General features: G+C 39.2%; 1 protein-coding gene across 5 annotated transcripts; it reads left to right on the top strand.

Moving 5' to 3' along the window:
* The first annotated feature begins 87,415 nt into the window (after positions 1 to 87,415).
* Positions 87,416 to 142,868, top strand: runx1t1 (RUNX1 partner transcriptional co-repressor 1). Of its 5 annotated transcripts, none has more exons than XM_079880167.1 (11): positions 87,416 to 87,883; positions 119,437 to 119,574; positions 121,884 to 122,125; positions 123,793 to 123,882; positions 127,207 to 127,388; positions 129,905 to 130,155; positions 131,164 to 131,252; positions 132,981 to 133,182; positions 133,418 to 133,486; positions 137,063 to 137,250; positions 139,940 to 142,868. In XM_079880167.1, exons 1-11 carry the CDS (start codon positions 87,856 to 87,858, stop codon positions 140,216 to 140,218), a joined length of 1,758 nt encoding a protein of 585 aa, XP_079736293.1. In that variant the 5' UTR covers positions 87,416 to 87,855; the 3' UTR covers positions 140,219 to 142,868. The 5 variants fall into 5 exon arrangements, with proteins under 5 accessions (XP_079736293.1, XP_079736292.1, XP_079736291.1 ...); XM_079880166.1 differs by having other exon boundaries at positions 137,060 to 137,250; XM_079880165.1 differs by having other exon boundaries at positions 131,164 to 131,261.
* The last annotated feature ends 1,311 nt before the right edge of the window (positions 142,869 to 144,179 follow it).

Below are 144,179 nucleotides of genomic sequence, written 5' to 3'. Positions count from 1 at the left end.
ACGTCACATCTGCACACATAAAGAAGAGTCTCAGCTAGTAGGCTATGCTACGTGTGAGGATGTTGTAGGTGGAGATTTGTAAACTTTTCTCACAGCACTTGATATATAAAGGTTCAAACGACAATCACCAATGACAACCGGAGATTCGCCTGTTGTAAAATGCAAAAGACTTTAGAGTGGCTACAGAAAAAAAGAGACTGCAGCCGGGCCCATGCGAAAACAAGCATAAATATCGGAAGGGCATTAAATATGGTCACGCAATTCTTATGTTGTTAACATTAACAATTTGAGAACAAAGAAATAACTGCAATTGCAGATTTCGAACAGAGATGGCGACAAAGAGGAAAAACTACGGACTGCAGCTTTAAGTATATGTGAATGCGGGCTAAATTCTAAATTATACATAATATATTATTTTCATTTTGACATGAACTGTTTTAAGGTGACAATATTTTGACTGGAAAAATACAAATTCAATGATTTTTGTCTTATTTTCCAATTAAAAATATCTGTATACCTCAAAACAAGACATTAATAAATTTGCATAAGAATGCGGTCACATTTACCATTGTACGGCTCCAGAATCCAGTGATTTCAATAGGATCCCATGCAGTTGGGAATTCCACATGAAGTTGAAAGATTTCCCATGTAGATTTTGCAGCAGGTTAAAGTTGACCATGTGGGTTCAAGTGTGGAAATGAATTTGTACTTCAATTATCGATATGCTATTGACGATAAACAATGGACCTTTAATGTCCGCAAAAATTGGCTAATATGACAGCACCATAAGACATTAGGATTATCTTAATATAGGGCCTATCTGAATTGCATTTGTTTTTCTTATCCCATTGGCAAATTGTTTTAAACATAGATCTAGGGAATTGTTTATGCTTAAAAAAAAAACACTTAATTTAAGATATATTCTCTGAGAGCAAGTTCTAATATCTTATTTTAATCAGTTTTTCTTCACAAGTAAATGTATCTTCTTTTAAGCGTGTTTAAATGTTTTTCCTGAAAAACAGGCAAAAATATGAAACATTATTGTATACTGTATATGTTTTTTGCCATAAATGATTTAAAAAAAATAGTTATTACATCATGAAGGACATTTTAGACAACCTAGGTAGGAAAAAGTGCATGTGGTGACATTTCTGCAAAATGATAAGTTGCTTCTTGCAAGTTTCGTATCACTTTAAAAGTCCAGTGAGTGGCGTTTAAATCATGTTCAATTGTATCTGAAACAGACGAATGTGAATCTGGTAACGTTGGTTGTACGTATCACGGCAGTTCGGGAATGAAATGTTACGGGAGTGTAGTGCTGTATCAGTTGAGTTACCGAGCAAGCTTACTACATCAGAAAAGTCAAACATATGGAGCTGACTATGTGATGCAAACATTAAAATCTATTCGTTTACAATTATGCATTATGGTCAAAGTGTTTTGAGGTCACAACATAGTATTATGCAAGGAACCTCGAGAAAATAAGACAAGAGTTTGCCACTATAGGTTGTTGGTGTTTTAATGCCAGTAGTGTTCATATCAGCTGGAAACTGCAGTGAACTGTATGAATAGTTAAGTTTTTGGAATTTGGAAAAAAAAATAGGCCTAGGTTGCATTTAGACATCATATGTTAGTATAGTTCAACAGAAGGATCTATGGCCTCAGATTTACCTCTCAGGACATCAACATTCACAGTGATAACTACTAATATTCGATTTGCATATTAGGGCACTTGGAGGCTGTGATGTTTTCATAAGGAACAGAACAGGAGGCCAATGAGACAGCAAGCCACGGCGTGTGTGAGACTGATGTGCATGCATTAGCGGGATTGGCGGCTGTGTGGATTAGAACACCTCTGTGAGGTGTGTGGTAATGCCAGACTTAAAGGATTTCAGAGCCTATCACACACCCTGATTGGATCCCTAATCCCAGATGTGCTTTTAATATCAGGACGGAGCGACCGAAATGGAATGTGTGAAGGAAAGGACACAGTGAAATCTGATTCATGAGTTTGTTTAAGAGTCCTGCTGCATTCATCCATAAGAGGAAAAAGAAAGGTAAACAGTGATGAATAAATATTAAGCGGTTTAGAATCAGTTTTTGAAATATGTAGGCTATCTGTGTGTTTTGGACAGCACATCGCAGGTGTTCAACAGGTGAGCTATGACACTACGCATTGTCTATTTGCATGCTTTCTTTTCCTCTGCTGTCTCTCTGTTTGCACTCGTTCATTGTGTTATTCATAGAAACACACCTGGGCTCTGCGCACCTGGTCCGGCTGGCCGCCAGAGCATGGCACATTGCCAGTTCCTGTCTAAACCAGGAACCACACATGTACACGCACACACACAACATCCAAGCCTCCGCTTGATAAGCAACAGCCAGTGAGTATTGCAGAATTTAATTGTACAGAAAATATTCCAGAGCCACAGGTGCAAAGGCTGTAGGGAGATAAAAAAAAAAAAAACTTTCAGGAATGCTTTGATTGTATATCAGACAAAATTCACATTAGACTGTATAAACTACAATTCACAAAAAGAAAAAAAATGCCATTAGTTAGATAGCAAAATTCCTGTTCTTAATAGGATTAATAATATTTTCATCTTTTTTTTTTTTGTTTAAATATTTTAAAATACTTGACACAAGATACATCTACTTGAGAAACAACACTGCAAAAGATTAAGGCCCAGTTTCACAGACAAGGTTTAAGCCTAGTCCCAGACTAAAAACCAGACTTTCACTTAAAAAAAAAAAAAAAAAAAGGTTCAAATGTTGATTTGTATTTTACTAAGATGTTGTTTTATATATTTATACTATTTATTATGTACATAAATGAATCAAGATGAACATATTTAGACAAGTTGTGAACCCTGTTTTGTTTTCAGACAGTTGAATATAAATTCTCTGAAACGCCTTTGGAGACTAGCCTGGCTAACGTCAGACCTCTTTCTCATTGAGACGTGGTCTGGGAACCACGTTCATTTTCTCGTATTTGAGGCGTGGTTTACGAATGCCCAGAGCCGTTTATTGGGCGCTACGAATGTCTATCAAATGCGCCTGTACGTAGCTCATAGCCAATCGTTTCAATTATACCAGATGACGTATGTAGAGCGACAGAAATTCGACGAGGAAGAAGAAGAAATAAACTTGCGTTCTAAACTACTTAGAACACTATCTAAGGCTGCATCGAAAGGTAACTTTGCCTCTGATGCCATGTTGGATCCATAGATATAAACAAACTGCTTCGGTGTGTCGCATAGACGTCGTCATCGTCTTGCTGCTCCCTCCCCGTTCTGTGATTGGTTCCCTTTTTGAGGGGAAAATCTGGTCCATGGTATCCAGGCTGCCTAGCAGCGTGAATAAAATCGCGCTGCGCGCAAGGCAGCATGGGGAAACCCAGGCTATTTGGAGACGGCTTATGGTAGAGAAATGAACATTCAATTCATGGGCAACAGCTCAGGTGGACATTCCTGCAGTCAGCATGCCAATTGCATGCTCCCTCAAAACTTGCGACATCTGTGGCATTGTGCTGTGTGATAAAACTGCACATTTTAGAGTGGCCTTTTACTGTGGCCAGCCTAAGGCACACCTGTGCAATAATCATGCTATCTAATCAGCATCTTGATATGCCACACCTATGAGGTGGATGGATTATCTCGGCAAAGGAGAAGTGCTCACTAACACAGATTTAGACAGATTTGTGAACAATATTGAGAAAAATAGGCCTTTTGTGTACATAGAAAAAGTCTTAGATCATTGAGTTCAGCTCATGAAAAATGGGGGCAAAAACAAAAGTGTTGCGTTTATCATTTTGTTCAGTGTAGAAAGGGCCTGTAATATCAGTGGCTTCAGTTTGGCAGCAGTGGCAAAAGATGAGTAGGAACGGTCTATCAATTTCCCTGTAAAACCTACATTCACGTACACACATATACCACTGCATAAACCAGCCCTCTACCCCTCCCTAGCTCTTTTTGCCTGAAGCCGGCCGTCTTTGTTTCACCTGGCTGAAGGTCTCCTGTCTGCCATGAACAGTGAGGTCTGTGTGGGGCCCCTGGGGAGAGATGGGAACCGAGCAGGGGCCATGAGAACTGCCCTCAGCATGAAAGCAAGGGCACTGCCCCGTAACAAGGGCACAGGGTGGAGTATGCAATTAAAGGCGCTAAACACGTCCACCGCCGCTCTTCTCTCTCTGAGGTCCACCGCTGTCCCCCAAGGGCAGGAGAGACCAACCGCCACTCTTCCACACAGATGCTGCCGTCCCTCCCTACAACAAGACCAGCGAGGGACCCCGGCATGGCCTGCGGGTCAGTAGGGGTCAACGCCAGAGATATTCTCTCAAAGAATGGCTCGAATTATGAAGGGATGTCTTTCATCCTCTGATTTCTTTGCTTTTTCTTTTCAATGGTCATTCTAGATGTTTAGTGCATTGTGATATTATAGTGGGACAGATTGGTGGGAGATTGAACACAACAGAGACCATTCATGAGATCCCATGTGAAGTTGACTCAGGTCTGAGCAGAGCCAAATGTCAAGACTTTATTCAGTCTGTCCCAGGACGTTGCATTATGGTTTTATTTTCAATTTGTTCAGTTGGGGATCTGAAACCACTAGTGAAAATGCTTCTAATCTGCATTATTTTCAATTTTTGATTAAAAAACAAAACAAAAAAACGAATTATCAACTGAATTATTAAACAGAAAATGAACGTATTTCACAATGTCTTAATATTTCGCTTGTCCCCCTTTGCTTTAATGACAGAAACATTCAAGCTGCATGAACTCCACAAAACCTTCTGAGAATAATCCAAAGAGTTTCTTGTGCTTCAGTGGAATCTGTACATCTGTACATGTGTGTTGACAGTTTGAACAGGTGTCTCATCCTGCCATTAGAAAAAGCAGCTTTTATATTTTGCCATTTGACTCTCAAATACTCCCAGCAAAACACACAACTGTGAGTGTGTTTGTGTTTTTGTGTGTGTGTTTGGTCCTGGTAAACCCTATGTTGTGGGGACCAAATGAAAACCGCTTATAAATCATACAATTTTTTTTTTTTTTTTTTTTTTTTTTTTTGCAAATGTAAACATGTTTTTTGTGAGGGTTGTATTTAGGGTTAGGGGAATAATATACAGTTAGTACAGTATAAAAATCATTGTCTGTTTATCAAATAATTGTTTGAGCACCAAATCAACATATTAGAATGATTTCTGAAGGATCATGTGACACTGAAGACTGGAGTAAGCATTGGCATCACAGGAATAAAATATATGTTACAATTATATTAAAATAGAAAATAGTTGTTTTGAATTGTGATAATATTTTCATAATATTACAGTATTTTTGCTAAAATAAATGCAGCCTTGGTGAGCATAAAGACTTCTTTTAAAATCAGTATTACTGAAAAATCTCACCAGCCCCAAACTTTTGAACAGTAGCCTAGTGTACATTGAAGTTTTGACTACAAAAACTTTTTGCTCTTTTGACCATTACATTTGAAGGATGAAATTGAAGTGATTTCATTTTATTTAAGAGAGTTTTGAACTAAAACAGAATCACTGTTAGAGAAAACATGCGATTTTTGGATTACTGACATGTACATTACTGTAGCCCATATGACAACAGCCTCGGTCTCCCATACAACAAGACTGCATCAAGACTCTCTCTCTCTTTAATTATTTACACTGAGGAATGCAGACCATGAGAAAATGGCCAACTGTTGACAAGTCTTCTCCTCTTCCAACAGGGACCGTGTCCCTCAGGTGTGTGTGTGTGTGTGTGTGTGTTATGACATGGTTCTTCTGAGGGAGGCTGAGCTGGATGTCCAGTTTAGTAACTACAGTGTGTTTTATGGTACAAGCTGAAGACTAGAGATGGGAAAGCTGCACACATAATATGTTTTGACAGCTGCGGCAGCCATTGTGTGGCCAAAGCGAGCACCTACCAGTGCCAAGCCCCTACTTAATGATGGGAATGAGAATGGCACACCTGTGGCCCTAATCACAATCTCACGACCAGACCTGACCAATAGCGCTGGCGCGATGTAGTCCTAACACTGGCACACATGGCTCCTCATGGGCCCATTCAGCTCGCTACATTTAGATTTAAATGAGCAGCAATGATATCTGGAGGAAGCAAGAGATAATCAGCTCTGTTATGTTTATTATCACAATTATTTTGATCCGTGCTGATTTGTTTATGGCTGAGATGGGATCAAATATTATTAACGCGGGTCATGTGGTACACACAATGTAGATTGCAACTAAAATGAAATTTGCAGAAGTAATCAGTCAAAATTAAAAGTTTGAATAAGTGCTGAACGCTTATCCTAGATGTTTGTTTACAAACTGAGTAAAAGTCAAAGCTATTTTCTGTGGTAAACAAATAGAGCTTAAATGGATTGTTCGAACTAAAATGACTTGCACGCCATTCCAAATTGTATGAGTTTCTTTCTTCAGCAAAGCACAGAAGATCTTAACAGTTTTGCCTATACAATAAAAGTCAGTTGGGTCTAAAACAACAACAAAATAACAGAATGATCTTAAAAAATATCTTCTATTGTATTCCACAGAAAGAAGGTTGTATGGGTAAGTAAATGATGACAGAATTTTTATTTTGGCGTGAACAATCCCATTAACCGAAATTTAACCTGCAATATTTGAGCATTTCATATTTTTGCTTGTGCCCGTAAAGTGTGAGAGAGAGTGTGAGGAGGGTGAGAGAGTGCCTTGCTACCTGTGCGCCATTAGAACAGAAGCTTGTGGTTAGAGCGCTGCGGGTTGAACTCACACCTCGTGGGTCTTATGGGAGTCTGGAGGTACCCAAGCGAAAGTTTCCTTCCTCTGCTCCCCGGAGACATGCCGCATGTGGGAGAGACAGATCACAGGCCTTTACACACACTGGTACCGACTCGCATCTCTGCATATTTGCCTCCTGAGTCACCCACCGGCAGGTCATGAGGTCAGATCCCTCCTTCTCTACGCATCATAAATTAGCATACACACACTCACACACCCTCCTGCATTTACTGTACAGAGAGCTTTAAAGTCAGGTATGTGGTAGTCATAACTTTCATACATTTTCATTCATTCATTAAGTCATGGTAATTAGGGACCAAGCATCGAAGGTGCGTATTGTATCCAATAGTCTTCTTCTAGTCTATGTCAGCCCACAGACCCATATGGTAAAAAGTTGTGAAATTTGGCACACAGATAGAGGAAAGTCTGAATTTTAACCACAGCAATTTTGGATTCTCTAACTCAATCCCTCTAGCGCCACCAACTGTCCAAAGTTGCACTCATGTTTATGCTGATAACCTTTCAACTGTCGGGGCTTGAAACAAAATGATTTTTTCCTCTGATTACTTGGCTTAAGTACTTAAGTACTTTTTCAAACTCGTCCTAGATGATTTTCAACCAAAATTGGTTCAGATCATCTTCACACCATGCTGGCAAAAAGATTTTAAAAGATTTTTGATAAACCTATCCGTTCTCAAATAACGCATGAACGCATTCGACGAAGGCTATATCTCCGCAGCGCTTTAGCGTATCGAGACGAGTCTTGGTACATGCCATCACAAGCATGACCTAAGGTTACATGCAGCATTTCGGCACAACGCCACCTACTGATCAGGGAAGAAATGGCTATTTTATAAAACAAATGGCTATTTTTGCTTATAACTTCTGAATGGTTTGTCCAAAAAAATCATTAAACTTTTTGATTCGGTGCAGCATACTGAGTCAAATGATACCCAATTTTTCGGCCATTTTGAAATGTGACGTAAAATGCTGTAATTTATGCACATGTTAGCGTATCTTTACAAAACTTGGAATGTGTCATCAGGACCATGCCTTGAAGGTACTCAAAAGGTTCCGCAACATGACCAATCCATTAATTTTTTTAATCATATTGTTTATCAAAGGAAGCTACAGAGACTTAAATTTAATTTACTGCCCTGAGACCAAACAGACATGATTATGCATTTTATAAATGTACATTTGCATTTCTGACCCAAACTTCGGCAAGAATTTATTATTGTAGTTTATATATATATGCTGTTTTTAATTATTCAGTTAAGAGTAAATCAATATTAAATGATAGACCACAATGACTCATGGGAGATTTGCTAGCTGTTATGAAAAAATGCAATGCAGTGAAATTCAGTGAAATGGTACCTAAGGATGTAATGCAGCAGCAGTATATAGACATACACACTTTTTGACCTAATGTAAATGTTATTCAGCTTATTTTCTTCCTCTTTTATCATGGACGGTTTGATAGCATGAAAACTTTTCACTGAACAAAGCTGTGCATTATTTGGAGGTAAATGCGACTTCAAATGCAATATCATAAAACGTCACTTGATTCTGTAAATATTTGTTTCAGCTACAACAAACTCTGCATGTGAATTGGCTGACGCTCACAGCCAGCTGATTTCTGAAGATGAATACAGATAGATAGATATATCTGTCACATACACAGATGCCCGAGTCTCATCATCACAGCATCATATGAAAGATCTCAGCACCAATATGATCAAAGCCTCACTGGAGCCACTTCCATCCTCATTCCTTCTCCCTCACTGCATTTTCATCACCAATGCACCTGCTTCATATGTAATGTTTGCCGAATTTGTTTGTGTCATGTTGCATTTATTTCCATTTAAACATCTCCAGGCCTCTTTGTTAAAACAGAAATGGAGAGGAGAGAGAAGAGAAGAAAATGAAATCTATGTTTATCCAATTGAAACTGCATAGCAATTCCAATTGAATAGGGGCCACAAATTTTCTATGCACCATTGATGTTCTATTCATCTCAGTTAATGTTGTTACTTTGAGGGGCAGAATTGCCTCTCTCAGTAAAACTGGATTATGGGCATTCATAAGAGGTTCGCACACACAAAGACACTTTAGAAGCCTTGGGATGTGCAGGGGAAAGAAAAACAATTCTGCCAACTCCTGTTACTTCAGCTTGAGTTTTTTTAAAGGGTTGATGAATAAGTGCAATTTGGGCAAAATAATGGAGAGTAATGCTTGAAAAAAAAGAAGATGATGCGAAGGTAAATTAAAAAACAAAATACAGATTTGACAGAATTACACACCTGTAATTTAATTGCAGATATGATGACAGAAAATTGCTATTGTTTAATAAATGCAATCAATGTGACTTTCCTGTTCTTCACTGAATTAATATTAACTAATTAAAAATACATTACATCCAACAAATGAACATACTTTTTATAGGCCAGTGTTGTTAACCTTAATGGAAATCTAAAACTATTCAAATTAGTTTTTTGGTTAATGAAAAAAAAAAAGCTGAAATAAAATGGGAATTAGAAATGTTGCCTTTTCAACTAATGAAAAATTGAAGTTGAAGTTATGATTAAAACTCAAATACAAATAAATTATAACTATAAGTTAGAAATATTTAAAAATGTCATAAGCACACCTAAAATTAAATGAAGGTTACACTTTATTTCGATGGTCCACTTTAGACATTATTCTAACTACTGTATAAGTAACTTTGCAACATGACAACTAACTCTGATTAGAGTATTAGTAGACTGTTAACTTAGAGTTATAGAATAAGTTGACATACTTGCAAAGTCACTTAGAAAGTCTGTTGGAGGACCAACAATATTAGCAAGTGTTAGCAGATATTAAGCAGACAGTCTAATACTCTGAGAGTTAGTTGACATGTAGTTGCAAAGTTACTTATTGTTAGTAAATGTCTAAAGTGGACTATCGAAATAAGTGTTACCAAAATGAAAACTGAAATTTAAAAAATAAAAGCTAATTCAACATGTCACGTTAAAAGCTGTGCAACTCGTCTTGAAACCCCTGCATTATGTTTCTTTTTCTAAGTTCTATGTGATCTGGCTATGTACATTTCCTAGCAGAGCATTACTGACTGCAAACTCACAATAACATGATGGTGGTATTTGATGATTGAATTGCATTTTTAATTAATCATGCTAAATTAAATTGACAGCTCTAGTTAAAAGCATTAGCTTTTGAATCAAATTGGCCTCACACAGGCTTCAAAAGCGAGTGCCAAGCAGGTCTGAACAATGCTTAAACATACGCCTGAAAAAAGATGGAATCAAGTAAAAGTTGGGCATCAGCGCTGTTGTGTGTTTGCGTGCATTTGGGGGAGGTGAGTGTACGCCGTCTTTGCCAAATCAAATTGCGCCTTTGCGGGCCACTTCCAGAGCTTTGATAGTCTCAGCAGCAGGGGAGGACGAGAGAAAATGGGCATTTATTCACTGGGCTTTGAAGAGAGCTGTAAACAATCAGCCTAACGGTGTGGCCAGAATGATGGGACCTGGCAGAAGGAGCCGAGTGGTGAGGAGGAGCTGGAAGCGCGAGTCTGCACGAGGGCAGCTGCCACAAAGACTTATGGAGTGCCTGGGGCCCCTAAACACACACACACACACACACATACACTCACTGCCCACTCAAAGAGCTGTCTATCCCATTCACAAGCACCATAATCCTCTCTCTCTCCCATTGCGTGCATGCCTGCCTAAATGGCAGCCGTAGTCCATCACGAGCCAGTCGGGACTCTGTTTCCATTGAGTCCTGAAAGAGAAACTTAACTTCACTGTGTTGCACTTGAATGTGCCTTTGGTTCTGTCATTATGAAGAAGCCATTGACTCAATATGGCTCCTGGACAAAGGCTGGCCGGGCTCTGTATTGTCAGGAGTGGGTGAAGTAAGTAAGCTCTTAAGCTTGGGCCACTTTTACACCTGCAGTTGATTTGAAGCATATGGGCCTTTGATAGACCAACAATTGCTCATTGATATCACTTGATATTTGTCCTACACAATATTCAGATTGTTAACTGAAGGAGAGATTAGCCCGGTCATGTAGCTATTGGATAGCACAATATGGTAAATGATATGGAAAATCTGTGTTCAGTGGGGACAAAACAGTCCAAATTTAATTTGGAGACAAAACATCTCAAGGAGTTCAGACGAGGGTGTACGCTGCTCCAGCACCTGTTACTCTCACCAGCACTCTTAACACACACTAAAGGTTTCAGTTAAATCATTTACATATCTGTTTGTGCGTGTGCATGTGCATGTGCATGTGCGTGCGTGCGTGTGCGAGGCTTGAGAAGCACTTCTCACCTGTCCTGTTCTGTGGTTCCTGATTCATAGCTGTCCACCTGACAAGGCATGATTCTCAGGAGATCTTGTAATACACACACACACCAAAAAAAAACAACATTTTTTTATGTATTAAAAATGTGAAGCCCCAAAAAGAGAGTGATTTAGAGCTCCATTACACTTCACTAAAGAGAATGTGCATTATTATGAATTTTACACACACATATATGTGTATGTGTGTGTGTGTGTGAAATTGTAAAAAATTATAATAATGCACATTAAAATTAATATATATATTTTATATATATTATATTTTATATACAGTGAGGAAAATAAGTATTTAAACACCCTGCTATTTTGCAAGTTCTCCCACTTGGAAATCATGGAGGGGTCTGAAATTGTCATCGTAGGTGCATGTCCACTGTGAGAGACATAATCTAAAAAAAAAAAATCCAGAAATCACAATGTATGATTTTTTAACTATTTATTTGTATGATACAGCTGCAAATAAGTATTTGAACACCTGAGAAAATCAATGTTAATATTTGGTACAGTAGCCTTTGTTTGCAATTACAGAGGTCAAACGTTTCCTGTAGTTTTTCACCAGGTTTGCACACACTGCAGGAGGGATTTTGGCCCACTCCTCCACACAGATCTTCTCTAGATCAGTCAGGTTTCTGGGCTGTCGCTGAGAAACACAGAGTTTGAGCTCCCTCCAAAGATTCTCTATTGGGTTTAGGTCTGGAGACTGGCTAGGCCACGCCAGAACCTTGATATGCTTCTTACAGAGCCACTCCTTGGTTATCCTGGCTGTGTGCTTCGGGTCATTGTCATGTTGGAAGACCCAGCCTCAACCCATCTTCAATGCTCTAACTGAGGGAAGGAGGTTGTTCCCCAAAATCTCGCAATACATGGCCCCGGTCATCCTCTCCTTAATACAGTGCAGTCGCCCTGTCCCATGTGCAGAAAAACACCCCCAAAGCATGATGCTACCACCCCCATGCTTCACAGTAGGGATGGTGTTCTTGGGATGGTACTCATCATTCTTCTTCCTCCAAACACGTTTAATGGAATTATGACCAAAAAGTTCTATTTTGGTCTCATCTGACCACATGACTTTCTCCCATGACTCCTCTGGATCATCCAAATGGTCATTGGCAAACTTAAGACGGGCCTTGACATGTGCTGGTTTAAGCAGGGGAACCTTCCGTGCCATGCATGATTTCAAACCATGACGTCTTAGTGTATTACCAACAGTAACCTTGGAAACGGTGGTCCCAGCTCTTTTCAGGTCTTTGACCAGCTCCTCCCGTGTAGTTTTGGGCTGATTTCTCACCTTTCTTAGGATCATTGAGACCCCACGAGGTGAGATCTTGCATGGAGCCCCAGTCCGAGGGAGATTGACGTTTAGCTTCTTCCATTTTCTAATGATTGCTCCAACAGTGGACCTTTTTTCACCAAGCTGCTTGGCAATTTCCCCGTAGCCCTTTCCAGCCTTGTGGAGGTGTACAATTTTGTCTCTAGTGTCTTTGGACAGCTCTTTGGTCTTGGCCATGTTAGTAGTTGGATTCTTACTGATTGTATGGGGTGGACAGGTGTCTTTATGCAGCTAACGACCTCAAACAGGTGCATCTAATTTAGGATAATAAATGGAGTGGAGGTGGACATTTTAAAGGCAGACTAACAGGTCTTTGAGGGTCAGAATTCTAGCTGATAGACAGGTGTTCAAATACTTATTTGCAGCTGTATCATACAAATAAATAGTTAAAAAATCATATATTGTGATTTCTGGATTTTTTTTTTTAGATTATGTCTCTCACAGTGGACATGCACCTACGATGACAATTTCAGACCCCTCCATGATTTCTAAGTGGGAGAACTTGCAAAATAGCAGGGTGTTCAAATACTTATTTTCCTCACTGTATATGTATTTTATATATATATATATATATATATATATATATATATATATATATATATATATATATATATATATGAAGACCTCAGATGCAAAAGCCTCTAAGTGCCATCTGAAATTTTCTTCTAGAATGATCATTTTTATCAAGCTTGCATGTATATGTTCAGTTATTTCACTTTAATGGCAATGAAAATGACCTATTGTCATTAAAGTTCTGAACTTAAATATACGAGCTTGATAAAAATGCTAATTTTAGAAGGAAATTTCAGATGGCACTTATATATATATATATAAATAATATATTAATTTGTTATTATATAATTATATATGTATTATATTTCACACATTGTATGATCTAGAATGGGCAAACAACACACACACACACACACACACACACGGCAGATTCAAACTCACATCACTCGCATCAGCACCATATAACATGTACGGATATTTGCATATTTGCTAACTGCTGTGCCAGTCTATTTTCTGTTTTAAAGTGTTTCATTATATTGCAATGGCAAAAGGAAACATACTGTCTTCTTTTTAAAGGGAGGGATGGTGCTATTGTTGGTTGGCATAGCTAGTGTGCAATGCTAGCCAGTGATTTACAGTTCAATGAACAATATTCCAGAAAACAACAAAAATGCTGCTATGATAAACTTGACTTGCATTCCTCCACACTCTTCAGTCTCTTCGGCTACAGTATGGACACAACTGACTTGCTTACCTGTATTGATATGTTTGCATTTATGTTTGGGTTTGCACAATATTGTTTGGGTGCAGTTTATTGTGTGTAATATTCTACTGAGGGTTAAATCTGTGTGTGTGTGTGTGTGTGTGAGAGACTGTCTCTCTCTGCGTGTGGGGAGCCTGGTGGCGGGACACATTTGGGGGGCTGCTCATCTACACCGCGCTATGCCCCATCAGCTCCATCAGGATGTGGGAGAACAAAGCCTGTACATTTCCACAGCCACACGCCTGCAGGGAGAATACTCATCATAATTAGCCCAATGATGAGGCGCTGTGATGCACTGCACAGCAGGTCCCTGTCTCAGTTTCTTTCTTTTTTTTCTCTTTCTATTTTTCTTCTTTTCACTTTTGTGGTCTCTGAGGAGAAAAGGAAAGAAAAAGAATAAGGAAGATTTTAACTTGACACTGTTGTTTGCAAAAATCAGTGCAATTTTCTTGTTGCAAAGCCAAATCAAAGTCTTTTTGTTGTACTTTTTGTGGCGAGTGAATTACACGTGTTGCGTGATACTGTGGAATGAATTGATTGTTGATATTTTAAGATTAATTATATGGTTGAATTGGATTTTTAATTCTGTTTTGTGTATATATATATATATATATATATATATATATATATATATATATATATATATATATATATATACCGGTATATATATATATGCTATATTACATGTTATATATGTTAATTTATGATTGTGGATAATATAATATTAATTGGACCTAATTACTTTCTTAGTGACGGTGGATGAAATTCCCAATTAAAAACATATTGTCTTTGTAAGGCCACGCAGGTGCACAATTTGCATTGTTTAGTTTTTAGTGTTTACCTCAAGGTGAAATAAATAAAATAATAGCCTACTCGACGTGTCACAAAGTTTTTGAGCCACAGAGGGCGTGCTCAGTTTAGTGGCTTCAAGTCGTCTTATTAGTTGTCGTCCTCTATTAATAACTAGCTCGCGCTAGTGTCTGGGATTGAAAACTGGACCAGGGTGAACAACTGCAAGACATTCATCGTCTTACAAAGTAGGCACACATTTCTCTACACAAAAACGTTGTGCTATATTGTATGTGCGCCCAGAAATGATTGTGTGGGAATAATAATCTTCACACAGACGTGTTTTAGTAGGCTAATCTTTCGGTAATTTACGACGTTATCCCTTAGTAAATTTTTATTTATTTATGAATAGTTGTTTATGAACCACGTCCTCATAAAAGTGTATAAGCCTGGCGATTGGTAAATCTTGGCTAAGGTCTTTTTAGAGTTTCGAGTTCAATACTAAATTTAATTCTTTTAAACCAGCTATTTGATTTTTGTGTAGGCCTATGAGTAACAAGTTATTATAACGTGATTTGAATATTTTTGTTCATTATTCTGTCAAGATATGAAGTTCATTAGTGAAGGTGTTTTAGTCATGTTTTTCATGATGAATTCCATAGTAAATTTTGATTTAGTTTTTTTCAGTTCCATCTGAAATGTTGTATAGTGAAAGATTAGTGTTAGTGTTTAAAAAAAACAACGATATTTGATTGTTCCCGTTTTGACTATGCCCTTATAATATTTAGGCTACCACACTGTAATTTAGAGTGGATAAATGTCAAATGTCTCAGAAAATGTTCTCCTTGCCACAATACGTCACAAAATGGCGATGGAAATGGATGTAAACTGTAATATTACTCAAGGTTTAATGGGTGTGAAGCTATTCAGTTTTTCAATAATGAATACAGAATTGTTTGCGTTTGGCTCGTTTACCAGAAGTAGGCCACATGTGGAAAACAAACTAATTTGAATGAGTGAAATGTACATTTGGAGTCAGAAATTAGGGCGGGTTTGTTATGGAATCACCTTAGCGATTATCTGCCTCCCCACCTGGAGCAGTGGCACTATGCCCAAGTGCCGCTTGCAGTATGTTTCACTACAAAACAACATGCCTTTCAAGCCTGAAAACAGTGCAGTTTACACCCATTAAATCTGCATTTCATCACATATCATCATGCTAATGGTTTGACAATGAATACAGCTGTTATTGTACTGGAAGTCACAGATAAAAGCTTCTGCTAAATGACAAGTAAGCTGCTGATGATAGAGATTGTCAGCAGTAAGATCCACTTCATTGAGAGAGGGCAAACAAGACTTTCGGGCAAATCACAAAGCAAAGCCCCTGTAACCAGAGGCATTCATATCTGCTAAAACGCTTACCTCTATTTTCTATTTTATGTGCCGGGTACATCGTTTCAACAATGTTTGCTGCCCTGGAGATATCAATTCATTTAGTTTCACGTAATTCTAGCTTTGCTATTCCTTCTGTGTATTGACTTTTTACTTCACTTGTATAGTAGAAATGGAAGCTGTTATTATGGTTTTGGGTTTGCATGTGGTTTTTACAGTCTATGGGTTTGTTCTGAGTTTGATTAATGCTGTCTGGTACCATATGAAAGAGCTGTAGCTCTAAGACATATCTGTGAGGTGATGATGGTGAGGAGGTGTGGTAGTGCAGAGTGATCCGTGTGAATTTTGTGTCAGGATATCATGTGATTTTAAACTTATTCACAATGGTGGTCTCTCAGATTGACACTTACAAATGTGCTTAATATGAACATATCATACCCCCCCCCCCCCCCACCCCTTTTTTTGTAGTGACATTTTCATCTATTCAGGGTTGATTTTCTGATAACACGCGTACATGAAATATTTGAGAAAGCTGTTTTTGTTGAAGAAATTAATATCCAGAAAGGATGCATTAAATTGATCAAAAGTGACAGTAAAGAAGTTTAAAATGTTACAAAAGATTTCTTTATCAAATAAATACTGTTCTTTTTATTCATTCCTAATCCTGACATAAAAGGTATCACGTTTTCCACAAAAAAATTAAGCATCACAACTGTTTTACAGATTGATATTAATAAGAAATGTTACTTGAGCAGCAAATCAGCAAGTTAGAAGAATGATTTCTGAAGGATCATGCGACTGAAGACTGGAGTAATGGCTGTGGAAAATTTAGCTTTGCCACAACAGAAATAAATTGCATTTTAAAATGTATTAAAATAGAAAGTAGTTATTTTATATTGTGATATTTCTCAATATTTCACAGTTTTTACTATATTTTTTGATGAAATAAATGGTGTCTTGGTGAGCATAAGAGACTTCTTTCAAAAACATTCAAAAATCTTACCGACCCTAAATGTTTGAATGTAATATTTGGAGAGAAAGAAATGCAACTCTTGCTAAATGATGAAATAATTTCAGTAATAAATAGGCTAAATCTACAGTATAAACAAAAAAGTTCTCGCAAAAGCTGTTTACTTATTAATGACTTATTAGATTTATTCACTCTTTAATCTAAATACAATTGCTGTGCTCTTTGTTGTTGATTCAGTAAAAGGAACCAACTCATTAGAGTCATTCGCTATGGAATCCGACTCAACTCGTCATGCAGGTTGTTGATTCACTAAAAAGAATCGACTCATTAGAGTCATTCAATCTGACTGCACTTGTCTCGCTTTCTCAAAATGAACCATCACTTTACTTAAGCTGGACTATGACTATTGTTTTCTCGATCTGCTGTACAGCCGATTTGATTTATTTTACTGTTGAAACGATCTGTATGGTAAAAAGCGCTATATAAATAAAGGTGATTTGTCTGGACTGCATGTTTTGTGGTCAATTCAGTAGCAGTTTTGCAGAAACATTTATCAGAGCATTTCAGTACTTCATTGCAAAACACCACAACTGACCTCTCAGAGTAAAGCATTCCAAAGCTGTGCAGCAATTTTTGTCTTTCTCTCTGATGCTGTGATATTAAATAGCCAGGCCTTTGCCTTGCTGTAAGGTCAAGACTGTTAATTTGAGCTTCAGTGTATGTCTGAGCACTGAGGCACGTGTATTTATATATTCGCGCATCCCTGAATGTGTGCTTGTGTGTGATGAGCGCGCATCCGCATGGACGGACCATATGGGCCCGGGAGGAGGCTTCTGCTGGGCAGAGCTGACAGGCCACCAGTATGGCCTTGTGCTGCAGTCTGGGTTGCTCCAATGCTCATCCGTCCAGCCCCTGCATAAACACACTGACACACACACGGCGGGGTCCTCTCGTGGCCCAGGCAGATGGCACCCCTTGCCCACATGCCAGGAAAAAGCATGCAAATTAAAGGTTATACCCAGCAGGTTTGAAGCAGTGCCAGCACGGGGTGGCGCAGCAGCCCTGGCCCACCTGCTTCTCAGCCTGGAGACATCTGGCTCGATTTTGTGGAATGAGCACAACGCTGAGAGGAATAACTGTCATCTGTTCAGCTTGTTCTGAGGAGGCCGTGCTGCGCGTCTCCCTAAGCCACGAGAAGGATGTTTTCACTGCTTTAAAAGATCTCATTAGTTCTCATCTACAGTTTTAGCCGTGCCGTTTTTGTGCGCACGTGTATTGAGCAGCTCTACTTGTTTTTCTCACAGAGAACCTGTGACGTCCCATTTTTCAGTGTAGCAGTTCATGCTTGGAAAAACTGGGTCTTCTGCCAGGTTGTCTTGTCTGTAAACACTGACTGGAACAAACAATTTGTGATGTCGGCTTAGGTCTTTAATTCTGTCTTTAATTCTTTCCCAATATGCTCGTGGTGTTTGTGTTAGTCTCTGAGGATTGAAATATCATGACTCAAACTGAGTTAACATATGTTCTGACGTATTTCAAGCTCTGCTGGCTTTAATACTCTGTTCCCAACATGTATCTAACTGGAACTGTTTCCAATTTAACAAGTTGAGGGAGCTGATGACAAATCTGAGCCGGGGTGATGTTTTGTCATGGTAGTTATTTTAGGGCAGTTGACATGACATGTAGTTTTGCTGTTATAGACCCTTTTCACGGACCACGATGACGTGTGTTTTAACGGTCATCGGCATCGCTTCCAGCGTTTTTTATATTTTCATTTTTAAAAATATGCATGTATATTTATAACACTATACTATTACCTTTATTACCAAATTACAAAAAAAATAGTTAACACTGCTGTGAGGGTGTTTCTAATACAGTGGCTATGGGAGTGACGGTAAAGTTCACATCTTTCTCTCTTCTGACTGCTTTTATCAGTCTCTCTCTATTTTTTTCCTCTTTTTGAAAGTTGTGAAAAACACTATTGTGGAGTTTTTCTTTTGCTATTTGAGCATATGGGAACACAAAAAATATATTTAATGTATTCTCTCATTCACCGCTATGGAATTTTACCCAACTATGACGACTTACGCTTCAGAGAAACCCGGAAATTTGAAAAGGTTCAATTGTTTTCTTTTAGAATTTCATCACATGAAAAATGATTTCATCATTTGGTATTTAAATAAAACTGATTTTGCACTGATTTTGCTAAATCTAAATCTATTTGTGACAGCATTGCTTATTTTAATGGGTTAAACTCCCACCAGTCTGCCATGGATCCGCTTACATGAGTCAAATACCGCCTTGCTTTAGAAAATACTTCTTTGCAAACTTTTAGTCTCAATGGTGTCGACTTGGTGCAAGAATTCAAAGAGTAAATGTTTAGTGGGAGTGAGTTAATATCAGTTTCCAGTCAAGGATCCAGTGTGCAGTGGCTAAAGGCTACAAAGATTGTAAATATGGAGAGAAGAGAATGCAGAAAATCTGAAAAATGTGTTGTCAGTGTAGTCAACATTTCAAACTGGATGACCACAAACATTGTTTTAGGCCGGGTAAACATTGTTCAGTAACATATTGTAACAATACAAAGTGGGTTGAAAAGTTGCACTTTAAGTTACTTTGTTACATTGTAGGACTATTGAAATTAGAAAAATCAGTATTGTGGTTTAAAAAAAGAAAACCTTGAATGGCAGTCAAAGCATCTAAAACACTTTCACTTACACACATTTTAAGTTTTATTCTGAAATCTTGATATCTTGATATTAGAAAATAAAGATGTCTATTTCCATTAGTCAACTTCCTTATCGAATTTCAACTTATGAAGGTCTTCAACATGCCCACTCCTTACGTTGTGGTTGTTACAGGTCTGTTTGACCCCTGCAGCAACCTCAATCTCACAGGGTTAAAGCCAGATATGTTCCTAGAAAAATAGGCTTCTAGCTGAACTGAGTGTGTTTTCATGTTTGTGTGTGCAATTACCTGCTCAAGTCATGCTGGGGCAGAATGCCAGAGGTCACAACAGGTTTTTTACAGGTGTTTTCTCTGTAAAAGTCCTTGTACCCTTTTTAAAACATATTTTCCACGTACATTTAGTTGTATGTCAGTGCATTTATTCTAGATAAAATTCACATGGAGAATTTTGAAAAATATAGTTTTTTTTAACTGTGCCACAATATGTTGAGGTACATTTTTATGTTTTATGTCCATGGCATGCAAGTAAATCTAACCTAAATAAAACGCTTTGTGGGCCAACAACTGGCAGTGTTTTAGCATTGGTAAATATTCAGATGGTAATTATTCAAAATGCTTGATGCCAATTTAATAGCTGTAAAACCAATTTAAAACCCATGTGCTACTGTAAAACTGTAACCATATCAAAAACACCTAAGTTATGAGTGGAATATCGTTCATCTTGCCTCTTGTTATCAGATCTTGAAAACACATTTTTAGTTTCCATAGTCCATTTCAAATCCATACAGAAATGCCTCAGTGCAAAGTCAAGTGTGTATTTCATATTTCTCCCCTTATATTTTCGTATTTTGAAAGAGAGGTCAAACTGCTACATAAGTATCTGACTCAACCCGTAGTTATAATATGGGTATAAGAGCACTTGTTTGAGATTGAAAAATAAAAGCAAAATATTTTCACAGTGACATAATTACACCGGTTTAGCCCTACATTTCATTGAAACCTTTTATCATAAATCATTTTCCATGTTTAGATTGCTAACTAGAGCAATCCATCTATTTCATCTCTTATTGCGGCCGCTGTTTCCTACCATGTGCTGGCCTGTTTCTCTTCAGTTGCACCCTTTCCACAGCGTATCTTTAGACCACTATGCTCTATCTGCCTATGTGTGCTTCTGAGTGGATGACATAGGAGACCCTGTATGTGTGTGTTTTTGACGGTAGTTAAGATAACGTATTACCTTCAGAAAAACTATCTCATGACTGTAGTGGTGAGTGTGAGTGTTTTTGACAGTGGTTAGAAAGCATTTAAATTTACGATGAAACTGAAGTAGTGACAGATCTTTTCTTCCGTATTCTTGTAGTTGATTGTAAAAAGTTTTGATGTTTGTAGCGTATATAATTTTAATATCGGCTTACTGCACAACAGTTTATCGATATCACATGCATTCCAATGCTTATGTTATGTTACTTATAACTTGTTCCCCCAAACGCTGTGGTTTGGTAACGCACTGCCATTGGAAAAAGAGAGAACATGGCGGCTGTTATGTTGGAGCGTGAATGTGTGTGTTTCTGCTCACAGTCAGGGTGTTATCCAATGCCGTTGTCTCTGCGCTCCCAGCTGTGATTGAGGGTGATTGAGCACAGCTTTGATTGAAAGTGAAGTGAGCACTGTGTGATGTCCCATCTCTCGACCCCATGCTCCTCCAGTTTGAGTGGGAGATGGAGGGGCTTAACCTCCCGCCCAGCCCCTTGGCCTCTCAAAGAGCTCGCTATCATATCAGCACTCCCGCCATGCACACCCTAGGCCACGACGGACAATTGGGTATGTGTCCGCAACCGGTGTGAAAGGCCATTGTGGTTTTTTTTTTCATCTGGAGATGCAAGAACCCAAACCCTCATCCTTTACACATGCCAGTGTAAAAAGTTTGTATACTGAGAGAATATGAGTATGTCTGCATTATTCCAGATACATTTGAATAGGGATGCACTGATATAGAGATTCTGGACGATATTGATAACCAATAATTCTTTATGGGCCGGTTTCACAGACAGGGCTTAGTTTAAGCCAGGATTAGGCCTTAGCTCAATTAGGGCATTTAAGTAGTTTTCATAAACGTGCCTTAGAAATCTTAAGACAAAACAATGGCACTGACAAATTTAAGATATGTCAGTGCAAGTTGCTTTCAGTTAAAACCGCTCAAACTTGCATTTTATAGCCTGGGACTATGCTTAAGCCTGGTCTGTGAAACCGGGGGTATATTTAGAAACCAATAACCGATGTATTGGCTGATGAATCTGAATTTTTTTATATACATTTTTCTGAGCCTGATTACAAAAACAAAAGCCTAACAAATACAGTGGATAGCTGCTTTTATTTTAAACCAAAAATTGCAGAAAACAAGGAAACTCCAATGGAATATCTAGATCCCCCCCCCCCCCCCCACACACACACTAAATGCAGCTTACATTGAACCAGCTAAAGATTCTTTAACTTTTAGAATTATTTTTACATTCCTATGGCTAATTGCGATTCTGATGTCCTCTTTTTATCACAATGAAAATCTCCCACACATGTCGACATCATGCCTTCTCTCGAGCATAAACTCTTCTAAAGCACACATAATCTGCTGCGTGCTGATGTGTCACATCATGCTGAAGCGATGGCCAGCAGCGTGCATCTAAAGTGATTCAACCGGCTAAAGTGATTTCAGCTTTAATATAATGACCTGATTTTCTTATTAGACAGATAATGATAACATTAAAAATGAACATTTATCGGCCGATACTGATATGGCCGCCAATATCATGCATCCATGTAGGCATTTCTGTTTCAAAACGCTCTGTCCACATACCGTTTCAAGCTATTTCCAAATGTTGAAATCATGAAAACGTTAAACATAAACCACACTGAGATGATACAGAAACAAGGCATAATAAAGTTCTCACGCAATTGCCCTCATGTTTTGATGCAATTGTGAGTAAATTATCTGTTATCTTTGCAGTAATGTTATATGAAGATTGTATAATGCAGGGGTTTTCAAAGTTGGGGCGTACCTCCCCTGGGGAGGCATGCCTCAACTTTTGAAAAGAGGTTTTTGGGCAAGACCGAATCATATTTTCAATCAGATCATTTCAAATAGTAAAGTCCTGGAAAGGTTTCAGTCCAAGGATCCAGTATGCGAATGCATTTAAACAGTCGGTCTAAAACAGCCGAGAAAACCCGGCCGATGGTGAACAGAATAGTGTATTTGGCTTCAAAGCACAATCTCTCTCCTATTCTGTAATTGTTTCGGAGCAGCCCAAGACGTTTCTCATCGTGCTGTGAAATACAGACTGAAAAGTGGCTCAAAACACCCAACCGCTGCATGAGCGTATGATACCCAAACTATATCTCTTGGTTGGTTAAAGCAAACCACTGTGGCACTAGTAAAGTTTTGATGGATGACAACTGTAATCAAGCTAAAGAGGATTACTGTGGCATACAGGAGTCGTACATTAGGCACACGAGACGAGAGTATGTTATTATTGATGCGCAAACAAACCGTGTGTGTGCGGTGCTCTCGGCACATTGATCGTAAATTAAAATTAGTAAAAATTGGGAGGTGGCGAGGCGCCATTGTGTATGTTGTGTCAAAAGGTAGGGCCAACTATCTTTGACTTTGAAAACCCCTAGTATAAAGTAAAATTTATTTTAACAACATTATAAAAGTAATAGCAGGCACAACAATGGCGGTATAACCTTATATGTATATGGGGACAGTATGCGTCACATGACTAAACATGTGTAATCGTTTTTGAATACCTCAAATTCCTTACTATATATACGGGGAAAAACTGTAATGGATCTAACCTTACATTTCGTAATTTTACAGTAAAATACTGTTTAAAATTTTTTTTTTAAGTTGCATGAGTGTGTGTCTATACAGTCCTAAGTTTGTGTGAATAAAGCTTGTGTGATACAGACCATACTGAATAGCGTTTTTGTGTCTGATCATTCTGCATCAGTGTGTTGGAGAGTGGGCTTGAACGCCCACCGGCTATTTAATTTGCTTTAATTGCCCAAAAAAATAATAATTTGGATTCGCCCCTATCCGTTATTGTGGGGATTCATCAGGCCTGTCAGACCACCATCCATCCATATCTATTCTTTTTGATGATGGCATGCAAAGACTGTAAATAGCCTGTGGCGTTTAGGTGATGACATGCTGGAGTCTTGCTGTGCCAGTGCCTTAATTAGGAATGCCACATGCCCGTCAGTGCCACGGGGCAGAGCTCAGCCCTGCAGGCCGAGAGGAGAAGAACCACGGTACGTCAGGGATGGGAGGGGAACGACATGTCAGACTGCTTAAGGGCGCCACCGTTGTCTAACGTGTGACTGACAGATACCAGACAAGATGACAGGAGTAGTGTGTGTTTGTGTGTGTGAAACCTAATGAAGTGGAGTTGATGCTGCATGTGGCACGTGTCTATTTTAATATGAGGATTTATAGCATATACTGAAAAAATTATATTCTAAATCAACATGTCTAGCTTCTCAAAAGATCAATATCAGTCAGACAAAAAAAACAAAACAAAAAAAACATGACATCTTCCTTTAGTTTGTCTAAAATAAAATCTTTAAAGTGCATGTAATTGTACACTTTCGGGTGAATAAACCTACTAATGTAATTCTTGTGTTGTTACATGTTTTATTGCATGTTGAATGCATTTTATTTATTTATTTTTTACTTTTTGAGTTCAACATTTTGAGAGGATATTGCTCAAAACAACTGAAAACTAGGCTATATGCAAGCAAAACAACAAAGTTTGGGTTTGGCAAGATTTTTTTTATGTTTTTGAAAGAAGTCTCTTATGCTCACCAATGCTGATTTTTATAAAATCAAAAATACAGTAAAAAAGTTGAAAAAATGATCAGTTTTCTATTATAATCTATTTTAAAATGTAACTTATTTCTATGATGCCAAGGTGGAATTTCCAGCATCCTTCAGAAATCATTCTAATATTATGGTTTGGCACTGAAGAAACATTTCTTATAATTATCATCAATGTTGAAAAGCAGGATCAATGTTTCAATGATCAATGCTTTTAATCAGGATTCTTTGATGAATAGAAAGTTCAAAAGAACAGCATTTACTGTATACAGAAATATTTTACTGTCAGTTTTGATCAATTTAATCTCCTTTCTGAATAAAAGTATTTATTTATTTTAAGTAAAAATCTTACTGACCCTAAACCTTTAAACAGTAGCGTATACTATTTGAAAACAAGTGTTAATATCTTATCTCTTTTTTCTATTAATGTATCCTGTTTTAAATGTTTTGATCAATAAGATCAATGTTGTCATTGTGATTAATAGAGAACATATTATGGATGATGGAATGGTGAGCGAGACCGATACAAAAGAACTTGACGGTGAGTGTGCTTGGACATGGTCTCATGACATTGTACAGAGTTTATTTTGGCTTGTGCTGATAAGCTGATATGGAGGTGCTGCAGACACACCACTCTGACTTATGGGGCTTTGCAGACAAAGTGCTCTCCACAGAGCCACGCTGAGACAACACAAGGGCAATGACATCAGTCCGACCACACAGTTCACACACAGATACCTAATAACACCTCCTTATACTGACTCACGCCCTTCACGCACTGATTACATTCAGTTTGAGGGGCACAGCCATTATGCGCTATTGTAGATTATACGTTGTTTGTGTCTCACGTTGTTCATTTGAATGTGAAGGGAGAGGATGTGTGTCTCAATGCTGATTACGTTGTTTCTATTTCAGTTAGAATTGTTGGTAACATTTTCTGTGAAGCCAGTGTATAATGCACTATTAAGGCATTCACAAGGCCTTCTTTTCTTTACACTTTACAATCAATGACATGCTAATTGTAACCAGTTACAGAGTGATATAAGACACATGATCAAACTGCAATTTTCATGTGTTATATTATTGTCCCTTTGGATATTTAAACAATAAGATGTAAGATTTCATGTATATGGTGCATATATTTGTGCCTATAGGTACAATGAAAATATTGAAAATTAAATCTGCTATTGTCTAAAGTGAATAAACAGTAAAAAACTAATAACATGTATAATAATGTTAATAAAGTAACTTTACAATAAAGTGACACTATTTACAGAAAGGTTACATTTTACAATAAGGTTTTATAAATGAATGCACATCTAAAATGAAATAACATCAACATACTATTACAGCATTTTTATTCTAGTTTAATGTTACTTTTTAACATTAGACATGAATATGTTTAAATATATTTGAATCTTTATAGATTAAAACAAGCTGTAAAAATAATTTGATAACTGATGCATTGAGTTAACTAACTGAAACTTATTGTAAAGTGTTCCAATAACCTTATAATACATTAGAATAAATTCTTTGAAAGTATTTCTAAACTATTTTATTATGCTACAAAAATTAGAGCTGTTGAGGTGTTTCATAATTAAATGTGAGACAGTGAGTCTTTGGAGTATGTTTCTGCTCTAAGCAAGCTTGAGGATATGTCTGCTCTTAGTTAACAATGCACTTAATGCAGAGTTAAGAGCACAAGCTGTTTGCTTTCGCAAAACCCGTCCTTTCATTATCACATTAAAAGTGCAGCTATACAACTTCCCCAGCCTTTGTGAGTTAATGACATCTGACTGCCCCATGTGTGCCACCACTGGCAACATATTCACTTTCCATTCATTACCCTGTAAAAGGAGAACTGAGCTAGCCCTGGACCAGGTGTTTAAATCTTACATTTATCAAAAAGTCCCTCAGGATTGGAGGAGTGCAGCAGCTTCACAAAGACGGAGTTTATGTGGAGACTGGGTACAATCTCTTGCCTTGTAGAGTGCAGCCATGCAGAAAAGTAAATATAAAAACTTGTTTTTTGGAACCTGAACCTCACTACACATTCAAAGTTTCACTGTTTGGCCCATCAGTCCATTGGCCTGGTCCTAAAAGTGTGTGTATTAACATGGTTTATACTTCATAAAGTTTTAAAGGCAAAGTACAGTAGTTGAGAGGGATTATTTGAGTCATTCTAGGCGAGCTGAATCACTTAAGTGATTTTTAACCTTCAGGTTTCATGATTACAGTGATTGTGACACACAATAATTATTTTCAAATGTCTAAATTTAAAATACATTTTTGGGAGAGAAAAAAACTCTGATATTATAGGCCTAGGTAAAATTGTCCCACCCTCAAGTTGTTGTAATTCAAAAATAAATGAATGCCTTTTAAATTCCAATTTAGTGGCTAAATTTGAAATGATTTTGAATTGAAATGAACAGAATTGCATTTAGAATTTGAATGTAAGCAAGTAGTATTAATTAACTGCAATTCAAAGGCATTTTTACCTAGAAAAACATAGTCTCTTAAGAAAAACCTTGAAGCCTAGAAAAAATCCTTGAAAGCCTTGGAGTTTAAATGTTTATATGCAATAAATTATGGACGGACGGACAGAAAGATTCCTCTTCCTGTCATTCTAATTCAACTTCATGTGGATTTTGGCCAATTCAGTTCAAATTCACACTCACAAATTGAAATGGAGCCAATTCCATATCTGTTCAAGTAATCAGAATAGTGCCCTGGCTTAGCAAGTCAAATGCACTTTAATTTCCAATCCTAAATTTAGAGTTTCATGACTTTGCATTCTAGATATGAAAGCAGTTCCAGCAATTAACTAGGTCCAGACTGCTTGGAGAGACTGTCCTCAGTAACAGGATGGAAAAGTAGAGTCAGCAGACCCTGGGTGCTCAGTCCCTCGCCCTTGAGCCAAAAGAAATCACCAGAACAGTTCCAAGATTAACAGTGTGACTCATCGTGTTCTCCCCTGGTACTTGTCCTAGGTGAAGTGTAAATTAAATCCTTCAAAAAATCTAGAGAGGCTTGTTCAGTGCTCTCTCAGTGGTGACTAAACTGGCCAAGAGCATGTGACTCTGTTTGAAATGTGAGGGGTTAGGCAGTCTCACTTTAATGTCATAAGAAAGCTTTGTAACACTGAAAGGTTGAGTCAAGTCAAGTCAAGTCACAATTATTTACATAGCGCTTTTTACAATACAGATTGTTTCAAAGCAGCTTTACAGAGATAACAGGAAAATAATGCAAAAAAGTTTGTTTCCAGAAGAAAATAGCATCACAGTCCAGCTTAAGTAAGATCAGTGATGGTTCATTTTTGTTTTTACATTTATATATACATAACCACTCTGGAGTAAACCGTGATGTCATCGTCCAGCTCAGTTCAGTTCTTGTATAATAGTGTCAATGCAGACAGATCAATATTATTGTTGAATATTAAATTAAATGTTACATTTAATGTCCCCAACTTAGCAAGCCAAGCCAATGGCAACAAAGGTGGAAAAATGTGACATTTATGTAGAGTGATACAATACAATCAGTCAGACTGAAGCTGGTCTTCTTCAGATAAAGCTGTATAATGGCCTTGAGGACACTGGTACTTGGCTTTCCAACAGCTTCCATTTCTTGTGTAAACTCACCAGAAAAATTGTATTGCGGCAAGAACCTTAAGAAGGGAATTCACTATGAATAAATTGCTTTTTATTTGCATACAATATCTGCATTTTTTTTAGCACCCAATTCACTAAATTAATTGTGAAAATCAGGTAAAGGCACAAATGCCACTAAATAAAAAAACTCAGGAAAGCTGTGCGCAAGGAAAGCTGTGCGCATTCAGTGCTTCTGAACCATCTTTATCGAGCAAATCATTAATTTATCTAAATGAGTCATTTGGTTTCTAAATGTTTCATTTCAGGAAACATTCGTCACTTTTATTTTGTCTGGAGCTCTTAGGTGCTTAGTAGGGCTGCACGATATCGAAGAAAAATGCGATATGTGATAACTCGTTAAATAATGTGATATTTAATGTGATACGATATTGCTTTAATTTAAATACATTTAAATAATATTTAAATATATTTAAAAAGCGAAAGTGATTACAAAAAGAATGTGAAACATATGTTGAAGAAAGCATCCCTACAACTTCTGTGTTTTAGCATTACATAAAAAACTAAGTGTCATTTTAATGTCATTGTCAATGTTTCGGGTAGACCTACATTAGGTTTATTTAATAACAGAAATGATCAACTGTAAAATAAATCACTGCTTAGTCTTCACTGTACAAATTAAATATATTAATATTCTCATAAAAGCGACAAAAGTTGTTCAGTCAAGGGCAGTGAGTGATTTTCTCTTTGTCTTTTGTTGTTTCATTAACATTAAGCACACAGACAAAAGCAGGTTTATTAGGCAGCTGTCACTTTAAGAGCTGCACGTATCCAATATATTGTTACACGAGTGCTTTCTTTCTCAGCTGTTTAGTTCATTATATGAACATAACTAACTAAAACCAAACTTATTTTAAAAAATGAACACTTAAACTTACATCAACGTCATAAAAACGACCTAAAAAAAAGAAAAATGCGCTTTATTTGAAGCGTAATTTAATTGCTTAGTTTGTCTCATGTCTCATTAGATTACATGAAGAGGGTGGGGTTTATTACTTATACTGTATCCAGCCACCTGGGGGCGATCAAAACGTTTTGGCTTAATTTTTCAGTGGCACTTTTTCAGATTTGTGTGGCACAGTTAATTAGGCGGCTATTTTTGCCTGCAATTTTTAAACATTTGACTTTGCATATGCCCTTCTGTCGGATCACATGAGGGTCATTCCGAAGCGTGAAATGAAGTGGGAGTCCCAAACTTATCCCTGACCCCAGACATTGATAGGAACACTTTCCCACTGCCTGCGTGTCGGGACGCCGCCCCATGGAGCATTCCTGCCCTATCACTGTCCGCTGTGAGCACAGGCACTGCCGACAGGGCTGGACTGTGTCACTACATTGTGACAGAGAGAGACTGGAGCTCCCAGTTCTAATTTGTTGCTGACCAGCGGTCTGCTTTCTGTTACACAACCCCTCTGATAAGATGCAGATTCATTCTGTCTTTCTTCGTTTTCCACTCAGGCCAATGAACTCTTTTGTGTCTCTCTTTGAAACTTATGACCCCAGCCAGGCCCCCCCTGTGAAAATGCTGAAGATAAATGACTTGTCTACAAGGTGATGCCTGCTGCTCACTGACAGTTTCCACCCAAAATAACATATGACATGCATTGTTTTGGCTTCGGGCCTGTTAGAGATTGTTGTCTCAAATGTTTTTTGCCCTGTCAGACAACTTTAAAGAGGCCAGAGATTAAGTCAGGACAGGGTCTCCACTGGGCCCTTGTGCGATAAGGCTGCTCAGGGAATACCTTTATGTGTTTCACATTCTTTGTATGCATCTGGACAAGGATGGGATTCATTTGAAAACCAAGTAATAAAACAAGTGAAAAAACAAGATTGCGGTAACTGTTTGAGTAATGACTAATAGACGACTTCATATAGAAAGAATATGTGGCATTGAATTAGTCAAAGCAATAGTTCAGCTGTGCAGTTCTCTAAGGGAATAGGTTCTCTTTCAACCAACCTCTATAGTTGATTAGCAGTCCCCATGAGGTTCCTCATTTAAACCAGTCATGAAAGTATGAAAGCTGATTGCAGCTGCATGATGTCTCCCAAAGCGTATGCATATACATAAGCATATTTCTACAGACTGTGTTGCATGACACAAAATATTACTTGGTACCCTGTCCAGATCCCTCGCTAGTCCCAACATCTTCCCATGCTTGTTTACTTACGGTCTGCACACTGTCTGGTCTCTGGTGCCTCTGGGCAAGCTGAACTCTTTATACCTCCTAGAATGCATACTCTTTAGAATAACTTTAGACCTGTTTTCGTTTTTGGACAAGAAATATCCAAACAGCTAGAATTGCACAATGCATCTGTACCAGATCGATTGTTGACCGATATTAGAACGTTTTTATTTATTGTATGGGTCGACATTTGTCTACAAATGTCTCATTTCCCCTACTTTCACATTTATATCACCTTTGCTGGCATCTACTGCTCATTGAAAGTTAATCTTTAAAAACACTTATAACACCGTTAAATGTAATCTTTAGCAAATCTCAAAATTAATATCCATTTTCCATACTGTACATTATTGTGCATTTTAAATGCTTGATTGTAGTATTTATTGTTTTATATTGAATATATTTAGACAAAATAGTATAGAATTTGACTATCTTCCATTTACTGGTTATTAACCATAATATGAGAATAATTATCAAACTTATTTGAACTGCACTCATGATTCGAAACTAAAACTCAATTCCTTCAGACAGCATTGTAGGGAAATATTTCAGTCAAGAGTCAGGATTGAGCCTGGATTTGAGGATTTGGTCATTTTCATGTCTGTAAAATTAAAATTCACTTGTAGCATTTAAAATGCTTGATTTGTAGTTTTATTTTATTTTGAATTAATTTACACAACATAGTATAGTTTCACTATCTGCTATTTTTCTGTAATCAGGAAAAAAGTATCGGCTGATTATCAGCCATAATTTTAATATTGGTGCATCTCTACAAGCTATGCTACTCTATTAACTTCTTGCATTAAATGTACTGCAGCCATTCAATGTATATTTTACAGTATGTTCTAGATTGTGTGCAGTATTATACTATAGTTGTGAAGGGATGAAAAAACAATGGTTAGCTAGTTGGAAAAAACAATATGGTGAATTATGATGGTAAAACAATGTGACATTGCGAAATGTATATTCCAAATCTCAGCTCCCCTGATTTAGTTCCTTTCAGTGCACAGGGAAAACCACAGTACGATGAAAAAGAGGCATTGCCAATCTAAATGACAGGCTTTCCTAGGTGGGAGTGTTAAACCTTAGAGATCAGACCATGCTCCAATTTATTAAATAATTTCTCAGAGTGCAGATCCTTCACCTCTGAACTTTTTTTAATCATCAGCTGATGAAGTAGTCCAAGTCTGTGAGATGGAGGAGTTGTATTATGCTTGGAAAGCCTTCTTGACTTCGGCGGTCTTAAAGAACATTTGTGAAGCGACCATGTCCTTCCCAGCTTTTAATAAATCCAGATAGCACTGTTATTTTAGCCTTTTTCTGAGTCTGTGGATCGAAGTAGTGGGAAACGAAAATATTATGGTCGTCCACCATAAATTCTGTGAGCTCTGGAAAGCCACAAAACCCTCTCTTTGTTTCACTGAGTCCGTCTTACGGTTTAATGAGAAAATCAGGCTTAGGACTGCCATGCTGGTGGGATCCCTGGACGAGAAAGGAAGGTGGAAAAGTTGATAGTCTCTGCTCTTCTTCCATCCCTCTATATTTTTATTCTTCTACGCCGTCTTAGTTTAAAAGGACCTCACTCTCAAGCCACCCTTTGGCTCTAACATCAATCTGTGAGTTATACACTCATAAAGGTGATATTTTGTCGCACTAGCCAAATAATGCCAATAGCATTCTCGTGCCGAGATGTTTTAAACAATTTTCTTCAAAAGTGCTATTCATTTCTTAAGGGGTAAAGCTTTTAGTTTTGTAGTGCTCCACCATCCTCTGTAACTCAACCAATCAGTCTTTCAGAGTGAAAGAAGGATGTAAAAATCTATTTGAATGTTGAAGAAAACTAATAGCATTAACCCTAAAACACTGGGGATCACTAGAGCTATCCAGAGACTAGCCAGAACATTCATGCCTTTGTGCGTTGAGCGCGAGAGAGCCCCTCTTCACCGTAGCTTGGACTTTGATTTAGAGTGCACTACGAATCCCCGCAGTAATTTGTGCAAAAAGGAAAACACAGACATTTACTGTGCCGATCCAGATATGTTTAGTGGCCGTATACCAGCCCATCTGGTTTCATTTTAATCCAGTTGGAGTCACACATGAAATTATACTTGGCTGTCTTCATTTTATTAGTCAGCTTTGATTTATGACCTTCAAAGTAAAAAATAATTGGCCGACATTGGATGTCTTTTATAAGACTTGTTCGGGGGCAAACACGAAAAGCTGGAAAATGAGTCGAAACAGAAGGAATGCATGACGTTATGGCTTGAGAGTGAGCAGAGCTCCAGCCGAGCTTCATTGTGTATTTTTACAACAGGCGCCTCTTTGGCCAGTTATGTTCCGCCATGCCAAGGACTTGTGTACACAGCATCAAACAGGTCATGTAACTTTTGGATAAAAAAAACATCTTCATGCGATAGGTCAGCGAGCAGTGCAAATATTCAGCTGTGAAGCAGTCGGGGCCATGGGAGAGCGCTTGGCGTTCTGCTAAAAAAGCTTTATATGGGTGCGGACTGGAGGCATTCAAAATGCTTGCGTCTGCGAAAATGCGCTTCCAGAAAATTTTGTCAGAAATAATGTCAAGTTCACAGATGTCACATCTGCATATGTAATCAATGTGGACTTTTTTCCCAGCCGGTCTCAGATATTTCCCAAGTAATTTCATTTAACTTGGGGGCAGCTTCTGCATTCAGCTCAAGTAACTTGGTATTACTACAGGCTACTTTTCTCTTTATCTTTTTCCATCTCTACCTCTCTGACACTACTCGCTATTCCAGAAAGCATCAGGACAGCGTTATTGGAAGTGATGGTAAACAAGCGTGCAGAGTGACTGTGTGGTGTCTTCACAGAGCACTGACTCATTGACGCCCAGGCAGACTATGTGACTAGGCCTGTAGTGGGAGGTAAATACATCTTGGAAGCAGTAGATTATCATTTAATTTTCTTTGTTTGAGATGACCAAGTGAGGGCAATATTTATGCTTTTCCAACAAGGAGTTCAGTGCCTTATCACTATTCGACCCAACAATTATGTCCACCTTAGAAGCGACGCTATTTCACTTCAAGAATGTAAATGACCATTGCGCGTCAGTGTGTGTACTGTAAGTGTTTGGTCTAACTATCCATCTAGTGAACAGATGACGTAAATAATGACAGAAACTTTATTTTTTGGGTTAGGGTTATGGTCCCAAAATGTGTTTGCATTTTGCAAAGTCTTGATTTGCAAGTATTAGCTGTCACAGTTACAGGCATGGTTAAATTCCTATAATGAGTTAAATTTTATGCATTCATTTAAGTTAACTGTTGATTCAAACATTTTGTTATCCACTGATTGCTCTTATCTCAGATTCAAGCTGATTTTCCTCTATATCCGACATTCACATACAATTGCATTTTGCCCCATAGTGGCAGTCACACAAACTTTCAAACTGGTTGTGAAGCAACCGTGACCCTACGCTAATTCACAATGTTAAATTGAATGAATAATCAATGTATGTATTCACACTAAACAAATGACCACCAGTGCATATTGGTCAAACTTTGCGCTCATATTTTTATCTTAGAATACATCACATTCGCTCTAGCACATATGGTCTAGATGTAAAAGTTCAAATATTTCAATCAATATATCCAAAGCTCAACTCAGGGTGTGTTCACACTTTGTGTTCGCTTGGTTCGTTTGGTCCGGACCACAATTTTTTTTTGATAATTTAATCCTGGTCATCTTAGCATTCACATTGGCATTTTTAACACAGAACCTAAAGGCATAGGGATACATTCACAACCTGATTGGTTGGCTTTTATGACATATATTTCGAGATGGAACTTACTGAACATCCAAAAAAACTTGTGAAGGGTTTTTAAAATGTGGAAAGGAGTCAAAACAGCTGCAGGAATTGCTCCGTCACACACCCAAACGAAGATCTGCTGCGAGGAGACTCGGTTCTGATGCCTGTACCGAACTGTAATGGGTAACATCGTGACTATAGCGAATAACAGGGGAATGCTTGAGCATTCTGTCCTTTTTTAGGCTCACATCTTGTGAGGTCCTGTTTTTGGTTAGTTTACATGTCTTTGGCCCGTGTTGCATTCATATTTCTTTCGAACCACACCAGAGTTTATTTGGAAGCAGATCGAGACCCATTTTTTCAGTGGTCTTGCTCCGCTTGTTTGGTGGTGCGCACCAGGGTTCAGATGGTATTGTTCACACTTATTCAAATGAATCGCACTGACAGAGCAATCACACCAGGGATCGTTTAAATCGAACCAAACGTGCCAAGTTTGAACACACCCTCAGATATTTCTCCACGCAACTTAAGGCCCTTTCACACTGAACGCGGTGCGATAAAGCTAAGCGAATTGCCAACAAATGGAGATTTCACACTGAACGCAAAAACGTGAAATGTTTTTATTTAGCTTCATGTTTCTTCTGTAGCTCTCTGACTCCCTAACTCATAACAGACATGCACAGAAGAAAACAGTGCGCTGTACACTGTTTAAAGCTCTTCAGATCACACAATTCAGTGGAAAATGAATAGAAATGATAATATATAAAGAACATGTAAGAATAAATTACACCAATGATAACACTCAACATCCATTCTTTTCTCTCTTCTGGATTATTTTTCTTCTGGGTTCACACAAGTTTTCAAAACAGCGCCACCTCTCTCATACTTTTGTGCAGCGGCTTGGGTAAGCTCAAATATAATTGGACAGCTCTTTTATCGTGGAGAAATGTGGGGAAAAATCGACACACTGATAAAAAAAAATTCTCGTTTTGTCGTGCTGCGATTGAGCGCGCCCGGTGTGAATAGCTCCATAGGGATCTATTGTTTAAATATAAGAGCATCATTGCATCGCACATTTTTGGCGCTCAGTGTGAAAGGGCCCTTAGACTGTAAGAAATAAATGGGGCCATTTTTGATCTGAGCTGCATTCATGATTCAGAATAAAAACCCATTGCCTTCAGACAGTATTATTGGGAATTATTTCAGTCAGGACTAAGTCAGGTTTAGATTTGAGCCTGAGGACTGTGTAATTTTTGTGTCTGTAAAATCATAAAAAAAGAATACTTTCTGAATACTTTCTTTAGTTTTTGTCCTTGGCCAATACTTGTGAGAAGTTGTATTAGGTTCAGACGATGAATTAAGGTTTCAAAGACGGAAGAGTGGATAGAGGGGCCAAAGAGAAGGGGGAAAAACTGCCGCATATGCGAAAGAGATATTTTGCACACCTTCAAAAGCTGAAAGCAGCAGATCGAGAACATTTTCTTTTCCTTTTTTCAGATTTGGAAGGCAGCCTAAAAATGTGCCTGTCGCAGATGTTTCAACAGAAGGTGTTTGCATGCTGTTCGTTAATACACTGCCATACGGGACACAGTATGACCACCACAATACCCAGTAAGTAACACTCTCTGTGTGTGGAGCAGAGAGCCAACTTTACCTTCTGTTTTTGGGGGAACTTATACCCTGTGGATTGAGACATACCTTTCTGCTGCTGCATTGCCCATGAATGATAATGGCATGTGGGAAGTAATGGTTCGGGGAAGATGGGAGCAAAGCTCTTCCTGGAGTCTGAGAATGTGTGAAGGGCTCAAGTCGATCACTCATCTGAAACATAAGGGATAATGGACCATTATTTTTCATGATTTTTCTCTTCATTTCTTGGCTGTAGTTTCTAAGATGGTGTTTGGAAGTGAGCATGTTGTGAGTTCATTTTTCCATCTATATAACAGAATAATGTGGAATTGAAAGGAAAAACAACATAAATTATGTATGAGGATGAATTTTTAAATGAGAGGCTCCCTTGTTTCCCACACTAAGGATTGAGGAATTGGTCCATCTTCAACTGTTCTGATTCGAATGCAGTCCATGTAGACAAGCTTCGCATTTTCCTGTAGACATGTTGTTCGTGTTATTAAAAGAATTGATGCTTTTCTGTTGTAAAATTCATAGGGTGTACATTGCATTTTCTTTAGTACAGAATTTTAAATTAATTATTGAAGGCACAAAAAAATCACCAATAGGGTTTTTTTTTCCTTCAAGTTTTCCCAAAATCCCATTTCGTTCTATGGTGCAGTACTGTGTCTAAAAAAAAAAAAAAGATATATTATTTGGATTTTTTCAGCTGCTAAAAAATGGCTTAAAACAGCATAAGGTTGTTTTCTGGTCTTAGCTGGTTTAAAGTGGTCTAGCTGCTCTCCCAGCCTGGCAAAGTTTGCTAAGCCTGACCAAGATGATGTTTAGCTGGTTTAGCCAGGCTTTTCTGCTTTTTTGCAAACCAGCTTGATTAAGATGTGTTATTTTTCAGCAGCTCACATGTACAAAATCTCTTTAAAACCATCAACACAGACCAGCTTAATCAGCTTGGCCAGTCTAGGAGACCAGCCTAAAATATTAGGCTGGTTTAATCTGGTCAACCTGGCTAATGTTTAGTCTTGGTGGTCTTTGAGATGGGCAAGAGGGGAGGAAAAAACTCCTTTCCAAAATCGGTATCTATGTTTGCCATGACAATGAGTAGAAGTGGGAAAGCCGGGCCATCGCACCAGTTCCCACTGTGCCCTGTTTAGAAGGAAGTCCCCTGTGTCACGCATTGTGCTGAATGACCCAGAGGGGACATTCCCAAGCTGTTTTCCAATACTGACATCGACATGGGATGGAAGTGTGTGAAGTGGGTTTAATAATACAGTCACAAGCACTCGCAACAGGCTCAGAGGCCACCAGAGACCATAAAAACGAACACTCCGCCTTTTAACCTAATTCTGCTCCAGTGCATTACATCTGCTTAAACCCACACAGCATGCGGCCTGCTCTCAATTACGGCATCTCCTCTCTTTCATCTGCTAAGAGTCTCTCTGACTTTCCAGAACAGATGCAGATATTGAGTAATTGAGACCGTCCCTGAATTCTTGGATGAGTGTCAAGAAGGTTTAACGTGACACAGTAGTTTGAATGTGTTGAAAACGCTTGGCACGGCATACTGAGTGGCACTTGATTGCTTATCTTCTGTATCTCAACAGAATGATTCTCGCTTATTTATGAACTCCAAACACTGAGGCAAGTTAAATTCGTGAGTCATCTCGAGAGGGTTTGTCACAGTGTTGAGGAGTAACTAACTACACTTATATAGTGACACTGCTGCTAACCTATCTGCATTTTTCATTTGAAATTTTAGTGCAGATTTCCAGTAACAAGTTGCAGAGAAGTGCAACAGAGCTAAATCACTATTTTTGGTTACCCTGTATAACTGGTCCTCCTCGCACCTGCTCCAAGCAGGATTCAAACCAGGGCACGGGAGGCGGACGCACTAACAAGGACGTTAAAGTCGCTAGTGCACCTCTTGAAGCCACCAGGGAAGTGAGGTTTACATGCACACAGCTCTTTACTAGCTGGTCTCAGTTATATCTGCATTGTGTCCCTTTACATGCTAAAGTCCGTTTCACTTTAAAATATGGTGATTTGGTGAGTAATCAGCTGACATTTTGTAATTTTGAGAATATTGCATTTGCCAATAACCACATCCACTTGTCAGTTGTTACCTCCCCTTAATAAGTTTTACACACACACACACACACACACACACACACACACACACACACACACACACACACACATATATGTATATATACACTCACCTAAAGGATTATTAGGAACACCTGTTCAATTTCTCATTAATGCAATTATCTAATCAACCAATCACATGGCAGTTGCTTCAATGCATTTAGGGGTGTGGTCCTGGTCAAGACAATCTCCTGAACTCCAAACTGAATGTCAGAATGGGAAAGAAAGGTGATTTAAGCAATTTTGAGCGTGGCATGGTTGTTGGTGCCAGACGGGCCGGTCTGAGTATTTCACAATCTGCTCAGTTACTGGGATTTTCACGCACAACCATTTCTAGGGTTTACAAAGAATGGTGTGAAAAGGGAAAAACATCCAGTATGCGGCAGTCCTGTGGGCGAAAATGCCTTGTTGATGCTAGAGGTCAGAGGAGAATGGGCCGACTGATTCAAGCTGATAGAAGAGCAACTTTGACTGAAATAACCACTCGTTACAACCGAGGTATGCAGCAAAGCATTTGTGAAGCCACAACACGCACAACCTTGAGGCGGATGGGCTACAACAGCAGAAGACCCCACCGGGTACCACTCATCCCCACTACAAATAGGAAAAAGAGGCTACAATTTGCACGAGCTCACCAAAATTGGACAGTTGAAGACTGGAAAAATGTTGCCTGGTCTGATGAGTCTCGATTTCTGTTAAGACATTCAGATGGTAGAGTCAGAATTTGGCGTAAACAGAATGAGAACATGGATCCATCATGCCTTGTTACCACTGTGCAGGCTGGTGGTGGTGGTGTAATGGTGTGGGGGATGTTTTCTTGGCACACTTTAGGCCCCTTAGTGCCAATTGGGCATCGTTTAAATGCCACGGCCTACCTGAGCATTGTTTCTGACCATGTCCATCCCTTTATGACCACCATGTACCCATCCTCTGATGGCTACTTCCAGCAGGATAATGCACCATGTCACAAAGCTCGAATCATTTCAAATTGGTTTCTTGAACATGACAATGAGTACACTGTACTAAAATGGCCCCCACAGTCACCAGATCTCAACCCAATAGAGCATCTTTGGGATGTGGTGGAACGGGAGCTTCGTGCCCTGGATGTGCATCCTACAAATCTCCATCAACTGCAAGATGCTATCCTATCAATATGGGCCAACATTTCTAAAGAATGCTTTCAGCACCTTGTTGAATCAATGCCACGTACAATTAAGGCAGTTCTGAAGGCGAAAGGGGGTCAAACACAGTATTAGTATGGTGTTCCTAATAATCCTTTAGGTGAGTGTATATATATACTGTATATGTATATAGTTAAATATAACAATGTGTTAAATATTACTAAAACTTGATATAGCTCTTAAAAAATGTACAGCATTAATTTAAAAAACAAAACTTTTGAACAGTAGTGTATTTTGTTTTAGTAAATATTGTGTTGTAAATATTGTAAAAGTATTTCAGCAATTATCTCTATACCTCATCTGCTGACATTAAATTGCATGTTAATATCAAATTTTATATTGGCCGTCCTAGATATTAAAAAAATATATAATACTGGCGGAGCACTAGTTCATAGCTAATTATATTTTGTTTAATAATGTTATAACCTAATGGATCCCTATTGTTTTTGCTCCAGATGAATACCTTAAAATACCTGATTACAATTCATCTATATCAGTCACCTAAAATGATATTGCTGAATAAATGGTTAATACTCAATGTATTTCTAGTGTAGTGTGTGAAATACACATTACAACATCATTTGTACATCAACATCAAAACATCATTACTTTTGTCCATGTTAATGTTTTCTGTTACACTCTCTATTTTACACTTGAATATAAAATGTCCTTAAAATTTGACATATTGCATATTTGTTTCGTTGCTTCTCTCATTGACTTGCAAATGCATAGGAGGGAAAAAAAATCATCAGTTATTAAAATTCAGGCAATGTATTCCTGTGTCTGCATTCTATTTGAGAAACGTTATTAATTTCATATATCAAGTTTGGAGCGGCCATCTGTTCGCTCTGCACTGCTGCACCTCCCTCCATCTGCCTGGCTTGAGAGAGAGAGAGAGAGAGAGAGGGAGAGAGAGAGAGAGAATTGCATGGTGCCACGGGCTCAGGCATCATGGGGAAGTTTCAGCGGGACTTTTTGATTTGTCACTCATCAGAGGCCGGCGTTCGCAGACCTGTCCTCGGTTCCTCTATCCCCCAGATCCACACTGCTACTCGGAGTCAATAACCAGCCTTGCCACCACCACCCCCCTCATTCCTACTTCTCCTTTCCTCCTCCTCCTCCTCCTCTTCTTCATCTTGCCTCTTTGTTTTCACTCTCCCTTGTCCTCCTCCCCCTTTCACATCCCTCCCTCCGTATCTAGAGGAAGCAGATTGCGAAGCCGGCACAGTGAGATGTGTCCCTGCCACAGTTAATTTAGCATCTGTGCCTCCATGAATATGAATACATTTACAAGTCTTGGATATAATTAGGCACTGAAGTGTGGAGAGGGGCACGCAGCTCCAGGTGGGAAGAAAGATGCTGGGAAAACAGGTTGGACTGTGAAGACTTGCAGACAGGTGACCTTTGTAAACAGCTCCTGAATCCTGGACTGAGCAAGATTGGGAACGACCGAGGAATAAAAACACCAGAATGATTGTATTTTGTCACTATTAATGTTTACGCAACACGGTGATGGCGTGTTTCACTCGAGCGCGTTGTGAGCTGACAAACGTGTGTGTGTTTGTGTGTGTACATATGCTTATGTTTCCATTCAAAGGCTGTGACTGCTTCACTGGCAGTCCAGAATGAACATTGTCTGCGATAAGTGAGTCAATAAGTCATTTCTGATGATATTTTATTTACCAAGGCACTCTGCCATCCAGACACAGGGGAGGAACATGCTCCAAAATGGCTAATGTTGTGTAATTTTACCATATGCTGCTGTGTTCCAGCTTCAGCAAGCTGTAACAGCATTGCAGCACTGTTCATTTGACATCATACATAATATAATCTTGTAATAATGTAATTGGTAATAAAAAATATGGCATGTTGTTTTTTTTTTTTTTGTTGTTGTTTTTTTTTTTTTTTTTTTTTGTCAAACAGCATGTAGGACCAAAATGCGTTTCCAGATATTTTCACCTTTAGCTTGTGTGCAGTGGGACTGTATGTAGTGAGGGCTCAGAAAAAAGATTTTTGTTCTTGTAGTTCCAGTCTCTACTTTTATTAACTGGCCCCACCACACCATATTAACAGATTTGTTTATATTTTTATTAAATGCTTTTTCTTTAACATTCTTCAACATAATTTGTATTTTTATATTTTTTTAACTTCATAAATTCATAAATCAAATTTAATTGTCTAAACATTGTCTAAATTATTATAATATTTGTTACAATTCTTTCTTTGCAAAATAATATAATGTTAATAATAAATACATAGTCATGTTTTCTACTTAGTAATATATAACATGGTGAAATGGCAAATAATCAGATACTATTTGGTCATTTTGAGCATACTGAATCCGCTTGTCAATTAAATTTACCTCCTAAAATTTTCTTTTGATTTGCTTTAGTTAATTTTTTTTGTGAACTTTTAGTAAATACTGTGTGAAAGTATATCAGCAAATCTGTGCATCCAATTTACTGGCATTTTGACATAATGTTTAAGTTGTGTTCAGTGGGATTGTACATATTGAAGGTTCAACAATAATAGTTGCACTCATTGGCCCCACTACAAAATTTTTTACATTTTTATGTTGTTTATATATCTATGTGGACAAACCGTGTGCAAATTCATCAGTCAACACCAATGCTGAATATATTCCCCTGAATATACCCCCTATACTGCAGTGTACCAAAGACAGTCTCAGAAACGCAGTTTGAAACCGTGTCCTAACCACAAACGTCATATAATCAATCCTGTCAACTTGCGGAGCGGGGCTTTTCCTATGATGCCTATTATGCTCTCTATCACAGTAAGTACAAGAACATCTTTAAGAAGGGACAGGAAAAATCAGGGACATATCTATAAAGCGAGTGAATTTTGTATATATGATGTATATTACGATGATAAACTATATGCCTTTCTCCACTAACTTTCTATGATGTTGAAAGTATTTCTAAGGATGCTGATTTTCATAAGGCTGCTGTCTGACTCTGAGATGGTGAACGGATACATGGTTTGTGCAACATTAGCAACACATTATTAGCTGTTTGATAAAGTAGTTAAGCCAAATGCTTTCTGGTTCATACATATAGTGCTGAATTAAGCCAGTACTTCCACTTGCCAGTGGAACTACAGTTGACCGAGTGGATCAGATAGTCAGAGTTGGTGGGACTGAGAGGAGGCAGAGACAAATTTGAATATTCATGGTTGTGCATATACTTAATGAAGCAAGTGTGTAGGTGTAGAGATTCAAGCTATTCTAAGGCACGAAGAAATTATTTTCACAGTGAAAAAAAAACTTTAAATATGTCATTTTAATGATCAAAGATGAGTTTTAAGGGATAAAATTATTGACTGCTGGGGGACTTTAATAAATTCATAAATACACCTCTGCTGTCATTTTTTGCAAACTCGGTAAAACCTCACCTATGCTAGCAAGCTATAACATTATCTTGGTGATTCAATTTTAATTTGCAATAGCTGTGTGGGATGCATCACAGAAAAGTGAAAAACACGAGTTTGTCAGCTCATCCGAAACTCTCTGATATCCTTATTTGTGCAAATTTACTAAATCACTTTTTCTTATTACAGAAGTTACCAATATTTTTAGCTTAGCCAGCTAATGTGCGCGTTATAGCTTAAACAAACAACTCAGAGTTGGGGATTGTAATGATGATGACTTGCACTGGTATTGAAAATTATTAACACTGACAAGCCTTTGATGAGAACATTTTATCAATCTGCAAGATTGTTATTGAAGAGCCACATATGTTTATCAGTGGCTCGCATTGAATAGTTATCGTACAGTTCTTTTGTTATTGCTCATTAACATACTCTAAAATGATCCAGCATGACTGGATTAATATGAAATTGACCTTCAGTTAGAAGTCAAAAACGAAATGGGAAAAAAAGAGGTTAAAGTTAGTGATAGCCTCAGAGTTAGTGCTCGCTCACAGCATGAGATGATGAGAGATAATTGAATTCAGATGCAGCCATGTGGGGTGACTCACCGATAAGAAAGAGTTTTATAGCTGAATTATGTCAAAGCTCTGTAAAATAAATCACATCAAAGTAATAAAATAAAGGCATTAAAAGAGGACAGGGTACATGTAATTAAAGTCACACACCAGGCCCCTGCTGGAATTGCCTCTGTGGGGTCTGGATACCTGAGGAGACTGAAAAATTACATTTGACAGTTCGTCTTCATGGAGGTTAAATTTATCTTTTAGTCAACTTTTTGTTTTCTTCCTGAAACTTAGATGATTGCCATAAATCAATTATGGGCAAATGAGTGATTCAAACCGATGCCTCATAGTAGGCGTAACATTTTCTTTTTAATGGACTCGAGTCTTTCTATGTGAACCGTGCAATTTAACATCCCTTTGATCACTGTTAGCTCAGGATCTGATGGGTTCTTTCATCTTCTCAATATGTCATTTTTCTCTTCTCTTTTCACAGTGAATTAAAGCACCAGGGTAAACTCTGAATTCTTTCTCTGGTCGAGAGAAAAGGCCAGTATGATGCTTGCTAACACTTATATGGGCAGATGGTGCCAGTTCAACAGGTGCATGTGGACCATAGTGCCAAGTATCTTGGGCAAGAGGAGATCTGAAAGGAAGTTGGTAGTAGGGAAATGTTCTTTCCTCCCTCTCTTCCTCATCCTCCTCTTTTTGTGGTTATTTGGACATTCAGAAGTGAAGGAGGTAAACAGAGCAATTTTTCTGGACCTTATCATCCCATACTTATTCCCTCAGTTTCCTCCATTGTAAGCGTCAGCACTATGCCAGAAGGAGGAGCCAGACATAAACAATGAACGATTACTGAGTTTGAGTGTTTTCCAGCTTTAGTTTGAAAACCAGCCCATTTCAATTTATTCTGTCCTTCACCCTTTGGCACATCTTTCATACGGTCTTAATTTCTGTATCAATTCATTTTCTATCTCCCATTCTCTACTGGTTTCACTTTACACTCGCCAACTTCTGCGAAACTGAAGTTTGAGAGTTTCTTCCGAAGATGTTCCAAGTATGAGAGTGGCACCCTTTGGCAGTTGGTATTGGGGCAAGAAGGTTAATGATGTAATCTAGAGCTGATTGAATGAAATGGGAAGGCATAAAATGTCACCTTGGTTTAGTTTAAATTGATGCTTTGTAGCTTTCCCGAACTGTTTTCTATATGGAGTAGTAGGAGTGTTTCTTAAAAAATAAAATCAATAAGTCAGACAAACTTTCTATCCAGCATGTATTGCATCAAGTCAGGCTCTGGTTGATTTGTGCAGGCCTGTGTAAACTTTGATGATGCACTCTGTCATACTGTCCAATAATGGTCAGTCATAAATCTACATTGAGTGGTATGTGGGAGAGGCAGCAGTATTGGCAGCTAGCAGTTGAAATGGATACTGCAGTCCAAATTCAAAATATTGGAGAGAGTGCTTGCCCCGCCCCTTCCTCCTCAGACTCGACGCTCACGCGGGTTGCCAGATTGAGGACACGCAACATCGAGCGTAGCCGACAATTGAAGGCGATGAGCCTGACCATGTAATTTAATATGCCTCTGGTTATAGAGGTTTTTAGAAGGATGCCGAGGCTTTTTAGGTCGGGTAGAATCTGTGATCTCTAACCTAGTTTGTTTGTTGGCTTCTATGGCTGCAGTACGGTTGGTTGCTTCTACAAGTGAATTATCCGGTAGATGATTCTTTTTTTTTTTTTTTTACTTGACTGGCAAATGGATAAAGGAAAGCAATTGAAAGCAAAACTTTTTTTAAAGGGATAGTTCACCTTGAAATTACATTTTGGTATGTTTTAGCTTACCTCAAGGGCATCCAAGATGTAGGTGTCTACACAGCCACGTCCAAGTGATCTGAGGGCGCGCGCGCATCCTGGTGTGTGATGTGTACGCAGACTGGTGCATAGATATATACACTAGATGCCGCCTTGTCTACGGCAGTTCATTGGAACGAATGTCTTTAAGGCGACATCTAGTGTATTACTGTGTATATATCTATGCACCAGTCTGCATACACGTCACACACCAGGATGAGCGCGCGCCCTCAGATCACTTGGACGTGGCTGTGTATAAGAGGTAAAAACAATATAAATACTGTTCGTTTTCTCACACAAACCGCTCGTTTCGTGTCTTAGGCCATCAATGTGTACTTACGATGGGGAATTGTTTAATTTGGACGATGGGGAATTGTTTTAATTTGGACTCTGTGCATGCTCTTTGAGACAGTGACCACAGACCTGCATTATAGGACTGACAGACAAGAACGGTTCGACCTAAAAATATCAAAATTGAAACTACTGCGGAAAAAAAGACACCTACATCTTGGATGCCCTTGAGGTAAGCTAAAACATACCAAAATTTAATTTCTAAGTGAACTATCCCTTTAAATTGTCAGTTACAAACATACATTTTTATGTTTTAATTATTCAATTACTGAAGTCCTACATACTTCAGTTCCTCTAACGGCACCAAACAAAATTGCAAAAATGACTCTTTTTCATAAGTTTTTCCTGACACGTCCCCTGGGGTCTTCCATTGGGAAACCTCATGGGGCTGTGTCACACAGTGTGTGCATTTGCACGTCATCATACAAATCATCATACAAATAGTTTACTTAGAGTGGACTCAACATGTTCAGCTGGGACAGAGAGAAAAAATACACACTTCGACTTGAAACTCCATACCTCCTTGGAGTTTCATACTATAACACTTTTTAATTTAAACAAAAACTTCAGTTATATGACATTAAAATGCTTAAATCTAGAACAGGGATGGGTAGCTTCGGTCCTGGAGGGCTGCTGTCCTGCAGAATTTAGCTCCAATCCTAATCAAACACACCTGAACAAACTAATCAGTGCCTTCACGTTCAGTAGAAAGCTACAGGCAGGTGAGTTTTTAGGGTTGGAGCTAAACTCTGTAGGACAGTGTCCCTCTAGGAAGTCAGTCGGCGTTGGAAAAAGTTCTGTTTGTGAGTGCTGAATATTTTGCTGAGTGTTCCAGTTCAAAATGAGTGAGGAATAAGGGGTGGGTTTGCCAGCTCAGTGAAGAAGCAGCTCTGACTTTAGCACATTGACATTGACCTCTAGAAAGTTCCTCTTTTGTCCCGGGCATCAGCGGCGTGCCAAAGCTGCAGTCTGTGCCCTGTGAGCTGGCAGTGCCAGCAGGCTGGAGATAGAAAAGGGTGGCACAGGCCATCTGGGATATCTCCAGGAGATGCACTGCACGCCTCACACTCATCAGCAGGTTTGAATTTGCACCATAATCACAAACAGATGCTCTCTTCCTCCTCCACCGCCCTCCTTCTGCCTCCTTTCTTCCCTTGGTTTGGCTCAGTGTGAAACCTTTGACCTTCACCACATTCAGAGGAAAAGCCTGACCTGATCAATGCGTGAAAGCAAAGGAAATGTTGGCCTAAAATGTCAATGTATTTCATGTATAATCCAACACAATGTTAAATGAAGTCTGTTTGGTGTTATATTTCTTTTTATCTCTCCGCCTGTGTGACATGTAGCTTGACTTCGTTAGACTTCGTACTTCCGCTACAGATAGCGACCATTTTCCCCGTTTTCCTCCGGCCTGAAAATAGCCGGCCAATCAACGAACAGAGGGCGGGCTGAGAGCCGTGACGTAGACGCTGATTGTACCGTGGATGCGTAGATTTACTTCACATAATCTGCAAAAGTCGTCCACAGCCATGTTCACTCCGGCATTTCGCTCGATGGTTTTGTTTTCACATCATACATGTGTTTACAGTGGAAGTTAGATGCGGCTGAGCATGCGCATAACACACGCCATAACCAAACGTTATGTGATTGGCTTACGGGTAACCAATGATTTTAAACTTCAGTTTGGTATTACCAGGCTATGTGACATGCGGACTGTGTTTGATTTGTATGAAGAGTGAGCCTAAGGTACTCTCCTGCACTGTAAGGATTCTCATGTAGCCCCCACGATCATATTTTATTTTATTAGTTTTGTTTTGTTTTATTGTCTGTTCTGACCTTATCGTTAAAGCACAACCAATAACATTTTCTGGTGGAATTATTTATTTATTTTATTATTATTCTTTTAAAATTGCAAGCTACTTGTAGATCATCTCGTCATAGTCCTCATTGATATATCGGCCGATTGAAATTTAATTGTGCAATGCTCATTTCCTCTATTTTAGATAAAATTACTTTTGCAGTCATCTAACTCTCACTTAAAGTTACTTTTAAATAATTTGAAAAATATATATTATACAATTTTATATCACCCTTTTATCTATTATCAGCCATAACATTAAATTGGCTGTAATCTCTTTCCATATTAAAATCCATTTCAGTGTTATTTTAGTTTATTGTATTTTTATTAGTATTTTGAATCTGCTTTATTTTTTATATGTTTAGTTTTCATGTTAATGTCAGTGTAATTTTGTTATGTGTTTTAGTTTATTTTCAGTTAATAATTTCTGTGTCAACTTAAACTTATTTCAGTTTATTGTCATGGCGACATTTCTAATTTTCATAAAGTTTTTCAAGTTTTATTTTATTTCATGTTTATTTCAATTAACAGAAATGTTTTTAATAGTTTTAGTTTTAGTTAATAACCCTGATCCATTCAACTGAATTCTGCAGATTTCCCCACAAAGGATGCACAAAAAATGTCCAAAATGTCAGAATGTATCGGGGGCCTTGACATGGCACCTCCGCTCATTGGCGGTATATGGTGGTACATTAGTCATGACATATAGGGAACACTTTTCTTATAGGTCTTTATGTACATAAAAAGTCAATATATAAAAAAACACTTCTGTTCAGTAAAACCTCTTAGCTATCTGTCGCGCCCCACTCTGCTGGTTACCATAATCGTGTTAAGTCCTTTCTTCTAGCCTCATATCCAGTCACTCGGCCGTTCCCACATGGGTTTTATCGATCTGGCAAATCTTGTGCTCAATGTTGCAGCACATCCCATTGCCTGGCTAGCCTAATGCAGTCAATAATTGCCAGCGAAAGGGCCGGTGCAGTCGAGACAACTTCATCAGCCACGGGACTTGAGGAGGTGGTGGTGGGGGGTGGGGTGGGGGGGCTGTAACGAGGTGACGTCTGGAGGGAATGGGGAGGTGGAGAAGAGCTGGCACTGTTTCTCCATCACAGCGCAGAACACCATCAGTGGCTCCCAGGGGCCAGGGATTAATGATTTGTGTCTTTCCGCTACAGTGGCACATTGTGCCGGCGCCACTGATAAAAAAGGAAAGCTTCCCCCAACATCTGGCAACAGCCCTGTTGTACCACTTTATATTGGCTCTCAGTGGCAAGAGGAAGCTCCTCTGCTCTCTCAGTGCCAGGGCTGTGGTTAACCAGGGCACGCTCTGGAAGAGGGCTCTTACTAGGAATGCACTGCGCTTATTTGTTTTTTTGCTGACTGGTTTCACCGACTGCGAGGGTAGTATTAAGTGTACCCAATAAAATGCACAGCAGATGCTATCTGATGTAGTGTCTTCCTCCGAAATGGAGTGAGGATTTGTAGTCTCATGTTTTCATCATTTATTCATGCAGTATTATAAATTATCTATTGGTATTCATCAAATGGATGAAAAATACATGTACATTCCAAAAGCGAGTTGTTACACAAACTCTATCTTGCATGTCTGCATCCAACAAGGGCTGAATTCCCAGCACCACTTCAAAGTCACATGAAATGTGTTCAGACATTGCTTTTGTTGCCTGGTTATTCAAGAAGTGTTTAAGGTTGCACTACAGGGCCTTTTGTCCTTGTAAGACATATCGATTCATTTCTCAGTTGCTAAGTAACTGCAATAATTGCATCTTTTAAGCAGCCAGCCAATTATTTCCCTGATTTCATGATGGCATGATGAAGAGGCTTGTTTATGAATGGTATTACTAAATTAAAAAGAAAGAATAATAATTAAACACATTGAAAGAATAAAAACCTCTAGCGCCGTTTATGTTTATAACCGTTTTGAAATGACCGTGAACTCATGCGCGCATACTTCTGTTAAGCAAAATTTGTAAGAGGCTTTGTTGCAAAATAGATAATAGCTAGTGACAGTAATGCTGTAGTGTAGACATTTTACGAAAATGTTTCTGGGAAACATCTCTCTGAGACATCATAATGTCACAGTTTGATACATTTTTACTGCTAATTTAATGCATGTCTTTACCAGTGGCCATCAAAAGAAGAAATATGTATTCAAAATGTGTAATTAAATAAATATATATATTACCATTTCAGTCGTATATCCGACTCTTGGTGATTCTATGGCCATCACTTGCCACACGTGAGAGACTGTCCATGAATTTTCTTGGTAAAGATTTTTGCGGGTAGTTTTTACAGGTTTTTCCCCAACCATCCCCATTACATGGCTTGGGACTCAAACACATGCATTCACATCTATATATATTTCTGTCATGACAACTTGCAGAGAGATTGGCATGGTAATGGATATGGCAATGTTAATGTATTTGTTCTTGGCGGAATAGATCTGCTACGCTGCTGCTGCTGAAGAGCAAGTGCAGAGAATTGCTCCTGCCAATTTATTTGCATTAATTTGCATTTGCATAAGACATGTAACAGACATGAAATAACCCCCATAGCAGATCCATACAGGTGGAGCTGGGGAAGGTTGAGGGCAACAGCAACCAATCAGCTGTGCTATGTAGATGACGATGCAATCGCTGCCAAATTGAAGACCTAGAGTTCACAGTATTTGCTAATACTTCCTAATTAGTTTGATAGGCCTTTACACTTCTCAAAGGGACATTAAAATTTGTGGGGAAATGAGAAACACATGGATTCCTGTAGTAGCTTGCTTTAATATTGTATTAAAAAAAACAAAAAAAAAAAAACAACAACTATGTTTAGCTTTTGTAACATCTCTAAACCTGCCCTGCAATTCATATTTAATATCATTTAATAGTGCAGCACTCACGCCTAATGGTGGAGAATACTGTTAAGTTGTTTTATGAGTCTGTTTTATTGGTTCTGGAAATTGTTTGCTCTATACTTACTTGAATGCAAGTGTAATGTGTCAATAATAAAATGGAGTAACATCTAATATAACTGCATTGCTGGAACAGCGTGGGGGTGACTGTTCAGGATTGTCTGCATTGCCGAGGAGCGTAATGGGGTGGGGGAGCAGCTCTCCGTGAGCACAAGGTTTGGAGGGTGATTAGTCTCCGGTGCATTCCCGTTGATACGCAGCGTTTGACAGATCTGCACCCGGCGTGGCATGAAGAAACGTGCCACAGATGGCGTAATTAGAGGAAGCTGAGCCAGGGTGTGAAATTTATCTTTGATCAGCACCTTCTCGCCAGATTGTCATCTATGTTAATATGATGATAGCAGAGCAGAGATGGATGGAAACGCCTCGGCAGCCTGAGGTGGGAGTGAGTCCCTGCTCGTCTAATCTTAATTCTTTGTTCACTATGTAGAGAACAAAAAAGATGCTTCAATGTATTCAGACCTTGAGCTCTCTTCAAAAGCCACAACACCATCATTAGAGACACCTGTGCTGTTGGAAGGAGTTGGTACAGCACTTGTAAGTTTGGCTTTGGTACGTGAAAGAATGAATAAACATTGATTCTCGTCGCAGTTCTAGGGCTCTATGGTTTCCGCAATATGGAAAACATGGACATAATCGTAGAATCCGGTCATAAACATAGAATTTACAGCATGAAATGTTATGTCAATGGATTTGACAATATTTCGATGATTAAATCAAAAGTAGGGCTGTACAATTAATTAAATCGGGATAAGAACTAGTGTCTGTGAATATTAAAAGGCATGAAGACTGCTATTAAAATATGAATATGAAGTGTGAATGAGTGGCTCAGTTTTGTCTACTTTCTACACATACTCAAGCATGCGTGATGCCTGTGGTATTTTCAGCATCCACATGAACTTTAGAGCTGCTCTGAGAGTTCACTTCACGTGCATTTCACCATTTCGTTTGAAAAAAACTATCTGCATATTAAACACACAGTAGGTCTTCACTTGGTTGAACTTAAAGAAATGATGCCAGAAAAATATTATTATTGTACAGAATGTACCTCTCAAAGTAAACATAATTATAAATGTAACTATTTTAAAGGAATATCTATAACTTTTTTCTTCCATATTTTAATTTGAAAAGCAAACCTCTTGTGCAACATTTTGTTTGGCTAAGTTTTAGTTTATAACAATTAAAAACAATTATTACATTTTAAATTGTATTGCCTTTATTTGATAACCACAGTTTTTAATGCATTTGTATTAAATCATAAATTCCACAAAAGTTGATTGAAATTCATTTGAATGCTATGAATTCAGTTTATTAGACATGCTTTTTGAGTATTAAAATGTAATCAACCATCAAAAGGGATTCCAGAAAAAACTTGAAATTTGAGAAAAATAAAAACAGATTTCAGCCACTTAAAATGTAATCCCAAACTTTTCAAGTTCCAAAAAGGACATGAAGGAAACGTGAAATTAATCAGAACGACTGGTTTATTCCACGTCTTCTGAATTGATGCGATTGAACAGTTCAGACTTTAAGCCTTTATTGACCCCATTGACTTTCATAATATGGACAAAAACAGCTGAAACATTCTTTAAAATAGTGTTCTTTAAAAGAAAGAAAGTTTTGAATGACTTGAAGATGAGTAAATTGACAGAGTTTAGATTTTATTTAATGTACTTATCACTTTAAATTGAATATTTCGATAACGGTAAAGATAATGAAAGTACTTGATTTAAATATTTGAGTCAGAGATAAAACTCATGTAGGCTATCGCTTAGACTAGAGAGGAAAAAAAAAGACAAGTGGCATTAATGTTTTAGGATTATTTGCCTGTATTTCAGTTCTTGGAGCCTTGGCGCTTCCCTGATCTGGGAGTTAAGGTGGAAGTCTGAGGAGCGGACGGGAGAATGGTTAGAAGGACCAGGAAATGCAGCTCTAGGGTCCCGTCACAGATGAGGTCCACGCTCGGCTTTCATCTGAACGAGCCATTAAGTGTAATGACGTGTAGGTGTAATGGAATGTGCCTGTAACATCTGCGCAGAGAGAGAGAAGGAAAGGAGGATAGAAGGGACAATGTTAATAGATTTGCAGATACACTGCTGGGAGAACAAAAGATTTTTTTCTTTCTGCTTTATTGCTCGGAGGTCCATCTGGTGCCTGTGCGCGTGTGTTTTGTGTATATGTAAATGTGTGGCATACTGTGTATAAGAGTGTGTGTATGTGTGTGTGTGTGCGTCCGTGTGTGCATGTGTTAAATTGCTAAACTGATTGACAAGAATATCCCATATATAATTTATGCAAGCATGTAAGGATGCACAATATATTGCTATCATATTTGTTTACCAATATAGTTTTTTATATGCTTGAAATAAGGTCTCACACAAAGGTCTCAGCAAATGGTGAACACAAGCTCAAGATATTTTCACATTTTATTCTATTATATAAAATGTCAGTAATACCTCTTGGTATACAAAAATACATCATCGCTGCACCACTCTATATACTGATATACACATGCGTTTTCTTTCACGACTGTTCAAAGGATACAAGGACATTTTGACACGATTTTGGGTGTATTTGTCCGTTCAAGAGCAAGCATGAAAAAGAACTCAATTCAGTATTTGTGCACCATATTCACACAAACATCCCATCTGTGATAGATATATGACCCTGGATCACAAAACCAGTCACAAGTCGCACTGGTATATTTGTGGCAATAGCCAACAATACATTGTATGGGTCAAAATTATAGAATTTTCTTTTATGCCAAAAATCATTAGGATATTAAGTAAAGATCATGTTCCATGAATATATTTAGTAAATTTCCTACCGTAAATATATAAAACATTTATTTTTGTGAGTGAATGCAGCACAATCGCGAACATAAATGGACAACTTTAAAGGAGATTTTCTCAATGTTTCGATTTTTTTGCACCCTCAGATTCCAGATTTTCAAATAGTTGTATCTCGGCCAAATATTGCCCTATCCTAACAAACCATACATCAATGGACAGCGTATTTATTCAACTTTCAGATTATGTATAAATCTAAAATGATGTATAAATCTAAATTTGTGACTGGTTTTGTGGACCCATGTGACATATGAGTTGATACTCATATTTCGTCTGGCAAAAATCGATCAGTTAGAAATGTAACAGCACACCTTTCCTCAATAAGCCGCATGATTTGGCACTTGGCACCCATGGCACTTCTCGTAAAAGAGTAGAGGTGTATCCCCGACCACATTCCCTCCATTGGTCCTTATCAATCATGGCCTCCTAATAATCCCCATCCACTGAATTGGCTCTATCACTCTCTCTCTCCTCTCCACCTACAGCTGGTGTGTGGTGAGCGCACTGGCGCCGTTGTACTGTGACTGCTGTCGCATCATCCAAGTGGATGTTGCACACTGTGGTGGTCGAGGAGAAACCCGTGTGTGCTTTGGGTGTACAGCAGTAGGAAATGTGCTATATATACCTCATTCATTCATTCGAGGTATCATTCATGTCCATAACACAGTGGCGGATGAGTCATACGTGACCAAGTTTAATACTTATATTTAGAGGTTTGTTTGAATTTCATACCCCTACATACAAGCAAAAGTGATGTTTGCTTAAAAAAAAAAAAAAAGTAATGTTTTCTCTATTATTATTATTATTTGCTTAACGATACGAATGGTTGTTAACATGGTCTCCTCCACTCCTGTATGTTATCCGATAGATAAATGGGCTGAAACAGAAACGCACTGGAAGTTTGTTAAACGTCAAGTGTTCTTGAATACTCTGCATATACAATCCCTCTCTCTGATGTGTGTGTGTGTGTCTGAGTGAGTGCTCATGAACCCTACTCATCATTCAGATACTGGGCCGCAGCCAAAACGCCCACCCCAGAGCCTGCTCATAATAAGTAATAATGTGATATTTGCTTTCATGCTTTAAGCGGGTGGAATGTTTGGACCTCCCATTTAGACACAACAGGAATTTGGCACTAAATGTGCACAGGTGCACCAAAAGCGCGAGGGGGAAAAAAAAAATCCCTGTTTCAACATCTGTGTCAGTGGCTGTTACTATCTCCCTAAAAACGCAGAGAAGCTGCTTTAAATAGCTGTGAGAGCTGGTGCCAGGCCAAACATGTGTGCCCTGATCGGAGGGGTTTTACAGGAAGGCATGGAGTTATATTTTTGTTCTCTTTTTTTTCTTCTATCTCTATCTCTTTTGGGGTTGCGGCTGAATCTTGGCTGAAATGTTACTGTTCACACTCCTAGACTGCGCTCTCTCTCTCTCTTGCTGAAGGTCCATATGTTCTGCAGCTGGTGTGTGCATGTATGTGTGAATCAGTAAAGAGTGCTCTGTGAGAGTGTGGGTAGACATGATGTTTTTAAAAATGTGTCATTAAGGTACCTGCTGTAATGTTTCCATGGCATTTAAGTGTTTGACAACCTCGTACAGAAAGCTGCAGGTATACTTCCTCTGAATAAAGTGATTGTGGCGTAGATTGTTCTCTTTGCTGATGAATTCTTTAGCCTTTAGCCATGGAGATGCACACTGGTTAAGGTTTATTCATGCACTCTGCTGTATTTTCTCATTCTGCATGGGTACTGTGAAAATGTTACTTCCTTCACAATTGCACAAATTTTTTTTTATGAAGTACAACATTGGTTTGGCTGAATATCAATGCAAAGTTTAAAAACATATAAAGGGATATTCTGGGTTAAATTCAACTTAAGATCTATGAACAGAATCTGTGGTTTATTAAAACAAACAAACAAAAATAAAACAAAGAACTTGCTGTTGTACCAGGGGGCTTACAAGCAAAATGGGATTTTTGTTACTTTTAATTATTCAATAAAAAATAAAAAATAAAAAAAAGTTTATTTATTTGAACTTCTGGTTATGTCTACAGAGCTAAGCTCTATTTAATGAATTGCATATCTTTGTGTGTGTGTGTACTGTGTATTTTTATTTCTTTGCTGTACTTTTGATGCTAAGCTGAGGGAGTAAATGAATAAAATAAACGGGGGAACGAAAAAAAGTATAGTTATTTTAGAATGAGTTCTGTTATCAATGCATTAAAGGGATAGTTCACCCAAAAATGAAAATTGTGTCATCATTTACTCCCCCTCAAGTTGTTCCAAAACTGTATTGGTATCTTTTTTCTGTTGAGCACAAAAGAAGATATTTTAAAGAATGTTGTTGGTAATCGAACAGTTGACGGCACCCATTGACTTCCATAGTAGAACATTTTTGGGTGAACTATCCCTTTTAATTACATATGTATTTTTGATATAGACATATATACTTTTTGATGGATCCATCCTTCCTTGTATCAATAGTTCAGGATGCTGGTGGTGTAATGTATGGGGATATTTTTGGGACAATAAATATATGTTATTATAATATTATTATTGTTTTATTCAAAGAAACCCTTATGTATATTAATTACATTTATCAAAATGAAGTAATCAAAACTATAACTCATTGTATTTAATATAAAATGTTACTTTTATATTATTTGAGTGTTTTTTTCCCCACCTTTGTTCTCATGGAAGTCTTCCTCTTCCTTTCTGTTAACATCCTCACATTTGCCAAGATGTATCAGACTGCTTATCAGTAATATCATTCAAAGGACGAAGTAAAAAAAAAAAAAAAGACCAGAAACCGCAGCTGAAATGGTTTAGCTGAGCAAATGTTATGCGTGCCACTTCTTCCATCAAGACTGCTTATTATTCCCCAGCTTTCTGGCTAAGTGGCTGCCATTCTAAAAGGCAGCTTACGCAGACCTTAGCCCATCTTCAACTGTAATGTATTACTGTAGAAGCTATCAGCCAATGAGAGGAGTGCCCTCATGCGCCTTGTAGAAGGGTACGATTTTGAGTCGAAAATTGTGGCCTGTCAGTAGAACAAGCATTGCCAGGCTGTCGAGTCATTGCGATTTAGATTTGAAGCATTTGTGACTTCACTGCTATAGTGGCAGAAAAACACTGTGCTTTTCTTTTCCTTTTCACCATGCTGCAGCTTTTCTATCAACCTTTCAAAGATATTAATAATTTAGAGCCAAACATTGAATCTTAGAACAGGAATCCGTGCTTCCAGTGTTACTAAAAGCTCCTTACTATTTATGATTTACACGAAATGTTCTATATTTAGGCTACATATTTATGTATATTTACATCTGATAATATTACCGTATATACTGAATTCCGCATTTATTTAGTGAAGAATCACACTGAATCACAATTTAACCTAGAGCAGGAAGGGGGTAATGCAGAACGCATATACATGGAGGCATGACGTCTTTTCCATTTTATTAGCAAGGCCTTGAAAATCACAGACCAAAAGTCAGTGGAAATTATTTTTTTAGTTGCACTCAGTCTCCCACTTCATTTATCAAAGATGCATCATTTTTTATTTGTTGCACTCAAAATCAGAAGGCACAATCTTAGTATAGGCATTATGTTTTTGGTGTTGTTCAATTTTGATGTCAAGTGTTTTCTTTTACCTTTCCAACTGATTTTGTTTCCTGGCTAAACGGAGACGCTGTTCAGACTCCTTAGCCTGGTGTGAAGCGCTTTTATCAAAACCTTTTTGCCTTTGTAACCCTGGCGACTTACATGAATTTGACTTGTATTTCATGGTAATAGGGTTGTATTGTCTGGCAGCTGTTTGAGGTCCTGTAGACTCCGTGGCTTGCTGAAACACTCTGATTGGAGGTGTGTGATCAAAGCGGGGAGCGTCTCCCCCAAGGCCAGGGAAACGTACGGCTCCTTGATATTCTTTTCTGCTCATTCTGTCTCTTGCACTGTAGGACTAACAAAATGACTGGAATCAAAGAGCTCCTCCTTCCTATAAACTTTCTTTTGTGATCAGTGGTGTCCTTTAAAACTGAGTGGCTGGACCTGCCCTGACCTGAAAATAAATACAAAGCTCAAATGAATGTCATAAATGGCCTAAACATGCGCAGGCTGATGGATAAACATGCAATAAATCATTATACTCGAGAAGCAGTTGGCTCATGCAGACGAGCATATTATGCATGTATATGGAAGAAACATCATACTCACATGTACAGAATTCACAGTTCACAGTAGAGGACGTGAGCCTCTTATTAATACACATACAAGATGTATCACATCATTTGGCTTTCATTTCATGTAAGTAAAAGCAGTTGTTTTAGCTTTAAAATCAACATGGTATCAAATTGGCCAAATTTGCTTACTAATACTCATTTGTGATCTTAGGAGCGATTGATCGGCTGACGTTTGGCTGACGTCACTAAGTCATAATTCATTGAACAACATATTCAGACTATACCATTCACAGTTTTGGTTGAATAAGAAGTCTCTTATTCTCATTAAGGACACGTTTATTTGATCACAAATGCAGTAAAAAATGGAAATTTTTTATTTATTCTTATGATGGCAAAGCTGACTTTACTCCAATCTTCAGTGTCACATGATCCTTCAGAAATCATTCTAATATGCTGATTTGGTACTCAACTGAATTATTATTAACGCATTTTAAAAAAATAATTATTATCAGTGTTAAAACACTTGTGCTGTTGTGGCAACTGTGATGATTTTCATTGCTCTTTGATAAGTAGAAAGAACAGAAAAGAACAGCATTTATTTAAAAAGGAAATCTTTTTTTATTGCACAGCACAAAAGGTAGGTCTATATGTAGTTTGTAGTGTGTGTGTGTGTGTGTGTGTGTGTGTGTGTGTGTGTGTGTGTGTGTGTGTGTGTGTGTGTGTGTGTGTGATAGAGCTGTCCAGCCTCTGTCCACTCTCCATTTGTTTGCCCAGCATCCACAGGTGGTACAAATGACCTTTCATCTGTTTCCTCTTTCGCCTTTCTATTTTCCACTCCCACTCTTCATAGTACCATTAACCTGTCCATCCTCCAAAGGATTACTGTAATTTACTTTCTATTATTAAATTCAACTAATGCTAAGCGAAGCGAATCAGTGCCGATTTTAATGAGGATGTTGTTGAATTTGTCCGTTTTTATATATATGAAGACGGGTCTTTTAGAGTAGACAATTGTCCTCACTGAGGAGAAAACTGTGAAGGATGAAGCTTTGAAATCATTTAACATCACCAGCACAAAAGTTCTACCAAACTAAGTATCTACAAACCCAGCTGAAGGCCGAATATCACAGCGCATTTAAAAAATATTTCAATAGCCTTAAAATACTCAAAAGTACCGATCTTGGGTAAATAAAATCCATTCAAGGTGGATGAGCCACGTTTAAAAAAGGTGTCTCAATTAAGAAAGCTAAATGACCTTTAATCATTAAATGGAAAAATGATAAATAGTATTACAAAAAAACATTGTAAATCCGTTTAACTACGCTGACCCCTTTAACCAAGCCTTTCTTTTCAGGCACATCTTGTACAAATAAAGAGAAACATTTTCTTCTGTTTCTCCAGTGACACTAATAAAAACCACTCACTACTATCTGTGTATACTTGCCAAGAAAGGAAGAAACTTTAGGATTATTTATTTGTTTTCCAAAGGAAACCAGCACTCACCAGTGTGAGGCCTGAGTCATGCTGCCTGTTTATTTGTAATGGGATCCTTTCTCAACACTGTATTATATTTCATCTCTCCCAGCGCACAGCTCATCTGAGGAGTTCACTGACACAGTATGCAACACGCGTAGCTATTCAATACTAAGCATGGAATGAAAATTCTCCCCATGTATTTTCTAAATGCATGCTACAGATCGTATTGTGGGTTTTTCTTTTTTAAGTTTTGACCACATAATGTTTAATCAAAATGGACCTTGTGGGGAAATGACAGACTTCTCTAATCATTTAGTCTGCTTAAACCACTGTCCCTTCAAATTTGCCTTGTTCTGCCTCCACTTTCGAGTGCAACGCCCACATCTCAAAAACCAGTCAACAACCGATGCATAGATCCAGTTCCCACCCTACATTTTTTCATTCCATTACACTCAGATGTGTCACATACAGATGAAAAGATCTGTCACTTCTTCTGTTTCATTGCGACTTTAATACTGCATCGATGACCTCCTCAAATGCAGTTGTCCTTTCAGAGATCTGTTACTTTTGCAGGGAACGGCAAAGAAAGAGTGTTATCTACTTGCGCCTGGATTCAAATCTCTGAAGCACAGCTGTTTTCCCTTTCGGAAAAACATCTTGATCCGTTTTAGTCTTCTGGTATCCGTGGATGTTTCTTGCTCACTTCTATTGTGTTTTCTTGAGGGAGAGGCCCACAAATAACACGATTCTGGTACTGGTCTATACAACTATACAATACAGTAAGCTCATTGTATTAAAACACACTGTCATAGACATCTCTGCCATGTAGGGTTCCTTACAGGTAATTGCTCCCCTATTAGTTTCTGCCCAGTGCATCTGACAGATATGAATTGGATCTTGCCATGCAACCCGCTGATTAATGACATTTAAAATGGGGTCTTAATTGTTGGGGAAAAGTGTGAGATGAAGGAGAGGAGTGATGTTCCTATCCACACACCTGTGATTAGAGAGCATGAGGTGTGTTTGTGTCTGCCCTCCTCCACACATATAGGACGGATGACCCCGGGGGGAGACACGCAGCTCTATGAGGCTTCGGTTGGGCTGAGAGGACGAAGGAGCGGAATTAATACCGTGTGTGATTTAGTGCGCACATCTGCGGTGCGCAGCGAAAGAGGAATTCTATTAGCGCGCACACGCGGCCATAATTAACCTGATGCTATGCACAGCTGGCCACCTCTGCTCCCGAGTGTGGGTGGCACGGCGGCAGTGCTAAATCAATCTGCGCTAATTGCAGTGCCCTTTTGCGTTCCGCCACGACGCCCGAGCCGCCATCGTCTGCGGTCAGCGGGCAGTGTTTCCCTCCTCACATCCTTTGAATTGAAGTGGACCACCAGAACATGCTCTGAGATGATTGAAGTGTCACCATCTGAAACTGTGACTCCGTATCAGTTTCCTGGAAGGCCGAGACCCTCCGTCATTTAGTCTAATGGTCAATTGTTCTTGTTCAATCCGCAACGCACCCAGAGCCAGGAATAGTTTAAAGGTGACATTAGGCCCCTTTTCACAAGATGTAATATAAATCTATGGTATCCCCAGAATGTGTCTATAAAATTTCAGCTCAAAATACCCCCCAGATCATTTATTATAGCTTGTCAAAGTTGCCCCTTTTTGGGCCGTTTTTGCATCGGATACTCCGGCAATAACAAAACAGTCAAATGAGTCTTTTGAGTCAAATTGAGTCAAATTTCAGAAATAATCAGTAGCAGTACTCACAGTAACCAGTGAGTTATTATTTTTTGACATGCTTGCAGAGAAAGGCTTACCAAAACAGTTACTGGGTTGTCACTGATCACGTTTTCTGGGTTGGTAGATGCACCGGGGACCTGATTATAGCACTTAAACAGAAAAAGTCAGATTATGTCCCCTTTAATAAAGCCCAAGCCAGAAACCCGTAGTTAACTTTCAGTAAAGAAATGTTACCTACCAGCTTGTCTGAATGCCAAGTGATACAATTTCCTTGAACGTACTACCTAAAATTTCAACAATATTTATGAGTTTCAAAAAGAAACACAACAGGAAGTCTGGATATGTGAACAGATGATCATGCAAAACCTTGCTGTGTGAATCATCAGCGAAAATTGACAGAACGTACACTATAGCCTACCTGTATGATTCTTAGAATCCACGCAGTTTGATAAACATCACATAGGCGACCATGATTCATTCATTTGCCGCATCCTGTTACATCAGAGAGCAATCAAATGAAATGCTCCTTGAGACATTATAGCGCTCATAAAAACCTCTCATCTCATTAGCCCGGCTCACTAACGGCACGGAATATTCATATGTGATTTTACAGAGCACACGTGGATGAAAAACCAATGGCGTGACTCGAGACGCACTTCTATCAATCACTCATCTCCCTAACATGGCAACATCGGCTCTGACCTTCCTGTGAGAGTTTTTGCTCCGAATGAGTCTTTCAACGTTATTACCGAAAGGGCCTCGTTAGCCAATATCCCGAGGGGGGAGGGGGAGGAGGGAGGAGGGGGAGGGGGGAGGTACAGGGAGAAATGAAGACATTTGGTGGAGGTCGACCCCATCCTCACACGCTTGTGATGGAGCTATGGATTAAACAGCTGGAGCAGGATCCCAGGGGGCCACTGAGAGAGACATTCTGCACTACCTCAGTAAAAATCCATCACACATATTTCAATTGCCCTGGCAGCATTAATAGACACTGCTGTTCTTTAATATTTGATGAACTGGCTGGTTGGACCATCCAACGGCGAGAAGAAAAGGGTAATCAAGAAAAAGGTAATAGAGAAGTGAGAGTGGTCTTGTCATCCATTTTTAATCCTGACAGGGGAGAGGGGTAAATAAAACTCAGAACACAGCTACATGCACAGATACGTGTATTTTCCATTGGCTTTAGCATCATATTTTTTATGTACTATTTTTATTGTGTATGTATAGACAGGTTAATATACATTAATATTAATATATGTGTGTGTTGTTGTACACCAGAAATATATGACAGATATCACAGGGAATAAAAATGTTTGAACTAAGATTTGAGACCATTTCTATTTTCCCAGAGTCTAATAATTTCCATGTTTCTGTCATTGCTTTCAGTCAGCCAGGCTTTTTTTCCTTACATGTAACTGCTGCAATTAGAGAAAGAGCAAACAAGGTGCTGGCGAGGACCCGTGTCTACACATGGAACCCATTCTATCCTTGTATGCCGTGCCTGTATACGCTTCACAAACGCTTGCGTCCATTTGCTGAAATTTGTCAAAACTAATATGGAATCAAATTGATTAAAACGTTAACACATGTTCTAAAGATCCAACCGGCTAATCCAGGTTTAAATGCTGGCTAGTAATTGTAGCCACTGGCAGGACAGCAGGGCACACTTTAGAGTTGTTCGTTCTTGACATTGAAGGATGAAAGCCGTATGACATTTTGAACCATACAAGTATCATCCTCTGGGTTATAAATGGAAGTGTGCAGTACTTACACATGAAGAAAAAGGCACTTGTGAAAGAGTTGTATGAACTTGTATAAAATTTACACTTTTTCTCACATTTATTGGAACACAAAATTTACTCATCTTAGATTAGACTTATAAATGCTTGATAGAATGAAAATGTTGCTTATCCTGCCTGCTTATGGCTAGCGATAGCAATTAGCAATCATGCATCTTGGTTCACAGCTTTGACGTAAACTAAAGGCTAATTATAGTTGTTTAAAAAAGACGTGATGTCTCAACAGGCAATATATCAACAACGTAAATAAAAAACTGTTCATGAAGTGATATAATGGGATCTTTACGAGAAGAGATTGTGCGCATGCTAACCATGCTTCAGTTTTTCATTTGCCAAAATATAACAGTGTTAGCCATCAAACACACACAAGCCTCTTGAGCGCCTATTGTGTCTCCAGTCGATCAGTGCATCCAAAACCTCATAAAACATGAAACTAAACTCTGCGTTTCATTAGAACAGGCTCTTTTTTCTTTGTCGGTAATGTTCCTTGAAGACCATGACGCCATGTGTGCTGATGGACACAGTTGTTATTGCATCAGTCTGAGAGTATCGGTATGTCACTGGAGGCCTGTAGTCTCGTTCACTCTCCCACTGCGTGTATCCGTGATGCAGCTCAGCCTCCGGGAGAGCTCCAACAGAATCGGCCTTTCAGGGAGTGTTTATGTAAACCAGGGCAAATTATTCCACCAATTACAGGGTCGCCAGGGTCAGCGCAGCTTGGAAGGGAGCACGGAATCCAGGCTGGGCCGGGCCGGGCTTAAAGGAGTTCAAAACATCTGCTGTGAGGGTAAGGAGTGGAATAGAAACTGGAAGCTTTCCCTGGCTAAACAGCCAACCCATATGAAGATGCTTTACTTTTTAACTGATAAATCATAGCGGAGGAAGATTTGCCTAAGTAATGACTAAACAGGCTGATTTTGATTCCAGGTGAGATGGGGAGGGGACACAAAGGAAGAAAAAAGACAAGGAGGGTGGAGGAAATGGGGGAGGTGTGGGAACAAAGGAAAGGATACTCTGGAGGAATTCAGCAAGAATGAATTTAGCAGGTATCACTGCAAACATGCCCAGAAAAATGCAATTTGCACTGCACAATTCCTAGTCTTGTGGTTCAGATCTGAGTGCTACAATTACCAAAGGTGCGCTTTTCTACACCACACATGAATATAATTGATAGAATGATCAGCATGATCCATAGAAAATAAGGAATTCTGTTTACTGCCTGCTTTCCGTGGGCGATAATAGCGCAACGTTAATTGCGACAGGCAAGTAGTGCCTTATAGTTCATAAGGTGAGTGATTTACATAGAAATTAAACATGTTTGTGCTGAAAATAATAGCTTTTTTACTTTTAATACGGACTGGTTAAATCAGTGTTGTTAGTGCACAAGGAATCTAAATTATATATATATATATATATATATATATATATATATACACATAAACTTAACATAACTGGGAAAAAAAATATGATTAAACAAATACCTTTCATAAAACAAAATTGGTTTCCTTTGCAACCCACGTGCATCAAACATTAAAATGGCACTATATGACAACACAACTCTATGATGAGAAAATGAACATGGTAAAACATTTTAAATTAAATTACACCAGTATGTCCATAAACTGAAACTAGAAAACTATAGTAACATTTAACTAACCAAAAAAAAAAAAATGTAAAAGGCAAATTGAGGGTTAAACTAAATTGTGGCTGTTTGTGAATATACGTAAAAATGACACAACTGAATTCGCCCTTCTGTTCAAGTGTAATGATTGGTTTCTGGCTGCTTCAGTGCTCATCTCCGTCTCTCTTTTTTACTCTTTTCTCTTTTCTCTTTTGCTCCCTTTCAGCAGCGCAAGGGGAAAATGTGAGAACCAGATGTGAAGCCTTGACTGCAGATGTGCTCGCTTAGAGGCCAAGAAAAAGCTAATCTCAGGACCTCGGAAACACACACTCGCAAACCCTCACGAACAGACGGCGAGGCAAGGAGCATCTCTGAGGCAATACTTCATTTTGAATAATTCATTTAGGAAATGATAATAGCACTGCACTGCTGTCTAATAAAGAGCGTCAGTCTCTCATTACAACCAGATCCTGCTCGCCACATTTTAGCCGCTTCCAGGAATCACAGGAATGAGAGATACAGTGTGCTCCTATATTTACTTAGCAGATGATAACCTCTTACCACATACTCTCTCAACAGAGTTAAAAACATGCTTTCCTCTCTCTCGCAAACAGCCTAATGGGTTTAAATGCTCTCAAATATTAATGCCTCTCCTTCAGACGCTACAAGCCAAGCCCATTATTATAACAAGCAGTGGCCTGGTGGACTGGGACAGTGCAGACAGGGAACTCATTGTTAATGAAATGAGTGTGAACGGTAAAGGTACGAAGGGTGTACAGCACTGGCATTTTTCCGATAACTATAGCCGTGAATTAAAATCCAGTTTGTTTCTATTATCAGCATAGGCAGAGTTCATGGGAGTTTTGCCCTCACAGTGGGGAGAGATGATCTTGTTTTATCATTGTTTAAAAGAGGACAAAACAAATAAATCACTTTGTGGATAGAAAATATGTATTATTTGATTTTTGCACTAGCACTTTTTACATATCATAGCCTTATGTTTTTTTATGTATGTCTGACTTTGTTTCAATTATTGATTAACTTTCAGGCAAAAAAAAATCTGGAATAACTGATAGTGATTGGTCAATTGTGCCATTTTGTGGTCAGATATTTTAGTAATGACTCTAAACTGTATAATCCAATTTCCTCTTAATTGTGCAACCAATTTCCTACATTTTTAAGTGTGTGTGTGTTTTATTTAATTTATTTTCTATTATTTTTATAAACAGATTTATTTAAAATCTACTTTTGCATTTGCTTCAAAGTTTATCCAAAAAGTTTATAGACTTATAGGATATCCCGTACAACAAAGCGAGAAGAGGTGTAAAAAGTGCTGGTGCAAAAGTAAAAATATAGAGCAAAACAATATCAGATTTTTATTTTATTTTCATTTCAACCTACATTATTATCCACCATAAACAGGCTTGAAATCCCTGGAAAATGCTCGATGAGAGAGAGAAATGAGCCTTCCACCCAATTCTTCTCCCTCATTACTGTTCTATTCATCCTCTCAATTCCAATGAGTATTGATTGGGCCACATTTGCCATGGAGTGTGCACCTTATGCTGACAGGCTTCCTGATGTGTGTGTGTGTATGTATATCAGTGTGTGTTGGTGCATGAATGTTTGTGTGTGTGTGTGTGAGTGAGTTTTGTGGCAGCTGTCAGCTGGTGTCTCCCCAGGATGAGCTCAGCACAGCACAACCCATCTCCAGGACCCTTTGACCCCTGCGTTCTCACCGGGGACCAATAACATGTCCCTTGATTTAGTGCAGGGAGGTTACATGGTACTTATGTTTAATAAGCAGCACACAGAGCTGGGCCTCCCCAGCAGGACTTTGGGGGTAATCACCTCATATCCATCTTAGGCTGGTTTTGGAAGGGAGGAGCGAGTCAATGTGAGCTCCTGTGGTGGAGGAAACAAGCTCTTTAGGTTATTGGATATTTTATGATTTTGGTAGAAGAAAGTTATTTATGGTCAATTATAGAAATGTTGTAAATCAGATTTCATCATCCATTAAAAGAATTCTCTTAGAAAAAAGTGAGAAGATTGTTGCTTTTAGAAATCGTGTTTGGTTTAATTGGAATTGTTTTATGGAGCTGGGATTTGTTGTATCCTTCTGGACACTGGGGTTTATGGAAAGAAACCCATGACTCTTGAGTTCTTTCAACAAAAACTGTCAAACACAATCAACACATCACACTTTCACTCATACCTCCCAGTCAGCTCTGGATTGTTATCCTCAATATGACCCCTCTTTGCATGACAGTCCTTGTCGACCAGGCAAAAATGAGGTGTAATTCGTCTTAAATAATATGACCCTTATTCCAAATATCTTTTTCTGTGATTTTCAATTTAAAGTCCCCCTGTAGTTAATCATTTTATCCTTTAAAACTCATCTTCGATCACCAAAATGACATATTTAAATGTTTTTTCCTTGATTTTTTTTTATTCATGCCTTAAAATAGCTTGAATGCAACTATACACCCTTGCCTTGACCTTGCCTCTTTTAGTATACGTGGTTCTATGAATATGCAAATTAGCCCCGCCTCCACTCACTCACACCAGCTCAGAGATCCACTCGTTGATGATCACACATTGACCTGATTGGTTACAAGGTAGTTTGTGACGTCAGAAACATCAGCGATTTCAAACCACGTTTTTGAGACTGTCTTGGTTCACTGCAGTTTTAAGGAGAAAATACAACGCACTATCAGTGTGTATCAGCAATAGTGTTGACTTGTGAATTTGCACATGGTTTGTCTTAAAGCATATTAAAAACACCAAATAGACATATAAACAACATTAAAAGTAGAAGCAGCCTACACACACACACACAAAAAAAACCTACTCAATTACATAAGGCGAGTAAATGTAATTCGTTACTTTACACCTCTGCAAACTGGAATTAGAAATGAAAATAGAATTAACTGAAATTCATGTAACCCAAACAAGAAAAAGTCAAATCTGTCCTTTGAATGTTGGCTTGGACTGACTTGTTTGGAAGAACTGTTTGAAGCGCTCCGGAAACTACCGCATTAATTGAAGGGCGGGAGAACAAACGCGCAAAAAATGTTATGCAGACCCAGCTGAAAGCGAAACGGCCAGTATGGGAATACTTTGGATGTGGAAAAAATGCGTGGTTGTCTTCGAGGATAGGCTAGATATCCAATTTGCAAAAAATGTGGACGCAAAGTGGCTGCAAAAGGAGGAAACACATAAAACACCATCCATCCGTCCAGACAGGTATGTCCCGTTTATAACTTAAGGCCGAATGATTTCCGTGATGCAGAGGGAATCCCGGAATCCAGTCATTAAAATGGAATTTACAGTATAGATGTCATGTAAAACATTCAAACTAATGGATGGATGAATAACTAGAGCTGTGCAATAAATCAAATTCCGACATGGTCTGTGAATGTTAAAGCTATAAATAAATATATAATCAACTTGTTCTCCATGTCTCTGCGTGAATTAGCTGCACCGTTTTGTCTACTAGCCTACATAGCCTACTCAAGTACTCGTGACTCATGGTGTTTTCAGCGTCTCACAGACAATATGCGGACATGAATACACGAACATTTCCATTGTTTCTCTGACAGAACGACTAATGAGCATGTTAGGCTATTTGAGAAAAACCATTGTCAAATACACTCTGAAACATGTCTTCCGTTCGGTTTAACTAGGAGAAAATTAGAACAATAGAACGTAGGTCTACTTCTTAAGGAATCTTTTTGTCCATGGTTTTAAACATTCATTTGATTTCCACCGTTTTTGATACAATATTTGTATTAAATCATAAAAAGAAAATGAATTTTCTGAATAAAATAAATTTCATAGGACTCATATTATTCTTAAAGCTACACTGTGTGATTTTTACCCCCATCTAGCGGTGAAATTGTATATGACTACCCAGTGAATATTAGTTTCTGTTCCTCTCAATTCCAAGGGCGTTTTAACTCCTACGGTGGCCATATTATTCCAAGATTAACATGGCTTCCAGTTATCACTTCGTCCATGACAATAATAAACAATATGTCTAAAATGAATAAAACTACAGGACAGATGTCAGGAGGTAAACGTCACCCTTGGAATCGGCTATCCCAGCATAATCAGATTAGGCTAACCTTACAATGTGTACAAAGTAAAAGCAATTAAAAATAACTAAAATTTACAGTGTCCTTTTTTTATATAGCTTAAAAAATTGCGCCTTTAAAACTATTCATTACCTGTGATCCGTCGCAGCACATATTTATGTTACAAGGTAAACAATACTTTTTCACCATTGACGAGAGGATGAAGTTATACTAGAGGTCGATCTGGCGTTATGCACAACCATGCTATGGTTAGACAAGCAACTATAAAACTTAGAATTTACACAAATGAATTACAACAGGCTGAATTACCTGTAGAGAAGAAAGCAGGCAACCTCGGCGTCCGTTTTAAAATCTTTTCTCCTCATGAGCTCTTTCCATCTGGGAAAAGTTACTCCAATATTGACTATGGTCTTGCTGATTTGTCTGTCGCGTTGACGTTTTCATTCTCTCTTTCAAATGTGAGCACGCACGCACACACACACACATGTGGTAGGCCTACTATCTTTCAAATCTGCCGGCACTCGCGAGCTCGCGAGTAATCTCCCCCTCGCATTCGTCACGGTGTCACTGAGTGAAAAACGCAAAAGGCGAAGCTTGAATTTACAGGCATGTCCCTCTTTGGCTAATGTGGTTTCAAGATGGAGGGGCAACATGGCGACCGGCATTCAAACCCCTCACCCGTATGTACTTTTAATGGCAGATTATAAATTTACGAGAATACTTTATTACTTGAAAGAAGTAAATATACATTAATGAGCACATATATTTTTTGAAAGAACTAAGTGTTTTTTGCTAAGAATCAACTAAAAAAGTTACACAGTGTAGCTTTAAACATTTTCATAAATTATTAATGTTAAAAATAAGTTGTTAATCTAATTCATTATCAATTATTGAATTTAGTTGATTAGACATGTTTTATAGAAATTTAAATATACAAAACAAACAAATGGTTTAAAGTTTGCAATAATAAAAGCATGTTTAACCAAAAAATCTGTTTTCATTCATTTAACTTTCATTTGAACTGATTATAATAATGATCATCATAATTTAATACCGTTTATTTATTTAATCATTTATTAATAACGTAAACCATGATATTTTCTGAGACGGTTATCATACTGTGAAAATCTACCATTACAACCAAGCGGCAACCTTCCTGTCTTCCAACACAGAAGTTACTTAAACTGCAATTCATCGAATGGCCGCAAGAGACAGGCTGCAAAAGAGAGTCAATCCCAAATACCCCCCATGTTAAAATGCCCAACTTTACAGCAGAAAAATGTGTTTACAGCCTGGTGCAAAAAGTGAATTTGGTCTATATAGCTAATTTTGCCCTTCATGACAACTGTGAGGGGGGTGAACTGTTTTATAACTCATCCGTTTAAATTATATTGAGCCTTAAAGTTCTGCATAATTAAGGGCGTGGCCACTTGAGTGACAGGTGGATTGCAGCTGATGTCACTACTAGCCGTTTGCCTGCTGTCTGTTAGTTGTCACGCCACCTCAGCTAATCCCGCCTCTTGCTGCCAAGATGGTGACGGCCATCTCCACCCACTTTGGGCTTCAAAATGCTCTTCAGAAACCTAAGGGTGACGTCACGGACACTACTACACTACTATTCTTTTTACAGTCTATGGTTAGTCCCCCTATGGTTAGGGAGTCTCCCACCCCACCCCCGCTGTTAAAAAGGTTACTCAGTAACTTTTACTCTGAGTAAATTTTAAATGAGATAATTTTTACTTTTACTTGAGTAGAATTTTTGACTGGTAATTTTACTTGTAGCCTACTTAAGTAAAATTTCATTGAAGTATTGGTACTTTTACTTGAATAGAACATTTTATTACTCTGTCCACCTCTGCATGTTTGCTACCTCAGGTCAAATACTAGAATTTAAAAAGCATTCTCCATTCAGTTCTGAATGGTGCACAACCCTCCCAACAGCCTTAACAACGGTAGAAAACATCTCCTGTTTTAAAAAGTTAATATAGTGTAAGTCTTCATTTTAATTAATTTTATTTGCTATAATCAAAGGATCACCCTGCTTTCTAGATATCATCATAGACCCTTAAAAAAACTCATATTTCTCAAGCACTAGTTTGTATTTAAGCCCTGTTACACAGTTGCATGAAAAGCAAATCAACTGCATCAATTGCCTCAGGCTTATCATTGCTAAGCATCATGCTTAAAATTTTAACTCAAATACAAGACTAAATCTGGCTTATAAGATGCTGGCTGACACATGTGTAAAAGATAAAAAGCGATAAAACTGCGCTCAACCTTTTTTTTTTTTTTTTTAGGTGCATATATCAGTGGAAATTGCAATACTTTGAAATAAAGAATGGAAGATCCGCACTCGCTTGTATCTTCTTAATGAATTATTAGTTATAACTCCCATATCATGATTCACTGAACAAGGCCGAAACGTTTGATCTTGATCTATATGTGCTTTGTTGGCATTCTTTATTTGAATTATGCATCAAAGAACATATATCTTCCATTCTTTTTTTAAAAGTGGCACATGTAAACACATGGCTGAGACAAGACAAAAGGCATATGCAGCCTTATTAAATGCCTCTTCAAATCCTGACAGGGTGTTGATGTTAAGAAACACCTACTACAGTATCTGTTAAAACACATTAGCAAACTCCACTACATATCATGAAGGCTAACTTCAATTATCAGATGCAAAACTCAGTAATAGCATTAATGACCAAGAAAAGGATTTCTTTGAAGAAATGTCTTTATTAGGACGCTAATAATTTTTAGTGTTGTCTCAAAACATTTGTTTTGTTTTTTTTCAAAAAGTTTTTTCTTGGTTATTCAAATGTTAAGGCCAATTCATAGACAAACCGCACAGACAAACGCCAACAAACAAGTTAGCCGTTGGATTTTGAATGTTATGAAGAATAACTGTCATGTTCTACGAGATGGCTATTTCGTAATTTACGAGTTGCCCGAATCGTATGAATTCATACAAATTTACTACCCCTGACCCCGCCCCTAAACCTACCTGTCACTGTGGTCGTACAAATTCGTACGAATTAGCCACCTCGTTAAATACGTACGAATTGGTCGTGAGAGAGCGTTGGATTGAACATGTTCAGTCGGGTGAAAACAAACACATTGATCCAACAAAACCCAACAAACATGGTTGTTAGAGTTTGTCTGTACGGTGTGAATTGGCCTTTAAGGGAACATTCCATTTAATCATTTTGCAAACAATGAAATTATATATGAAATATAATTTGTATTTTTATTTTGAGAACATTATTAAATATTAGAGAACCTTGCCAAAACGTTAACCAAAGTTCTGAAAACGTTCCCTGTACGCTGGGATTCTGTTTTTGGTTAGTATCAACATGCAGATTTATATAGTATTACTGACCAAATGGTAACAAGTGCAGATATTGAAGTTGTTGTCCAGGAATGCACTGACAGGCCTGTGTATCAGCTCTACTCCCCCTTGAATACACCCAATGTCACCTTTGGCTGAAGCCCATGTCAGGGGGGCGGATGCTGGTGTGAGGGGCTGTCATTCACTGGACACAGTGGACAGTTTTGTACAAGTCACCTTGTCTTTTCTTTCAGGAGCTAGTGAGCATTTCCTTTCTCCATGAGTGCCTGTGCTTGGCCTGAGGGAAACCTAATGATCCTCTGTCTCTTCTGGTTTGTCATGATGTCTACACCCCTCCCTAGCTTCACCAGAATCCAAAGCTTTCCCTGCACCATTTCCAGCTGTAATGCTGCAAATTTGCCTGACCTCCCTGTGCCCTTGAAAAACAGGGCAGTTCAGTTTAGTAGATAATAGCATGTTACATTAGAAGAAACATCATTTCTTTATATCCTTCAAAAAGAATCAAACTGAAATCAGTTTCTATTTGAAATTATATGTTTTTAATATCTTGTGAATAAAATGCCCCTAATTTCACTTTATTGCAAGTGAAAGACGTTTTTTTAGATTTTTTTTTTCTTTTTTTTCTGGAGACAAAAGAATGGTAAATGGGTAAGTGCCTTGAATTGCCGTTGTTAGTTGAGCTCAAATATGCAGATTTAAATGTGCTTATTACTTCCATTCTGCTCATTTCAACTGTCTGACTGCACTTAATTAAATCAGATTGATTAGACCTTTCCTAGACGTTCCCCACAATCAAGTAATTATGACAAATAGAGCAGTTGAAACTCCAGGTCTGAGGACTTCTTTCCTATAACGGAATAGTCCTGGTGTCAACTTGTGCCACTGCAGAGGAAACAGCCAGACAAGCATGTCACATTATGGAAATCTTGCAGTCGTTGGGGTCCGTTCACACTAAGTGTGTTTTTGCATTCTCCTGTTCTACTTTAGCTTTGTTTTTCTATGTAAACATGCACTAGACGGATGATCTTGACCGTTGTGCTTACATCTCTTTTGCAGCATCTTGCGCATGACAGTAAAAAATTGCACTCAAGTTAAAATTAGTTAAAGAGGCTTTTTAATGTTTTCCGTTTCCTTTAGTGTGTATCTGATTGTACATGTATACGATCTGCAAAGTTAAAAAGCTCATAGTCTTCCACAAAGTGATTCTATCTAACAGAGAACACTGATCCAGACCTGCATAAAACGCTTCGACTGAAGTCCAGATTTTACTATGTTTACATCGCAGTTTGAAATAATAGCATAATGCATGCCCAAAGGCATGTGCAAAGAAAGAAGGCAAGGCTTTAGTACATTGTAGTGTTGTCACCATGTTGTGGTGTTCCAATGTTGGTTCTGATCCATTCGCATTTTTTTAGAATCTGACTCAGGCTTGAACTGATACTGTAAACCATTGACATTTTTAACTGTTTGTGTTTACATTTGCTTAAGAAGCTTTGGAAGCTGAATTTCCTGATTATGATAAGAGAGACATTACATTTCTTAGACACACTTGAGGTGTTTGCACTGGGTCGGATGGCCAATCACAGCACTCTCGGTTCCTCAGAATGAGGGGCTCGATCAGAGCATTTCAGACAGACTGGGAATAGAGGTGCTGCAATAAATGTACAGTATAGAAAAAAATTATGTTTTTTGCATGTAAATATTTTGCTCTTCTATGTAAACAAATGCTAGATTGGTGTCTTTTTGGAATGGAAAAAGACACATGGAGGAACATGGAAACATGGAATTAGTTTCCATTGTTATGCTGATGACACTCAAATATATATTTCATCACGGCCGGATGAAAACGCTAAATTATCCAAATTGACAGAGTGTGTTAAAGATATAAAAGATTGGATGACGCGTAATTTTCTTTTATTAAATCCAGACAAGACAGAGGTACTACTTATCAGTTCAAAAAACCGCCCACAAAACCTCTCACAATACAACTTTAACATAGTAGGATGTCCTGTTACTTTATCCTCTACAGTAAAAGACCTGGGTGTTATACTAGATTGCAATCTGTCTTTTGAAAATCATATTTCATATGTTACAAAAACAGCCTTTTTCCACCTTAGAAACATTGCTAAGTTACGTAATATGCTATCAGTTTCTGACGCAGAAAAGTTAGTTCATGCATTCATGACCTCGAGACTAGATTACTGTAATGCTTTATTAGCTGGTTGTCCTGCATCCTCAATAAACAAGCTACATTTAGTCCAAAATGCAGCCGCTAGAGTTCTTACTAGACCAAGAAAATATGATCATATAACACCAATTTTATCATCACTGCATTGGTTACCTATAAAGTCCCGTATTAATTACAAGGTATTGCTACTGACTTATAAAGCCCTAAACGGCTTAGCTCCAGTCTATTTAACGGATCTTCTATCGCCCTATAATCGCGCTCTTTAAGATCACTAAATTCGAGGCTTTTGGTCATACCTAGGATATCCAGATCCACCAAAGGAGGGAGAGCATTCTCACATTTAGCTCCAAAACTCTGGAATAGTCTTCCTGATACTGTTCGTTGCTCAGACTCGCTCTCCCAGTTTAAAACTAGATTAAAGACGCATCTCTTCAGCCAGGCATTCATATAATATTTTTAATCTTACAGTTAAATCCGACCTCTAGTTCATAAACGCCAGAGGACAACTGGCCCCCGACTGAGCCTGGGTTCTCCCAAGTTTTTTTTTCTCCATTAGGTTACCTGATGGAGTTTTTCGGTTCCTTGCCACTGTTGCCTTTGGCTTGCTCAGTTGGGGATATTTTGGGGATATTTAATTTAATTTTATCAATCAATAAATTCCACTAGAAATAAACCTTGTTGTATTATTTTAATTTAATACTGTGAAGCTGCTTTGATACATATTGTGAAAAGCGCTATACAAATATACTTGACTTGACTTGACTTGACTGTTGGGTTGATTTTTTGGCCCCATAAATGCAGTATTTTTAAGATTTTTTTTTTAATGAAAACAGCACCAACTTCATTGCAGGTCTAAAGGTTTGAAATGAAGTTCCACTTTCACTGCAATTTCTTGTTGTAACTGTTTTTCAATGTAAAAAATGTTTTCGTTGTCTCATGCCGAGGTCACACTAGACTTTGAGCAAAGTTTCTTCAGACACTGCAACGGACAAGATTGATACCAAGGCAAGATCATGCACTGAAGTGCCTTTTTTAAATCATAAATTTAACATAAAAAAATAACATTGAATATAAAAATTTGCAATCAGCCACACATTTCTGTAATGCTGCAAACCTGCTTTTTTAAAATTTGTGTCCTTTTTTAATTCAGCTAAGAGGTTGTGATGTATCAATATGCTATTGATCTCACTGATACAAATTGATACTGATATTGATACAAATTTGCAGGTCAAATTTCACCAAACTTGAACCTTTGAACACAGCGATATGTGAAACTCCTTTGCATGAGTTTGCTTTTCCATCTCCCACATTTACATGTGTATGAATGGAAGTCAGTGGAATGAAACGTGTTGTGTGACTGTCCTTTTAAAGTAAAAAAAAAAAAAATCTCAGTTGTTTCTCATATATAACAATGAGATTAAATGGCAAGCAAATGGATAATGACCCCAGTAATCATGTGCATTTCAGAAGAGATCCCAAACATACGTCACTCAAATTTGCAGATATTGCAAAATAAAGTGTAATGTATCTCAACAAACTCTTTCAAGATCAAATTATCTATCACATTCATTTCTATACTTTTATATACTGTCTGTATGTCAACAACTAATTTCTTTCTGTTTGTATCTTTTAATCCTTTAGTGAAAGCATTTACTTAAAGGAGAACTTGGTAACTTTTTTAACTTAATAAACCTGTCTAGAATTCATTTGGATGGTTAAACAACCTGTTCTGGTGATATTGGTGACTTTCCCCGCTCCCCCCAGCGTTCCCAGGCGGAAAACCAACCTTGCAACTTGGGGACTACCGTCCCGGCAAAATAGAAATTGGAAGTCTCGTGAGAAGCGAGAACGAGAACGAGAATGAGCGCGAAACACGAATTGCTTTACGGCAATTCGACATAAACACACACGCATGTATTATTATTTTTTTACAGTCTATGTGTATTACCAGATTACCCACCTCGGTAGACATAGCTCCACACGATACAGTTGGATTGCTCCGATCATAACAAATGCACATGAGCAGTGGTAGAGAGGGGGAGGAGGCCACCGCAAGTGAGTTTTTTACGACCGTGTTGTGAAATATACGCCCCCCCACAGCTTGTAGGGGGAGCTCGTGAGGAAAACATGCGACAACAAAAGGAAAAATCAGCGAAGAAGTGACTAGAGTTCGCTAGAGTTGCCGAGTTCTCCTTTAAAGCATAAGTCTGATTAGCTATAAAAGAGCAACATCTGAGCAATACATTCCTCTGGTGAGTTTGAAAACACTGTGTTATGAACCTCACGCACCCTACAATTCAGATTGCCTTGCCCTAGACAAAGGTTCAGCTATTTTTATAACTGATACAAAAATGTACAATTTCTGTTATGAATTTACAGCTTTCATGTAATCAGAATAAGGATTCGATGGTCTGCTCAATACTTCTGCTCAAATACTTTTTTTTGTGCAAAGAGGCTTTGAAGGACGTTTATTGTTCTCGAAATAAAAAAACGCCCTCTGTTCAGCATCCTTTAAATTTATGATTAAACGTCAATGTTGATGACATTAACAGGGCAATTTTGTACGACAGAATAAAAGAAAGGATGGGTTGGCAAAAACCAGAGGGATAAAAAGTTCCCCCCTAGGAGCCGTTGAGTTAATATTGTTGCTGAAGTGTTTCGGCAGCTTTGATTGCAATTTTGAGAGGAAATTATCTCACTGGGGGGGTGGCATTGTCCAACTGTGAGTACTGTTCACATTAATACAATCTCTCTCTCTCCTCGCTCTACGCTCCCTCTTTCTTTCTCGTGTTTTGTCGTAGTCAGACTCTGATAACATCCAGCTGGAGAAGCATGATGATGTGACTAAGTGTTGCATGCCTCGGATATTGACCGCATTCATAAATTGAGCTCTTTGTAGAAGCTCTCTCCTTATCTCCCTATTGCACAGCTCTCACTGCATGAAATGGCCTGAGCCACCAGACCAGAGAATAAAAGCTATCTGATAAGAGTCCCGAATGGTTCTCTATCAGTTCATTCATCGTGTGCTGCAAAGCAATGTTTTCCTGCATTGTCTGACATACTCCACATGTGGTTGTAGGTATGGTCAGATGTGAGTTGTGTTTGCATTGTCTTTTTAACCTTGGCCCTCAACCAACCAGAAAGTCCTTGCTCAATGAGAAGCACTTGATGGTGTGAAGAGTTCATTTTTCAGTCTTTTCCACCCTCCCCCATTGATTGGACAATAAGAAAATGATCTCTTTGTGAAAATGACTCTCTCAAAGTGGCATGGACACTTGGCATTCATATTCATTTAATTACCGAGTGCATTATTACCTTCAAAGCGTTTCCACCCTTCTAACATAATGGCTTTTCACCAATTCTGATGACATTTCCTTTCATAGGCTGCTGCACCTCCATAAATTGCTCAGGCTGTCTTTGACAGCTCCAGTCTCTCTGCTCACATGCCTGATCAGACAAATCAGCCATGCCTTAATTGCAACACTATCGTACTGACACAACCTGAGCATGCCACACTCCCAGTACAACTTTGTTCACAGCATTATCGCTCCATCATCTCTACCTGTTGTCTACTTAGATCTCTTTTTCTCTTTCTATTTTTTCTTTCTTTTTGATTGGATAAATGCAATTTGATTTTTAAAGCAAACTTGAGAAATTAAACTTATAACTGTAGTCACAGTCCAATTAATACAATACCAAACATTTAAATGATGGTGTGTTTAAAATATACTGTGATGTCGGACAGGTGTTTTCACTTCCATGCCATATGTTCGGAATGGAATACTAGCTTAATACTTACTGAATGTGCAGGGTAACACTGTGTACTGCCTACTGTTTTAAAACGGGTAAGGGAAACAGAAAACCTTATGGCACAACAATCAGTTTAAACGGTAGCATGCAATATTTTTATCATATGACCTTGCTATGTTTATCATTGGAAAAAATAACTTAAAAATGGCAGCATCTAAATTAACTAGTTCTAGTCTATTCAAAAAATTTGATATTACTGAATCAACCTAAATACATAAATGTATACCCACAAAATACATTTTCATGGTTTAAATACCAAGTTCTGTCATGAAACTTAAGATGGCACAGGCTGATGGGTCCTTAACGCAACCTGCAAACAATTACATCGTTAAACATGGCACTAGCTGATTGGTTCCTGTTGCATCTGCAGCCAATGAGCTTGCTGTTCAACATTTCAATAGTTGGTAAGTGTTTACTGTAGCAGTTTGCAAAGTGCGTTCAAAGTTCCTCTGAAACCCTCCACCTTCCCCAGCTCCACCTGTAAAGATCTGCGACAGGTCATTTCATATATTTGTGCAGCAGCAGTACATGTTGGCAGTAACAAGTCTCTGTACTTGCTCTTCAGCAGCAGCATAGCAGATCTATTCCGCCAAGACCAAGTACATTAACGTTGTCATATCCATTACCATGCACTCTTCTGAGTGTGATAGAAATCAAGTAATAAATGAACAGCTATTTAGGTTAACAGTTGCAGAATTAGTCAAGCAAGATGCTAGAATTCACAACTGATATTATTTCTGTTTCATGCATCACACTGTAAGGTTGAGACAGACTGTTGAGGCATTGTGGTATATCAATGTATTTTTTGCGTACAGAAAATCTAGTGTGTAGAAATTATATACTGCCGCAATAGGAAGGTGTTCTTTTCTGAGCATAGCCATCATATGTTTTTAAAAAGCATTTTGTTGAGCATCAGCCTACAAACAACACCGGTAAAACTGCGACTACTACAGTTTGTAGCATACAGTATCTTACCTGCAGCTCATCTGCCCTCTTTTTCACCTGCTTTCAAATGCATTTCATATAAGTGGGGGGAAGGTAGAGAGTCCACAAATGTGAGCCATTTCCTCCATCAGACAGCAGACAGACGACAAAGGTCTGTGATGGGGTGGAGATGAAGCATTTGTAAAGGTTAAGCAATGATCCGTGACAAAAAAGCTCTTTTCTACATAGTTAAAGCCTGACATCTGATAATGGAGGGACAAGGGCACGGAGGAACATGCAGCTTGGGGAAGTGTCCTCATTTCTGAGAGCAAAATTCGCTTTTAATGTAACAAGCTTTTTTTTATTATTATTAAAAACAGGGTATCTGTACAATTACACAGGCTGAACCCAATTTGCCAGCCGCTGTAATTAATGCAGTATTGATCAACTTCAATCGGCACTTTGATGTTATGTGCTCAGACAAGTTTGTTAGCCTGCATGCGTCAGTAATAGATTAAAACACTAATGATATTGTTTTCAAAGAAGCAGACCAAAGCTGATCAAATATGCTATTATTCGAAGCAATTCACATTAACCAAAAAGGTTGCCGTGCATGTAGGAATACACAAGCTTTTAATTGGAGTTTTTAATTAACTGTAGTTAAGACACTCATTTGATTTGTAGACATTGTTGCTCTCAGAATACTTGAAGCAATGCCAAGCTTAACTGGGTAAAGACATTCCCATTCAAATCAAACAAAAGTTAGAATCCTCCACAAATGGTAGTCATGGTTACCATAGCTACAGCAACCACTGTCTCTTAGATATCCACTAAGGCCTCGCCAAGGTCATAGAAATAAACAAAACCCTCACATAAAATATTTGTGAACTCAGTGAAGAAAAACTGCAGATAGCAGCATTGACTCTTTTTATTAGCTGAATTCATAGCTGAAAATGTGTCTTTACGAACTCTTAGACATCCGTGTTCATGCTGTGTTTAAGTATTGAACAATTACGGTTTTCATAAGCAGCTCATTCAGCACAGACTGATATGGTCGGGTGTGTGTGGGTGGGTATCTGAGTGGTGCTGTGATGACCTTTCCGTTGTCACTTTTAGTGTTGTGACCTGACTGTACTCATTAAAACCAGTGTAACGGATCATTCCCCCTAATTGTTTTTGTTGACAAATTAGTCCTCAGACTCAAGGCTTCCACAGAGCCTGCAGCAGAGCTCTAGCTAATGAGAGATCCACTATACAATCCGTGTGTGTGTGTGTGTGTGTGTGTGTGTGTAAGAGAGAGAGAGAGAGACAGAGACAGAAAAATACACTTTCTTGGCTTTGTTCCAAAACCTAGAAAGTTGACTCACTGCCAACATAGTCAGCTGCCTTCTAAGGGAGCATCCTAACCATCATGGAGCATCTTATGGAGGGAGTTTGTGAACACTGCGGTGAACTCGAATTTCAGTAGATTTCAATAGTTTGACGTTAGCATGTTGCTAAGCTAACTGCATTTTTAAAAAACAATGACTACTTTTATTTTGCAAAGATGCATTAAACTGATCAAAAAAGACATTTATAATATTAAAGATTGTTCATGGTTTCCACAAAATATTAGGTAGCACAACTGTTTTCAACATTGATAATATTAATAAATATTTATTGAGCACCAAATTACCATATTAGAATGTTTTCCGAAGGATCATGTGACACTAAAGACTGGAGTAATAATGGCTGCTGAAAATGTATGCTTTGCCATTACAGGAATAAATGGAAATGTTTAAATATATTAAAATCGAAAACATAAAATAAAAAATCTTACAGGCCCCAAACTTCCGTAGAGAAGTATATATATGTATCCAATGCTGCATAATTAAGTTGCCTACCTTTTTTTGAACAGCTTTCTCATGTTGCCTTAAAATGCTGCCTCAGTAGGCGGCTAACTAGGTTTTCGAACAGAGCATCTGCGCCTGGTATTTTGCTGAAATAAATTGCAGTTCTTTTTCTGTGCTTGACTAAAGGACAGTAATGATTATTTATTTGTGTGGGGTTGGTGTATAGCTCTTGGGGTTCTCAATTCATTGGTATTCAACGCAGGAAGTTGTGTGCATTTTTCTATCCACCGCTCTGCCTCAACCTTGCCCCCCCACTCCACTACGCATGAAGTCACTCCGTTTCTCTCTCTCTCTCTCTCTCTCTCGCGCATCCACCTGTTCCATGGTCCAGTGGAGGGCTGTGAATGCTATCAGGGGAGAGCGTGGTGCGGTGCAGCCTGCCTGGCTCTAGTCCATCACGGGTGCACTCAGGCTACTTTCCAAGCCCACACCGTATCGAGGGCCCAGCTGCAGACCCAACTGCCGCATTACAGCATGACGGATGGCTTCATATCAGGTGTTTAAACCGAGTGGCCGCTCCATCTGCTGAAGGATTTGGGAAGTCTGGAGTTCCTGTGTGATGAATGGTGAGAAGTGATGCTGCCAATCAGGCCTACCTTTGGCAGTGTCGCTCCTCTGCTGTCGGTCTCTCCTTTCCTTTTCTCTTCTCTTTTCCTCAGCCAGAGACAGCTCTCCTCATCCCAAACTAAGTCTCCGTTTTCTTTGCTTCTCTTTTTCTGTTTATCCTGTCTACCAGTGGAAAAAGTATAATAGCAAGTTTAAAGGGAGAGTTCATCCAAAAATGAAAATTCAGGCATCGTTTTCTCACCCTCATGTTGACCCAAATGGTTCACTTTTTGATAAATATCCTGGATACTCTTTATAATATAATGGAAATAATTAGTTTTTATTGTTGGTGGATTTCAGTTCACAAAATCTCTCTGAATGATTTGTTCTCTGACTAAATGGTTCATATTCAACAGTTAACAGCCTACTGAAAAATTATCAGAGAATAATGGCTTTTAGTTATTTCCTCACACAGAACTATTGTATGACTTCAGAACACTTGGGATATAGGGCGCAATTCATTTGGGCTACTTTTTATGACACTTTAATGATATTTTTATGGTGCTTTTTGAAGTTTGCTAGTCCCAGTCCTCGTTTACTCTTATTATATTGAGTGGCCAAGAGTGGCTATTCTTCAAAAAATTCACCTTTAGTTTTCCATGGAAGAAAAGAAAGTCCAACGTGTAAGGAACCACATAAGAATGAATGAATAATGAGAGTATTTTCAGTTTTGGGTGAACTATTCCATTAATTGTAGAGTGTGGGAAGTCTCTAGACTCCAACAGTCAGTTTGAGAGTCAGATGTGCTCTACATATAAATCGTCTGCAGAGCTCATTTGTTCCAATGGCTACTGTGCATAGCCACCATCATGTTAGAGTCAGCCAAAGCAAGTTCCGCCTAAAGGCTTGTATTAAGTTACCATTTATGTTCTTAGCAGACGCTTTCTTAGCAAAGTGACTTGGAATACTAGAATAAGAATCAGACTCATGGAGCCTTTGGAGGTCTATAATACATGGAGAAAGCTAAATTTCTCATTTTGTATTATGGGCACACTGGATGCAAACCAATCAAACCTGAGCCATGAATACCATGTGACTAGGCTTGAAGGACTGGGGCATCAATGACAGAAAACAGGGATTAATGTAAATCCATTTCAGAGCCTTTAGAAAGTAGAACAAATTGGTAAAATTTTATGTAAAATATCTGCAACATATACAAAATTTATGACAAAACTATTACAACAAAATGCACGTCAAAAGAGGAAGATGCTTTTTGCACCCATAATGGTGTAATTTCATAATCTGGGGCTAACTGGACAATGCTAACCGTTGGACTGTGCCAAAATTTGACTAGAACTATAGCTCAAAATGTATTAACTTTCTTTTAGCTGCCGTCACCAATCCCTCCTTTTTAAACCCCTCTCTTCAAATCTGTAACACTGACTTTTCATGTTCCAATGAATTGATGGATAAAGTCCTGCCCTGAATTTTTTTTCTCTTGAAATATCTTGTTCCATTCTCCCAAGTTTTGTGTCTGTTGAGAACCTCATAACAATTTGCTTCATTTAGTTTATGTGAATTAAGGTAGGCCAAGCCTGTAAACACAAGCTCAAAATACTCCCTTGTTAAAAACATATTTGTTTAAATCCCATTTCACTGAGGTGATTCTTGTATGTTGATGTCTTATCCCGATGCAAACAAACACTATTCCAAAAGCGGCTTTAGCTTCCTTAAATCATGTGTGTCTAATGTTTGTGTGTGTGTGTGTGTGGATGGGGTGTCCTCATATGTACTGTATGCCAGAGTGTGTTTATGCTTCCTCTTTCTGGCTTCTTCATTTGTCTGCTTCACAGACAGGCTTCTCGTGATGTGTGGGAAACCCATTTGACTGAGAGCACTTCCAGTTGTTGAAACAAGGCAGGTCCGGGCAAATCAATACACTGTCTTTCATTCTCATGGCACAACGACGAGGACATATTTCAAGGAGCAGGGTTCAGAAAGACTGTGTGTGAGTGTGTATGTGTGTTTTTACATCTGTGACTGACAGTCAGGGCAACATTACACTTCATATATCTTGTCTGTCAACTTTTGTTGCCGAGCTGGGAGCTGGGCTGGTTGAAGGCACTAAGATGTGTTTTTCACATGTGTGCACTTCAAAAAGAACTGTACAGATCCCACAACCCAGAGGACGCCCCCAGATCCCCAAACCTCAGCATTGAGAGACTTATATATCTGCCACCTTACGAGATACCCAAGAGCAGAACTGTATTGCATTGCTTCCCTCCATATTTGAATTTACACAAAGAGAGGTCTGTAGGTTGATTTATCTGAGGAATTGTCTGAGGGATTTAAAAAAACAAAAACAGTAAGTAAATGTAAAGGCAAGAGTGATTTGTTGAGAAAAGGGAAGGTGTGAAACATCATCTAGTAATATACAGCCTTCTGACAAGAACTTGGTTGGAGAATTAGGCGAAGCTCTGGAGAACGGCCCGCTAATTACATTATCGCAGAGGTAGAAGCGCTTGTCAATTTCTTCCCACTTAGATTTTCCCCTTCACTCTCAGGAAAAAGGAGCTGCCAGACGGAATTTGAATTCAATAATATGCCAAGTGAACCGTCAGTCTGCCGTAAAGATCCTGCACTCTCTGTTTGCAAGATAAAAAATCTCTTTTGAAGTCATGACTTTTGCAGAAACAATTTTGTAGCTGTAGAGTTAACTTGTGCATCCTTGTCAATAATAAATTTCATTTGCTTTGCAAAACATTGGACAGTGCTGCGTGTAACCCCTCCACCTGGGTCCTACTCGCCCCGCTCTGTGCGGGCCTCGAACCCGGGTCTCTGGTGTGAGCGTCAGGCGCTCTAATAAGGAGGCTAAAGTGTGAAGCCTCTAGTATCTGTCGTTAGAGCACTTATTGAGATCAGAGGAGTGAGGTTTACTCGCACAGCATCTACTAGCTGGCCTCCGTTACATGTGCAAACTTTAAATGAGCGAAAATAGGACACAACAGTTTCAGTTGATATTGACGTTATTTTCCATTAAGGATAATAGCAACTCCAATGGAGGATTAAACTGCATGAGGCACTCTGGAGTTTTAAACGTTTAAAAAATCCAATATTTCATCACTCCACTTTTATTCTGTTATTTTGTTTTGTGCTCTTTATTGACTAAGAAGATGCCTACATTTAAAAAAAAAGATATATATTTATTTTTTCAAGGGTTCACAGCAGAAATGCTACATGGAGAAAATATATTTTTTTATTTGTACATCTCTCAATCATCATTGTATTGCATTGCATTATATGTCCCCCCCCCCCCCCCCCCCTTTTTAAAAAACTTAGAAAACTTTTTATGCGTTTTGGCTGTTCATTTACACAACAACGGCATATTGGGGGCCTGAAAAAAAACTGAAAACTTTTGAAAATGGGATTCAAAGTGTTCAAACATTCATTCATGTTTTTGAGAATGATACCCTTATCATCTCTGTATAAACTACAAAAATGCAAATTTCTGCAACGGTGACGTCATGCCCATGCGTATTACATGTTCAGTCTATAGGCGCATAGTTTTTCTAAACATCGCCAACTACTGGCCTGGCACAGCATAATACAACGTTTTTAGTAATTTTCGCAGATCCGTGTGAACCGGGATTGTTTTGACAAAGTTGTCACCTGTATGTGAAAAACATAATTGTCGTGTAAATGCACTCTAAGAATGGTTATTGGGAGATACAGAGTGACAACTGATATTTAAATACATTTTATGCAGTTATGAAGATTTCATTGACATTACAAGCATGCCTGTGATACAAGATATCATAATTGCTTTTTTTTTTTTTTGCCCATATCAATCAGGAACAAGATTCAAAAGAGCCTTCACAGTCTAAACATTTTTATGAAAAAACAGCAAACGTTTCGGTCACGTGACTTCTCAGTGCTTAATGAACTCAGTAAAGGAGCAAAAAAAGGATTTTTAAGAGCTCCTACCTGTACCGCGTGACCGCTGCAGATTCATTTGGACGTTGAGAGTGTTGCTATCGAAACATAATTCCTAGTCCAACGACGTGAACAGCTCCGAATAAAACGTCACGTGTTGTCATCTCGAGACTGTCATTACAACATGGCGTGAAAGCAGCATATCTTGGTTTGGTTTGTCATATGATTTTATAATGTGATCGATGTAACCATATGATTTCTAATATCAAGATTGCTCCTGTACTGAGTATTGTTCATTAGGTATTAAAAAAGGTGGCTTGGCATATTTTCTGTAAAAAAGTTTTTTTGTTGGGTTTCCTAATTTTTAGAGTGTGCGGGCTCATTTGAATCTTGTTTGGATGTTTGGTCTATGCACCTCATTTGGATTTTCTTTTTTTTTTTTTTTTTTTTTTTTTTTGAGGTCCTGTGAGTCCCTGGTTGCCCATATCAATAAAAAATTGCAACAAATTGCAGATTTTTGCTCAGTTTAGGCATCTGAATAAAACTGTGTTTTTTTTGTCCATGAGTTTGAGCTTCATATTTTCAAACATCATACTATATAAAAAAGCTGTAAAAAAGATCAAAGATCAAAAAAGATCAAGTATCAAATATGACGCTTATCAAAAATACATATGCAAACTTCTTTCAGTTAAGTGTTCCATATCAACATTGTTTTTTTTTTTTTTTTTTTTTTTAACTATTACTTCATGTCAGGCTTTACAGTGTTAATTCTCTTGCTGTTAAGGATGTGCTTTCTAAATGTGTGTTGCAACCATAATGGGCCAAAGGGAGGGTAGCTTTATACAAGTTACTTCCTTAAGATGAATTGCTTTGTTGTATTCCTCATTTGTATAAAAGTGTCTGCTAAATTAATCAGCAAATATAAATGAGTTGCACAATGTCAACACACACCATTAGCATCCTTTTTTTTTTTTTTTTTTTACTGTTGTTTTAGAGTTCCCAGACAGTGGCTTGATTCAGCGTGCTTGCATGCATGCCACAGGTGGCTGACCGGTAGGTGGGGAAATGCAGGAAGTCTGTGTGGCCGTTTGTGTGTGTCAGACCCAGCATGTTTTTCCCTCAGCAGAGGCGAGGTATCCTGTGTGTGTGCGGCCCGTCGCCTAGGGCGGCTAACTTTCAGGAACCCCAGTGGCAAAAACAGTACTGTGTGTTTCCTGGTCTCTTGTTCTGTTATCAGTGGACACGACACCCGCTCGTGCCCCTGCAGGTTTCCTAAACCACCATCCCTTTTGCCTCCGGTGTCAAGATGTTGCCCTGTGATTGCCACAAGAAGCTTTTCTCTAACGCACGCTGTGCACAAAAAAGATCGGATTGAGTCCTTGTGATAACAGAGGGTCGGGTCTGTTTGTGCTGATCTGACACAAGCGTGTTTCATTCAGCCGACGGCTCGCGGGCTCCCAAATTGAGAGGCATCTCACTGAGTTGTCTTTGTCTGAGAGGAACAAAGGCTCAAACCTGCACATCACAAACTCCGGTGAGAGAAGCCTTGTCAGAATTCCAGACTTTTCATCATCTCTGAGAAACCGTAACTACTCAAATGAGGAAATAAATTGCCAGAATTAAGCTCATTCTTGCAATTAGATGAATAAATCCTCAATTGAGCAACAGAATCAAAAGGAAAACATTGTTAACATGAGTACAAGACATCACATTTTGGGCTGTGGCCAAGTTAATGGTAAAGCTGCCTGAATGATTTCATAATCTTGTTGCAGAACCTTATTGCAAAATAAGCCCCTCTAGAATATACATATCTCACTTGAAGCATACAGCGTGTGGGTCGGGTTGGGGTTAAAAGCAAGGTTTGAGAGAGAGAGAGAGAGCCTGCGATGCATTAACTTCATGAACGGCGTCTGTGTGAAAGAGGCTGTTATCATCGGGCTGTAAACGGCGCTTCTGCTTTTCCTGGCTCGGCGGGCCGAGATGAAGTCCAGATGGTCGGGGAAGTGTTTGCCCAAGGATGTAACCAAATATTCCAGATTGAGGGGGGACCAAATGTAAAAGTTGAAGAAGGGGTCATTGAAAAACTCATATGGATTGACTACAAGTCTATCTTTTTTTTTTGGCTTGGAGGGGATGGGGATATCCATGTCCCTGTTCACACCTGGTAAGATCTCGGTATTCTCGGTTGATCCGATCACAAGTGGACAGCTGAGAAACATTGTGTTGCAATGTGTTTTCATGTCTCCTTTCGTTTTGATTTGTCAAGAGTACCTGTCCTGAAGAACATTTATTATTTAAGCCCAAAGTATACTTCTTTTACAAGTAGCCTACTGTTAGCGTGCTTTTGTCAGTGCTATTTCTCTCCAAAGGTTATGAATGATAAATGTCTTACGCTTGGTTAGAAGATTCAGGTGTGTACTGTGCTGATAACAAAATTTGCATAATATGCATTGTATGCATATAAAGTATACTATGGGCTTTATAGTATGTCTGATATCACGTTTCACGTATGACTCCCTTTAAATTTCTATGTTTTGGAAGCTAGTTTCCACCAGAGTAAAAAAAGTAATTTATTTTTATATTCCACAATTGCAACTTAATATCTCACAGTGAGATTTTATTTCTTTGTTTAAATTTTGTCATAATTAAAAAAAAAAAAAAAAAAAAAACTCAAAAGTGGAAATGGCTTCTGTACTAGTACTTAGTGCTGTCCAATAAAATGTTCATACCAGGTGTAAACAGGCCCTAGGCAAGTGTTTGCTTAAAGTTACAGCAAGCCGTGTGACAGAGACCACAAAAAGCCTTATCCATTATTATCCCATCCTTTTCTCATAATCTCATATGGCCCACTCTATATGCTGTATCTAAACCTGTAAACATTTTATATCCATGCCTGTTGTGTTAGACCACGCCCACCGCTAGAGAAAGCCCCGCCCACTCTGCACCTGGGTTTCCCGCCGAAGCTCGCCGACTAGAGGCAAAGTACCACAGCTTCTCCTAGCAGCCGGGTGGGCGTTAGAGGCTCTTCGGAACAAGCCGTTTTCATCACTACTTCGCTGTTCTCGAAGTATTTCTGACTCTTGTCGCACACCAGGATCAAACGTTTTCGCGTGTTTCGTGTTCATGTACTCGGACAGTTGAAGGAAAACGCCGCACTAAATGAGTTGAGCTCGAGACACACACACAGCATCATCCGCTTGTCAGGTTGAGCTTCATCCGAGCCTCGAGCTCAACTGCCCTTCAGCACACTGGAGCGGTTCTAGAGCTGTGCACTGGAGTTTGACAGACACATTTTATTCTTCGTCTTGGGAAGTACACGTTTATGACTGAGAAACATCACTAATATATCGACCGGAGTCGAGGACAGGAAATTAATTTTTTCTCTCACAACGCCGTTACGCATGGTGGGAATTTCTACGTCTTTTCAGTGTAAGTCGTGCAGTTATCTTCATCTTGTTTCTCTCGGGATCTCAGACGAATTAGTCTGTGCACTTTAGCCACGTTTATTAATTTTATTAGAATGTTTTATTGTGCGTTTTGGGTAAATGACAAACACTTTATTTTTCTTTCGCAGAATATTGTTATAACTCGTTTCGTTTTGCCCACATTGCTTAATTTAATATTATTCACAACGTAAAGGGTATATCACCAACAATACTGATATGCAGTTTGTCATATTTCCCCATAAAAAGTTAAATGGTCACTTACAACAGTAATTGTTCACCGCTGTTGGCTAAATCTTAATAAAATTGACGTTTAACAGGGTTTGATCGCGTTTAACTCTATTCGTAAACAACAAATAAACAACGCTCATACAACGCGTTTCTCTCATGTTACGCGTATTAATTTAATTTGGATTTTATATCATAATAAAAATCTTTATCGTTTTGAGATATTATTGTGTATGCTTTTCCCGTAACTATTTGTAATGTAGACACATGCATTTTATGTAAAGCTGCTTTAAAACGATATGTTGCCTGTTTTGAAAAGCGCTTTACAAAATAATGTGAATTGAGCTAAAGGAACATATTGTGTAAGAGGGGAAAATACTAGGCTATATGTCGCTATAGATTGTAATACTATATTAATAATATATGGGCTCTGTCTACAATCTCACGTGCTCAGTAAATTCATTATCTTAGAGTTTATGGCCTTACAAATCCAACACAACACTGTAGGTCTTTATGCATCTTTTAATGCAGCTTTTAGATTTATTATTGGTCATTTTCTTTTTCATAAGAATGTTTTTATTACACACATTTAATACCATCCATAATAATATATGAAGTCAACCAGTCAAACATTAACTGTCGATCAGCATGTCATCTGTTGGCTGAATGCAATATCACCTCCGTCTATAAACACGGTCTCTAATAAGCTTGAGGATTGTTGCTGGCCAGTCCGCGAGATTCTCACGCGCTGCAAATTTGATCAAATCAAATGTTTGATTACAAACACAGGAAGGCTAAACATCTGGTGTGAGACAGGCAGAAAATTGTGACACCACAATGGATTTAAAAATGTTGATAAACCAAGTGTGAGAAGACTCGTTTGACAATAAGGATATCACTTTGGATTAAGAAGCTGTGTTTAAATTGTGAAATCACAATTGAGAAGATGTCTTTAACAATATTGATATACTTTGAGAAGATCCATTTACAATTGTGATGTCGCCATGGATTAAAATGCATTTGACAAGAGTGATATCACATCAGATTAAGATTAAGCTAAGTAAATGTCTTTAACAATTGTGATATCAAATTTATTGAACAGATCCATTGACGATTGTGACTTGACAAGATGAGTCTGACAATTGTGATGTCACAGTTTGATTGAAAAGCTGTATTGACAACTGTGACATCACAATGGATTGAGAAGATGCGCTTATCAATTGTGACTGAGCCAGCTTTTTAAAAGCTTCTCCCGTCACAATTGTCAAGCTCATCTTCTCAAATCCATCATGATGTGAATAGTCCACTCTCAGCGCTTAAGCCCTCTCTCGACTGAAAAGTTGAGTTTCTGAAGTTTGAGGCTGGGTGGTTAAAATTAAAATTAAATGGTCGATTTTTATTTCCATTGCTCTCAGGGGCAGTCCTTGTGTATTTAAGGCACAAAAAAAAAAAAAAAAAAAATAGTATATATATATACTTTGGAGACCCTGTTCTTTGACGAAAGATGCTTGTTCTCATAGCTCGTGTTGTTCATGTCACAGATTTATGCAATTTTTAAAACAATCAGTTGTCTTGTACACATTCTCATCATAGATTGTCCATCTCAAGTAGATTTACATTTTATTTTCTTAAAGGTATCTCTGCTGGTTTCCTGAAGATATGTTATTCTTTATTGATTTTATGTATGATTCAGAAAATGGAGGCTATGCTGGTCAAATGGAGGCTATGTAACTATGGCACTATTTGGTCATCCCCTCATTAATGTCATTGCCCTCTGCTCCTGTCAACATGAGATTTGAACTATAGCCCAAGGGACAGTGCAGGTAGTGAACGTACCTTGATTAAAGGCAAACATGGTCTATGGTGGCTGGAGGTTAGGGTTCGGTTAGCGATAAGCAGTGTGTGTGTGTGTGTGTGTTTGAAGCCAGCATTTGCAGGCAGCAACATCCTCTGGCTGAGGCCATCTGCACAGCCACCAGCCTGCCTGCCTCACACCTGTTCCCTCTCCTCCACTCCCACTGGCCTCACACGGGTCAAACGCATGAAACCAGACACTGCCACAGCATAATGAAGAGATGACTCGGCTGCCCACACCAACACGCACAGCTGTGTGTGAGAGAGAGAGATATGGAAATACTCATCCATTATTTTCGAATATGTCTGGGAGATGTTTACTCGTATTGGTTCAAGCTTATATTTTATTTAATAAATATATTCTGAATTAATTATCTATAAATTTGCATCATGCATCACTAGAAATTAATTAACCATACAATGCAAAATAGTTGTCTTTTTCTTTTTTTTTTAAGACAATGTTCCTCCACTGATAAATGTGCTTCTCATTTACCTTAAACACAGCAGCGTAAAAACATTTGTAGTTAAGTGCTTACTATGTATTTTAAATGACGAACAGCAGACGTGCTGGCTGAAAGCCGAGCGTGTTATCATTGCAGTGACTCATTTCATTAGTGATGTCATTAACCCCATACATAAACTGGCAGACATTCTCACCAGACACTTGCACAAATACACAGCATGTCTCGTTGCTTCACAATTTCTCTTTCATGCGCATTTAAATCAAAAACTTGCTCTTTGTGCATAAGGATACAGAAACACACTGTAAATTTTGCAGCGAGCAACCGTATGTGTCCAAAAAAGTCTAATCTGACAGCCCATATAATTTCTCTGGATGAATAAAAATTGTAATAACAAAAGAGAAGAAAAACGAGCAAGTTCAGTTACACGACATCAGCCGAGTGCATTATATGCGCTCTTAATGTTTCAGCTCTTAAGGGAAACATTCCCAAAATGCATTAGCGGTATTTCACTCACATCTCTTTCCATTGAGCTATATCATGTATGAGGCTCTTTATATTCATTGAGGGCTACTGTTGGACTTGCTGACATACTCAATCTTGCGCAGTAAATAAGCGACGCGAGATGTTGGGATTTGTCAGGGGGAGAAAGACCCCTTATTTGCGAGGGCTCTAGATTTGACTCGATGTGAGTCTCTGTGGAGAGCAGGCCATGAATGATTGAGGCGGCTGCCATCTCCCAGAATCCATGCTTCGGATCGATAGGGGGCATAATGGCTACAAATTTTTCAATGAGAGGAATTTAGCGTGTGGTTATTGGATTTCATAAAACATGAAAGTATAATGTGAGAGAAGAGGATGATTGGTTTTTATTGTATCGTAGGGCTGGAGTGTACAATATAGCGAGGCAATATAAAGTCAAGGGGGGTGTGTAAGAATTTACATGGGGCTTTTTTTACAAAACAATTTCGTCCTAGATATCAGATATTACTTTGTACAAATGTAATAGATATTCAATTTATCTATCTATCTATATATATATATAATTTACATTTGTTTCTGATCTGGGAATTATTCAAATCCTTGAAACTGATGAATATATAGCAGAACTAAATACTTTTGTGGTGTCTTAAAACAACTGAAGGATTCCTATAAAGTTGGATCTGAACTTGCAGCGGGGTCGATCTGAACCTGAGCCGTCCTTGTGTTCCACACCAGGGTTAACTAAACAAACCCCAGCTCCAGCTGACAGGTGTCCAGGCTGCCCAGCCTTGCTCACTATCTGTCTTCCTCTCTCATTTACTCTCTCTTTCTCTCTTTCTGTTAATCCAAGATTCACTTGCCAATTAACTTCTCTTTTATTATATCTCCTTCCTCTCTTATTCCAACACATACTCTTTCACTCACATCTATCAGCCGCACTCACTCACACACACACAAACGCAGTCACGCGCACACTAAACTACCTCTCTGTCTTCTGTCTCTGTCTCTCTCTCGCGCTCTCTCTCCCCCTCTGTTTATTTTCCTGCCTCCATCTGGACCAGGCTGATATTGTAATCGCCCTAATGCACATTGCCTTCCCCTTAGACACACACACAATGTGCCATCCTGACAAGCCCCTTTATATTTCAGATAAGCCGGGGATGTGTGTTTAATGAATACAAAGCCGCGGTGTGTCGCCGTGCACTCTGCCAGAAGGTAATCTTATTGAATAGGTGCTTTTCAGTGATGCAGAAGACGATAGCAGTGCAGGAGTGAAGATGTAACCTGTTAGCTCGTGCCTCCTCTATTTTCCCGTCATAGAATTTACATTTAAAGATTAGCTGTAAAAGGGTAAAAGATTCAGGGTGGTGAAGGTGTCAGGATGTGTGTGTATGTGTGAGTGTCGAAGGGGGTTGGAAGGGGGTTGGGAGGGGGAGGGGGGTGATCGAAAGGAGCATGACTTTAGCAGGAAGGAGTGAAGGAGACAAAAAAAACAGGGCCTGTCATACAGAGGCTGTATCTGGCCTGCGTTTCAGCCTTGCGGCATCGCTATCTCTCTCCAGACCGACTCTCTGCTCCCTGGGAACAGAGATTAGCACATTGTTATCTGTAATTGGGTTTTGTCTGTGGATTCAAGGGCTGCTTTTTGCCAAGGAGAAGGTGAGAATGGCACATGACCAACATTACGCTTTGGCATATCAGTGTAAATGCATGATTGATGGAGAATATGGACTGTGTAATGGCTTCATTAGGGTTTACTTCTTTTTATGAGGTAACAATTGCTAAGGGATGGACTCGGCTCTTGCAGAAAGTCTATAAAGCTCTTCTATAAAAAAGGGTGTTTGTCAGTGACAAACTGCCAAATAGACATCAGAAAAATCCTTTTCAGTTATCCTTTTGCTTCGTTTACATTTGCGAGGGTTGGGCGGTATGACCAAAATCCTGCATACTGTCATTTCATGTCACAACATAATATAGTAATTTTGCTTGAATTTAAAAAACAACAAAAAATATTTATATATTAATTAACCATGTGATAATGCATTTTTTTGAATAATAATTTTTTTTTTTTTTACAATGGCCGATACAGGAGTCATCTTAGACTGACACCACCCAAAAGCAAAAATGTTTTCATTTGATCGATTCCAGTGTACCTTTAATTACTTAAGAAATGAGTGGCACTTCACCTTATTTGATTAGTTTTCTTGATGCAAATCAAAAGATAAGATTCAAGATTTTGCTATCCACATGACACAAAACAGAAATACTAACATTATAAAACAGATCACTCTGACTAAATCAGATGAGCCACCATCTGGGCTGTTGTGAAGAAATACATTATGTCTGAAATACACCCAAATGAATCGGAATCAAATCGAAATTTGAATCAAACCAAAGCTAATCGAATTTAGGAAATCTGTATCTATACCCAGCCCTACTTACAGCTATTACTGCATTCTCAGTTTACATGAAGCACAGATGCATTAAGGACTACCTTTTTCCTGAAATTTATGGGATCAGAGTGGGAATCTGTCAGCTGTATCTGTTCAGTCACTAATGTATGATTCATGGGCCGCTCACGCCCATTAATTTTGATTTATGGATTCTGATATGTATTTATGAAAAGGGCACCCACTCCAGTGCAGCCTCTGTGGCCCAGTAAAGAGGAGTGTAATTAAGATTTGTTTTGAGCCTAGAGGCTCAACTCCTTCAAGAGCTATGGATCAATAGGCAGAGACAGTAGACCCCTGTGTGTTCACTACACATATTGACACGCTCAGTCAATTAGAGCTCCCGAGAAAAGGAGAGAGCAAGCGAGCAGAAAGACGACGAGAACAAGATGGATCGGTAGAATTGTACTCAACGCTCGTATGGTCTGAATAAATGAAAAATAATGTAGTATGCAATTGTGTAATGCAGTGATTTTCCAAAGCACACAATGCCATATGGTGTGCATTCATTATAACGTCTATAGATTCTTACACGGCTAGAGAAAATAACACCTGGTATTCAATAGCTTCTTCATAAACGGAGTGTACAGACTTTTAAAAAGCATTTGTTTTTTTTGTGTGTGTGTGTGTGTGTTGTGGTCTCTGAATTAGTCCGAATTGTATTGATGCTATAGTTTGGGCTTCCTGTTGTTGGCAGTTAGTGTCACAGACACTGTGGTGGGACAAAAGCGCTGTGGTGTAGCACACTAGAAGATTGTGTTGTAGTTGAACGATCAGCAGGTGCCTTCGAGATAAACGCTCTGTGTCAATTATTTCTAGAAGAGGTGATTCATAAGACAGGGCTGAAGTATAGAAGTAGAGGAAGACAGAGCATGGGGGAGCAGGTAAAGAGGAGCATGGGCCCGGGTGGATGAACCTCTTCGTTTTCAATGCGGCTTCACATAAAAGAGTCATTTTGTTAAACGTCGTTGCATCTAAGCTTTTGTTATCCATGAATGGAGGGGGCACCCCTTGCACATTAAAAGTGTTTGGAACTGCAGAACAAATAGAGAATTAAACTGAATTACTTGACATTATCTCCCCATGTTACCATCATCGTCACTGGAAAGAGTCTAAAGGAGCCGTTTAACACAAAAGACAAAATATAGCACTATATGAAACACTGAAGAACAAGACAATAATGCATTTTATTACTCAATCGCTTTTTTAAATATAATGCATTTTTCCATGCTGAACTATGGCATCTAAGACCGTACCAAGTTTCCTGACAAACGAGGTTCCTCTGATAGGAATCTTGTATACAGACTTCTTAGAAGCTGTGAAATGAGAATGAACCTTGTCTCAGATCCTGTTTATGGCCGTATGGATGTGAGTGTGTTTTTTTTAAACAGCTGGGAAGGAATTCACCCTGCCAGGAGCCATTCCTGGTCACTCAGAACTTCCGCCATTAGCAACACGGCTCCATTGCACGCACATGACCACAGAATGAACCCACAGATGGGCACTGGTCTCGGCTGCCGCAGACCACCAACATGTCGGTCACATTTCAAACTCCTCCGAAATAAGATATTGAAGAAGATTATCAAAGCAGATCGAGTCCAGGTAAATGATTTAGTGTTCATGCGGTTCATTATGGATCAATAGGGTCGGGAGAGGAAAGCAGTGATCCATGGCCGTGCCACTTCAGTTTGTGCAGATTATGTGTGTAAGGACACGAGATTCTGCCTGCAAGTTTGCATTCAGGATGCACCAATTCCTGACAATTATTTTCATGTTATGGCTTATATTAGAATTCTGTATTATTATGTCTAAATAAATGAAAAGTAATGCACTAAAAAGTAAAATCAATCACAACATTATAATGTACAGTATAACAAATTTATATTCATTTTGCGATTTGTTAACGAATACTTTAAACAGTCTTATGAAATTATTATTATTTTTAAAGATTAACTTTAAGTGAACGTTAGATGAAGATAGATGTTAGATGAAAAATTTTAATGAACATGCACAATAAAATATCCAATATCGACTGATAAATTAAACATCTCTAATTTCATCTAATAGCTGATAATTTGTATTTGGGTGGACAATTTTATTGACTATTATGATGCATTTGGTTTTACAGTATGAAAATGTTAATTCATTTTTATGAAAATTCCTGGTTTTATTGTTACTCATCAGTGCATGTTATTTCAAAGGAATAATCTTTCATCAAAAAGTAAAAACTTGGACTGCCTCTGGGACAATGTTGCTTTCCTGCTGACATCACCAAGGCTATGCGGGTTATTGAATTATGTTAACCAGTAGGTAAATAGCAATTTAGGCATTGTTTGAGTCCCACTCAAATGTTTTTGAGGTTTCTTGTTTGATATTCTGCACTCCACATATGTTGCATATGCCATTTTATGTTGACTTTAAGACTTGTAATTGCACGAGTGTGCATGAGTCCCGATGAAGTGGTGATATTTTGATATTTTTTCAGTTTGGATGAAAAGTTTCTGAACAACGTATCCAAGAATATAAAGGGGTACGTATGGATTGGAATGGCACTATGTGGTATTTCATTGCGCTGTGGTCTCTCTCTGATTTATTCCTTTCAAAATACACTTCAGCGCCAGTGTTTTAAATAGCCTCAAAGTGCGGCGAATGGCGCAGCTATGGCAAAATCGAGACCCCTCTCCGAATTGGAAGGGGTCTCATGGAGCAATAAAATGGCAGAGCTTATAAATCCATCTTGCCTTATAAGGTCAGAAATGTTTTAAGTTGTTTCAGGACAGTTGTGTGTGCCAGTAATGGTTCTCCCATCTGTCTTAATGTGTCTTTATCAACATCTGGTTTTGTAAGCTATACTTCAGTAACAAGTATCCGTTATGTGTCAAGGGTTCCCAGTCCTGCTAGCGCGATTAGCCTAGCCTTGACTACCGCTCTGAGTTCAGCTCCACATATGATTGCCATTACTCCATACCATTGACAAAATGTAATAACTTTTCAGGGGAAAGATGTGTGCATGTGACTGTTTTTCTTCTTCTCTTCACTTTTTCCATAACTGTAAAGAATTATTTTGGTCTGGTTTTAATGTTCCCCCGGTGACTGGACAAATTACTGGCTCGCAGGGCATTTGGGGCTGCCTGAGTGAAACGTGAATGGCTCATCCCTCTAAGCACAGCCCTGTCTGCACCTCCCTGCATACCTTACCAACAGAGAAAGCGAGAGAGACGTGAAAGGAGATGCGCCTGTAACGAACCTATCCCCTCCTCCGAAGCATGGGCTCAGAAACAAGCGCACACTTTGGCAGCGATGCAAAGATATGATCTTAATCTGCTATTTCCTCTTTGGCAGTATTAAATTGTCCACATAATATTTCACAGCTGCACTGGGATCAAATCTAATGGTGCAGCTGTAATTTTATGTTTGCAAATTTTAACTGTTCTTTCTTTCTGTCTCTCACAACGTCTCCCTCCAGCCCCTCCTCCTCCTCCCGGCACCATATGGGAGATGCTGCTACACTCATATGAAGGGGGTTTGTGCGTACGATATGGCACAGCATTATGTGTGGTTGAAGCCACATTGATGGTTAGATTGTGTTGGAGTTGTGCGCAGTGTAGCGTGCCATCTCAATAGAGGGATTAGGAGCTTGTCATGGTTTCATTCACCCTGAGACACTTAATTCCGCACATTTTCGTCCTCCAGAGACCTTATCGCATCTAGAATTTGCGTTGGCCAGGTTACGGTCTGAATGCTCACCCTTGTATAGCTACAGCTACCCTTGCAGTATTTTTGTTAGCGATGTGCAAAACGATATATTTTTAAGTTGACTTGTCGGAGGATTGTCTGAATGACTAGTTGAGTAATTGGTATTAAAGAGATGGTTCACCCAAAATGTTTAGATACTGTCATCATTTACCCTCATGTAATTTCAAACCTCTACGACTTTCTTATTTTGGAATAAAATATGCTAAAGATATGTAACATGTTATTTATGTGATATTGTTACAGTATTTATTAAGAATCATTTTGGTTTTATTCATTTTATGTGTTCGTTTTATGTGCTTTTGTCAATTTTTATAGATATTTTTTATATTTCTATATTGCTTTAATTTAGTTTTTTATTTCAGTTTTAGTTTTAGTATTTCAACTTAAACTTATTTGACTTTTGTAAGTTTACGTTTTTGACAAATTCGAAATATTTTTTTTAAAGCACAGTTTATCAAACAATTAAAGCGCAGCATGCAAATGAAAGTCCAGTACGACTGCTAAAATAACTAATAGAAAAAGATTACCTCCCAAATCATCTAGTCAGTTCTTAGACAACTAATCGACCATTGTGATCCGTTCCTATTTTTAATCCGGTACACAGATATATCCTGGGGTGATTCGCCACCATCATTGTGCACAGCATGGAAGCGTGGAAGACAGCGCTCGTCACTGACAAGGGGGTTCTTCTGGACGCAGCCTCCCCGAGCACTTATTGCCAAAGAGATGATTTGTCATGCACGGCCTCAGGCTATTGCTTTTAATGACAGTGTAAACGGAAAAGTCGGCGGCTGATTAGAGAGCGTGCACACTCACAGCATGCTTATTCAGATCTCACTTTTGGCTCCCGTCTGGTGCTCCCTGTCGCTCCGCGCCAAACATGATTCTCTTAAAAGGCCCCTTGCATCAGCTGAGCGCTGGAGGCGCCTGGATGTGTGTGTGTGCGTATGTGTGTGTGCACAAGATGGATTAATGCTATAAACAGAAAGTTGGATTTATCTGCGATTGGCACCACGTTTTTCTTTACGCAGGATTTGGAGCCCGAAGAGGAGGAGAGAGAGGAGAATGCCTTTATTCAAAACAACTGTTTGTGAGTAATTAACATATGAAAGGAAGCTTACAGTCTGGCAAATCCCTGCACTTGTTTTCAATTATTTATCCACATTCTGGGAGGGGGGAAGGGGGTGACGGAGGTGGGTGTCGATCGTGAAGGGAGGGTGGCGGGTTATTTGGAAGCATGAAAAGAAAAGTGATTTTTTTTTCTCCTCTAACACAACCAGAGGGCCTCTGGGAATATGCTATCAGACATGATGAGATGAAAATGGAGTTAAGCCAAAGAGTGGATTATGGGTAACGCAGAGAGTCGATGAAGAGTGGACAGTAAAACGGATTCAGAGCGGACTAGAAGTCCAGATCTACATGATTATTGGATACAGCGAGGCATTGAACTAACGGAATCGGACGGCACAGAGCAAAACGGATGGGAAAGACAGGGGGCCGGGGCCACAACTGACCGTAGGACACAAGGAACGGCAAAGATAAAGAGAGAAGGACTGGATGGAATAAAGTTTTCACAGGCATTTGTCAGGGTGGGGCCTTCCTGTGTTCAAAGATGCCACAGGCTGGAGATTGATGGGAAGGGCTGCGGGCCAGGACTATATCAGCACCGAGCAGGACCAGTCTGGACGTGGCAGAGGAAACCAGAGGGAGGAGGAGATCAGGCAACCCTGTAAGAGACCAGAGAGAGAGAGAGAGGGAAGATTGAGAGTGGAGCTCAGAGCGATTGAACAGACGTAGAGTCACTGTGCCAGATGCCACAAACTATAGAAGCAGGAAGAAGTGAGGGAGGAATGAAACAGGAGGAGATGGTCTGTACAGCGGCACATCAAGAAAGCATCACATAGTATCATGTTTTAATGTGCAGATTTGATTCACTCTTGCAAGCTGTGCTTGTTCGCCAATAATCACTAGCTTTATTTATGATGGGCTGTGGAATAATGTTATAATCAGATCGCCTCGTTCATGGATAATGCAGGCTGTAATGTAATGGGTAACTTATTATACAGAGCAACATAACTTTACAGATTCATGTAGTTTTTATTAGCGTGATGGTGCAAACCAATGCACAATATTTCAGTAGAAATGTTGCATTTGTAGTAGAAGCATGTAGCTGGAGGCTATGGAGTTCGATTAGCCCCTGTCCTCATTCTCGCAGATCTTACTTTTTCAAAGACTTCGGCCTCTGTGCATGCCGCTCATTTCAGACTTTGTCTGTAGATAATGTTGATTACATTTTAAAATTTAAGTAAGTATAAATAAAATTAAAACAAAAATTGTGTCCAGAGAGATATTGATATCTTTTTCATCATGATAAAGATAAATGTAATTTATACAAAATTTGTTTACATCGGTACTAATATTTAAAAGGACAAAATATTCTTTATCCATATATATTGATGTTGGTAGATTTGGTAGGAAATATTACAATAAGAAAAAAGCGACCGTAAATTGCTGATGTTCTTTGGGAACGAGAAAAATGATTTTTTTCCCTTTTTTAACAAAACAAATTATTTGCATTTCTTTTTTCAGGTGGTGAGCCCTTTTCTTGGCTGATAGAGGAATGTAAACCCTGAACCGAGTGTAGCAGTTGTTTAGCCCCCTCTTTCCTTCAATGCTTTTCCTCTCCCGCCTCAGACTTCATGCCATCTGTGGGTTTGATTTAGTAGCTAAGAGGCTTTCTGAGCAATGGACAAGTGATGTTAATAGCACACATATGCCAGAGGACTGATTTAGTTTTACGGCTGTGACATGATACTGTTTTGATTCAAGCGAGGTTGAGCATAACTCATCCACTGCTGCGCTGATCACCATATATTTTAATAATAGCAATGAGTTTCTCTTTTTATGTCCTCTGTATCTGTTTCTTTCTCTTTTTTTCCCTCTTTGTAGTAGTGGCGGTGACTTTATTTAGCATGTACTACACACACAAAAGCCCTTCTGCAGGTTGACAGGCTGCTCACCTCACAACATATCTGCAGTGCCCGTTGTCATGGCAACTGCAGCGGGCTGCTGGCGGTACTATGTGGTCGGAGGTGTGCTGAAGTAGAGCAGTGCTGACCAGAGGGATGCTCGGGGTCTGCCCGGGACACCCGGGGTCAGTGTGCCACAGAAACACAGCTCTATCTGTTCTCACCTTCGCTGGGGCTAGTGAATATTTCATGAGGATGCTGGAGAGTGTTTTTATCATAATCTGTGAGTAGAGAGTGTGGGCATATATGAAATCCATATCTCAGCCCCTTTTCGAGGGACTTAGTATTGTTTAGAAGACAGAAAGACAAGAGGGTGAAGAAATTATAACAAGTTTCACTTTTGGGTGAACAGTCTCTAAGAACAAAGGACTTACTGAATGACGAGCATTCGATTTTTGTGGAAATCTGTCTAGTTTCTGCCAATCATTTGCCTGCTGGGTGTTCCTCAAGAAGGGCAAGAGTGCGGCGGATAGCGGCAGCTTGTTGATGCCCCAGCCGTGGCTTGCGGAAGCCTGATAGCGGGACCAACCTCTCGACCAGGACAGTGGAGGTCAGGCCATGAGCTCGCCTGCCCTCAGGGCTTCCGACTCTAATTACCTGAGGAGCAAAACATCCCGGCCTGCCGGTGGGGGAAGAATGTGTGAACGTAGGATATCGGGGCCGCGCAGTCCCGCAGCAGCGACATCCTGCCCGGGAAGGCCGGGCGGGCCCTGTCCGTCCTGGTTCCTGACAGTGGGCTATCTCTGCCGGGCCCATGGTTCCTTCCATTCTAAAGGCCATTGTGTGGAAAAGGGCTGGGCCAGGAATGACTGGTTCCTGTTGGGCTCGATCTCTCGCTCAGGCAGCTCCGGTCCCACTGACAGATTCCTCTTGTTTTGTTTTGCTCTCTCTCTTTTTTGTGTTAGTCACTCATGAGGATACTGAAAGTAAAATCAGAACTGAGAAGAGGCTGCATTGTGCTGCTTCTGTCCTCTTTCCACAATATGTTTGCATTACATAATCTAAACATAAGCTGGGACAGCTGGTATCCTCACTTTCGAAAAAGTTGACAAAAACGTTCTAAAGCAGAAACCTGTTTTTTTTTTTTTTCTCTTCAGCATTTGCTGGTGAATCTGTCAGTGCGCATCTGGACTCGCCTCTGAAAAGCGAACGGCTCGTGATCAGGATTTAGAAATGAGACGTAGGTGTTTTTGTTTGTTACCTAAATGCAGAACCAGACACAATGAATCTGTCACACTGTATGTGTTGTGTGTGCGTGTATGTGTGAAAACGTAATTTTTGAAGTATGTATTAATAGCACCACCTAGTGTGTAAACACTAAAGGATGAGCCACATAGGCATCTCTACCTTCAGGTCCCTTTCTCTGTTATTATACAGACAAAAGAATTGTAATTCATCGCCTGATGAAACATGGTCTGTTTTCCGCAATGAGAAAGAGCGACTCAGCTGTCAAACGGTGCAAGTGTCTATGACTGGGCTGAGAGCAGAGTCTGGCTCGGGTCTGAATGAGGGGGCTGATTTGTTACTGACGACATGCTTTTCATGAATCAGCACAACTGCCTGTTTCGCTTTCTAGTGTGAGCCCCACATTCAGATGATACTTACACACATTATAAAGACTGGAGAGCGGGATTATTCTGCCGTCACTAGGGGCGAGGAGGGAGGGTCTCTTTGGACCTGGTGACAGTTGTTCAACTTGATTGGCGTGCACTGTGTGCCACAGTCATGCTGAAAAGGTGGAGTGGGAAAATCATGAATAGCTGTGGAACACAGATCTGGCCCCGGCCCTCTGCCACAGCTTGCTCTGGGACTTAGGGACAGCAGAACGGACAGATGGCTCAGGACTGGACACGCACACACAAACACACACACATGCTTGCTTTGGCTTTTTCTCTTATTTTTTCATGCAGACCCTCAACACTAAGGTGGCTAAGAAAGCTATGGTGCCTTGATTCACACAAGATACCAATAGTGATGCACAGAAATAATTTATTTACGAAACTAAAACTAAAGTTTCAATTTAGCTGGAAAAAGAAATTAAAAATAAAGTTTTGGTAATTGATTTAGGGTAACTGGGTAATTGAACTCTATATGCTGTTCTGGGTGTTGTTTTTTCAGGTGCTAAATTGAAAGTTATAGTAAAGTTCTTTGGCAAATGTCTGCGGTTCTTCAACATTGCTACTCTATCATAATTTTTGGTTACAGGAAAGTGTGTACCTGTTGTAGCTTATCCACGTTGTGTGAAAAATGCATTATTCAGAGAAGTTCTTATGAAACTTTCTTATCAAGTTTCTTGAAAAGTTCTTATCAAATATTTTGGTTGCCGAAATCTCACGAAATATCACTGTTAATGTTTTGTTTATTGCTTTTTGCCTTTATCATATAGTGCTGTCTAGGTTGACAGGAAAGGAGAGGGTTATTGGGATTGGCATTATTTATGAGATTGCTGCATAACATGGGTCATCCATTCATAATAATATTCCATGCATTATGTAGACAATTTATCTGTGGCTTTATATTAAAATAAGTGTGAATTGACAGCACTAGACCAACAGAGGCATTTCCAACCTTTGAGTCTTCATATTTGTAGCAGATCCGCATGAGATGAAACACAAGCATTCCTATCACACAGCTTATATATATGATGTTAGCTGAGTACTTTTTTTTGCTGTGTTTGCTTCTTGTATCAAGTGTTTTGCTTCTGCAGGGAGAGCTTCATGTGGTTTCTGCTGTCTGTTGTGGCTGAGAAACATTTACACTGTGATTCGTACCCTCGGTCGTGCCCTTTGGGGGTTTCCTCTGAGAGACAACATCATACTGGCTGATCTAATGATCGTCTTTCTTTCCACAGTTCCTCCCTTCCTCTGCTTTCTCTTTTTCTGTCTCATTGCAACCTCTCCAGCTCAGCCACCCTGCGTATGAGCAGATCATAAGAGAGCTCTAATGACTTCCAGCTGTGTGGAAGATAAAGTCCTTTGGGTTAAGTCGAGAAGTAGACTATAAAAAAAAAAAAGCTTATTTGGGCATCTTTTTTCAGCTTCAGCAGACCACTAAAAACATGTTCCCTCTATGTAACCTGGCCTGCAGCACAGGTCAAGGGTCTGAGCGTGTGGGAACACTGCATGTGTGCAACTCCTTCCCGCTTTCCCAGTTGGGACCTTCGCAGGAAAAGACCCTGCTGTAGAGGTATCTGTATGCTCACTGGCTTTTTAAGAAGCTCTTAAGCCAGTCACAAAAAAACTGGCGCTATTGGTCCTTGGAACGCGAAAGAAGTGGAATCCCTTCAGCTCACAGTTTCCTCATTTCGCATTGTCTCGTTCCTGCTCTTTCAGTCTGTTAATGCAGCCAACTCTTAAAGCTGGGCTGGAAATATATTCTCTTCCTACCGGCTCTGAAAGGGCTGTCAAATTGGTTTAAGGGGAGGGAGGGGACGGAAGGGACCCACAGAAAAGCCTGAATATTTAGTTTGCTATGTTGCCTCTCAATAAAATCATAGATGTAGCGAATTTTGAGAAATGTACTCGTTCAGAGGCTAGGGGAATTGATGAATCTGGCTTTGTGCTGAGTGGACATGAAGGTGTGTAAGTGCTGACAAAAAGGAAGTCGAAAGGAAATTTTCTCACACACCTCATTGCAGAATATAAATGCAGCAAAGTATTGTTTTTTACCTCATGGTAAGTGATCATCCAAGAATTGTTCGATTATGTTTGCATTTTTTGAAAGAGCTGCTGTAGGCATCAATCACAAAGTTTGAATGCGTTTCTGTATAGCAGTGTAATTCCTTCTTATACCTTGTTGCACAATTTGCCTTTTATGACTTTTATGATAACTGCACTGCATTTTACTTTATAGCTGCAGGATAAAGTAAATGAGGAATTCTGGCATTGTTGGAGATTTGGTAATGTTCGTAATTTACAAGTGAATGCAACCGCTGGCAATTAAAACAAAAAAAACATTGTTTGACGCTATGCCAGTAAGAATTTTCGGAAAAGTCATTCTCTGTTTTTGCTGGTGATTGAACATTTAAGGTACAATTACCCATACTGTATTATTACCCAACTCTGAGACAGTTGGGGTGGCAAATCTCACTGCTATTGGGATTTGAAATGTTTCTTCGCCGGTGCTGTTTATCTCAAAGTCACATTCTGTCCAACCCCCACAGTGGAGAGACAGGTTGGAGGTGCAAAAAGAGTAGATCCGCCACTAAACGTGCAAGAAGAACAAATCTCTCTCTCTCTCTCTCTCTCTCTCTCTCTCTCTCTCTCTCTCTCTCTCTCTCTCTCTCTCTCTCTCTCTCTCTCTCTCTCTCTCTCTTTCTCTCTCTCTCTCTCTCTCTCCTGAGTGTTTCCTCCACATGGAGCTCATCTGCTGTTTAAGGCGGCTGGGAGAAATGCCTTCAAGCTGACAGGGGCTGAAAGCCCAGACATATGTTAATCACATGCAGTGATGGCAGTCTGGGAGGGGAGAGAGAGAAACGGCAAATCTGAGAAAGAGAGCAGAAAAAGAACGTGTGTGAGGGGTGGGGGGAGAGGGGGAAGAGCGCCACTCTAGAGACTTAAAACACAGCAGTGGAGGCAGATGCATGCCTTTGTTTGGACTCTCCAAATTGATTTTTCTTGGTTCTAATGAGGTTGTTCCTGCCACTGCTTGCAAAAAGAAAAAATGGTGGATGGGGCTGATTGATGCAGGCAGTTTGCTGGTATTTTGGATGGATCTAAAGCATTTAAGCATCAACACAGTACATTTTTAGACGGATGAATCAGAAGGTTGATTAGTGAATCTGATTATCTGGACTTCACAAACATGAGCAAACGCGCTGTTCACCTCAGATCTATATTTTTCATCTGATTATGAATGTAGTAGTAAAGTATGAAGTGAATCTGGTTAAGCAGAAGCAGATGTGAATGAACTCAGATTGGCCAGTTGACCAGAAGAGGGTTGTTTTTGCAAGACTGCACTTAATTCAGAGCATATGAGAGGGCAGATTCACAGCACAAATCTATCTTTCTGTCTTACTTTTGTATATCTATCTATCTATCTATCTATCTATCTATCTATCTATCTATCTATCTATCTATTATCTATCTATTATCTATCTATTATCTATCTGTCTATCTATCTATCTATCTATCTATCTATTTATCTATCTATCTACTATCTATTATCTATTATCTATCTACTATCTATCTACTATCTATCTATCTATCTAAACCCTCTGCCCCCCCCCCCCCTCCCTTTCTCTCATACGCGTGCTGTGTTTTGTGTGGCTGCCGCACATCAGTTGGGAGGGGTCAGCGGAGGAGGCGGGGAGCGTGTGTGCTCGCATTTGCGTGCGCTCTAGCTGTCATTGTCTCAGTCTGCGGGCTCAGGGAGCAAGCGTGTGCAGGATAGCGCGAGGCCCCAGCGGCCACACGTGCCCTTGTTAGTGCAGGGCATCCCTGGAAGCAGAGCAGAACGAGAGGCAGGTCTCCATCTGTCCCTCTAAGGCTCTGAAAGCAGGAGGACAGGCTGCTCCACTCTCCCGTTTGGACCTGGTGTACCGGCCTTGGGGTCCTGTGCCAACCCCCGTGCCCCTCGCAGAGCACAGAAAGACGCAAAGAGACTTTGGTCACAGGGAACCTGGTAGAAATAGAAAAAATACCCTGGATTATTTGATAAGATTGTCTCCATCATCTATGATGCCAGGTGAGATTGGGAAGCTTTGATTGTTTTGACTGTCGGTGGGAAATTGTGCATGTGCATTTTTGAATGTAAATATTTTGTCAAATATAGAATTAGCCTGTTTAAGGCAACTTCTACTGCTGTTATTGCCTTTTTGCCAACCTTATTAAATTGATGCTGTTCTTTACATTTTTTTTGTTAAAACTAATGCATTTATTGATCGAGTTTTTTGAGAAAGAGTTTTTTTTCTACATGCATGAGGCTTTTTTGATTAGCTTAGATGAATTTATGTCTACTTGTGCAAAGGAATGTTGGTAAACAATAAACATAAGAAGATATAATAGTGGGAATAATACAGGGCTCAATAATAAGGTTTTTTTTCTACTGGCCTGTTCAGGTCAGTAGTTCACTTTTTATTTACATTAAATATAACGTTTTTGGTGCATAATGTTTTTAATTTGCCAATCCTATAAAATTATCATATTTATTTAAAAAAACACACATTTTGTGCTTTTTAGAAGGCTTCCAAGACTACCTTAAAGTCATTCTCTATGCTAGCCTTATAACTTTACCTTGGTCACTGATTTAAATCAACACAATTTGCAACATTTCATTTACCACTGAAATTCAAACGTTTATGTTCTCAACACATGAAATCTCAAATACAAGCCCAAGAAATGTAAGATGTAGAACCAACACAGCAATGGCCTGACAGTACATCAACTGGCCTTAATGTCTCTCACATCCTTATTTTTGAGCCCTGTTCAGGAAGATCATAGATCTGCTATAGAAACAGTAAAATCACAGTGCAGGAGCATGAAAGTGAAGAAAGCAGACTGAACGAAAGAAAATGAGAGAGAAGAGTTGCAGAGGGCAGCTGGCGTGCTGTGTGTATGCAGGCTGCAGGGAGATCTCAGTGCTGCTCTTCACAGATGGTGTTGTGAGACAAGCTCTGTTGGCACTGCTGCTCTCCTGTGTGCCATGGCCACTACCTCTCTGCCAGCCAACCCGTCTGGTGCCCACCTCTCTGACTCCCCCTCTCCATCTACCCAGCCTCCATTCTCTTTCTGTTTGTGTTTAAACTTCCAAGTGTAACATTGTTGGCTGTGTATTTGGCTCAGTTCAACTGTGGAACAATATGGAGCAAGAGTATTTCTTTAAAAGTGTCTCCTTCGTGTTGTTTCCTTACCGAACGTTGCAGCACTTAAAACGTGTTTGTTAACATTGGCCTTTGTGTACAGTGTGTTTGTGAATAGTGTGTGCATGTGTAGAATTGTTCTGGGAAGCTCTGGAGGAAGCAGCTGTAAGCAGGCGCGTGTGCCAGGTCAGGGACACTTGAGCAGAACTGACACTGGGTTATTTCGGACACCCATCTGCACTGGAGCTACCGTTCCTCCAGGCCGCCGCCACAGACAATCTGTTCACTCGCTGGCAGAGTGCCAAACACAGTGCCGTCCATCTGTGGCAGGGACTGAAGCTCTCAGTGCTGAGCAGAGCTTGGCTCCTTCCTCTCTGCTTGTAGTTTTATAGCTTTTTTTGTTAGCGAGAGTGTTTTCGTACAGTTTGTTTATAACGCATGTTCTCAGTTCGCAAGAATATGCTACTTTAATTAGATAAAGGTCATTCTATTGGGTAATACAGAAACATGAAAACTAAGTCCCTGTATTTTTGTAGCTCTTTTCTTACCTACAGGGTTTATGTACAGTATACGTTTAACAACATTTCTTAGTTTTCACTTAGTTTTCTTAGTTTTCACTTTATCAAGTTTTGCTACTCCAACAAGGAACAGTTTTCATATTATGTTTTCAATGCATTTTCTTAGTTATGCTTCTGTAACAAAAGAAAAGTATAGAAACAAGGCTAAGCATCTGTAGTTTTGTGGCTTTTTTGTGCACAAAAGTGTCATGCAATATTTTTTAACAATACTTATAGTTAAATATTTTGCTTGTGGGTTAATCTATTGTATTGGAAAGTATGAAAACAACAGTAAGGCTGTTTTTTCAGTTGAGACGCTTTGCTCGTTATGATGTGGAATATCCGCGAAAGTGTTAATAGTATCTCATTTCACACATATTTTGTTTCTGTGTTGATTCTATATTAAATTGTCGATACAATGTACCATATTTTCTCTGGCTCTTGTTTTAAATGATTTTTGTTCCGTTATTATGCTTGTTATTGTCATCTGTTGATGTTGTACAAGCAGAATGTGGCGGTTGGTCGGTGTGGTATTAGCCCCGCCCCTCCGCCACTGTGATTAGACGTTTGGGTAAAAAGTGACAGTGATGAGCGCTGCGTTTTACCCAAAGTTGAACATCCTTCAACTCTCAGCGACCAGTAAAAAACGCTGGGCGCTCAGCGCTTCAGCGTGAAAAAAACGCTCAGTGCCTCGTTACGCTCATGGTGTTTAAAAAAACGTGGCGCTCCCATTGAAAACTATTGGAAAAATACGCCAGCCGCGTGAAAAAACGCTAATCAATTTTTTTTAATTTTTTTTTTGCCTGTATTTTTCTATCTATTCTTTTGTTAGTCAGGGTGTTTTTAACAATATACACTACTCACAAAAAGTTAGGGATATGCGATTTCCGGGTGAAATTTCAGAATGCACCTAAAATGCAACCTTTACACGTGAACTTAATTTTGCATTTCTAATTAAATGCCCTACTTTCATGATATAATATCACTGTAGCATGAACTTTTTAAATTTTCTATAAATTTCACACGAAACGAAAGTCGAATATCCTTACTTTTTGTGAGTAGTGTATATGTAACACTTTCTCAGTTTGACATATATTGATGGTGTATTGTTGTACTTTAACAACAACAAAAAAAGCAGTATGGAAACAAGTCTCTCGTCCTGTAGTCTTGTAGATTTTTTGATAGAGACAGTGTTTTGTAAAATCTTTGATGTACTTTGTCAGTTTTTTTTTGTTTTTTTGTCAGTACTTTATTTTACTTGCATTATGTTGATGTAAATGTAGAGAAGGTTGTTCTCTTAGGTAATATGAAAACAAGTAGCATATCTCTTCTCTTCTTCTAGCTTTGTTACTGTTTTGTTAGAGACACTACTTTTGGTACAACATGTTTCCAATGCAATTTCCCGATTCTTTTTTTTTTTTTTTTTTTTTTGTATGGCAACAAGGCTTTTGACCGAAGTTTGAGCATTAAAGACAGCCTCTCTAGAGTGTATTTAGTCATTAAGAAGCCACTCAGTGATGGCAGCCAATCGGTTCAGGGGCAGTCATTGCCTGGAGCTACGCCTCAGTTCCTTGTACTGAAAGCCATTAGCAAACTGTGGCCAGTGCCACAATCATGCGCACACACACAGAAAAGCGCTCAGGGTGGAAGTGCCCTGACGTTAGGTCATACTCCACCATCTCCTGCGTCTCCTGCCTGCCAGATGTGACTCGAACCATTTTTAAGGTCTCATGGAGGGAAAGAGGAGGAGAAGGAGGGAGGGAGGGAGAGATCGAGAAGGAGACAGTTTGTGCTTGTGTGTGTGTGCGCATGCAGTAATTGGGCAGGGGTGGGGGGGTAGTTGTTTTCTGAATCTGTTTCTACTTAGTAAATCTCCATCCAGGACTGCGTTTCATAAATTGTCGACATATTTTTCTGCACAGCGGACTTAACTCACTCTAATTTTGAACACATGGCTTCTGTCATGTGATATTTTCAAAACACTTGCAGACAGAGGTCCCAGCAGAAATAAACCGTCATTCTGCCGCCAGGGTCTTTCTTTTTTCTTACAATCTCTCCCCCCCTCCTCCTCCTCTGTGCCTGTCAGTTATTCTTTTATCACATAGCTGTGTTTTCAGTTAGCGAGAGCAATATATTATTAGCTCACATTTTTGAGTGCAGTAAAATAGCGTTTTGTTAATGTAAAACATGAGCCTCTTTATTATCTGTTGAAAATTGATTTGGCATCCACCGCCGTGGGCTCGACTCGTCCTAGCATCAGAGACTTTGCCACGCTTTTTGTTGCCAAGCGTGGAGAGACGTCCGTTCTTAGCTGCCACAGCCAGTGAGAATAAGTGGCTGAAATGAATAAAGTGAATAAGTGGATAGAGGCCTACAATTTGCAGGTTTGAGTGGTACTGAGGGCAATGAGCAGAGTGCAGAGGTAATTGCAGTCTTTTTGAACTGCAGGAGAGGACGGGAGCTGTATACGGATATGGATGAAACATCTGACGTATTTAGCTTTTTGAAAACTTCCAGGGAACCTCATGAAGTTCTCTGGGCTCTTTCAATCTAGACTTCCGTTAGGTTGTCAGTAGTTGCATGTTGTTGATCGATACAGGTTATTCTGTGGCCAATCTGTTGCTGAGATATTCATAGTGTTATTTAATGGCAGTGTACTATTTCAATGGCAAGAAATGATATGGCCACTTATATGACCAGTCAAAGCTTTGGACACACTTTATGTGTCTTGAGATCTTAAAAAAACACTTTTAATCTAAAAGCTTATGCTTCAATGTTTGAAGTTAGTTTTTTTTTTTTTAATAAATACATTTACGCATTTATATATATTTTTCTTTACAAAACTAAAATTTTATTCCATAGTTTTTTTATTTCAAGTGTCATTTCATAGTTTTGATGACTAATTCTAAAATGTGTCCAAACTTTTAATTGGCAGTGTATTTCCCAAAGGAATATACTGTAAGGCCTCTTGAACATTGCAATTAGGTCTGCTAGATAATATTAAATGAAAAGCAAATGGAATCTTTCTGTTTTTCTCTTCTCAAAATTAATAAAACCTTAATAGTCTTCTAGAGATTTAAAGATCTCAACAATGTCTCAAACTATGCTCAGATTTGCCAGTATACCAAAGACTGTGGTGAAAAATCTGATCTAATGATCTAATCACAGTAGAATGTGATGAGAAATTTTTGGCTTCAAATTGAAAGCTTTTTCATCACGGCTTTGGTATCTTGACAAATCTTAACAAAGTTTGAGACATTCTTGAGATCTCTTCTGAATCTCTAGAGGATTATTAAGGTTTTGTCTTTTGATAAAAAGTGTAAGGAAGAGGTCAAGTCTAAACATTCTTCAGGTTACACAAAAACACTCAAAAATGAAATGACGATAAGGCTGACTGTAGATTCTGGAACAGACGCAAGCAGAAAGTACCACTTCTGATAATCAAGCAGGGACAGTTATAATCTCCAAATAGCCAAATATCAGTCAATATATATATATATATATAGGTCTATCACAAGTTTTGAACGTCTACTTTTTCTGGCTTCAACGTCTCAAGTGTTGCTTGTGGACCAAGCGTAAATCCCTTGAGGATGTGTGTGACTTTAACCTACACGCTGCTAATGAGGGACACAGTGAAAAACACAGCAGTGTTGGTGGATAGCCAGTTAAAGCCATGTGTCTAGGTGCTGAGCCATATTGCATGTGCCATCTTTCTCTGTTTCTCTCTCTTTCTCCCCACTTTTCAGCTGGCATCTGATCATGCCAGGAAGCTGAGTGAGTCATTGACTTGAGAGTTGGACGGGCTTCATACTAGCGTTTGAGAGCACTAATCTCAGTATGAAAGGCCTTTTATTGAAAAATGCTCTAATTCTGCCTCTCTAGATAAGAAGTCAGTAAATAATTATTTACTGTTTGTTCAAAAGATGCTGAAAATTGCAGTCGGGCTCGTCGTATAAATGCAAAACCTCCATTATTCCTATTTCAATTATGATTGTTTGTAGATGAGGCACGAGAGGAGATTACAAGTGTTTTTTATGCGAGTTCCCCTGTGAGGTCTTACACTCTCACAGCCTTTAAGGATTTATCCTTTTCCTCATTTTTTTAAGTCTGGCAACAAGATACCACACAAATCTGTGCGATTTCAACGGATGCGTAACAGCAACCGTGAATCACTTTTATTGTTCCTCTACACTTGTTTTCTTCCTCTGCGCTTCATGCCAACGGGGCCTTATTTCAACAGATGGTTAAAACAGACGTTAAGATAAATCCATTTTGAAGAAGAGGACGAAAGGAAAAAAGAGTGACTTCCAATATAAACGCTGCATCTGTTTTATTGGTCAGTCCTTTTTTTTCCTTTGACGCAAGACCATATTTTGAAATGGATCAGCAGATGGCTCCAGGCCCTTCCTATTTACTGCAGAAATGCTCCAGGAACACATTATCTCACATTATAGCCACACTGTAAAACTAACAGTGCCCACTCGTCAGTGTCCACTTAAGCCAGCACGACTGGCATCAAAGTGGGTAGCTATAGTGTGAAATCACTTTCTTTTAAAGGTTACTGCCATCGGTAACTGATGATGGCATTTATGGTGCGTTTAAGAGGAGGGATGATTCATATGTCTGTTGTAATCCAGAAATAACATCTAGGTTGGGTGTGCTGAGGAATGAGCCCGACGGAAGAGTACAATCTCTTTAAATATCGAAGTGCACAGGTTGCCGTGCGCTACGGTTGGTGGTTGGGTGGGTTGGTAACTCTTGAGTGAGCACAGACTGATGCAGGTCCCTTCAGCGCGCGTCATTTGATGGGATGGAATGGAACGTTGGCACACCACCTGGCGCCGGCCAAGTGGGGCTCATGAAAACAACTGCGCCTGGGGAGAAGCCTTGAAAAGTGAGGGCTCGGGGAGAGAGGGAATGAGACAGAGAGGAAGAAGGAGATCCAAAGGGACAGGCTTTGTTGCAGGGAGAATGAGCGGAATAAGTGATAGGAATGAGTTCCAGGAGGGTGGGGGCATCCATACATCTTCCCTGTCAAGCTGGCAGGGTTTGATGGGCCACGCTCTGTGCGCCGTTCCATCTGGCGGAGATGATTGCATGGTGCATCGGCGTGCACAAGTTCATAATGTATTCATACCGACGCACAACGCGCTCTCCCAGTTCACCCTCGGCCTCGGATACCTGAGACGTCGTCTGAATTACAATTATCCAAAGAGTCGATGTTCTCGCTCTCTCTCTCTCTCGTTCTCACCACATTACTGACTTCATCATCTTTAATGCACGGTGGATCTAAAGCGCAGCAGCTGGTTGTAATGCCACCTTCGTCATCTCCTTTCAAGACGCTATCTGTCCCACGAGATGTCTCCTGTGAAAGGTGCTCTCTATCTTTGCCTCCCTCACCTCGTGAACCTGATCTGATGAGCGCGAGTCCACTAAAAGCAGCCGTCTTGTCAGCATTAGTATGCGGCTGATTGGCTTCCTGTGGCTTTTGCACGTCATGCCACACATTACTGGTCACAGCTTTTCTCAGAGAAAAAAACAATTTTCCAATTGAGAGAAATCCTCCCTGAACTTCCTGCAAACACAACTGTGGAGATTTATGCATTGCTGCAGGCACTACAGAAATATAAGGCTGAATCATCACAGCAGATTAGGTTTCACAAAGCTTCTAAACTAAGTCGCTAAGTGAATAAGCAAGTTTAGCTGGCATGTGGGAGGATGAATGTAGTTTCAGCTTTACCGTTTTCACAATGACACAAAAGTGGAGATGCGGCTATGTGATTATGATTTTAAATTTATCACGTGTTTGCACATGGGGAGGTCTGCTTCAAAAAACATCCTAGGGTTTCTAATATGCAACAAGAAAATGAATGGGATGATTCGTGACCTCCTTTTTCCTCACGTAGTGGATGTGTACACAGATAGCTGTTTTACCCACCCTGGAATGAGCCGAACATTACCACTTGTGCAGTGAGTGATGATGTAAGAGACATGTAAGTCGAGCTGTGTGTGTGTGTGTGTGTGTGTGTGTGTGTGTGTGTGTCAAACATATGATTTTTCTGGTCATGTTATCAGAAGAAAGGATCTTATTCAGGGTGCATGTATGAAAGGAGCAGAACAAACTGATGGATAAAAGAAGACTGATATTGATTGATAGAATACAAAAGCACAGGCTTTAAATTAGCTTGAAGTTTATAAGATTTTAAACCAGAAATGTACTTTGTTTTGTATTTCTGTGTAATTTTCTGTGCAGGTTGTGTAATATCCATGAAACAGAGTTGTTTTTTACTCCAAAAGGTAAAGAAAATGTATAAACCATAATTCTGTGTTTACAGAACACCTATGTAGTGTCACTTGTTCAGACATGTTTATTACTATTATTATTATTATTATTATTATTCAATATAAATACTTAGAAATCCTTTAAATTGCCAAGAGTTGCTCTTTTATTCAACTTCATAGAACACTGTAGAAATAGACAGCATGCTCAGCTGACTGTTTACATCATGGCGAACTGGCTAACGGACCCTGAAGGATGTGACTCAGTTCTGCACCAAATCATGCTGGTCTTCAATAGTGGTCTCTTAAAAATAGTGTGAACATTTGCAATTCCTCTTTGACTTGTAGTTGTTTGTGCTTGCAAATTAGTGATATAAGCACAAAGATAAAAGGAGAGCGGCTAGGAGAGTCAGACACGTCCTAGCAAGATATTCACTGCCACTGTCGGGTCATGAAAAATGACCAGGCGTGGAGTGAAGATGAGCGAGTCTGTGCTTTCTAATGCTCAGTTTGGTGTGCCGTTTAATGGCGATCCATATTACTCGAGAGCTCTTTTGAAAAGCAATAAAAGACCTTGGCGAACAGGAAAATGGAAAGCACTTCATCGTCCTTCCTGGGAGCCACATTAAATCTCTTGCTGCATCAATATCCGTGGTGGCCCGCCTAATATTCATCTGTGCCGCTCGTCTGCCAATTTCCCGTTTTGAAAAGCCAGGTAACTGCCAAACAAATGCACTCTGTGCGTTAACTCTGCACAGATTAACTTTATGAAATCAAGGCAGGATGGATGTGCACTCTGGTATGTTTTTGAGCCTGTTTAAAATGCAAAATTGCTTCTTTTCCACTCCAAGAGGGAACTCATTTGAATTGAGTTATGCATCTCTTTTTTCCCACAGCATATTTGCGCAGTCAACCACTTTTAGGTGGGTTTAATGCTGCTCTTGTACAATGCATTTTTATTGCCTATCCTTTTCGCTTTGACTAATAGGAGATCAAATATATAAAGATTGTGCATATGTACCCTGCATTGCATTCCATATTATGTATGTAACACCTAGATTTTATTCCAACACTCTTACCCCTGGTTTCACAGACAGGGCTTAAGACTAGTCCTAGACTAAAATGTAAGTCTGAGCTGTTTCCACTGAAATAAACTTGCACTGACTGATCTTAAAAATATATCAGTGCCTTTTTAGTTTTAAGATGCACATCGGTAATGTTTTTTTCTAAGCATGTTTATAAAAATTACTTAAATGTCCTAATTGATCTATGGTCTAATCCTGGCTTAGTCTAAGCCCTGTCTGTGAAACCGGGCCTATGTCTAGTGGAAATAGTGAGATTATAATATAAATAGTAGAGAACACTTTCATCTGAATATGCTTTTTTCTTTTTCTTCAGATGGGTTTTTACTTGATGTGGAATTCATCCATCCTGCCAGTATAAAAGTGAGATGTATTATGGTGATTATTATTTCACTCAAACGCGGCGTGACACATACTATAGGAAGTGCAATGCTTTTAAGTTGTCTGATGTGTAATATTTCAGCAGAAAATAGTGAAGGAAATATAAAACTTAGGCTAATGGATATGTTGTGCTGACTAATTGACGACGTTCCACATTTACACCTCTTTTTCATATTTCTTCTTCCTTCCTGTGTCTTCAAGGGGTCAGAATCTTAGTGTGCATGTTGGCATGCTTGTGAACATGCACATAAAAGTGTGCACACAGATTACTGCCTGTTCTATACCTCCTATCATCCATTTCTGTTCGACAGGTAAGGAGAGAGGATGAGGTTTAGACGTCTCAGGGTTGTTTCTCTTTTCCCGATTCCCAATCCAATCCCAACTTTGACCCAGATGTTAATCCTCAATTACACATGTAGATCCACAAGCTGCTTTTTAGGTTGCCCTGGGCTGCTTCTGAGACCAAAGCCGAATAAAAGCCTTTCCCGTAGAACTTATCTGTCTTGGACAATTAATATATATTTTTTCACAATTTCATATGATATTTTCCAATTATAATAATCTGACAGGCATATTGGTTTAGAATAGCTTTCGCACTAGAGCTTGGGCTATTTTATTCATTTCAGACTTGTACGGTGGCTCTCATAAATTATAGTGCCTGGACTTGCCACGTTGTTAACATTTAAAGGTAATAACTAACCCCATACTGAGATTTTAATGTTGAATCAAGCCACTTTGCTTTGCTTTGTCCCTTTCACTGACTCAAGAATCTTTCATTTCTATCATTGTGTTTTTAATGAATATCATAGGCCAAATGCAGAGTTGCCTTATTAGAAATAATTATGTTTCATTACCAGCATTGGTTTTTCTAAGTAGTCTGTCCATCATCTCTTCATTCTTTATATTATTTTCTTTTTCATTTTCTTTATTTATTTTTTGACAATACAGATACAGAACTGTTTATCAGCACAGGTGTAGGCGTGGAATAAAGACCCCTGCTTATTATTCTGTCATAAAAGGTTAGCTCATGCTAGGAAAAATGGATCTGTCCCTGTGTAATGTATAATGCTTGAGCTTTGTTTTTAGCACAAGTGACTTTTTATGAATTTGGGAAAGGATTGAAAGTGCATGGGGAGCAAGTATGGGGCAGATTAAGCCTGACACATATGTTTAGGTTCTGGCGCACACATACAGCCATAGAGGTGCCTATGGAATGGGAGCCATTCGTAGCTGAAATTCCCACCCTTTTAATCTCTTCTGCTTTCCTGGTCAGACTATGGTTGTCTAAGTGCACCCACCTTTCTTTTTAGATTAGTCTGCAATGTGTACATAGCCAGTAAGACAATAGCTGATATCTCTAACTGTGAAACATTTTTAAAGGGATGTATAGGCGTTATTAAAGGGGTGGTTGATTATGATTTCACTTTTCTAACTTTAGTTAGTGTGTAATGTTGCTGTTTGTGAGCATAAACAACATCTGCAAAGTTACAATTGCCAAAGTTCAAAGCAAAGGGAGATTTTTTTTCTTTTAAAGAAATTGCTTTTTAAGGACTACAACAAACGGCTGGTAGGGACTACACAACATTATCGACATATAGTGACATCACAAACCCTAAAATTTACATAAATCTATAAGTCATGTTCCCCTGGGAACGTTATTTATAGATTATCATGACAGAATATGCTGACTAGAAGATAACTACACATAAGCTACATAAATTCATCAACTAACCATTCAGAAATGTCCTGTTGCATTCTACATGTTGTCACTTCTTCTTGAGTCTCTCCATCTTTGTCTGACTCTGGTTTGAACATAAAAGGCTAAAAGTTTTTGAAATTTTCAGTGCATGTCTGTGTGAGGTAAAAGGACACGAGCTCTTGAAGCTCCGCCCTCTGTGCGGGGAGCAGCAGCTCATTTGCATTTAAAGGGACAGACAAAAACGGTGCGTTTTTGCTCACCCTCAAAAAGTGACAATTTTAACATGCTATAAAAAAATATCTGTGGGGTATTTTGAGCTAAAACTTCACATACACACTCTGGGGACATCAGAGACTTATTTTACATCTTGTGAAAAGGGCATTATACCACCCCTTTAACAGGCTGTATTTAATATTCTTCTGTGGAGTAAGACGTACTGAAAAGGGAGCGGTTAGAGAAAGAGAATTGGAAAGACAGGAGCCCCTGCTGTTATCAGAGTCTAGGGGACACACAGGACAGTTGTAATCAGGAAAGTCAGGCTACTTGTCCCAGACGTAGGGCGTCTGCTCGCCCTGACACACAATGTTCCCACAGCTGGTACAACGCACACGTACATGTCTGTCTGTAAGAAAGAGAGAGTATGAGAGTTCTGATGGGTCAGTACAGATGCTGATATTGTAAAACAACTAAAATGAGAATGAATTTGCTATCATAAGTCTGATAGATAAGCAGACTTTTAAGGTTCACTGCTATAGCAACTAAAGGACACTGTGACCGCAGCTTTAGTCATGACTTTAGTCTGATGTAAACACTATCTAGATGTCATGTTGTGTGCGGTCATATCTAAGGTTTTGAAGAACAAAAAAAGCATGCTCACATGCCCTAAAACCCATCAGTGTTGCTACTCATAGCTTTTATTTATATATTTTCAGTTTTCATTTTAATTTAGTTTAAGTTTTAGTAATTTTGTTATGTGCTTTTGTCATTTTTCTTAAATTTTTATTTTAGTTTTGGTTGTAGTCATTTCAGCACATATAGTACATTTAATATTACACCTACACCTACATTTAATATAAAAAAAAATAGTTCAGCATTATTTCAATGAAGGAATATGATTTTTAATAATTTTAGTTTTAGTTAACAATAGCAACACTGATACTTTAAGCAATTATAGAGAAGTAGGCAGGACGCTGCGTTAGACTAAATTTGAAGAAAGTGTTACAGATAAGTAACATCTTACAGACCTCTCCATCTATACCAATGACCTCTTTGTCAAAACAGAGAGATGCAGATAAGTCTTGTTAGATATTAACCACAATCAGCATTCTATTTACTAATTATTTTGCTTTTTAAAAACCTGTTGTAAATATAAGGGGCTTTCGCACCAGGTGGTTATAGGAACTAAGTTATAGGAACTAGCCACCAGGGCGGTCTTATTATATATTTAAAACATAATCATGTTTTGCTTGGTCCCTTCAAAGTCGCGTTGGATATCCTCAGCTTAAGGGTTTAGAAGTCACTGGACTTCGGCGTTGGTCCATCTATCACTGTTTTCCATGTTCGTGAAGTAAATAAGACTATAAACTGTGTGTTGGTGTTTCGTGTGCGTTCGTCCAATCAACGCAGACTTACGTCACTGGTAGTTCCTATTGTGCTGGGTTAGACCCTACTCTTAAGTAGGAGCTAATTTAGTCCCCCAAAAAGGAGTTCCTATAGCTAAAGTTGTTCCCATTTCCAGTGCGAACACACCAAAAAGTGAGTACTTCCGCAAATAGTTATAGTAACTATGAAAAGGTTCCTTCGGTGCAAAAGCTCCTATAAAATTCACATTTTAAGGAGCTATGAGCATACTCAGAGCTATGGATTTGTTCAAATTCTTAAAGACATGAATGATACTGCAAATGATGTGGTTTATTGAGGCATGCTATTATTTTTCTAAGCAGTCAGAATTTTTATTTTTGGATGCCTTGGCAACTAACTGACACAAAATAAATTGAAGTTGAACCACCTAGCAATGATCTAGAAACCACTCACAAACCCTAGTAACCACATCGCAACACATGATAACACCTGAGCATTGTGACTGTGAGTTTTGCACATGCAAGCAAATATACAGTGCAAAATATACTTATTTCTATTATTCTTAACCATAGTCGAGTGTAGAATGGGTTGACTGACTTTTTAATCTGGAAGAACAGGGTACTTTAGACATTACATGTCTGTTGATGCTGTAGATCTCTGTGGGGTTCCTCCAGATTTCTGAAACGTTTTAATGAGAGTATTGCCGGTGTCTTTGATCATTAGGGAAATGGCGATGACAGCTGGAATTTGACTGGTGTTACTATCTATGAACTCTCTAAAGGCGTGTATCGTGTATGTAGCTATGTGTGTATATCTTACAGGAGCTCAGGTGCTGTGGAGAGGCAGCTGTTGGGATATCATTGAGGTCTCACAAGAACTGTTCCACTTTTTCTTTTGCAGATCGTACTGAGAAGCGCTCCACCATGCCCGACTCACCTGCTGATGTGAAAACACAGTCCAGGTTAACTCCGCCCACCATGCCTCCTCCCCCCACCACACAGGGAGCTCCCAGGACCAGCTCCTTCACCCCAACTGCATGTGAGTATTGCGTCCAGAATCGCATACTCTCTTGAATACTGTAGGTACTTATTTTGAACAATTACTTCATGAGCACTAAAAAAACGGGCGTTTATATAGATGCATTATTTCATTTTAAAATAATGATATTTGGACTTCCATTTTCATCTTCCAACATTTTACAATTTGCGATATGTCAGAATTGTTGACTAGTTGGTTTAAAGGAGATGCTCTTACAGCAACTCAGTCAATAAATAAGTTGGGTTTGTGTCCAATGAAGAGAAGTACGGGAGCTTTGGAATTCTGTCATATCTTGATTTGTGCTTTGGGTGCATAAATTAGTTGACAGCACTACTTTTACAGTTAGACCATATGCAACTACTTGATTGGACGTAATGTATTCTAATCAAAACTTTGAGTGTGAGGTGAGAATTTCCAATATTTTGCTCTGAAATATTACTCTGTAAATGCGATAATCATACACAAATGTCAGAGATAGTGGAAAGACAACTTAAATCGTCCTTATTAATGCATCTACTACTGATAATATGTTTTAGTTATGTAACTCCTTTCTAATGCTCAATGTTACAAAAAAGTAGAAAAAAAAATGATAAAACAAAACAAATGCAGAAACAAGAAAAACAGAACACAGAACAAAGATTTCAAAAGTAAAGTGGTAAAATTATACAAGGCTTTAAAGGGGTGGTTCAGGATTTTCGACATCGGACCTCATTTTCAAGTGAGCCTGGTTGTTATTCATCAGTGGAGACAGTTTTCAAAAAAATTCATCCAGTCCTTACTTTTGGATAGTTCGTCTATGCTAGGCTAGCGCGAGTCAACGGTGCACGTTAGCCTGCCATTAAAAACAGTTTTACCCACTCCACAGTGCCACAAAAGCAAATAAATTATAACGCCAGACTATCGATGTAAATGTCTGTTGAGAGAATAATGTTAGAAATCAAACTACCCTTTCATCACATTGCATTAGTTACAATTTGTTCCCTGTATTTATAAGCAGTCTACAGCAGCGGTGGAGTTATATTTGGTTACCTAGGAAACCGAGAGAGCCGGTCCACATAACAATCACGCGAGTGTATTACCTGCCGCAGATAATTGAGATACAAGAGTACTTTGATTTCTAACATTATTCTCTCAATAGACATTTACATCGATAATCTGGCGTTATAATTTATTTGCTTTTGGTGTACTGTGGAGTGGGTAACACTGTTTTTAATGGCAGGCTAACGTGCACCGTTGACTCGCGCTAGCCTAGCATAGGCGAACTATCCAAAAGTAAGGACTGGATTAATTTTTTTGAAAACTGTCTCCACTGATGAATAACAACCAGGCTCACTTGAAAATGAGGTCCGATGTCGAAAATCCTGAACCACCCCTTTAAGGCCAACTTGTTGACTAGCCATTCATATAATCTTTTAAAGAATATGTAGTTTTGCACTCTCCTTATTACAGCTGACATAAGTTCCCGTCGTCTTCTGACCTGCAGATTTTTGCATCTGCCCGCTGGCTGATGCCACAAAGAGCATCACACATGGCAGCTCAGGGGAGCGCTGGAGTGGCTCACTATCAAAGCCGTCCGTGCCGCAGCCTCCCAGCACCATGTCAGTGTAATTGAGCAGTGGTGTGCCGTCAACAGCAGTAACACATTCCTCTCTCTGATGTTACATCCCTAAAAACAGATCAGTTGGACTCTGCAATTAGCGCTTATGAAAAAAAGAGACAAAAAGCAAGCCGGGTCTGAAGCAATCCGGAGCCTTTTTAAAGGCAGACTCTAATTATACATTCTGAAGGTTTAACAAAGCAAGCGCTTTGATTTCCCCTCCATGTAATTGTTACCAGATGCAGCTCAAGTATCTCGTTTCTGTTCTGTTGGAAGGAGGCCAGGCAAACGAGGCTATCACGCAGCCTAATCTCATTAGAGAGACGTTGATTCCAAGCTGCATCCCTCCGCCGCGTATGTTTCTCATCGTGGCACGGGGGGCACTCGACCACATGTCTTCTCCTCCTCTGGACTTAATATGTCTGATGTATGGAAGCAAGAACGCACTGCTTCCTTCTCAAAGCTGCCGTGGCTGATTCAAAACAAATGTTCCACTGTCACAAGAGCCTCATTCAAGCACCGTCAGTCACAGGCGTTCATCCGCCAATGTCATTTTTGACAAAGGATCCTCTTGCAGCTTCTTTTTGAGGAATGTTCCTGGCAGTGTTTAATATGAATCTTTTGGGTCTAGATCATTCAATACGCTTTGGTTAAAAATAAATGCCAACGATCTCTTTGTGGCATGTGGAAATAATATGTTTCTGTTTTTCAGTAACGAATGGCACCAGTCACTCTCCCACTGCACTGAACGGAGCTCCATCTCCACCCAATGGCTTCAGCAATGGGCCTTCATCGTCATCTTCATCCTCACTGGCCAATCAACAGCTGCCGCCGGCCTGTGGCGCAAGGCAGCTCAGCAAGCTTAAGCGCTTTCTCACGACACTGCAGCAGTTTGGCAATGACATCTCACCTGAGATTGGAGAACGAGTGCGTACGCTGGTGTTAGGACTTGTGGTAAGTCTGAAATCACATACTCGTTGGCTAAAGTCGGCATGAAATTAAAATTCACCCAGTCTATTGCGTAAATGCATGTTATTGATCTTACTGTTAATGATTCATCCATGAATTTGTTTTATTTTTTATTTTTAATCAAAAAGATAAAACTCGATCTTACAGTGAAACGGCATTTCTGTGGTGATGTATGCCAATCATGTATTTGGGATGTATTTTGCTTAAACTCTGCCCCTGCAAGCTCATGTTCATCTGCCTCTGTTTATGAGTGCAATGCCCACATCTCAAAACTCAATCAACTACTTATGAATTGATCTGTGCCCTAATTTTATTTTTTCCAATAAGCCATTACACTTGGATGTACGTCACAATAAAAGAAAAGATCTGCCACTACTTCCATTTCATCATGACCTTAATTAATGAGGATTTTCAACAGTGTATTGTGTATATTGCGACAAAAAGTCTTTAAGAAATAAAACGGTTACTAGTGATCATTGTGTCTCCTGAAAAGTTCACGGACAGTCGAAAATTATTTGTTTTGCTTTTTTGTCACCAAAAAGGTTATGCCACCAAGTCTTATTTGCCTTTCATCATAGGAAATAAAGGCTTGTCCAACAGAGATAAATCAAATGAAACACATCTGTTGCTAAGGATAGCAACATAACTGTGAGGAAAAAAAATATCCACTTGACTAGATGTGCACCATAAGCTGTGCCACAGCATTTCTTTCATTAATATGTAGTTATGGACTAAACAATGGTGAAATAGCTGCCTGTACTAGAGGAGGGCTGCTTTAATTAGCCATTCCAAAGGAAAGCTCTTTTTTTCGGCGGGCATTTGTTTATTTTTCGCTGTGTCTACACGCAGAGGCTTCCTTGTGTCCCCTTGGCTTCCATGGCTCTTTTTAATTCGCTCCCCACTCTGCCTTATTGAAAAGAGTGACACACTTAATTAGCGCCGCCGATGCTGGAGAAAAGCTCAGGAGGCTTTCTGGCTGTCAAAACAGGCCGCTGCAATCTGGCCGAACAGATGTAAGCTTAATGTAACAAAATTCAGGTCTGGGAAAAGAGGGGAGAAAAAAAAAAAAAGCCTGTGTATTTTTCTCAAATGTATGACTCCCCGCTCTGCTACCCATCTACCTCTCTTGGAAATAACGTCTAGAAAATTGAAAATGGTGTCCTATCAGTCCTATCAGTCTGTTAAAAGATGATAGAGCAGAGAGCAGGAGGGATAGAAATTAGTCATTTCTCTTTTTCTTTTTTTACACTGCCAATGGTTAACAGGGATAAGATACATCTCAGTTCGGTAGGGAACAAGAGACGTTTTTTTAAAGCTGCATATCTTCTGTGTGTGTTATGATGTTTATGCCATGTTTTATCTCGCAGAGCAAGCTGCATGGTGTAATACTGCATCTGTAGTTGTGTATGCCTACGTATTTGTGTTTGTTGATGCAATGATGATGCGGTCAGCGCGTGCACATGTAAAAGCCACCAGATCAAACTTCCCCATATGAGGCCTTTCACCACAGCCATCCATATGCCTCCCATTACAGTCTTCAAATCATTCAATCTTCAGCAGGATATAGTTTTGCCTCCAATAAGTAATATTATCACATAATGTTTTCCACATGTATTCATGCGTGCACCGTCTTTTTTCCTCTCTCCCTGCAGAACTCCACTCTAACCATTGAGGAATTCCACTCCAAACTGCAAGAAGCGACCAACTTCCCACTCCGACCTTTTGTCATCCCATTTCTGAAGGTATTGCACAAGCAAGCAATCTGGAAAACATTTAAACAACTGAGGCACAGATGTACATAATTCTCCCTGCTCTTGGTTTTTTTTTTTTTCATCCCTCACTTCATCCCTTTTAAATGGCCTGAATGGATACATGATTTCCTCATGAGCAAAGAGGCATCAGGTTTCTTGGTCACTGGGACCTATTTTTTAATTTCTCTTTGGAAATACATGATGTGAACTCACATTACTCAGTGTAACAGCACCATACGGGACACAATGTCTCTATTTATTCATACGTGTCGATTGACGCCCTTGTTCGACTGTCGCTTTTCTCACACGCTGAGTTTCGTAGGGCAGGGCACATCTGAAACCATTACCACAGTAAGACGATCTGTTGTCTGGGAGAATATCAACCTTTGCCCTCTCTGCCGCCCATTTGTCACTACGGCCCTTATTTCATTACAGTTAAATGTGTCTCTGGGCCTGTTTATGTTGGAGCACTTAACACGAACCATTCAAATAAACACTCTGCGTATTATTCTTTCGACTAAGGGAAGTATTTGAATTACACATGACACATTTTTGTATCGCATTATCATGTTCGAGATTAAAGTGATTGTAGCCTGCGGAGCGAATGTATAATTTGTTAATTTATGACATATGTAGCAAATAGACATCAGCGCTTGATAGAGATTAAATTCTCATGAGCTTTGATCCATATGGTGACTGCTGTATCCATCCACCCTCAATCGTTCGCCATTCGTTTTCATCTGCTAGTAAGTGACAGCTATTACGCACCAACCTACCCGTTCCCCTCCCTCTTTGTCTAACCTTCACCCCCTCCCCCTGTTCCTCCCATCTTTCTCTCGCGCTCTGCTTTCCTCCCTCTTCCTTTCCATAATAATAAAATAAGCGACCAGTGGAGATGCATCAAATCTGTGTTGTTTACTCCATTAGATGATGATGGAAAGGGGTCCGTCGGTTTGATGCGGCCTCTGTTCTCGCGGCGTGCGGTTCGAAGGCATTTCATCTTGTCCACTGCTTGTCCTGGCTGGCTCTGTCGTGCAGAAATTGGTCCCATTAGGGGTTGCGCCGGTCGCTGACGGATGCAGAGAAGCATACAGTGACACTTCCCTGACTCGTTCGCTCTCACACAACTCCACACCATATGGTTACTGTATCATCCAGTCAGGAGGGGTGGTATCAAAGATGCAACTTGTGTTTTTTTTCCTCGCTCCCTCTCTCCCTCTCGTCTAATTTTAGTGGTTTTCCTCAAAGGAGCCTTTAATGACAAATACCATATGGCTGTGGGAACAGGGGCTTTTATAAGCGTGCAGAAGCGCAGCTGCAACAATGTGCATTAGCAGCATTTTTTCATTAGGCTAATGTTGTCTAGCGACCCTCCCGTCAGAGTTGGGTTTTGCGGGGAAGTGTTTACAGGAAGGGCAGCGTGCATCACGCTAATGATATAATCCGAATTTGACGCCAGCTGACGGCCTTTGTGCTGATGGCTTTTGTTTATGATTTCTCCAAATGGATTCCTCATCAGATAAATTTGTAATATTTAGCCGTTGTTTCGTTCAGCAGTCTCCATAAAGCCTGTAAGCACACGTGTTCCTCTGCGGCTCTGTGCCTCATTGCTCAGAGACGTACTCAGCGTGACATAGTCGGCGCTTCACCACATGCTATCAGTGCAGAGGAAGTGAGGATTACATATACACGGCAAACTGCTTTGTGGCTTGTGTTTGATATGCTGGTTTCCAAATAGCTGTGTGCTAATGGACCACACAGGAGCTGGAGAACACACTCAGACAGAATCGGAGCAAACGTCAAATCATCGCGTGCTTATAAAGCTACAGGATTGTTTTATAAAAAATACATGATGATAAAATAGTTTTTACCGTCATTATCCAAAATGCTTTTTATATAGAGTTGCACTCAACGAAAATTAGACTGTTGCATTAACGTTTTCTGATGAATAAGCTTTTCTCATTCGTTGGCTGGAAATACACTGCAAAAATGATTTTCTTCCTCGCTATTTTGTCTTGTTAAATATCTTAACTTTCTTTAAAATATAAATGATATTAGGTCTTTAGAATTTATACTTTAGTTTATACTTAAAAAAAATCTGCAAATGGGATTTAAAAAAAAACAAATTCTAATGGAAGACAATTTTTGTATTACTATTTTTAAGCATAAAATCACTTCATTTAGATTTTTTAAAAATCAGAAAACTTTATAACTTTTGTCATTTTGCTCCTCAAGCAAATGTATCTTGATATAAGAATGTGTATATATTCATACTGGAAAGCAAGGGGAAAATATTGAGTAAGAATTTTTCTTTTTTTACAGTGTACATTAAGCACTCCGTGAGCACCTGCTATATGTGAACTGCCACTAACTATGAGGACCTCCATTTAATAAAAGTCTAAGGTCATTTAAGGTCAAAGCAATTTCACTGCCTCTGGTAATTATCACCATAAACTACTAACAGACCATTACCTCATACAGCTGGCAACCAAGAGGTCCTTTATAAACAATCCCAATCATTATCATAATTAAAATGAATCAAAATAACTTTTATTTATTTACCTGTATCATGATTTTATCTGTATCATTACCAACGGCTAATTTTTTTGCCATGCTTCCTTTAAAGTCTATGCTTTCATTGTGCTTCATTCAATACTCAATCAACGCACTACTCCTAATTTTAGCCATTACATCACTGAAAAGGCACACTGTGAGAGAGCACTGAAAAATATCCCAGAGCTGAAAATATGTTTGATTATAGTCTTAGATCAGAGTCACAGGCCAAAGAGAAAGAAAGAAAGAAAGAAAGAAAATAGACATCATCCTCCAACTAACACCTTGTGCTGTTTAGATGCTGCAATAGTCCAACTGTTGCTGGATGGGGATTCACAAAAACCTTTCATCTGCCGTGAAAATGCTCCTCCGTGTGTCTTTGAAGTGGCGAGGCCTCCGAGTGCTTTCGGAGAAAGCCAAGCCAGCTAGTAATCATGACGGAGATGCAGAGGAAATGAGACCGAAAGAAAGCAAACGTTGCCCCCCACCCCCCCACCCCCCACCTCCAAACCATCTGCTTTGAAGATGTCACTTTCTATGTTGACCATTATTGCTCATATCGAAGGCCCAGGGCACTAATGCATGTTTCAGGTCACAATAGAGTGCTGCTCGAAACGGCGCGAGAGTGTCTTTATTTTGGAAGAATGTACCTGTAATGATAATAATGAGTAAACAAAAAACGGTGTTTAGAGCCTCTGGCTGTGGACAGCTTCATAGTGTCACATCTGCTCAGCACAACCTGACCACTATCTCCCCCTACAGGCCAACCTGCCGCTACTGCAGAGGGAGTTGGTGCACTGTGCACGGCTGGCCAAGCAGAACCCGGCTCAGTATCTCGCCCAACATGAGCAGCTCCTGCTGGACACAAGCACCACATCACCCGTCGACTCTTCTGAACTCTTGATGGATGTCAATGAGAATGGCAAGAGAAGAACGCCTGACAGGTGAGCTGAACTGTAAATCATCAATCAGTCTTGTAGTTTTGTTGGTATTTAGCCAGTCACACTATGTTTTAAGAAACATACAATTTTATTTGCTTTGAGACAAAAATACAATTTATAATTTTCTATGATTTACACAGTTATAGAAAAAAATAATTTCTATTATTCTTTATCAAAAGACAGAAAATTTACAACAAACTAATTGATATTTCCAAGGCTAACAGAAGTCATTCTGACAGTTTTCTGTCAGAATTGAAATCAGAATTCACAAACATAATGTTCAATTTATCACACAAAACCAAATATTTCAGTTTGCAAGGAATAAAAACACACAATCAATGAAAGTAAGTAGTAATGACAATGCAAGCTTTCTCACGTTGGCCTCAGGTCAGTGGGCCTTTTCTTACTTTCTTAGAGCTCATAGTATTTAAAATCTTTTTTAAAGTTATTGATAAATGTTTGGTAGTGAGTGGACTTTAGGCACCTAACTATATAGACTAGGAATACATGCTTGTAAAACAGCTGGAGAGATGTAGAAATGTTGCAGGAGGTTATGAGTGTCTATATTGTCATGCGTCATTTGGATCCTCGTCCTTAAATGGAGCAGAACCTTGAGAAACCAGACACATCTGGAGAATGCAGGTAGATTCTTTGGAGACTTCCTGTTGAGATGGACATGAGTGAGAATTAGCACTGTAAAGCAAATCTACAGTCTGTGGACTGAGAGAAAAGAAAAAAAAAATGTATGTATCAGTTCACTTCACTTCCAGGAGCTCAGAATTATTTCCACTTTTAAGTGAAGATACTTTTTTAATATGCTATCTTATATGAATACATATCAGCTCAGGTCCCTGTGGATATTAGAAAAGAATATACAGCTCTCTTTTTCTCTTTCCCTCTATCTTTTTTTTAATGTAATACCTGCATTTTTGTGTGAGCTCTAATGTATGGCTAGGTGAGCCTAGGGACATGGCTGATAACACATACAGATGAGACTCAGCTCAGATACGGCTGGCTAAGCGCTTCTGTTTCTGCTTAGCTCGGCTCGGCTCGACTCGACTCTCCACGCTCAGAATGAGGAGGTGCAAGAGAGAGAAAAGCAATATTGGAATTTGAAAGGGAGCTATGCTGTCCTTAATCACGGAGTACAATATACGGTCACTTCAGTCTGATTAATATCAAAGGAATCAGGAAACTACAGCTACGGAGAGGAGCGCATCCCACAATGCAGTCTTAGCACGCAGACTTATTTGAATAAAATATTCCATTGTGCTGCACGACCCCTATATATTTGAAAAGAAATAAAATGGTGTTTTCAAAATGAGGTTCAAATTCAGTTCACAGCTTTCAGTGATCCACAAAAGAGTGTCATCAACTTGGATTTTAAAATGCTTAAACCCAAGGGCTATCTTACTAGAATACACTACCGTAAAAAAAAAGAAAGTTGTGGGTCGGTAAGATTTTTTTTTAAAGAAGTCCCTTTTGCTCACCAATGCTTCATTTGTTTGATAAAAAAAAAAATATATATATATATATATATATATATATATATATAAAATAAATGAAAAAAGAGATCCAAAAATACATCGTTTGTAGATGGTAAAAAAAAAAACAAGATGGAGAATCACATGAAAATCACATTCAGTACCTGAATCAGAGACACAAGTTCATGAAGAATGGATAGAATTAGAATTGGTAATAAAATGTATGAGACTGGGGTAAAATAAATGCAGCTGTGTTTTGGAGGTGTGGGTGGAGGAGAGAGGTTGCTTTGAGGAGCATATGGACGGTGATGGATGCACATTAGCAGCTCATAAAAGCAGCTCATTAGGAAATTCAGTCTCTTTCAGAGGTAACCGAGGGACGACCGCCTCACGACACACACACACACACGCACTGTGACTCACACGAGTACCAGCATCTGCGAACACCTGGACCCGTGACACATGAAAGTGAAGGGCAGAGCAATGTGAAAGCACCAGGGTTTAGGTGCGCTGAGTGAGTCCTGTAAGTGCACATCTCTTATGGTCCTCATGTGCTCTGTCAAGACCTCCTTTTACAGACAACAAAGTGCTCAACGGAGGCATAGTGGCTGCTTTTCTACTTAGCACATTATTAGATGACAGACTCTTAATGCCTCAGGAGCAGTTTCACATTCTCCCTCGACTAACATCATAGGAAAGTACATTACATGAAGGAACACACTGTCCTCAGAAGACGTCTCAAAGTCAGACAGTGTCTGTCTCGTTGGAGTGGTAAAAACAAAAACAAACTAGTGAGTCAACATTGTCCCTGACATGGAAAGACAACCAGTTGTGTAGAAGAGGAAAGAAAAGGTCTCTGTCTGTCTGTCTATCTATCTATCTATCTGTCCATCTGTCCATCCATCCATCCAACATCAGTGCAACACTTCTACATTAGTATAACGTCAGTGCAACACTTCTACATTAGTATAACGTCAGTGCAACACTTCTACTTCTTTCCTGTTCCTCACTCTGGAATCTTCCTTCTTATTCCAGAACCAAAGAGAACGGCTTTGAGCGGGAGCCGCTCCATCCCGAGCACCCCAACAAGAGGCCCTGCACTATCAGTCCCGGCCAGCGTTTCAGCCCCTCCAACGGGCTGTCCTACCCGCCCAACGGCCTGCCACACCCCACCCCGCCCCCTCCACAGCACTACCGTCTGGACGACATGGCCATCGCACACCACTACAGAGATTCCTACCGCCACCCCAACCACCGCGAGCTCCGCGACCGCCCTCGGCCTCTGGGTAAGAGAGGGCAGATTACAGCAGCATCTGGGGACAGTCATTAATAAGAGCGTTACTGTGCTGTGAAAGATTGATAGAGCTTGAGACATGCAATTTAAGCCACCTTCTCCACGGCTGCTGTCACCATTGCCTCCAATCCTCAAACTTTATGAATAAAATATTCCATTTTCATGTGAGAGCCCTATAAATTTTAGGGTAAAAAACAAGTTTCAAATAAAATGAGGCTCAAATTCAGTTTATGGTCTTTAATAGACCCCAAAAATATAGAAAGTCACGGATAAAAGGACTTTTTTTTTTAGGAAAATGTGCTTATTAAACTGTAAATTAAATACAAAGTAACAATAATAATATAATGATAATTTACAAACCATATATATATATCAAGGCAAGGCAAGGCATATATATTATATATATATATTTATATATATATATATATATTTCCATTTGAGAAAATAAGAAAATGTGCATTTATTATTTAAAATAAATTTCTCAAATTAATTGACAATATAAACAATATGAGCCCTATTCTCCTAGGCTGAGTTTGCCAATGCCTCAAATCCTCAAAAGTCCACTTGCATGCCGCTCAGACTCTTAGAAGTTAAACCAGGCGAGGCTCAGTTGGATCAGGAACATAAACTCTTTTAAAAATGATTTGAGGTTCACATAAAGCCAACTCGCCATATCAAGTTTAAATGTGCTAAAAATACTCAAGCATGTTAGCCGGTGATATATGCACAAGATATGCATGAGCCTGGCAGCTCTGGTGCGGTGTGGAGAGAGGGAGAGAGCGTGCCTGCAGGCAGCACGGGAGAGCGGAGTGAGGGATGAGAGCATGTGAGGAATGAAGAGTGTGTGAGCGATGGAGGATGTCAGGAAGCGGGTGAGCTATGGCTGTGAAACAGACGGGCACGACATGCCGCTGAGGGCAAGCAAGAGAAATGGAAAACCAAGGCCCAAATAGTAACACGTTTAACACTCGCTCTCTCTCTTTCTCTCGTTCTGTGTCAGGGATGCACGGCAGCACACGCCAGGAGGAAGTCATAGATCACAGGCTCACAGACAGAGAATGGGCAGAAGAGTGGAAGCACCTTGACCATGTAAGAAAAGTAATAACATTTTTTATTACTATCCAAAGTGTATGTGTGTGAGAATGAGAGAACATGAGAAGTGTGTTTGCTAGTCATTTCTGTGTTTTGCATGTTTGTTTGTTTTGTTTTGTTTTTGCTTCATCACAAAAGCTTATCTCTCTTGCTTCTAGACAGCAATGAGATTATGTTGAGCTCAAATGGTGATTCTTCTGTTTCTCATATCTTTCACAAAACGAGCAAGATCCTGAAGTCTGGTTTAACATGAATGCAAACTTTTTTAAGTTATTCCAAGATCAAAATTTTGTGAACAATTGCTTGTTTGTGTCTAAAGAGTTTTACAGCTACACAACTACCACTTTGACGCTTAAAAAAGTTCATAAAGAGATATTAAAACTAATCCATATCAACCGAGCGGTTTAGACCAAATTTTCTGAAGAGACTCGATCACTTTATATGATGAACATATTTAATTGAGGCTTTTATTCACATAAACATTGATCAGTGAACATTAACAGAAGCTCAACCGAACCTGCTTGACGCGTGAAAACAAACCTTATTGGTTCTTGCAGAAGCTCAAACGTGCTGCGTAACACGAGAATGAACCTCATTGGTTCTCACACGTCAAGCGAACATGCTTGAGCTTCCGATTCCCACATATATCTTCATCATATAAAGCGATTGTCTCTCTTCAGAAAATTTGGACTAAACCGAGCTAAAATTAGTTTTACAATCTCTTTATGAACTTTTTGAAGCGTCAAAGTGGTAGCTGCGTAGCTGTCAATGGAGGGACAGAAAAATCTCAGATTTCATCAAAAAGATCTTCATTAGTGTTCCTGAAGTTGAACAAGAGTCTTACGGGTTTGAATCAACATGAGGATGAGTAATTAATGACAAAATAAAAAAATATTGGTAAACTAACTTTTTAAGTTGTAATGTCTCCTGAGCTAAAAAAAAGTAAAAAAAAGAAAAAAAAGAGCAAACACACCGAGCATTAAAGGAGAACTCCGGTCATTTTTAACATTGAGCTCATTTTTTGTACATTTGGAGTGCTGTCAATACAGAGAACAACGACAAAAATTGGTGTTGCCTACACCGTGTTATCCTCTTTTTAAAATTTGCACCCTGTTGACTTCAATGGAAATTGAAATCGATTGTCGATTGTCGAGTTCACGCGCATGATCATAGGTACTAAACCAATGCGCGTGAACTCGACAATCGATTACTATGGACTTTGACCGAAAACAGGATGTAAATACAGGTATGTGCGCTGGCTGAAATAACATCACTTTTATTAATATCTTTCACATCTACTGCAGTCAGATTCACCCGTGTTCACTCTGAAGGAATCACTCACATGACCTGTGCACTTGTAATGACACATCAAGGATGTTAAGAGGCTAAAAGCAGGTTTAAAACTTGCCCCATTTAAGTCAACAGGGTGCAAATTTTAAAAAGAGGATAACACGGTGTAGGCAACACCGATTTTTGTCGTTGTTCTCTGTATTGACAGCACTCCAAATGTACAAAAAAATGAGCTCAATGTTAAAATTGACCGGGGTTCTCCTTTAACTTTTTCTCAGTGCTTGGTGTCAGTGTTTTAATGGCTTCAAACATAAAGATGTGTGAGTCAGTGTTCAATGTAAGCCTTTTAACATTATATTTTTATATCTAAATTTGGTCAATTCTATTTAGAGATGATGTTGTGTTGGTAACACTCTGCCTGTATCTCCCCGACAGCTCCTGAACTGCATCATGGATATGGTGGAGAAGACACGTCGCTCGCTGACGGTGTTGCGGAGGTGTCAGGAGGCCGACCGGGAGGAGCTCAACTACTGGATCCGTCGTTACAGTGATGCTGAAGACCTTAAGAAGACCAGCAGCACCAGCAGCAGTCAGTCCCGACAGCAGAGCCCCGCCAGCCAAGAAAGCAATGCTTTAGGTAACACATATTCAGCACAAGATGTGTGTCTGAGACGTCTGTATCACCCAGAAAGCATCACGTCCAATTTCCTACATCTATTTGATATGTTTTACCTTAAAAAAGAACAGATTTACAGTTGATTTACCAATTGTCTTGATGACAATATGGTAATTTATCTGTTATTTTGACTGGGAAAAATTGCTGTCTATTGAGTTCATTGTAAATGAAGTGTCCTTTGTTTTCTCTTTTACAGATATCCATAGGGAGCTCCTTCACAGGCCAGTGTCTGGATATGTACCTGAAGAAATCTGGAAGAAAGCCGGTTAGCATGCTGTCTTTGTCACTTTTTTAAACATGTACACATACTCATAAGCACAGGTGGAAAATCAAAGCTAAATTATTCACACAGAGCTCTTTCAAAGCCTGTCTGTGATTTAAAAGCTCTCTGAAATTCAATCAGTCAGTCAGTTAGTTATCTGTATGCAGAACTGCAGTCAGGTAGGAACCTGGTGGATTTCACGCCAAACTCAGGGGGAAAAAATCAGGGGGGAAATTTAATGCACAACAAATGAGGTACATATGATTGCAGTTTAAGCTCTAGACAAAATCATAAAAATAGTAATGCACAAATAAAAAAAGGACAATAAATTAACCTACATTTATAAATAAGTGAATAAAATGATAAATAAAATATAATAAATTAATTAATATGTTTTTGACAGATTAAATTATTTTAATGCTTTTGAAAATACACATATAATTGTTTTCATTTCATGCACACTTGTGGTGTCAATAAATATAGAAACAAAATATATATTCTATTAAAAAATAGCATTTTATTAAAAATGAAAAGGTTTTGTCATCATGCATTTAAAACCAACATTAACAAAAATGTTCAGAAGAAGGTCTTGGAGCTCTAGAGTGCATTTTGAAATGTCTGTCTGTTTTTGTGGCATTTTGTTTGACTCCTGTGATGTCCCTGAGTCGTGTGTTGGGCAGTTCAGTGATTGGCTTTCACTGGAAGCACCTCTACACATTCCAACAGTGATGTCAGATCATAAAGCTCTTTTATTGCTCTGGCTGAACAGGACACATAAGTGCTCCCAGCCTTTACAGCACTTCAGCACTCTTGCCATTAGCTGTGCAACAGGCTCTCAGCTTTCCACGGCTCTCTGTTTTATCACAGCAGAGGAGCTGGTTAAAAGAAGGATAAAGATATTAAAAGGCTTTGTTTAAAGAGCAGTTGATCTGTGTGAAATATGACAAGTGATGGGTTCTGTAATAGCAGATTGTTTACCTTGGCTTCGGCTCTCTAATACACGACAGACGCATCTGCTGAAGCAGTTTGTCTTCACTGTGTGGTCTTACCAAAGGCTTTATAAAAGCAAACAAACTTTGCCATGAAAATGACGTTACAAAAGACGCTCTAAGACTGCTCATTTCAGCTAACACACTGCCTTTGAAACACAACGGCCGTAGTAACACCCTAAACAAATCACCGCAGATTGAAATTCCATCTGAATAGTGAAGTATAGATGCAGTAAAACATATCAGGGAATGTGGTGCATTTTCCGTGACCTCAGCCCATCAAGAGGACGACTCTGTGCACCAAACCACCATGGTTTTACAATTCAGTCCAGTCTTGATGAAAATGTCCCTGGCTCTATAATCCTTCATATTTAAGACTGGGGTCTGCTTAACCACAGCCATCCATTTCTGCAAAACAAGAGACTGGCATGACAGTTTAGTCTATTAAAACTCCTTAAGAATAGTATTTTTCTAAGCTATTGTATGCCTCTAGTGATGGTTACACAAGCTAACAGTTTTTAACTCTTTCCCCGCCATTGACGGGATTTCCCGCCATTTATTAGACACCGCTTCCCCGCCATTGACGAAAATGTACGGCTTTCCGTGTTTTCACTGTTGGGGGCACTATTAGACATCTTCTGAAAGAGTACAGAATCTTCAGATCAAAAGACATGTGAAGAAGAAGCAGAAACAAGCAATAGCATATGTAAGCAGATGCATATGTAAAAAATAAATAAAGCAATCATCAACATTAAACAGCATATAAATCAAAACTGCCTAATGTTACCGAATGAAATGTCGACCCAGGACGAGGTATAGGACTGTGAAGCTTTGGAGGTGTTGATGGAAGCAATCAATACCATCTATGTTTTGATCATCGTTCTTAATCCGATCCAGACGTGGGGCCCTATTTTAACGATCTAAGCGCATGGTCTTAAGCGCACGGCGCAAGTTCACTTAGGGCGTGTCCGAATCCACTTTTGCTAGTTTAACGACGGGAAAAATGGTCGGCGCGCCAGGCGCATGGTCTAAAAGGGTTGTCCCTATTCTCATAATGAGTAATGGGTGTGTTTTGGGATTTTTCAAGCGTTAATTTTCTTTTCTTTTTTTTTTTTTTAAAAGCAGAGGGTCTGTTCTTTCTTTCTTTTGAAATATCGCTTGTCATACAACAAAAAATTCTAGGGGCCGTGAAACTCGCTTGCTTAGAGGGATAGTTCACCAAAAATGTTTAATTACCCTATGATTTACTCACCCTCAAGAACAAACCCTTTAAGAGTTAAGAGTCAGAACTGCCTTAAAGCGGTCTTGACAAACGTAAGAGGTGAATGCTTTTTTCTTTAGAAAGACTGTGTACAGTAGGTGATGAATATTCAAACCCTTTTCTCACACAGTGCCATATCCTGATCTGCATGGTCCTTTGGGGGCGCAATTGAAATGCATAATTTAAATATAAATTGCCCGATTTGCATATGCAATTAGTCAGGCTGCAGCCTTGAACAATGAAAACAAACAAACACAAAAAATCCCTAGTCTGCTCTTGAGATGAGTTTTCCTGCCAGAAGTATTTACGGTTAATGGGATAACAATGTAAAAGTAGAGATAAAGTGCGAGTTCAAGGAAATACATTTATACTTCATAGGGAAAAATATCAAGGATTACCTGTAATCTGTCTTGTGCACTACAGTAGAGTCTTTGGTTTGAGGCTAAACAAAAGCATTCCATTCTTGTTTATTTGTATTCAGCAAACACAGAAAGTCATCTGAGCACATTCAAATAAAAATTGATGTTTCTAATTAATCCCCAGATTAATCTCTCAGCTGCTTTTGAACAAAACAAACCAATAGGATCAATTAAACAACGTAAAAATAGTTTTCAAAATGGACACTAATTAGCTGAGTTACTTTGAATGAATACAAAATGTCAGATACTATTGTTTTGAAATTAGAATTTGTATCTATTAATTAGAATTTTTAGGTAAGTGTATTTTATAGGGGTGTAACGATACCCTCATGTCATGAATATTATTGCGACACTTTAAGAAGTATGGTAAAAGGTTAACAAAAAATGTACTGTTGATTAAAATGCTAAATTTGGTATTAAATTGGAGGGTGGAAATGAATAGGCTTGGACTTGATGTTGTTAACCCAATGCACGGGACAATGGTGACACTAGATACAGATTGTCACTATCCACGATACATATTGTTGCATTTTTGTATTGTGATATATTGTGACACAATATATTGTTACACCTCAAGTATTTTAGAAGGTATAACCTTTAGCTGTGAGATGTCAACAGTTCAACATGTGCAGTTGTTAACTTAATGAGCTATTTCTACTTAGTCTGACACTTAAAATGTACTTGATGTAACACAATGTAGACAGGTTGATTAAGACATTTAAAATAATATTCGACTTCAATAAAAAACATTTAATTTTATTGTCACCACATAAGTTTGTCAGATTTTCTGCAGATAGCAGAGCTGCAGATTATATGTGATCCATTCATCGGTTATTCGCTCTACACAATTTTGGGGTTTCTGTTGCTGTGCTATGGACACTGTAAAGCACTGTGCTCTTTCTTTCAGAAGAGGCTGTGAATGAGGTGAAGAGGCAGGCTATGTCTGAGCTGCAGAAAGCTGTGTCAGAAGCTGAGCGCAAGGCACACGAGATGATCAGCACAGAGCGAGCCAAGATGGAGCGCACGGTGGCCGAGGCCAAGAGGCAAGCGGCGGAGGACGCGCTGTCAGTCATCAACCAGCAGGAGGACTCTAGTGAGGTAACAGCTTGTACGCCTACCGCACATTATTATATTAGCGAACAGCTGCAGCATTCACATACTGCACAATGATTCATTGGCATGGTAATATATTCCATAATTTATTAAATTTTGCATTAGATATTATCTAGGGGATTTTCTTATATTTTATATGATTTGTACATGCCTGATTTACCTGGTTGGGTTGTTTTATTTCCATGACTTACATTTGATCTCCTTAGTATGGAAATCTGTAGGGAAACATAGATATCATATGAAAAGCACAGGGGGAAGAGAAAAGTGTGTCCCAGATAATTCCTCATGCAGGCTGGTGTCACGCAGAGCCGAGGAATATAACATTGCATTTATCACCTCAGGCAGAGCGGTGCGTTTCCTCCACTAAATGAAACATGTGGACAGTTAAGGTGGTACTGATTTGGATGCGGGAAATTGGGAAGGGAGCGCCGAGTGTCTGTGCACAGCGGGGGTACGGCTCGTTTAATCAGTTAGCAGAGAAAGGCGGCACGCATCTGAGTTTAATTGCACGAGCCATGTTTATGCACGTCTCTCCGGAGGATTGCGTCGGTAGCCGTTTATAACTCGGGCTTCTCGTCTCTGGGACACATTCGAGACTTTGTGATAATTGCTCTTATTTGGCCCGGAGACAAACACAACGAGGCCACAGTGGTAACCTGAGTTTCTGTGTGATCTTTGAGCGTTTTGTAGTTAACCTGTTACAAATGTGTCCTCACATAGCGCCATGTGGAACTGGGTAAAATGACTGGGTTTTTTTCCCCAGCTAGCTCATTATTTTCAAATGTTTTCAAAGCAGGGAGATCCAAAGAAAAATAAAGCAGAATTCTCTATTTACACTTAAATTCAAATGGGAAATGTTTGCTGCTAATGAGCCGAGACTTTCGCTCACTTTTCTCAAAGGTCTGTGCATCTATTATTTCCTAATTGGGATAATACCCATGGAAAGAAATATCATTTTTTGAATATATTACAGTTTAAATAGTGCTGAGCGGTATACCGGTTCATACCAAATATCGGTGTTTATTTTTGTTGTGATATGAATTTTTCATATACCGCAATACCAGTGTATGTCGCTTAAACAACGTTCGGAGCGCAGCGCGACGCGAGAGGGTCCCTTTGGGGTGTGTTCACTTTTGCACTGTGGTGATGCACAGCTGTATGTGTTACTATGTGTGACGGTGAAGATGGATAGGTTAAACTATAATTAATAGCTGTCAAATTATATTACAGTGTTTCCCATACATTGGTTCACAATATCAACACTGCCCGCCACAAATAGATTTTCCAAAAGGCTTTGACATCATTGAATAAACATGAGCACTCAACGTTTCAAAGTCAAAACGCGGCGTGGGTGTTTTTATATAAATGTATCTTTGAAGGGAACTGACTGTCTTTAGAAAAGTTTCGATGTTATTTTCATTTAATCTTACTTTATCTTTCCTGATAAAGCAGCGTTTATGAGTGCTGCGCTGCTTTGTGTACAGCCGTTACCAGGGAAACCGTTATTTCTGCCGCTCCTAAAGCGCCTCCTCTTTGCACCTCTTTGTAAACAGCATCATTTGGTGGAGCCTTGCAAACCTGTATTAAAGGGATAGTTCACTTTGAAATTAAATTTTGGTATGTTTTAGCTTACCTGAAGGGCATCCAAGATGTAGGTGTCTTTTTTTTCCGCAGTAGTTTCAATTTTGATATTTTTAGGTCAAACCGTTCTTGTCTGACAGTCATATCATGCAGGTCTATGGTCACTGTCTCAAAGAGCATGCACAGAGTCCAAATTAAAACAATTCCCCATCGTCCAAATTAAACAATTCCCCATCGTAAGTACACATTGATGGCCTAAGACACGAAACGAGCGGTTTGTGTGAGAAAACGAACAGTATTTATATCGTTTTTACGTCTTATAACACCACCACGTCCAAGTGATCTGAGGGCGTGAGCGCATCCTGGTGTGTGTCGTGTGCGCAGACTGGTGCATAGATACACTAGATGTCGCCTTGGCTACGGCAGTTCATTGGAACGAATGTCTTTAATGCGAAATCTAGTGTATATATATCTATGCACCAGTCTGCGCACACGTCACACAGCAGGAAGCGCCCGCGCCCTCAGATCACTTGGACGTGGTGGTGTTATAAGAGGTAAAAACGATATAAATACTGTTTGTTTTCTCACACAAACCGCTCGTTTCGTGTCTTAGGCCATCAATGTGTACTTACGATGGGGAATTGTTTAATTTGGACGATGGGGAATTGTTTTAATTTGGACTCTGTGCATGCTCTTTGAGACAGTGACCATAGACCTGCATGATATGACTGTCAGACAAGAACGGTTTGACCTAAAAATATCAAAATTGAAACTACTGCGGAAAAAAAGACACCTACATCTTGGATGCTCTTCAGGTAAGCTAAAACATACCAAAATTTAATTTCAAAGTGAACTATCCCTTTAATACTAGTGTGAATTGTTTTCTACAATATTCACTCATGACAGTATAATAGGGCATTCTAAGTCAATCTAATGCAGTATTTCCTCTCTCAATTAGTAGAAACTGTGGTTAACACCCAGTCATGCTTAAAATATATATATATACTATACATTTTATAAATATACATTTTTGGTCAAACCGCCCAGCACTAAGTTTAAACCTCCCTTCAACCTACCCTCTTTTCCCATGCAGAGCTGCTGGAATTGTGGGCGCAAGGCGAGCGAGACCTGCAGCGGCTGCAACACGGCGCGTTACTGCGGTTCCTTCTGCCAGCACAAGGACTGGGAAAAGCACCACCACGTATGTGGCCAGACTCTGCAGGCACAGCAGCAAAGCGAGACCCCGGCCACCGTCAGCTCCTCAGCCACCCCCAGCAGCGGAGCCGGGAGCCCAGCGGACACGCCGTCCGCCGCCACTCCCCGCTCGGCCACACCCGGCACGCCCTCCACCATAGAGAACACGCCGCGCTAGAGTCCGAGCGGACCCTTCCTGAAGCCTCAGCAGACTGGGGACTGACTCACCTGCCTCACTCGCTCGCTCCAAAATGCTAAAGCTAGCGCACTAACAAAGAAAGAAGACTGTACTTAGGGCGATCACCCACAGGAGGTCCATTTCGGGTCATATTGACTTGCCATGATAGAGAACGCAAAGATATTCTTTGTTTGAAATTCTCATTGTTCTTTATTGTTACTACAGCTATTATCGATTACTGCTGGTAATGTCGTTTATTGATGTTGTGGCTCTCTTGCATTCTTGTAAATAAGAAGACAAATGGAGTAGACAGCTGGGACCTCTTGATGAGTGTATTTGACCTCCTCTTCATTTTGTTTTTTTGTCGTTTTTTTTTTTTTTTTTTCTCCTCCGTTCTGTTCTCAAAGCTCTTTATCCAGTAGCTGGGATATGAAACTATTTGACCTCATTAAAAGACACTTTAAATAACAAAAACCAAGGAAATATTTCATAGCTGATGTAAGCAGAGACTCTGAATATTATTAGGACAGCGTTCCTTGTAAAGAAGACAACGAAATGTTGAGGGGAAAAAAACATGCCGTGAAGGGCATCTGTGTCGGACGTGGTGGAGTAGACGGCGGATGGCTTTTCTGGCTCGTGCGTTGAACTCTGCAGATGTGCAGCAGATTGTGAAGGAACGCAGATGTTCGTCCCTCTTCTGCAAGATAATATCCAGGTCAATGGTTCGAGAAATAAAAAGCTGTTTCACTGAGGAATGTAGGGGCGAGGAGGGCCCGTGCTGGATGTTGAGTACTACACGGCGTAATGAAGGATGCACTCTGAGCCCTGATCCCAAATGCACTCCATCAGCTCCCAAAACAGGAAGTGAAGTCATCGGCCCACCAGAGCAGGACTGTCAGAACCTCACTGTGACAGCCGCTGGGAAAAAAAGGGCTGAGAAATAACCCATAAATCACTGGCTATTGGAACCAGTCCAGAGCCCTCTCCTGTCCTGCCTATCTCTCGCCATCAGTCCTCGTTCTGCTTCTTTTTGCCCTTCTAGATCTCATTGTGTTAAACACTTGTGTCCTGTGCCGTCTCCAATGGTTATTTATTGTACATGTGCTGGACAATTGTGACGACGCATTAATAGTTTAAACCACGGTCACAACTTTTTAGTCTTTCTAGGTGCAAAAAGGAAGAACATATTTTCTCTTTTTTCTCTGTCTCTCTCGCTCTCTCCCTCTTTCTTGCAAGCTGCTTTTCTATTTGTATGTGTTTGTGCTAGTCCCCTTGTAGTTCTCTAAAGAAAAAAAACCCTTTTCCCATTGTCCTCGAAAGACAAACGCTATCTCTCAGAGCTGCTACTTCAGTCTCATTCAGATGTTTTTTCTGAGAACTAGCATGTTACATGGAATGCTAACATAAATGTTTTTGTACATGGGACGTACATAAATGTATTTGCACTGTCACGGTTTCTCTCGGCATGCTTCTTTTGGCAGTTTTTTTTTTTTTTCATAGGGAGCCTCACTTCATAGGTTATCTTTGGAGTGCTTCGTTACATATCTGTGATTTTCTTTTCTTGTTAAAAAAATGGAGAAAAAAATTATGAAAAAAGAGCAAAAAGAAAATGGAAAAAAGACAAAACAGAAGTATCACAATCTGCTTTTGTTAACATTTTTTTCCTAAGCATTTTGCTTTGAATAGTTAAGGACAGTGCATGCACATGCATACTGAACGCTATGGTATATGTTGTTTTTGTTTTCTACAAAAAAGAAAAAAAATTACAAAAAAGACACTAAGAAACTAACTTTCCAAATGCAGAGGTGAAAAACAGACAGCTTTAACACTGCAGAGCACCAGGATACACAGTATTACAAAAGAATTAACATGGAAGACAGCCAAAGACAGACATGAAGGACCAAAACCTGATTTTATCCAAGATTTAAACATGACAAAAGAGACTCACTTAAATGCATTTTTGTTATCAGGGGAAGCCACATTGAGCAATGTTTCCATTCGAAAACCTTTAACTCTCCCCTGTCCAGAGCCAAGACCAGCCCTGTTCAGATCGTAGGGAGGAGGAGCCACTCAAAACCATGTAGCAGGTCCTAAGAAAAGAGGGTTTCATGTGTGGATGAGGCGGTCTGAATGATTGAGCAATAACTGAAAAGGTGGATCCCATATCTGGATCCTCCAGGGCTAGGTTTTCACAACCGTTTCATTGTCGTCCTTTTTCTTTCCGAATCATTCCTCGAAACGGATTTGTCATAAGAACGTCACCCCAAAAGGCAACCTGCCCGACCGAAGCGAAGCTCTTCTCGTTCACGAACGGCGCATAACCAAACCTTTAAGTGTTTCAGCTCAAGATAAAAAGCCATGTGAGAAACTAAAACTAAACGAAACAACCTCGCCGATGGCTTAAGAGGAAGAGGGGTCTAAACCAGCACTTAGCTGCACTCTGATGTTTCACGCCCCCCCAAACCATGGTGCTAAACGCTGTGCATTTGACCTCTTTGGAGGAGGGGCTGGCCCTGGATGCACTCCCGGCCTCCTCCGGCATGCTACGGTTAAATAATCCAAAAAACAAAGGTGTAAGACACCTGTACACATCTCCAGAGAACCTGCCAGCTAAGCTGTCTTGAAACACTAATGTACTATTTTTGAAAAATACGTACATTTAGTGTAGTAACTTCAATCAGGGTGACCTGAATAAACTAAGCACGGACAAAGCATCAAGAAACTCCTCCTTCCCACTCTAGTACGTCTGTTTTGCTACAACCTTTTTTCCTCGGTGGCAAAAAGTCTCACTCTACCTCTGACAGCACGTTAGGAGCACCAGTCGCCGAGCGGACACTGGTCTAGTCAAACCAAATGGGCACATGAGAACAGGACTTAAACCCAAAGTTAAAAGCTCATATAGCTGCAAACCATATCACTACTTGGTAACAATGCAGACCTCATGAGAAAAAAAAAACGAAAAAAAAAAAACGTAATAAATAGAATACGTAAAATAAAAAACGAAAAAAAAAAATGTTATGTTCATTTTAAGTTTGTCACACGTACAAATCACTTTGAGTCAGCTCAAAGTTAAAAAAATGTGTCGACTCCATTTGATATACACTATTCAATAAATGGTCAAAGATGAGAAATGTGATATATTCCAATTGCCCTCCTCTTATCCTGCACCCTCTTTTTCCCCGTTTATGTCTTCTGTTGTGAGACACGCTTGGCCGCTCAGTGTCATTTAGGTTCGTGTTATTGGGGGATTCGCACCAAACGTGAGCGAAAAGTAACGGCTGGTGAATTTGCGCATGCCTTTTTTGCCAGGTGTTCTTACGTTTTGTTTTGTTTTTCCTCCAGTTTGTAAAGTTAATAAAACTTTTGGGATAATAAAGGGACCGTGGAACTTAGTGAAATGAATCGGTGGGGTGGGTTCAGGACGGGCAGTCATAGGGTTCTTCGAAAATCTTTATTGTGAAAAAAAAAAAGAAAAAAAAAAACTCATGAAAGTTGTTGTGCAATACTTAACGGAAACATGAACCACAGGTTACAGGTGGGCTGGGAGGGTGTGGTCTCTCGTCACACCGTTTCAGTATACTCTAGGGTTTTTGAGTCTACTATGTCAGAACTGTGGTTTCTTGTTTAATCTGTTTTCTTTATTTTATTCTCTCATTTTTGGGGGCTGTAGTAAATGGTCTGTCAGTCTGTGAATCTTTGCAGTATGATTCTGGTATTGTTGTACTCTTTACTGTGTAATAAATATGTTCATACCTGCATTGGAGGCTGTGGGTTTATTTTTTGTCTTTGTTTAAAGCGCTTTGTACCTGTTGCATGTTACAGAACAGAATGCATCGTTTACATTCATTTAGCAATTTAGAAAATGAGAAATACCACAAAGTGGTTCATCCTAAAGATGCAGTAACATGAGAAGTTCCAAGCTTGTTCAGAGGAGTAGAGACTAGAATAGAGATACATCTAA

This window comes from Squalius cephalus (genome assembly GCF_949319135.1).
Source record: "Squalius cephalus genome assembly, chromosome: 8".
Lineage (NCBI taxonomy): Eukaryota > Metazoa > Chordata > Actinopteri > Cypriniformes > Leuciscidae > Squalius > Squalius cephalus.
The sequence above is the reverse complement of the archived record's forward strand: the minus strand, read 5'-3'. Positions and strand labels throughout refer to the sequence as shown.

Coding starts and splice junctions, on each gene's coding strand:
- runx1t1 (XM_079880164.1), top strand. CDS start 87,856: ATGGTGGGAATTTCTACGTCTTTTCAGT. Junction 87,884..119,436: donor AATTTCTACGTCTTTTCAGT/GTAAGTCGTGCA, acceptor TTTCTTTTGCAG/ATCGTACTGAGAAGCGCTCC. Junction 133,183..133,417: donor CCAAGAAAGCAATGCTTTAG/GTAACACATATT, acceptor TCTCTTTTACAG/ATATCCATAGGGAGCTCCTT.